The sequence below is a fragment of the Lonchura striata genome, chromosome 27 (genome assembly GCF_050655825.1).
Source record: "Lonchura striata isolate lonStrDom1 chromosome 27, ASM5065582v1, whole genome shotgun sequence".
NCBI classification, from domain to species: domain Eukaryota; kingdom Metazoa; phylum Chordata; class Aves; order Passeriformes; family Estrildidae; genus Lonchura; species Lonchura striata.
The window spans coordinates 9,483,545-9,616,661 of record NC_140729.1 but is presented as its reverse complement, the minus strand read 5'-3'; the positions used below and the strand labels follow the sequence as shown (position 1 = coordinate 9,616,661).

General features: G+C 50.1%; 6 protein-coding genes, 17 pseudogenes and 1 gene segment (V, D, J or C); 14 read left to right on the top strand and 10 right to left on the bottom strand.

Moving 5' to 3' along the window:
- Nucleotides 1-282: 282 nt before the first annotated feature.
- On the top strand, nucleotides 283-592 carry LOC144247511 (feather keratin Cos2-2 pseudogene; annotated as a pseudogene).
- A 3,779-nt stretch (nucleotides 593-4,371) lies between these two features.
- Nucleotides 4,372-4,695, top strand: LOC146765189 (feather keratin Cos2-2 pseudogene; annotated as a pseudogene).
- Nucleotides 4,696-8,572: 3,877 nt separating this feature from the next.
- Nucleotides 8,573-8,917, top strand: LOC144247505 (feather keratin Cos2-2 pseudogene; annotated as a pseudogene).
- Nucleotides 8,918-12,655: 3,738 nt separating this feature from the next.
- LOC146765188 (feather keratin Cos1-2 pseudogene) lies at nucleotides 12,656-12,987 on the top strand (annotated as a pseudogene).
- A 3,771-nt stretch (nucleotides 12,988-16,758) lies between these two features.
- Nucleotides 16,759-20,728, top strand: LOC146765187 (feather keratin Cos1-2 pseudogene; annotated as a pseudogene).
- Nucleotides 20,729-20,831: 103 nt separating this feature from the next.
- Nucleotides 20,832-21,196, top strand: LOC144247514 (feather keratin Cos2-2 pseudogene; annotated as a pseudogene).
- A 3,765-nt stretch (nucleotides 21,197-24,961) lies between these two features.
- Nucleotides 24,962-25,605, top strand: LOC116183109 (feather keratin Cos2-2 pseudogene; annotated as a pseudogene).
- A 4,737-nt stretch (nucleotides 25,606-30,342) lies between these two features.
- LOC146765186 (feather keratin Cos1-1/Cos1-3/Cos2-1 pseudogene) lies at nucleotides 30,343-33,392 on the bottom strand (annotated as a pseudogene).
- Nucleotides 33,393-38,901: 5,509 nt separating this feature from the next.
- LOC146765185 (feather keratin Cos1-2 pseudogene) lies at nucleotides 38,902-39,545 on the top strand (annotated as a pseudogene).
- Nucleotides 39,546-45,179: 5,634 nt separating this feature from the next.
- On the bottom strand, nucleotides 45,180-45,864 carry LOC146765184 (feather keratin Cos1-2 pseudogene; annotated as a pseudogene).
- Nucleotides 45,865-48,747: 2,883 nt separating this feature from the next.
- Nucleotides 48,748-49,496, top strand: LOC146765183 (feather keratin Cos2-2 pseudogene; annotated as a pseudogene).
- Nucleotides 49,497-50,848: 1,352 nt separating this feature from the next.
- LOC146765182 (feather keratin Cos1-2 pseudogene) lies at nucleotides 50,849-55,905 on the bottom strand (annotated as a pseudogene).
- A 3,253-nt stretch (nucleotides 55,906-59,158) lies between these two features.
- Nucleotides 59,159-59,907, top strand: LOC146765181 (feather keratin Cos2-2 pseudogene; annotated as a pseudogene).
- Nucleotides 59,908-66,003: 6,096 nt separating this feature from the next.
- LOC146765180 (feather keratin Cos1-2 pseudogene) lies at nucleotides 66,004-66,819 on the bottom strand (annotated as a pseudogene).
- A 2,867-nt stretch (nucleotides 66,820-69,686) lies between these two features.
- On the top strand, nucleotides 69,687-70,309 carry LOC144247515 (feather keratin Cos1-2 pseudogene; annotated as a pseudogene).
- Nucleotides 70,310-75,854: 5,545 nt separating this feature from the next.
- Nucleotides 75,855-76,917, bottom strand: LOC110483422 (feather keratin Cos1-1/Cos1-3/Cos2-1). Its single transcript, XM_085562015.1, has one exon. The coding sequence runs from the start codon at nucleotides 76,800-76,802 to the stop codon at nucleotides 76,497-76,499; it is 306 nt and encodes a 101-aa protein (XP_085418141.1). The 5' UTR covers nucleotides 76,803-76,917; the 3' UTR covers nucleotides 75,855-76,496.
- A 3,588-nt stretch (nucleotides 76,918-80,505) lies between these two features.
- Nucleotides 80,506-86,657, bottom strand: LOC146765179 (feather keratin Cos1-1/Cos1-3/Cos2-1 pseudogene; annotated as a pseudogene).
- Nucleotides 86,658-86,676: 19 nt separating this feature from the next.
- On the bottom strand, nucleotides 86,677-92,347 carry OR6F1 (olfactory receptor family 6 subfamily F member 1). Its single transcript, XM_085562014.1, has 2 exons — nucleotides 90,073-92,347; nucleotides 86,677-88,785 (listed from the first exon to the last, which is right to left on the bottom strand). The coding sequence occupies exons 1-2, from the start codon at nucleotides 90,160-90,162 to the stop codon at nucleotides 87,841-87,843; spliced, it is 1,035 nt and encodes a 344-aa protein (XP_085418140.1). The 5' UTR covers nucleotides 90,163-92,347; the 3' UTR covers nucleotides 86,677-87,840.
- A 20-nt stretch (nucleotides 92,348-92,367) lies between these two features.
- Nucleotides 92,368-100,646, bottom strand: LOC146765178 (feather keratin Cos1-2 pseudogene; annotated as a pseudogene). The gene is made up of 2 exons (XR_014950228.1): nucleotides 100,067-100,646; nucleotides 92,368-99,701 (listed from the first exon to the last, which is right to left on the bottom strand). The product of XR_014950228.1 is annotated as a feather keratin Cos1-2 pseudogene (transcript).
- On the bottom strand, nucleotides 99,366-99,680 carry LOC110483423 (feather keratin Cos1-2). Its single transcript, XM_021553349.3, has one exon. The coding sequence runs from the start codon at nucleotides 99,678-99,680 to the stop codon at nucleotides 99,366-99,368; it is 315 nt and encodes a 104-aa protein (XP_021409024.3).
- Nucleotides 100,647-101,815: 1,169 nt separating the features above from the next.
- LOC110483424 (uncharacterized) lies at nucleotides 101,816-110,249 on the top strand. Its single transcript, XM_085561996.1, has 6 exons — nucleotides 101,816-102,262; nucleotides 102,638-103,002; nucleotides 105,634-105,792; nucleotides 106,333-106,711; nucleotides 108,480-108,551; nucleotides 109,318-110,249. Exons 1-6 carry the CDS (start codon nucleotides 102,208-102,210, stop codon nucleotides 110,070-110,072), a joined length of 1,785 nt encoding a protein of 594 aa, XP_085418122.1. The 5' UTR covers nucleotides 101,816-102,207; the 3' UTR covers nucleotides 110,073-110,249.
- Nucleotides 110,250-115,334: 5,085 nt separating this feature from the next.
- LOC146765177 (Ig kappa chain V-V region MOPC 21-like) lies at nucleotides 115,335-118,641 on the top strand. The segment is given in 2 exon segments: nucleotides 115,335-117,061; nucleotides 117,910-118,641. Coding segments are annotated over 2 exon segments (660 nt in total).
- A 6,459-nt stretch (nucleotides 118,642-125,100) lies between these two features.
- Nucleotides 125,101-128,815, top strand: LOC146765175 (uncharacterized; the record flags this gene model as incomplete). The annotated part of the gene is made up of 2 exons (XM_085561994.1): nucleotides 125,101-127,979; nucleotides 128,478-128,815. Coding segments are annotated over exons 1-2 (687 nt in total), but the record flags the coding sequence as incomplete, so codon positions are not given.
- Nucleotides 126,503-127,237, bottom strand: LOC146765176 (feather keratin Cos1-2-like). Its single transcript, XM_085561995.1, has 2 exons — nucleotides 127,151-127,237; nucleotides 126,503-126,826 (listed from the first exon to the last, which is right to left on the bottom strand). Exons 1-2 carry the CDS (start codon nucleotides 127,235-127,237, stop codon nucleotides 126,503-126,505), a joined length of 411 nt encoding a protein of 136 aa, XP_085418121.1.
- Nucleotides 128,816-133,117: the final 4,302 nt, after the last annotated feature.

Below are 133,117 nucleotides of genomic sequence, written 5' to 3'. Positions count from 1 at the left end.
CAAGAGCAGCCCTTGCCTGGCTGGAGGTCTCAGCTAAGGGGCGAAAAGAGCTCAGGGCTGGGAGATTCTTCTATTAGGAGAGGGCAGGGGAGAGTAGGTCTTTTGCGGGTCGAGTAAGGCTGGGACTTAGCTGAGGCGGCTCCTGGGCTTTGACCTGGGCAGCGCAATGGGGGCCAGGAGGTGCCTGGGCTGCAGGGTGTTTGGGTGCAGTGCTGCTTCTCATGTGTCCTCACTTTGTGCTTCTCCCTGCCCTCTGTGCCAGGTGCACCTGTAACCCCAAGCCATGTCCTGCTGCCAGCCCTGCGACCCTTGCTGCCAGCCCTGTGGCCCCTGCCCACTGGCCAACAGCTGCAATGAGTGCTGTGTCAGGCAGTGCCAGAGCTCCCACGTTGTCATTGAGCCTCCTGCTGTGCTGGTGACCCTGCCCGGCCCCATCCTCAGCTCCTACCCACAGAACACCGCCGTGGGATCTTCTACCTCTGCCGCTGTTGGCAACATCCTCAGCTGTGGCGGAGTGCCCATCAGCTCTGGGGGCTTTGACATCTCCTGCATCACCAACTGCTATGGTGGCAGCAGATGCCGTCCCTGCTAAATCTGCTGGCAATGCCTTTCAGGAAGAAGGTCCAAGACTTCAAAGCCTGGTTTTGGGCAGGAGATAGAGCTTCAGAAAGTTGTATTTAGAGCTTTGAACCATTGTTTCCTTGTTCCATTTGCCTTTCCTTTTCTGTCCCTCTCTCCCCAAGGCTAATATGGAGTTGTTGTCCTCCCTTCCTCTGCAGAGCAGTGCAAAGAAAAGCACGTGGGAGCTCTATCTTACTACCTGCTCCTGGTGCTCTCTGTGAGCTTTCTCCATTTCTTCTTCAAACTTATTAAAATTGTGTTGCATTCAAGCCTTGACCTCTGAGTCTTCTATTGTTCTGGGGCAACTCCTCCATCTGCTCAGGAAAAAGGTGGAGACAACAAAGTGTGGGGCTCATTGCAGCGGAATTTACTTTGTGCCCTTTTCCCTTAGAGCTGATGAAGAACATCCCTGGCTACTCAGCAGGCAATGCCATCATGGAGACTTTGGCTCCAAAGGAGTGGCAATGGGAAACAACAACTTGGGATGGCCCACAATGCATCTCTTCCTATTCCTCCTTCATTGCCTGGCCTAGGGTCTGTGTCCAGCACACCTGGGAACAAGGAGATGAGATCCAAACCTCACACAGGCCCGCAGCACTTGGCATGGCCCTGCTGCTGCCCAGACCCGCAGGCTGAGGGGATTCACAAGGAAGAATTGGTAACACACTCAGTCTGGGCAGTGGAATCTCCATCACTGTGATCCCCATACCTCCAAAAGAATCTAATGCTTTGTTCCATGTGTCCATCTTCCCTTTGTAAATGACTTGTGGTTGCATTCCTAATGCCAACATGTAGGAATGTTTTCACATGTACTTGAATTTTCTGGTTAATCCTTGGCCTTCGGCCACAGGTCAATGCACCAACTATCTTTCCCTGGGTATCCATGTTCTCTTGGGTGCAGAAAATGAACTTCTGAAGGCATTGCTGGGCTCCAAATACCAGCTCATATTCACAGGTCGCTCTGATGCATGTGACATTCCACACGTGCTCCTCCTGCCTGGATATCAAGGCAGTGACAGAGCCTTTGTCCATGTCACAGGATGCCAACACACCTTGCTCTGTCCCAAAGCCAAGGCTTCATCTGCTCCTCGTGAGACCTGCTGCCCAAGCATTAGTCTCAGCTGCCAGAACCAAACCATCTCCAGTTCCACATCCTTCTGTGTGTGTTACCCCCACGGGCACCACCTCCACATGGCTCCTTTTGGCAACCAGAATATAGAAAATGGCTATAGGCTACTACAGAATGCCCAAAGGAGGCCACATGGATGGGAAAGGGTCTGGAGGATCTCCATGAGGAGTGGCTGAGGCCACTAAGCCCATTCAACCAGGAGAAGATGAGACTGAGGTCAGGCATGACTATGATCTTTGACATCCTCCTGAGGCTGGGCAGTACAGGGGCAAGAACCAAACTTTTCATGCTCATGACCAGTAACAAGACTTGAGGAAGTGGGTGGAGCTGAGTTGAGGGAGGCTGAGGTTGGATATCAGGAAAAGGTTCTTCACCCAGAGGGTATTTGGTGGTTAAACACTGGAACAGGCTCCCCAGGGAAGTGGTCTCTGCACCAAACCTGAGAAGGCTCAAGAAGTGTTTGGACAACACTTGCGGGTCCTTGGTGGGAATCTTGGCGTTTCCTATGCAAGATCAGGAGTTGGACCTGACGCTCCTGATGGGTCATTTCCAACTCAGCATCTTCTGTAATCCTAGAATTTTATGATTGTGCTGAGAAAGTCTCAGTCTTCTTGCTAAATGCCATTCCCTTAATTAAATACCATGGTGAGGTTCCTCCACATGCCTCTGGTTCTCCAGGGAGAAAAAACTGCATTCCTTCAATTTTTCTCTTGAGAGTTGGGTTTTTGGGGTTATTTCATCTAGGGGAATTTTCTTCCCATTTGGTGCCAGCGAGATGATGAATGGACAGTGACCAAGAAACTGAAGACACGTTTTGCTTCGTCCCACACTTCCTGTGCTTCGGTTTTTGCCTTTTCATAAATACGTTTTCATGAGGGCTTGACCAGCGTCACTGAGAGGTTCAGGCTTGGCCAGCACTGACTCCATTCTTTAGCTGTCTGGATCTGGCTTTGTAGTACATGGGGGCACCGCTTGAGAACCTCTTGTAGCCTCCTCACTGCCACAAAAACCTTGTCACCTTCAACCCCGTAACAGAGCATACAATGGGGGTATAGAGCAATTTTAGGTGATTAAAAAATTTAGAAGGAAAGAACCAGTTCATGCTAGTTCAATAGACTACAAAACTAATTTCGTTTAGTTAATTTCAAATTCAAAAGGAAAACAACGCTTCGGCTTCAATAAAGAGCAGATGCAACTTTGAATAATCTCAAAATTAGGTTTTATGCTGTAGGACTTGGAAAGAAACACTTAAAAAAATACAACCATCTAAAGTCCTTGGTGGAATCTACTTCATGTCTTTGGCAAGTGGAACAGACCGAGCTAGTTATGGAGAATACCATAATGTTATTAGCTGGAAATCTGGACTGCATTACTTCACAATCTCCCTGAACCTCTTTGTACCCCTCAGGGCACTTTTCCGATGGATTCTTCCTGGCAGGTCCCAAAGGCGATGAAAACCAACATTTATGGAGTTCAGGGTTGCAATTTTGCCTTCTGTTCTACACAACCACTGCACATCACAGACAGGAGAGCTACCCCAGCTTTCTGCAAAATCCCTGTAAGGTCCCAGGCATCCACGCGAGCACAAATTTTATCATGTCCCGCTCCTTAAAATGACTCCGGTCTCCTGGACAAGGATCTAGCCCCAGACAACTCCTGCATTCCCAGACCCCTAGAGATTGCACAGAAAGCTAATGAGCCAAGTGAGGCCAACACAATTCTTCTCTGAGCACTGTTAGAGCAGCAACAGGGACCATCCCTCCCAGCAGATGCAGAGCCGTATGCAACAGCAAGTGACCATCATGAAGAGATGGGAAAAGCAACAGAAAATGATGTGCCATGACCCCTCACGTGGCAGACCTTGAGCATGTGGGCAAGAAACACGAGACTGATGCCCATTTCCTGACAACGTGGACAAAAACAAGCACACAGGAATGACACAGGTTGAACACTTTGTCCACAGAGGATGCTGCCAGCTGATGGTCTGAGCATTCCAAATGCACTCAGCATTGGTGTTGCCCAGGAAATCCTTGAGTCTCCCATCCCAGCACTTAGAGAAATGACCATTCACGTAGGAAAGCAAAGAGAATTAGGCAGGAAATGAAAAGGCAGCAGTACAGGAAATCAGGACACAGCCCCTACCATTAACTGGGATGGGGCACGTTTGACATGAGCTGGTCAGAAAATTATGACTTCCACTAAGTGCTTCTGGGCCTGAGGCAGGGCAGGACTGCTATAAAAGGCAGCCCAAGTCTCTGCTCTCTCATCCACTTCTCTCACCTCCTCCTCTTCCTCAGGAACCAGGTGAGTGGGAAGCCTCTTCTTCTCCTCCTGCTGTTGCTCCAAGAGCAGCCCTTGCCTGGCTGGAGGTCTCAGCTGAGAGGGGCGAAAAGAGCTCAGGGCTGGGAGCTTCTTCTCTAAGGAGAGGACATGGGAGAGTAGGTCTTTTGCGGGTCGAGTAAGGCTGGGACTTAGCTGAGGCGGCTCCTGGGCTTTGAGCTGGGCAGCGCAATGGGGGCCAGGAGGTGCCTGGGCTGCAGGGTGTTTGGGTGCAGTGCTGCTTCTCATGTGTCTTCACTTTGTGCTTCCGCCTGCCCTCTGTGCCAGGTGCACCTGTGACCCCAAGCCATGTCCTGCTGCAAGCCCTGCGACCCTTGCTGCCAGCCCTGCGGCCCCTGCCCGCTGGGCAGCAGCTGCAATGAGTGCTGTGTCAGGCAGTGCCAGGACTCCCACGTTGTCATTGAGCCTCCTGCTGTGCTGGTGACCCTGCCCGGCCCCATCCTCAGCTCCTACCCACAGAACACCGCCGTGGGATCTTCTACCTCTGCCGCTGTTGGCAACATCCTCAGCTGTGGCGGAGTGCCCATCAGCTCTGGGGGCTTTGACATCTCCTGCATCACCAACTGCTATGGTGGCAGCAGATGCCGTCCCTGCTAAATCTGCTGGCAATGCCTTTCAGGAAGAAGGTCCAAGACTTCAAAGCCTGGTTTTGGGCAGGAGATAGAGCTTCAGAAAGTTGTATTTAGAGCTTTGAACCATTGTTTCCTTGTTCCATTTGCCTTTCCTTTTCTGTCCCTCTCTCCCCAAGGCTAATATGGAGTTGTTGTCCTCCCTTCCTCTGCAGAGCAGTGCAAAGAAAAGCACGTGGGAACTCTATCTTACTACGTGCTCCTGGTGCTCTCTGTGAGCTTTCTCCATTTCTTCTTCAAACTTATTAAAATTGTGTTGCATTCAAGCCTTGACCTCTGAGTCGTCTATTGTTCTGGGGCAACTCCTCCATCTGCTCAGGAAAAAGGTGGAGACAACAAAGTGTGGGGCTCATTGCAGCGGACTTTACTTTGTGCCCTTTTCCCTTGGAGCTGATGAAGAACATCCCTGGCTACTCAGCAGCCAATGTCATCATGGAGACTTTGGCTCCAAAGGAGTGGCAATGGGAAACAACAACTGGGGATGGCCCACAGTGCATCTCTTCCAATTCCTCCTTCATTGCCTGGCCTAGGGTCTGTGTCCAGCACACCTGAGAACAAGGAGATGAGATCCAAACCTCACACAGGCCCGCAGCACTTGGCATGGCCCAGCTGCTGCCCAGACCCGCAGGAATGAGGGGATTCACAAGGAAGAATTGGTAACACACTCAGTCTGGGCAGTGGAGTCTCCATCACTGTGATCCCCATACCTCCAAAAGGATCTAATATTTTGTTCCATGTGTCCATCTTCCCTTTGTAAATGACTTGTGGTTGCATTCCTAATGCCAACATGTAGGAATGTTTTCACATGTACTTGAAATTTCTGGTTAATCCTTGGCCTTCGGCCACAGGTCAATGCACCAACTATCATTCCCTGGGTATCCATGTTCTCTTGGGTGCAGAAAATGAACTTCTGAAGGCATTGCTGGGCTCCAAATACCAGCTCATGTTCACAGGTCTCTCTGATGCATGCGACATTCCACACGTGCTCCTCCTGCCTGGATATCAAGGCAGTGACAGAGCCTTTGTCCATGTCACAGGATGCCAACACACCTTGCTCTGTCCCAAAGCCAAGGCTTCATCTGCTCCTCGTGAGACCTGCTGCCCAAGCATTAGTCTCAGTTGCCAGAACCAAACCATCTCCAGTTCCACATCCTTCTGTGTGTGTTACCCCCACGGGCACCACCTCCACATGGCTCCTTTTGGCAACCAGAATATAGAAAATGGCTATAGGCTACTACAGAATGCCCAAAGGAGGCCACAAGGATGGGAAAGGGTCTGGAGGATCTCCATGAGGAGTGGCTGAGGCCACTAAGCCCATTCAACCAGGAGAAGATGAGACTGAGGTCAGGCATGACTATGATCTTTGACATCCTCCTGAGGCTGGGCAGTACAGGGGCAAGAACCAAACTTTTCATGCTCATGACCAGTAACAAGACTTGAGGAAGTGGGTGGAGCTGAGTTGAGGGAGGCTGAGGTTGGATATCAGGAAAAGGTTCTTCACCCAGAGGGTATTTGGTGGTTAAACACTGGAACAGGCTCCCCAGGGAAGTGGTCTCTGCACCAAACATGAGAGAGCTCAAGAAGTGTTTGGACAACACTTGTGGGTCCTTGGTGGGAATCTTGGCGTTTCCTATGCAAGATCAGGAGTTGGACCTGACGCTCCTGATGGGTCATTTCCAACTCAGCATCTTCTGTAATCCTAGAATTTTATGATTTTGCTGAGAAAGCCTCAGTCTACTTGCTAAATGCCGTTCCCTTACTTAAACACCATGGTGAGGTTCCTCCACATGCCTCTGGTTCTCCAGGGAGAAAAAACTGCATTCCTTCAATTTTTCTCTTGAGAGTTGGGTTTTTGGGGTTATTTCATCTAGGGGAATTTTCTTCCCATTTGGTGCCAGCGACATGATGAATGGACAGTGATCAAGAACCTGAAGACACGTTTTGCTTTGTCCCACACTTCCTGTGCTGTGGTTTTTTGCCTTTTCTTAAATACGTTTTCATGAGGGCTTGACCAGCGTCACTGAGAGGTTCAGGCTTGGCCAGCACTGACTCCATTCTTTAGCTGTCTGGATCTGGCTTTGTAGTACATGGGGGCACCGCTTGAGAACCTCTTGTAGCCTCCTCACTGCCACAAAAACCTTGTCACCTTCAACCCCTTAACAGAGCATACAACGGGGGTATAGAGCAATTTTAGGTGATTAAAAAATTTTGAAGGAAAGAACCAGTTCATGCTAGTTCAATAGAGTACAAAACAAATTTCGTTTAGTTAATTTCAAATTCAAAAGGAAAAGAACACTTCAGCTTCAGTAAAGGGCAGATGCAACTTTGAATAATCTCAAAATTAGATATTATGCTGTAGGACTTGGAAAGAAACACTTAAAAAAATACAACCATCTAAAGTCCTTGGTGGAATCTACTTCATGTCTTTGGCAAGTGGAACAGACCGAGCTAGTTATGGAGATTACCATAATGTTATTAGCTGGAAATCTGGACTGCATTACTTCACAATCTCCTATTTGCACCCCCAGGGCACTTTTCCGATGGATTCTTCCTGGCAGGTCCCAAAGGCGATGAAAACCAACATTTATGGAGTTCAGGGTTGCAATTTTGCCTTCTGTTCTACACAACCACTGCACATCACAGACAGGAGAGCTACCCCAGCTTTCTGCAAAATCCCTGTAAGGTCCCAGGTATGCACGCGAGCACAAATTTTATCATGTCCCGCTCCTTAAAATGACTCCGGTCTCCTGGACAAGGATCAGGCCCCAGACAACTCCTGCATTCCCAGACCCCTAGAGATTGCACAGAGAGCTGATGAGCCAAGTGAGGCCAACAAAATTCTTCTCTGAGCACTGTTAGAGCAGCAACAGGGACCATCCCTCCCAGCAGATGCAGAGCCATGTGCAACAGCAAGCGACCATCATGAAGAGATGGGAAAAGCAACAGAAAATGATGTGCCATGACCCCTCACGTGGCAGACCTTGAGCATGTGGGCAAGAAACACGAGACTGATGCCCATTTCCTGACAACGTGGACAAAAACAAGCACACAGGAATGACACAGGTTGAACACTTTGTCCACAGAGGATGCTGCCAGCTGATGGTCTGAGCATTCCAAATGCACTCAGCATTGGTGTTGCCCAGGAAATCCTTGAGTCTCCCATCCCAGCACTTAGAGAAATGACCATTCACGTAGGAAAGCAAAGAGAATTAGGCAGGAAATGAAAAGGCAGCAGTACAGGAAATCAGGACACAGCCCCTACCATTAACTGGGATGGGGCACGTTTGACATGAGCTGGTCAGAAAATTATGACTTCCACTAAGTGCTTCTGGGCCTGAGGCAGGGCAGGACTGCTATAAAAGGCAGCCCAAGTCTCTGCTCTCTCATCCACTTCTCTCACCTCCTCCTCTTCCTCAGGAACCAGGTGAGTGGGAAGCCTCTTCTTCTCCTCCTGCTGTTGCTCCAAGAGCAGCCCTTGCCTGGCTGGAGGTCTCAGCTGAGACAAGCTAAAAGAGCTCAGGGCTGGGAGCTTCTTCTCTTAGGAGAGGGCATGGGAGAGTAGGTCTTTTGCGGGTCGAGTAAGGCTGGGAATTAGCTGAGGCGGCTCAGGGGATGTCATAGCGCAGGACTGGGACCTGCTTCTGCTGGGAGAGGGCAGGGGAGAGAAGGTCTTGTGCCGAAAGTGAGAGGATGGAACTTGGCTAAGGTGGCTCCTGGGCTTTGAGCTGGGCAGCGCAATGGGGGCCAGGAGGTGCCTGGGCTGCAGGGTGTTTGGGTGCAGTGCTGCTTCTCATGTGTCCTCACTTTGTGCTTCTCCCTGCCCTCTGTGCCAGGTGCACCTGTAACCCCAAGCCATGTCCTGCTGCCAGCCCTGCGACCCTTGCTGCCAGCCCTGCGGCCCCTGCCCGCTGGCCAACAGCTGCAATGAGTGCTGTGTCAGGCAGTGCCAGGACTCCCACGTTGTCATTGAGCCTCCTGCTGTGCTGGTGACCCTGCCCGGCCCCATCCTCAGCTCCTACCCACAGAACACCGCCGTGGGATCTTCTACCTCTGCCGCTGTTGGCAACATCCTCAGCTGTGGTGGAGTGCCCATCAGCTCTGGGGGCTTTGACATCTCCTGCATCACCAACTGCTATGGTGGCAGCAGATGCCGTCCCTGCTAAATCTGCTGGCAATGCCTTTCAGGAAGAAGGTCCAAGACTTCAAAGCCTGGTTTTGGGCAGGAGATAGAGCTTCAGAAAGTTGTATTTAGAGCTTTGGACCATCGTTTCCTTGTTCCATTCGCCTTTCCTTTTCTGTCCCTCTCTCCCCAAGGCTAATATGGACTTGTTGTCCTCCCTTCCTCTGCAGAGTAGTGCAAAGAAAAGCACGTGGGAGCTCTATCTTACTACCTGCTCCTGGTGCTCTCTGTGAGCTTTCTCCATTTCTTCTTCAAACTTATTAAAATTGTGTTGCATTCAAGCCTTGACCTCTGAGTCTTCTATTGTTCTGGGCCAAATCCTCCAGTCTGCTCAGGAAAAAGGTGGAGACAACAAAGTGTGGGGCTCATTGCAGTGGACTTTACTTTGCGCCCTTTTCCCTTGGAGCTGATGAAGACCATCCCTGGCTACTCAGCAGCCAAAGGCCATCATGGAGACTTTGGCTCCAAAGGAGTGGCAATGGGAAACAACAACAACTGGGGACAGCCCACAACTCATCTCTTCCTATCCTTCCTTCATTGCCTGGCCTAGGGTCTGTGTCCAGCACAGCTGGGAACAAGGAGATGAGATCCAAACCTCACACAGGCCCGCAGCACTTGGCATGGCCCTGCTGCTGCTCAGACCCGCAGGGCTGAGGGGATTCACAAGGAAGAACTGGTAACACACTCAGTCTGGGCAGTGGAGTCTCCATCACTGTGATCCCAATACCTCCAAAAGGATCTAATGCTTTGTTCCATGTGTCCATCTTCCCTTTGTAAATGACTTGTGGTTGCATTCCTAATGCCAACATGTAGGACTGTTTTCACATGTACTTGAAATTTCTGGTTAATCCTTGGCCTTCGGCCACAGGTCAATGCACCAACTATCATTCCCTGGGTATCCATGTTCTCTTGGGTGCAAAAAATGAACTTCTGAAGGCATTGCTGGGCTCGAAATACCAGCTCATGTTCACAGGTCTCTCTGATGCATGCGACATTCCACACGTGCTCCTCCTGCCTGGATATCAAGGCAGTGACAGAGCCTTTGTCCATGTCACAGGATGCCAACACACCTTGCTCTGTCCCAAAGCCAAGGCTTCATCTGCTCCTTGTGAGACCTGCTGCCCAAGCATTAGTCTCAGCTGCCAGAACCAAACCATCTCCAGTTCCACATCCTTCTGTGTGTGTTACCCCCACGGGCACCACCTCCACATGGCTCCTTTTGGCAACCAGAATATAAAAAATGGCTATAGGCTACTACAGAATGCCCAAAGGAGGCCACGAGGATGGGAAAGGGTCTGGAGGATCTCCATGAGGAGTGGCTGAGGCCACTAAGCCCATTCAACCAGGAGAAGATGAGACTGAGGTCAGGCATGACTATGATCTTTGACATCCTCCTGAGGCTGGGCAGTACAGGGGCAAGAACCAAACTTTTCATGCTCATGACCAGTAACAAGACTTGAGGAAGTGGGTGGAGCTGAGTTGAGGGAGGCTGAGGTTGGATATCAGGAAAAGGTTCTTCACCCAGAGGGTATTTGGTGGTTAAACACTGGAACAGGCTCCCCAGGGAAGTGGTCTCTGCACCAAACCTGAGAGAGCTCAAGAAGTGTTTGGACAACACTTGCGAGTCCTTGGTGGGAATCTTGGCGTTTCCTATGCAAGATCAGGAGTTGGACCTGACGCTCCTGATGGGTCATTTCCAACTCAGCATCTTCTGTAATCCTAGAATTTTATGATTGTGCTGAGAAAGTCTCAGTCTTCTTGCTAAATGCCATTCCCTTAATTAAATACCATGGTGAGGTTCCTCCACATGCCTCTGGTTCTCCATGGAGAAAAAACTGCATTCCTTCAATCTTTCTCTTGAGAGTTGGGTTTTTGGGGTTATTTCATCTAGGGGAATTTTCTTCCCATTTAGTGCCAGCAAGATGATGAATGGACAGTGATCAAGAAACTGAAGACACGTTTTGCTTTGTCCCACACTTCCTGTGCTGTGGTTTTTTGCCTTTTCTTAAATACGTTTTCATGAGGGCTTGACCAGTGTCACTGAGAGGTTCAGGCTTGGCCAGCACTGACTCCATTCTTTAGCTGTCTGGATCTGGCTTTGTAGAACATGGGGGCAGCGCTTGAGAACCTCTTGTAGCCTCCTCACTGCTACAAAAACCTTGTCACCTTCAACCCCATAACAGAGCATACAACGGGGGTATAGAGCAATTTTAGGTGATTAAAAAATTTAGAAGGAAAGAACCAGTTCATGCTAGTTCAACAGACTACAAAACAAATTTCATTTAGTTAATTTCAAATTCAAAAGGAAAACAATGCTTCGGCTTCAGTAAAGGGCAGATGCAACTTTGAATAATCTCAAAATTAGGTTTTATGCTGCAGGACTTGGAAAGAAACACTTAAAAAAATACAATCATCTAAAGTCCTTGGTGGAATCTACTTCATGTCTTTGGCAAGTGGAACAGACCGAGCTAGTTATGGAGATTACCATAATGTTATTAGCTGGAAATCTGGACTGCATTACTTCACAATCTCCCTGAACCTATTTGCACCCCTCAGAGCACTTTTCCGATGGATTCTTCCTGGCAGGTCCCAAAGGCGATGAAAACCAACATTTATGGAGTTCAGGGTTGCAATTTTGCCTTCTGTTCTACACAACCACTGCACATCACAGACAGGAGAGCTACCCCAGCTTTCTGCAAAATCCCTGTAAGGTCCTAGGACTGCATGCGAGCACAAATTTTATCATGTCCCACTCCTTAAAATGACTCCGGTCTCCTGGACAAGGATCAGGCCCCAGACAACTCCGGCAGTCCCAGAGGACTCCCAGAGATTGCACAGAAAGCTGATGAGCCAAGTGAGGCCAACACAATTCTTCTCTGAGCACTGTTAGAGCAGCAACAGGGACCATCCCTCCCAGCAGATGCAGAGCCGTGTGCAACAGCAATCGACCATCATGAAGAGATGGGAAAAGCAACAGAAAATGATGTGCCATGACCCCTCACGTGGCCGACCTTGGGCATGTGGGCAAGAAACACGAGACTGATGCCCATTTCCTGACAACATGGACAAAAACAGGCGCACAGGAATGACACAGGTTGAACACTTTGTCCACAGAGGATGCTGCCAGCTGATGGTCTGAGCATTCCAAATGCACTCAGCATTGGTGTTGCCCAGGAAATCCTTGAGTCTCCCATCCCAGCACTTAGAGAAATGACCATTCACGTAGGAAAGCAAAGAGAATTAGGCAGGAAATGAAAAGGCAGCAGTACAGGAAATCAGGACACAGCCCCTACCATTAACTGGGATGGGGCACGTTTGACATGAGCTGGTCAGAAAATTATGACTTCCACTAAGTGCTTCTGGGCCTGAGGCAGGGCAGGACTGCTATAAAAGGCAGCCCAAGTCTCTGCTCTCTCATCCACTTCTCTCACCTCCTCCTCTTCCTCAGGAACCAGGTGAGTGGGAAGCCTCTTCTTCTCCTCCTGCTGCTGCTCCAAGAGCAGCCCTTGCCTGGCTGGGGGTCTCAGCTGAGAGGGGCGAAAAGAGCTCAGGGCTGGGAGATTCTTCTGTTAGGAGAGAGCAGGGGAGAGTAGGTCTTTTGCGGGTCGAGTAAGGCTGGGACTTAGCTGAGGCAGCTCCTTGGCTGTGACCTGGGCAGCGCAATGGGGGCCAGGAGGTGCCTGGGCTGCATGGTGTTTGGGTGCAGTGCTGCTTCTCTTGTGTCCTCACTTTGTGCTTCTCCCTGCCCTCTGTGCCAGGTGCACCTGTGACCCCAAGCCATGTCCTGCTGCCAGCCCTGCAACCCTTGCTGCCAGCCCTGCGGCCCCTGCCCGCTGGCCAACAGCTGCAATGAGTGCTGTGTCAGGCAGTGCCAGAGCTCCCACGTTGTCATTGAGCCGCCTGCTGTGCTGGTGACCCTGCCCGGCCCCATCCTCAGCTCCTACCCACAGAACACCGCCGTGGGATCTTCTACCTCTGCCGCTGTTGGCAACATCCTCAGCTGTGGTGGAGTGCCCATCAGCTCTGGGGGCTTTGACATCTCCTGCATCACCAACTGCTATGGTGGCAGCAGATGCCGTCCCTGCTAAATCTGCTGGCAATGCCTTTCAGGAAGAAGGTCCAAGACTTCAAAGCCTGGTTTTGGGCAGGAGATAGAGCTTCAGAAAGTTGTATTTAGAGCTTTGGACCATCGTTTCCTTGTTCCATTTGCCTTTCCTTTTCTGTCCCTCTCTCCCCAAGGCTAATATGGACTTGTTGTCCTCCCTTCCTCTGCAGAGCAGTGCAAAGAAAAGCACGTGGGAGCTCTATCTTACTACGTGCTCCTGGTGCTCTCTGTGAGCTTTCTCCATTTCTTCTTCAAACTTATTAAAATTGTGTTGCATTCAAGCCTTGACCTCTGAGTCTTCTATTGTTCTGGGGCAACTCCTCCGTCTGCTCAGGAAAAAGGTGGAGACAACAAAGTGTGGGGCTCATTGCAGCGGACTTTACTTTGCGCCCTTTTCCCTTGGAGCTGATGAAGAACATCCCTGGCTACTCAGCAGCCAATGCCATCATGGAGACTTTGGCCCCAAAGGAGTGCCAATGAGAAACAACAACAACTGGGGACAGCCCACAACTCATCTCCTCCTATCCTTCCTTCATTGCCTGGCCTAGGGTCTGTGTCCAGCACACCTGGGAACAAGGAGATGAGATCCAAACCTCACACAGGCCCGCAGCACTTGGCATGGCCCTGCTGCTGCTCAGACCCGCAGGGCTGAGGGGATTCACAAGGAAGAACTGGTAACACACTCAGTCTGGGCAGTGGAGTCTCCATCACTGTGATCCCAATACCTCCAAAAGGATCTAATGCTTTGTTCCATGTGTCCATCTTCCCTTTGTAAATGACTTGTGGTTGCATTCCTAATGCCAACATGTAGGACTGTTTTCACATGTACTTGAAATTTCTGGTTAATCCTTGGCCTTCGGCCACAGGTCAATGCACCAACTATCATTCCCTGGGTATCCATGTTCTCTTGGGTGCAAAAAATGAACTTCTGAAGGCATTGCTGGGCTCGAAATACCAGCTCATGTTCACAGGTCTCTCTGATGCATGCGACATTCCACACGTGCTCCTCCTGCCTGGATATCAAGGCAGTGACAGAGCCTTTGTCCATGTCACAGGATGCCAACACACCTTGCTCTGTCCCAAAGCCAAGGCTTCATCTGCTCCTTGTGAGACCTGCTGCCCAAGCATTAGTCTCAGCTGCCAGAACCAAACCATCTCCAGTTCCACATCCTTCTGTGTGTGTTACCCCCACGGGCACCACCTCCACATGGCTCCTTTTGGCAACCAGAATATAAAAAATGGCTATAGGCTACTACAGAATGCCCAAAGGAGGCCACGAGGATGGGAAAGGGTCTGGAGGATCTCCATGAGGAGTGGCTGAGGCCACTAAGCCCATTCAACCAGGAGAAGATGAGACTGAGGTCAGGCATGACTATGATCTTTGACATCCTCCTGAGGCTGGGCAGTACAGGGGCAAGAACCAAACTTTTCATGCTCATGACCAGTAACAAGACTTGAGGAAGTGGGTGGAGCTGAGTTGAGGGAGGCTGAGGTTGGATATCAGGAAAAGGTTCTTCACCCAGAGGGTATTTGGTGGTTAAACACTGGAACAGGCTCCCCAGGGAAGTGGTCTCTGCACCAAACCTGAGAGAGCTCAAGAAGTGTTTGGACAACACTTGCGAGTCCTTGGTGGGAATCTTGGCGTTTCCTATGCAAGATCAGGAGTTGGACCTGACGCTCCTGATGGGTCATTTCCAACTCAGCATCTTCTGTAATCCTAGAATTTTATGATTGTGCTGAGAAAGTCTCAGTCTTCTTGCTAAATGCCATTCCCTTAATTAAATACCATGGTGAGGTTCCTCCACATGCCTCTGGTTCTCCATGGAGAAAAAACTGCATTCCTTCAATCTTTCTCTTGAGAGTTGGGTTTTTGGGGTTATTTCATCTAGGGGAATTTTCTTCCCATTTAGTGCCAGCAAGATGATGAATGGACAGTGATCAAGAAACTGAAGACACGTTTTGCTTTGTCCCACACTTCCTGTGCTGTGGTTTTTTGCCTTTTCTTAAATACGTTTTCATGAGGGCTTGACCAGTGTCACTGAGAGGTTCAGGCTTGGCCAGCACTGACTCCATTCTTTAGCTGTCTGGATCTGGCTTTGTAGAACATGGGGGCAGCGCTTGAGAACCTCTTGTAGCCTCCTCACTGCTACAAAAACCTTGTCACCTTCAACCCCATAACAGAAGGTACAACGGGGATATAGAGCAATTTTAGGTGATTAAAAAATTTAGAAGGAAAGAACCAGTTCATGCTAGTTCAACAGACTACAAAACAAATTTCATTTAGTTAATTTCAAATTCAAAAGGAAAACAATGCTTCGGCTTCAGTAAAGGGCAGATGCAACTTTGAATAATCTCAAAATTAGGTTTTATGCTGCAGGACTTGGAAAGAAACACTTAAAAAAATACAATCATCTAAAGTCCTTGGTGGAATCTACTTCATGTCTTTGGCAAGTGGAACAGACCGAGCTAGTTATGGAGATTACCATAATGTTATTAGCTGGAAATCTGGACTGCATTACTTCACAATCTCCCTGAACCTATTTGCACCCCTCAGAGCACTTTTCCGATGGATTCTTCCTGGCAGGTCCCAAAGGCGATGAAAACCAACATTTATGGAGTTCAGGGTTGCAATTTTGCCTTCTGTTCTACACAACCACTGCACATCACAGACAGGAGAGCTACCCCAGCTTTCTGCAAAATCCCTGTAAGGTCCTAGGACTGCATGCGAGCACAAATTTTATCATGTCCCACTCCTTAAAATGACTCCGGTCTCCTGGACAAGGATCAGGCCCCAGACAACTCCGGCAGTCCCAGAGGACTCCCAGAGATTGCACAGAAAGCTGATGAGCCAAGTGAGGCCAACACAATTCTTCTCTGAGCACTGTTAGAGCAGCAACAGGGACCATCCCTCCCAGCAGATGCAGAGCCGTGTGCAACAGCAATCGACCATCATGAAGAGATGGGAAAAGCAACAGAAAATGATGTGCCATGACCCCTCACGTGGCCGACCTTGGGCATGTGGGCAAGAAACACGAGACTGATGCCCATTTCCTGACAACATGGACAAAAACAGGCGCACAGGAATGACACAGGTTGAACACTTTGTCCACAGAGGATGCTGCCAGCTGATGGTCTGAGCATTCCAAATGCACTCAGCATTGGTGTTGCCCAGGAAATCCTTGAGTCTCCCATCCCAGCACTTAGAGAAATGACCATTCACGTAGGAAAGCAAAGAGAATTAGGCAGGAAATGAAAAGGCAGCAGTACAGGAAATCAGGACACAGCCCCTACCATTAACTGGGATGGGGCACGTTTGACATGAGCTGGTCAGAAAATTATGACTTCCACTAAGTGCTTCTGGGCCTGAGGCAGGGCAGGACTGCTATAAAAGGCAGCCCAAGTCTCTGCTCTCTCATCCACTTCTCTCACCTCCTCCTCTTCCTCAGGAACCAGGTGAGTGGGAAGCCTCTTCTTCTCCTCCTGCTGCTGCTCCAAGAGCAGCCCTTGCCTGGCTGGGGGTCTCAGCTGAGAGGGGCGAAAAGAGCTCAGGGCTGGGAGATTCTTCTGTTAGGAGAGAGCAGGGGAGAGTAGGTCTTTTGCGGGTCGAGTAAGGCTGGGACTTAGCTGAGGCAGCTCCTTGGCTGTGACCTGGGCAGCGCAATGGGGGCCAGGAGGTGCCTGGGCTGCATGGTGTTTGGGTGCAGTGCTGCTTCTCTTGTGTCCTCACTTTGTGCTTCTCCCTGCCCTCTGTGCCAGGTGCACCTGTGACCCCAAGCCATGTCCTGCTGCCAGCCCTGCAACCCTTGCTGCCAGCCCTGCGGCCCCTGCCCGCTGGCCAACAGCTGCAATGAGTGCTGTGTCAGGCAGTGCCAGAGCTCCCACGTTGTCATTGAGCCGCCTGCTGTGCTGGTGACCCTGCCCGGCCCCATCCTCAGCTCCTACCCACAGAACACCGCCGTGGGATCTTCTACCTCTGCCGCTGTTGGCAACATCCTCAGCTGTGGTGGAGTGCCCATCAGCTCTGGGGGCTTTGACATCTCCTGCATCACCAACTGCTATGGTGGCAGCAGATGCCGTCCCTGCTAAATCTGCTGGCAATGCCTTTCAGGAAGAAGGTCCAAGACTTCAAAGCCTGGTTTTGGGCAGGAGATAGAGCTTCAGAAAGTTGTATTTAGAGCTTTGGACCATCGTTTCCTTGTTCCATTTGCCTTTCCTTTTCTGTCCCTCTCTCCCCAAGGCTAATATGGAGTTGTTGTCCTCCCTTCCTCTGCAGAGCAGTGCAAAGAAAAGCACGTGGGAGCTCTATCTTACTACGTGCTCCTGGTGCTCTCTGTGAGCTTTCTCCATTTCTTCTTCAAACTTATTAAAATTGTGTTGCATTCAAGCCTTGACCTCTGAGTCTTCTATTGTTCTGGGGCAACTCCTCCGTCTGCTCAGGAAAAAGGTGGAGACAACAAAGTGTGGGGCTCATTGCAGCGGACTTTACTTTGCGCCCTTTTCCCTTGGAGCTGATGAAGAACATCCCTGGCTACTCAGCAGCCAATGCCATCATGGAGACTTTGGCCCCAAAGGAGTGCCAATGAGAAACAACAACAACTGGGGACAGCCCACAACTCATCTCCTCCTATCCTTCCTTCATTGCCTGGCCTAGGGTCTGTGGCCAGCACACCTGGGAACAAGGAGATGAGATCCAAACCTCACACAGGCCCTCAGCACTTGGCATGGCCCAGCTGCTGCCCAGACCCGCAGGAATGAGGGGATTCACAAGGAAGAATTGGTAACACACTCAGTCTGGGCAGTGGAGTCTCCATCACTTTGATCCCAATACCTCTAAAAGGATCTAATGCTTTGTTCCATGTGTCCATCTTCCCTTTGTAAATGACTTGTGGTTGCATTCCTAATGCCAACATGTAGGACTATTTTCACATGTACTTGAAATTTCTGGTTAATCCTTGGCCTTCGGCCACAGGTCAATGCACCAACTATCATTCCCTGGGTATCCATGTTCTCTTGGGTGCAGAAAATGAACTTCTGAAGGCATTGCTGGGCTCGAAATACCAGCTCATGTTCACAGGTCTCTCTGATGCATGCGACATTCCACACGTGCTCCTCCTGCCTGGATATCAAGGCAGTGACAGAGCCTTTGTCCATGTCACAGGATGCCAACACACCTTGCTCTGTCCCAAAGCCAAGGCTTCATCTGCTCCTCGTGAGACCTGCTGCCCAAGCATTAGTCTCAGTTGCCAGAACCAAACCATCTCCAGTTCCACATCCTTCTGTGTGTGTTACCCCCACGGGCACCACCTCCACATGGCTCCTTTTGGCAACCAGAATATAAAAAATGGCTATAGGCTACTACAGAATGCCCAAAGGAGGCCACGAGGATGGGAAAGGGTCTGGAGGATCTCCATGAGGAGTGGCTGAGGCCACTAAGCCCATTCAACCAGGAGAAGATGAGACTGAGGTCAGGCATGACTATGATCTTTGACATCCTCCTGAGGCTGGGCAGTACAGGGGCAAGAACCAAAATTTCATGCTCATGACCAGTAACAAGACTTGAGGAAGTGGGTGGAGCTGAGTTGAGGGAGGCTGAGGTTGGATATCAGGAAAAGGTTCTTCACCCAGAGGGTATTTGGTGGTTAAACACTGGAACAGGCTCCCCAGGGAAGTGGTCTCTGCACCAAACCTGAGAGAGCTCAAGAAGTGTTTGGACAAAACTTGTGGGTCCTTGGTGGGAGGCTTGGCGTTTCCTATGCAGGATCAGGAGTTGGACCTGACGCTCCTGATGGGTCATTTCCAACTCAGCATCTTCTGTAATCCTTGAATTTTATGATTTTGCTGAAAAAGTCTCAGTCTACTTGGTAAATGCCGTTCCCTTAATTAAATACCATGGTGAGGTTCCTCCACATGCCTCTGGTTCTCCAGGGAGAAAAAACTGCATTCCTTCAATCTTTCTCTTAAGAGTTGGGTTTTTGGGGTTATTTCATCTAGGGGAATTTTCTTCCCATTTAGTGCCAGCAAGATGATGAATGGACAGTGATCAAGAAACTGAAGACACGTTTTGCTTTGTCCCACACTTCCTGTGCTGTGGTTTTTTGCCTTTTCTTAAATACGTTTTCATGAGGGCTTGACCAGTGTCACTGAGAGGTTCAGGCTTGGCCAGCACTGACTCCATTCTTTAGCTGTCTGGATCTGTCTTTGTAGAACATGGGGGCAGCGCTTGAGAACCTCTTGTAGCCTCCTCACTGCTACAAAAACCTTGTCACCTTCAACCCCATAACAGAAGGTACAACGGGGGTATAGAGCAATTTTAGGTGATTAAAAAATTTAGAAGGAAAGAACCAGTTCATGCTAGTTCAATAGAGTACAAAACAAATTTCGTTTAGTTAATTTCAAATTCAAAAGGAAAAGAACACTTCAGCTTCAGTAAAGGGCAGATGCAACTTTGAATAATCTCAAAATTAGATATTATGCTGTAGGACTTGGAAAGAAACACTTAAAGAAATACAACCATCTAAAGTCCTTGGTGGAATCTACTTCATGTCTTTGGCAAGTGGAACAGACCGAGCTAGTTATGGAGATTACCATAATGGTATTAGCTGGAAATCTGGACTGCATTACTTCACAATCTCCCTGAACCTCTTTGTACCCCTCAGGGCACTTTTCCGATGGATTCTTCCTGGCAGGTCCCAAAGGCGATGAAAACCAACATTTATGGAGTTCAGGGTTGCAATTTTGCCTTCTGTTCTACACAACCACTGCACATCACAGACAGGAGAGCTACCCCAGCTTTCTGCAAAATCCCTGTAAGGTCCCAGGTATGCACGCGAGCACAAATTTTATCATGTCCCGCTCCTTAAAATGACTCCGGTCTCCTGGACAAGGATCAGGCCCCAGACAACTCCTGCATTCCCAGAGGACTCCCAGAGATTGCACAGAAAGCTGATGAGCCAAGTGAGGCCAACACAATTCTTCTCTGAGCACTGTTAGAGTAGCAACAGGGACCATCCCTCCCAGCAGATGCAGAGCCGTATGCAACAGCAAGCGACCATCATGAAGAGATGGGAAAAGCAACAGAAAATGATGTGCCATGACCCCTCACATGGCCGACCTTGGGCATGTGGGCAAGAAACACGAGACTGATGACCATTTCCTGACAACATGGACAAAAACAGGCGCACAGGAATGACACAGGTTGAACACTTTGTCCACAGAGGATGCTGCCACCTGATGGTCTGAGCATTCCAAATGCACTCAGCATTGGTGTTGCCCAGGAAATCCTTGAGTCTCCCATCCCAGCACTTAGAGAAATGACCATTCATGTAGGAAAGCAAAGAGAATTAGGCAGGAAATGAAAAGGCAGCAGTACAGGAAATCAGGACACAGCCCCTACCATTAACTGGGATGGGGCACGTTTGACATGAGCTGGTCAGAAAATTATGACTTCCACTAAGTGCTTCTGGGCCTGAGGCAGGGCAGGACTGCTATAAAAGGCAGCCCAAGTCTCAGCTCTCTCATCCACTTCTCTCACCTCCTCCTCTTCCTCAGGAACCAGGTGAGTGGGAAGCCTCTTCTTCTCCTCCTGCTGCTGCTCCAAGAGCAGCCCTTGCCTGGCTGGAGGTCTCAGCTGAGAGGGGTGAAAAGAGCTCAGGGCTGGGAGCTTCTTCTCTAAGGAGAGGACATGGGAGAGTAGGTATTTTGCGGGTCGAGTAAGGCTGGGACTTAGCTGAGGCAGCTCCTGGGCTTTGAGCTGGGCAGCGCAATGGGGGCCAGGAGGTGCCTGGGCTGCAGGGTGTTTGGGTGCAGTGCTGCTTCTCATGTGTCCTCACTTTGTGCTTCCGCCTGCCCTCTGTGCCAGGTGCACCTGTGACCCCAAGCCATGTCCTCCTGCCAGCCCTGCAACCCTTGCTGCCAGCCCTGCGGCCCCTGCCCGCTGGCCAACAGCTGCAATGAGTGCTGTGTCAGGCAGTGCCAGGACTCCCACGTTGTCATTGAGCCTCCTGCTGTGCTGGTGACCCTGCCCGGCCCCATCCTCAGCTCCTACCCACAGAACACCGCCGTGGGATCTTCTACCTCTGCCGCTGTTGGCAACATCCTCAGCTGTGGTGGAGTGCCCATCAGCTCTGGGGGCTTTGACATCTCCTGCATCACCAACTGCTATGGTGGCAGCAGATGCCGTCCCTGCTAAATCTGCTGGCAATGCCTTTCAGGAAGAAGGTCCAAGACTTCAAAGCCTGGTTTTGGGCAGGAGATAGAGCTTCAGAAAGTTGTATTTAGAGCTTTGGACCATCTTTTCCTTGTTCCATTCGCCTTTCCTTTTCTGTCCCTCTCTCCCCAAGGCTAATATGGACTTGTTGTCCACCCTTCCTCTGCAGAGCAGTGCAAAGAAAAGCACGTGGGAGCTCTATCTTACTACGTGCTCCTGGTGCTCTCTGTGAGCTTTCTCCATTTCTTCTTCAAACTTATTAAAATTGTGTTGCATTCAAGCCTTGACCTCTGAGTCGTCTATTGTTCTGGGGCAACTCCTCCGTCTGCTCAGGATAAAGGTGGAGACAGCAAAGTGTGGGGCTCATTGCAGCGGACTTTACTTTGCGCCCTTTTCCCTTGGAGCTGATGAAGAACATCCCTGGCTACTCAGCAGCCAAAGGCCATCATGGAGACTTTGGCTCCAAAGGAGTGGCAATGGGAAACAACAACAACTGGGGACAGCCCACAACTCATCTCTTCCTATCCTTCCTTCATTGCCTGGCCTAGGGTCTGTGGCCAGCACACCTGGGAACAAGGAGATGAGATCCAAACCTCACACAGGCCCTCAGCACTTGGCATGGCTCAGCTGCTGCCCAGAACCGCAGGGCTGAGGGGATTCACAAGGAAGAATTGGTAACACGCTCAGTCTGGGCAGTGGAATCTCCATCACTGTGATCCCCATACCTCCAAAAGGATCTAATATTTTGTTCCAGGTGTCCATCTTCCCTTTGTAAATGACTTGTGGTTGCACTCCTAATGCCAACATGTAGGAATGTTTTCACATGTACTTGAAATTTCTGGTTAATCCTTGGCCTTCGGCCAGAGGTCAATGCACCAACTATCATTCCCTGGGTATCCATGTTCTCTTGGGTGCAGAAAATGAACTTCTGAAGGCATTGCTGGGCTCGAAATACCAGCTCATGTTCACAGGTCTCTCTGATGCATGCGACATTCCACACGTGCTCCTCCTGCCTGGATATCAAGGCAGTGACAGAGCCTTTGTCCATGTCACAGGATGCCAACACACCTTTCTCTGTCCCAAAGCCAAGGCTTCATCTCCTCCTCGTGAGACCTGCTGCCCAAGCATTAGTCTCTGTTGCCAGAACCAAACCATCTCCAGGTCCACATCCTTCTGTGCGTGTTACCCTCACGGGCAGCACCTCCACATGGCTCCTTTTGGCAACCAGAATATAAAAAATGGCTATAGGCTACTACAGAATGCCCAAAGGAGGCCACAAGGATGGGAAAGGGTCTGGAGGATCTCCATGAGGAGTGGCTGAGGCCACTAAGCCCATTCAACCAGGAGAAGATGAGACTGAGGTCAGGCATGACTATGATCTTTGACATCCTCCTGAGGCTGGGCAGTACAGGGGCAAGAACCAGACTTTTCATGCTCATGACCAGTAACAAGACTTGAGGAAGTGGGTGGAGCTGAGTTGAGGGAGGCTGAGGTTGGATATCAGGAAAAGGTTCTTCACCCAGAGGGTATTTGGTGGTTAAACACTGGAACAGGCTCCCCAGGGAAGTGGTCTCTGCACCAAACCTGAGAGAGCTCAAGAAGTGTTTGGACAACACTTGCGGGTCCTTGGTGGGAATCTTGGCATTTCCTATGCAGGATCAGGAGTTGGACCTGACGCTCCTGATGGGTCATTTCCAACTCAGCATCTTCTGTAATCCTAGAATTTTATGATTTTGCTGAGAAAGCCTCAGTCTACATGCTAAATGCCGTTCCCTTAATTAAATACCATGGTGAGGTTCCTCCACATGCCTCTGGTTCTCCAGGGAGAAAAAACTGCATTCCTTCAATCTTTCTCTTAAGAGTTGGGTTTTTGGGGTTATTTCATCTAGGGGAATTTTCTTCCCATTTGGTGCCAGCGACATGATGAATGGACAGTGATCAAGAAACTGAAGACACATTTTGCTTTGTCCCACACTTCCTGTGCTGTGGCTTTTTGCCTTTTCTTAAATACGTTTTCATGAGGGCTTGACCAGTGTCACTGAGAGGTTCAGGCTTGGCCAGCACTGACTCCATTCTTTAGCTGTCTGGATCTGGCTTTGTAGAACATGGGGGCAGCGCTTGAGAACCTCTTGTAGCCTCCTCACTGCTACAAAAACCTTGTCACCTTCAACCCCATAACAGAAGGTACAACGGGGGTATAGAGCAATTTTAGGTGATTCAAAAATTTAGAAGGAAAGAACCAGTTCATGCTAGTTCAATAGACTACAAAACTAATTTCGTTTAGTTAATTTCAAATTCAAAAGGAAAAGAACACTTCAGCTTCAGTAAAGGGCAGATGCAACTTTGAATAATCTCAAAATTAGATATTATGCTGTAGGACTTGGAAAGAAACACTTAAAGAAATACAACCATCTAAAGTCCTTGGTGGAATCTACTTCATGTCTTTGGCAAGTGGAACAGACCGAGCTAGTTATGGAGATTACCATAATGGTATTAGCTGGAAATCTGGACTGCATTACTTCACAATCTCCCTGAACCTCTTTGTACCCCTCAGGGCACTTTTCCGATGGATTCTTCCTGGCAGGTCCCAAAGGCGATGAAAACCAACATTTATGGAGTTCAGGGTTGCAATTTTGCCTTCTGTTCTACACAACCACTGCACATCACAGACAGGAGAGCTACCCCAGCTTTCTGCAAAATCCCTGTAAGGTCCCAGGCATCCACGCGAGCACAAATTTTATCATGTCCCGCTCCTTAAAATGACTCCGGTCTCCTGGACAAGGATCAGGCCCCAGACAACTCCTGCATTCCCAGAGGACTCCCAGAGATTGCACAGAAAGCTGATGAGCCAAGTGAGGCCAACACAATTCTTCTCTGAGCACTGTTAGAGTAGCAACAGGGACCATCCCTCCCAGCAGATGCAGAGCCATGTGCAACAGCAAGCGACCATCATGAAGAGATGGGAAAAGCAACAGAAAATGATGTGCCATGACCCCTCACATGGCCGACCTTGGGCATGTGGGCAAGAAACACGAGACTGATGCCCATTTCCTGACAACATGGACAAAAACAGGCGCACAGGAATGACACAGGTTGAACACTTTGTCCACAGAGGATGCTGCCAGCTGATGGTCTGAGCATTCCAAATGCACTCAGCATTGGTGTTGCCCAGGAAATCCTTGAGTCTCCCATCCCAGCACTTAGAGAAATGACCATTCATGTAGGAAAGCAAAGAGAATTAGGCAGGAAATGAAAAGGCAGCAGTACAGGAAATCAGGACACAGCCCCTACCATTAACTGGGATGGGGCACGTTTGACATGAACTGGTCAGAAAATTATGACTTCCACTAAGTGCTTCTGGGCCTGAGGCAGGGCAGGACTGCTATAAAAGGCAGCCCAAGTCTCAGCTCTCTCATCCACTTCTCTCACCTCCTCCTCTTCCTCAGGAACCAGGTGAGTGGGAAGCCTCTTCTCCTCCTCCTGCTGCTGCTCCAAGAGCAGCCCTTGCCTGGCTGGAGGTCTCAGCTGAGAGGGGCGAAAAGAGCTCAGGGCTAGGAGCTGCTTCTGCCGGGAGAGGGTACGGGAGAGAAGGTCTTGTGCAGTTCGAATAAGGCTGGCACTTGGCTGAGGCGGCTCCTGGGCTTTGAGCTGGGCAGCGCAATGGGGGCCAGGAGGTGCCTGGGCTGCAGGGTGTTTGGGTGCAGTGCTGCTTCTCATGTGTCCTCACTTTGTGCTTCTCCCTGCACTCTGTGCCAGGTGCACCTGTAACCCCAAGCCATGTCCTGCTGCCAGCCCTGCGACCCTTGCTGCCAGCCCTGCGGCCCCTGCCCGCTGGGCAGCAGCTGCAATGAGTGCTGTGTCAGGCAGTGCCAGAGCTCCCACGTTGTCATTGAGCCTCCTGCTGTGCTGGTGACCCTGCCCGGCCCCATCCTCAGCTCCTACCCACAGAACACCGCCGTGGGATCTTCTACCTCTGCCGCTGTTGGCAACATCCTCAGCTGTGGTGGAGTGCCCATCAGCTCTGGGGGTTTTGACATCTCCTGCATCACCAACTGCTATGGTGGCAGCAGATGCCGTCCTTGCTAAATCTACTGGCAACATCTTCAGCCAAGAACCTCCATGACCTCAGGACCTGGTTCTGGGCGGAAGATAGGGCTTTAGGACATTGTAATTTTAATTTCAAGCCGCTGTCCCCTTCTTCTCCTCTCTAGTCTTTTTCTCTTTCTTTTGCTATCTGTGTTGCCGCAGACCAACATGGCCAAACTTGTTGCTTTTCATCTGCCCCCCTCTTTTGGGATGGCAAATGGACAACCTGCATCTTATTGGTCTTCCAAGTGCTCTCTTTGAGGCACCTCCTTTTCTTCCTTGGACTTAATAAAGTTGTTTTGCACCCAAGCCATGGCCTCCAGATCATCTTCTTTCCATGTCTATACTTCCAGTTAACTCAAGGAAAAAGTTGGAGAAAACATGTGTTGGGACTTCCTGCAGTGAATTTTACTTTATGCCTTGTTACAGTGAGCTCATGGGCACTCTGTGCTCCCTTCCCCAGGACCCTGTGACTCTGATCAAGATAACACTGGACCCCTCCTTCCTGCCCTAATGGGGTTTGCAGAGAGCCAGGGAAGCCCACCCCGTCCAAAGTCTATATAGACCTCTGACATTTCCTGTTTGTCCTCTTTTGCCCCACTCTCCACATGGATATGACAGAATAAAGAGAGCTGAACCAACATATCTGGGGTAAGAGACTCTTTTGGGAATCTTTGCCATCTCCTGATATTCCTTCCCTCACAGCCTCAGACCTCTGGGCTAGCCTGATATTTAGGGGGCTGTGCGAGGGGGGGAACGTCAATGCCTTTTCTTTTGGAGCTGCTAAAATTTCCCCTGGCTACCACACAGAGAATGGTCTTCGGGGAGACCCTGGCTGCGAAGGGTCACAGCAATAGAGATGGGAAACAAAGTTCTGTGGACAGCCCACAATTTTACCTCTGCCTTCTCCTTCCCTCCATCATACAGTCTACGAGTCTGTGGTCAGCACAGATGGTCAAGGACAGATGAGATATGCAGCCCATATAATTCTTCATCACCTGGCAAGGCCTGGCTGCCTTCCAGACATGCGAGACTGAAGTGAATCACAAACTGATATCAGTATCTGCCATATTCAGGCTACACAGTCACAGTCCCCTTTTCTGTGAACCAAACACCCCCATGGGCTACTGCCTGGCTGGGCTCTTGGTCTTGTGTGGGCAGAGGCTTCTTCATTTTTGGGTTCTCTTTGTGTTTTTGTTCCCTTGTCTCAGAGAGACTACAGGTAGCAGTTTTGAGCTGCCTGGAGGTGAATCACACATGCGCTGCCTGTCACTGCAGGCAGCCATGCTCCAGCAAGCTGGTCAAGATGGGTAAGCCCCCACTCCAGTAAAGAAGAATATGGAAGCAGAGACGCTTTCTCTTTCATGGCACCTTTTTCTTTTCTTCACCTTCTCTTCTCTTTTTCTTCACCTTCTTTTCTCTTTTTCTTCACCTTTTGGTGGAGGTGGGATCTTGGCTGTGAAGGTAGTTACTTTGGATTTACAACTGTAGCCACTTGTAAACACAACATTTCACAATTAGAAACTTTTTTGAAATGAACTTCAAAAACTTTGCCAGCAGCTAAAAAGCAAGCAAGTTCCTGGGGTCACCACAGAGTACCCCATGCTGCTGTGGACAGACCTGTCCTTTCCCCTCCACCACAGGCACAGTGCACAGCACAGCAGCAGCACCAGGGGAGCCCCATGAATGGCAGGAAGAAGCGGCAGCAGTGCAGACCCCACTTGAGCTGGCAAGTCTTCATCAGCCACTAAAACTGCTCTATAGGTTCTTGCCTTTGCTGGTAGCATTTGCCATTGTCTTGTCCCTTTTTTCCCACATGGTCACCTGCCATCTTGGAAGGAAAGGATGTGACGCCATCTTCCCCTTGTCCCTCAAGCCATGCAGACATCTTGGGAAGGATATTTCTGGAATTTCATGTCTCTCCTGGTTCCCATGGGTTTTTTTGAGGTCCAGCAATTTTGTATTTAGCATTATTTTTTGCCTGTTCTGTTTGTTAGTAACGTGCTATTTTGTTCACTTATATCTACTCATATTTTGTTCTTTATTGGTGAAAGAGATTGGTTGGGATTAAGGGAAGATTACTCATTTTAGATTGCCCAGATCTTTAAATTATCTTAAACCAAGACAACCTCCATCAGTGAAATTTTCAAAACCTTCTCTGTTCCATTTTCTTTGGGACAATTGCAAATTTTCCCTTGTAACTTAACCAGTTCTGTTGCAGAGTGAGATAATATGAGGTATACTCTGTCTCCTGATAAACAAATTTTGTCTTTACAAACGGGCAGAGCTTGGGGTGAAGGGAAGTGAAGAAGGGTTGGCTTTGCTGACTCAAAACCCTTATCTGGAGAGTGAGGCTCAAGGAGTGCTGCCTCTCTCTCTGCGTCCTCAATTTTTACAGGTGGATGGAGTTAAGGGTGCAGAGAGGGTTTGGTTTTGCTACATTAAATTCATGGGGGCTGAGGACTGTGACATTACCTTTAAGGAGAGCTACCTTTTCCTCAGGGCTGAAAAACTCTAATTCATTCTCCACACCTTCCCCAATTGTTAATTTGCAGCTCCAAAGCTCTTTGGCTTTGGACAGGTTTGTTTAACTGGTTTTTCAGGTTTTGGGCTAGCTTCTTCTGGGCATTCCATTCTCAATCTGCCCTGAGGTGGGCTATTGTTTCAGCCCCCAAGGCTATTTGCAACTCAGTCAGATCTTTCTGTTGCTGCTCCACAACATATTTCTCTTTTGAGTTCAGCCTCCACTGGTATGGATACCAGGCCTTTTCCCTTGCTGGTGTTTTCCCCCATCTTTTGCCAAAGTTCAAGTCTTCTCTGCAACTAACTGCAGATTTTGCCATTTTTCCTTAGCCCATATCCCTCTTTATGAGGTTGGACAATGTTTATAAGCTTTTAGCAACTCTATCAGTGGATGTGAGAAACAAGGCTCATTCTTCAAATTTTTTTATACTTTAATAAGGGATAAAAGGGACAGTACCCAGTGCTGAGGTGCTTGGCAAACTGCCAGGAGCAGCCCATTATCTTAAAACAACTTTCTTACATACTTTTTCATTACATCGGTTAAATGCATATTTATGAGGATTATACATATTCAGAAATTCCTGTGGGTTTACATGTTCTGGGAATTTTTTTGCTTGGCTTGGCTCGACTTTTGACTTGTCATCATGCCATCCTGTACGTGAAATTCATATATTTAATTTCTTCTCAAAGCTCTGTTCCATTGTTTGACACTTTCTGATAACCTGGAGGGTCAGTATTAAATCTCTCCTTGCATTTTTCTCTTGGTATTTATTCTCCTGGTTCTTTTCACTGTTATCATTCAAATAAGATACTCCTCAAGTTCATAGAATCAACAGAGCTCTTAATATAAATAAAGGCATTTAACATTAACACATACTCTCCATTTTAATACTTTGCAAAAGCCTAAGCTATATATAAGCTACATACTGCATAAAAAATGGACAGATTATACTATATTAAAGCAGTTTAAAATAGTTACAAATAGTACTATATTAAAATTGTGAGTAATAATAATTTGCAAAAGCCAATACATAAATGTGAAAGCCAGCAATTACATATATTATAACAGTGGAGAACAGGTCAGATCAGTTTTTACTTAGCATTTTATGATCTTTTTGCTGGAGAATATCAGTTTCAAGCAAAAATCAATTTCTCCTTTATTCTGCGAGCAGTTCTCTCTGTATAAAATACCTCTTCATCACCTCAAGAGTACCCTGCTCACTGTGCCAATTAAAATGTAAGGTCCCCAAAATATTATCCAGTGTGACACTTAAAAGGGTTTTGGTTTTTCATGTACTCTGAGTTAGACACACGGGAGAAACACCAAGAAGATACTGTGAAGAGGTCACAAAAAACAAGAAACCCTTTACTGACAACTTTAGAAAATCAAAGAACTTTGACAAAAAGTTTCAAGCAGTATCCAATCAACACAAAACACTTCTCAAAGCATAAATCTATTTGATTTAATAGACTCTAAGCCCATCTGATTTTAAGTTACTCAAAATTCTGAGAAGGGAATTAGAAGAAGAAGGGAAAAGAGAGAAAGACTGGAAAGGAATAGAAAATAACAAACACAGCTACCATTTCTGGTTCCAATGGTGATCAGCATATAGAAATTCCAAGTACAGATAGGGTCAAGACACATGCTTGCCTTGTGTCTCAGGTTAAATGTGCTTTGACTTTTCTGGGTCCTGGTGGGACTTCCAGCAATCTAGCATAACTTGGGACTGATCATCACTGAATCCATGCATCTCTATGGGTTTTGCCTGTATGAAGTTTTTGAAAAACCTGGTAAAATTAATGTGACATGGAATAATTTTCTCTGCACACTCAGGCTATGTGTGGATGAAATTATTTCTGTTGCACATCCTGGCCAAAACAACATCCTGGTCAGAATAAAGTAAAATCTTCATTCTCTAGCACTAAAAGTGTTGTTGGAGGGTTTGTGTTTTTCCTGCAGCTTCAGTGAGAGTAAGGTCAAGATATGTGCTTGCCTTGTGTCTCACAAGGTTAAATATTCTTTTACTTTTCTAGGTCCTGGTGGGACTTCCAGCCATCTGGCCATGCTGGAGTGAGTTTGCATTGCAGGGGTAGGGTGTGGAACATTGCCTCTGGTTTTCCAGGGATTGGCAGCCTCTGAAGGGTTGGGATGCAAGTCCAGGGAAGGGGGTGCATGGAGTATGATATTGCCTCACCAGGGCAGAGCTCAAGCTGTCCCTTCCTCCATGCAAAATCACATTAAATATTTCAAGCCAGCAATCCTTCCAGTCTCACTTACAGGGCTGGGAACATCCTAATCTAGATAAAGGCAATGGTGATTCCGGCACCCAGGCAGAATTAGATTTTCTGTATGATCCATTCTAACCCAGACCATTCTATGGCATCATGATCTGTGGGCTGTCTCTGGCAAACCATTTGTTCACCAGGGTCCATCATCCTTTACCTGATACTCTTTGACACTGGTTTGGTAAAGAGGGAAGACAATGTTCAGATGATGTTCCATCTGTAAGTGGAAGAAATGTGAACCTTTAGGGAAGCAGTAAGTCACTTACACAAACTCAACCAAAAGTCATTTACCACTGCGTACCCTGAGTATGGCTGATATCAATCCCAACTTGAATTGAATTGAAGTGAGTTGTCTCAGCCCTGCACTGTCTGGACAGCAGCTTTTCCTGCCTGTGCTGAGGGAATTCATCTCATCTGCCTGTGCTTCTGTTTACATGCCATGGAGCCTTGACCAGGCAAGGGAGTGGTAGAGAAGGAAGAGATGAGGTTGTGGGCTGGTCCCAGGAATTGTTTTTTCCCTTCCCCATTCCTGTTACCCTTTTCACCCTTTGGAGTGAGTCTCCCTGATGGCCTTCGGCTGCTGAGAAGCTATGGATGACTTTGTCAGCTCCAAGGGAAAAGGCACATAGGAAAATCTACTACAGGGAATCATACCATTTTCTTTCTCTAGTTATTTTCCCTGAGCAGACTGAAAGGGTTGTTACAGAATGAAGGAGAACTCAGAGGCCCATACATGGATGCAAAAAAGCTTTATTGATGAAAAAAATACTCAGAGTGGTTCAGAGAGGGCAACAGGAGCTTCCACTAGGATCCATTAGGGGTGTCCCTCTGCTTGGCTGCAGAGGGAAGGGAGGGCACCATGTCTCCACTAGACTGGCTTGAGGAGACATGGACAGCAAAAGAAAGAGCAAAAGGAGAGAGGAGAAGAAGGGAACAATGGCTTGAAATTCTAATTACAGTGTCCCAAAGCTCTATCTCCCGACCAGGACCAGATGCTGAGGTCTTGGAGGTTCTTGCCCAAGGATGTTGCCAGCAGATTTAGCAGGGACGACATCTGTTGCCACCATAGCAGTTGGTGATGCAGGAGATGTCAAAGCCCCCAGAGCTGATGGGCACTCCACCACAGCTGAGGATGTTGCCAACAGCAGCAGAGGTGGAGGATCCCACCACGGTGTTCTGTGGGAAGGAGCTGAGGATGGGGCCAGGCAGGGTCACCAGCACAGGCGAGGGTTCAATGATGACGTGGGAGTCCTGGCACTGCCTGACACAGCACTCATTGCAGCTGCTGGCCAGCGGGCAGGGGCCGCAGGGCTGGCAGCAAGGGTTGCAGGGCTGGCAGCAGGACATGGCTTGGGGTCACAGGTGCACCTGGCACAGAGGGCAGGGAGAAGCACAAAGTGAGGACACATGAGAAGCAGCACTGCACCCAAACACCCTGCAGCCCAGGCACCTCCTGGCCCACATTGCCCTGCCCAGGTCAAAGCCCAGGAGTCACCTCAGCCAAGTCCCAGCCTCTCTCTGTTGGCACAGGACCTTCTCTCCCCTGCCCTCTCCCAGCCCTGTGCTATGACAGCTCCTCTCAGCTGAGACCTCCAGCCAGGCAGGAGCTGCTCTTGAAGGAGGAAGAGGAGAAAGGGTTTCACACTCACCTGATTCCTGAGGAGGAGGAGGTGGGAGAAGTGGATGAGAGAGCAGAGACTTGGGCTGCCTTTTATAGCAGTCCTGCCCTGCCTCAAGCCTAGAGGCACCTTAGTGGAAGTCATAATTTTATGAACAGCTCATGTCAAATGCAAACTATCCCAGCTAATAATGGGGCTGTGTCCTGTTTTCCTGCTCTGCTGCCTTTTCATTTCCTAGAGTATTCCACGTGCTTACTTTTATGCAAACTTCTGTAAGTGTCAAGATGAGAGCTTCAGGAATTTCAGGGCAGAAAGACATCAGCACAGGCACAATGCTCAGATGAAGGGCTGGCCACATCCCCTGTGGCCAGGTGATATGAACCTGTTTCATGCCTGTAGATTTGTTTATGGCAAAGTGGTCAGGAAAGGGGCACCACTCTTGTGCTTCTCACCTGCATGCCCAAGGTCTCCATTGTTTGGGCACATGACAGAGCTTCAGGTTGCTATTTCCTTCTTCCACTTTCCTCTTTCTTTTGTTGTCTTTATCTCCCAGGCCAGTCTAATGAGGACATGTTGCCCTCTGTCAGGAGAGGCTGACAGACAACATGAAGGATCACCACTGCATCTTAATGTCTGCCCCTCATCCTCCCTGTAGGAACTATTCTAGTCTGTTCAGGAAAAAGAGCAAGAAGAGGGTGGGATATTTGCAGTGGATTTTACTTTGTGCCCTTTCCCTTGGAGCTGATGAAGACATCCCCTGCTACTCTACAGCCAAAGGCAATTAGACCACTAATCCAAAATACACTGGCAGTGGTGATAGAAAACAATAGTGCTGGGGAACAGCCCACAGCTTCACCTCTTCCTTTTCCTCTTTTCTATTGCCCAGTGTACATGGCCAGCACACCTCATACCTCCTTTAGCACATGGCTAAAGGGCCCAGTGGCTGTTGTTATATTCAGTTCTCAGATATTTCACAAGTTGGAATTGGTATCAAGTATGCTCAAGCTATGAAAGTGTCATGGTTTGACACTGGCCCAACACCAGGCACCCAGAAGAGTTGCAAGCTCATTCTCCTCTGCTACAGCTGGGCAGTGGAGAGGGGAAAAAAATATAACAAAAGATTTAAGGATTTATGAGTGAGATAAGAACCAGGAGAAAACAATTCAAGGGCAAAACAGGCTCAACTTAAAGTTGCAAAGTGACTTCATTACTACCAGAATCAGAGGAGGATAACGAGAAGCAAAATAATCCCCTTAAACACCTTTTTCTTCCCCAGCCCCTCCCTCCTTCCCACCAACAGAGCAGGGAGACAGGGCATGGGGGTTTTTGGATCAGTTCATCATGGAGATTTTCTTCCGCTGCTCCTGGAGAAGAGTCCTTCCCCTGTGAGGCCATGGAGCCCCTTCCATGGGAGACAGTTCTCCATGAATTTCTCTGGCGTGGGTCCACTCTAACAAGCAGCAGCCCTCCCATGGGCACACAGTCCTCCCAAAACTGGTGCAACCTGGGTCTCTCCAGAGGGTGCAGTCCTTCAAGGACGGGGTGCAGTCCTTCAAGGGCAAACTGCTCCAGCCTTGGAGCAGGGCCCCCTCTCTCCACTGGGTCTCCCACTGGATCGCAGCCTCCTCCAGGCATCCACCCACTCCAGCGTGGGCACCTCCACCATGGGCTGTGGGTGGATCTCTGCATCCCCTGTGGATCTTCATGGGCTGCAGGAGCACAGCTGCTTTGCTATAGTCTCACCGTGGCCTGCAGAAGAATCTCGGCTCTGGCGCCTGGAGCACCTCCTGCCCCTCTTTCTCCACTGACCTTAGTGTTGCCATGTTGTTTCCCTCACATGTTCCCACCTCCTCCTCTTACCTATGAGGAAAACAACTGTGTGACTTTGTTTTGATTTTCTTCTTAAATATATCATCACAGAGGCATTACTGACCTCTCTCATTGGCCCAATCTTGCAGCATGTTGATCTTCAGATCCATTAGGAATTGGCTCTCCCTCTGTCCAGAAACTAAGGCTTCACCTGCTTCTAGTGAGACCCAAGCACTAGTCTCAGTTGCCAGCACTCAAATCATCTCCAGGTCCACTTCACTCAGTGTGTGACCCCCAAGGACAGCCCCTCATTGTGGGTCCTTGTGCTGAAAAACTCTCAGTGTTCTTGGTAGATCCCATTTAATTACAAAAATACTGTGATGACATCCCAGCTCTCACATCGCTGCTCTGCAGCCACTCAGAACCTCTGGAGGAGCCTGGAATGCTAGGACCAGGACTCTTCCAACGGGATGAAGGACCTGGGCAGTTGCTGCTAAGTTGCATTCTGCTTCTTCTGACACCTCAGGGAGCTTCTGGCTTCCTGAGTTAATACAAATCAAGGCTGCAAGAGAGGGGTAAAAGGAAGCTGTGAAGTTGCATTACACATGCCAGGCAGCACACAGCCTTGAACCCCACCTGGAATATTGTCTCTAGGTCTGGGACCACTATCACAGCAGATCCCCAACAAAGGGAGGATGTGGAACTGCTGGAATTAGTCCAGAAGAGGCCCATGAAGCAGATGAGAGGGCTGGAGCACCTCTCTTATGAAGACGTGTTTAACAAGTTGGGGTTGTTCAGCCTGAAGAAGAGAAAACTCTGGGGAGATCCTATTGCACCTTGTACCTAAAGATCTTCTAAAATAAAGCTGGAGAGGGACCCTTTACAAGGTCATGTAGTCATAAGATAAAGGGAAATTGCTTTAGATTGAAGGAAGGTAGTTTTAAAATAAATATTAAGAATAAATTCTTTACTGTGACACTGGTGAGGCACTGGAACACCACCTTTTCATTCTCCCTTAGGCAGTAACCCCAGACCTTCACACAAAATGAATTTTTGTTTGCTGATCTCTGGGTGTATGGGAGAAATTGGGCTCTCAGGGGAGAACTAAGGCCCTTTCCCCTAGCTCAACCTCACACTGAAGGGCCTCCTATTGGGTGTCAAGACACGAGAACTGTACCATGCCCACCTAGATCCGATCTCACTTGAAGCTCATGGGGAATCTCAGAAATTTGGGATTATAAAGACAGCTGAGATATTCTGGACTGTCCTGTCTGGGAAACACGGAGAGTGAATGGCTGTAAGTCAAAGGCAGTGAGGGATGGAGGGTTAGGAAAAGAAGCTGTAAACCTGCCACTGGTCTCCAGGTTGACAAGTACAAGGACCAGTTTACCTAATTGCCCTCCATCCCCTGAGGGCATCACTAACTGGGATAAAAGAAACTCATCCAGCACCACTTTGATGCAAATAGGCAGATGCTTTTTTGTTGCAAGTGCCCAGAACACTGGAGCTAGCTCCTCCAAAAACATGTTCCACCTAACAAACAAAATCCATTAATTTTATAAACATTTTCTGTTGAATCATTACGTAAGTTCTTTTACATATTATGCATACTATGCCTACTCCTAAATTTAACCTTTACTTTGATTGGTTCCAATAGTCAATATAGTCAATAACTTAATCAATTTTCTTATCCTAAAACAATCATTGCTCATCTCTCCTAAGGTCTACTGATTGCAATCCTTGATATTAAAATCAAGATGGGAAGGCTAATGGGTTTGCAAGCATAACTGGTGAGCATAATGGTCTCTACGGTTTCTTGACTGAAACATAAGGGTCCAGTAACCTCTTGGTGAGGTTTCTTTCTATGGTTGCACGTTTTAAACACAGCACTCCTAATATCTCTATATCTTATTCTTCACTATTTTCTACTTATAATCATAGCTAACCTTTTCTATATCATAACATTGATTATTTGATCAAAATATTAATAACAAGGGGAAAAACAGTAGGAGAACACTGCTCCTGCTGGGACAAACAGGAAGCAGAAAACATAGCCAGGAAAGGACTACTATACTATGCACCTCTAATTCCCATGGTTAATATAAAACCAGAAATACCCTGGCTGGCTTCCAGTGCCCCAGATGCTTGCTCCCTCCCTTTCCTTCCTCTATGGGTCAGGAGCAAAAGTAAGGTTGAAATGGTCACAGCTCAAGATGAAGAGTTGCATATCAATAACAGCCATGGAAAAGGACACGTGGCTTGGGGAACATTCATTTAACTTACTGACAGTTAAAACTAGAGCAGGATGATGAGAAGCCACCAAAAAAAAAAAAAAATCATCTTCATTCCATCCTCACCTCTATTTCACAGCTTCAACTTCCCTCTTTCATTCTTCTGTTTTCTCCACCCTGAAGCAGTGCAGTGAGATGCAGAATGTGAGGTTGTGGTCTGTACACAACTGTTCATTCGTGTCGCTGTTTACTCTTGCTCAAGTATGAGCTCTTCCCAGAGACTGAAAACTATTGAGATTGGATCATGTCAAGTGTGCATCATGCCTATGGGCTTCAGTTGTACACTTTGAGTCCTCCAGGGGCCACCAGTTTGCTAGGAGCCTGCTTCAGCATGGGCTCTGCACAGACCACAGGGTCTGTTCCTGCAGGGTCTATTTAGCTGCTCTGGCATGGGATCATCCATGGGCTTCTCTGTGGATACTTGCTGCACCATTGTCTCTTCCATGGGCTACCTGGGAACCTCTGCACCATTGCCTGGTGCAACTTCTCCTCCTCCCCTTTCTCTGGTCTTGCTGTCTCACATTTTTTGGGTCATCCCTCACTTCTAGTGGAGTGTGCTGCCCTTTCCTGAATGTGCCTTCATGGAGACACCACCAGCATTGCTAATTTGCTCATGTGGGGCAACAGTGCATCCATTTAGGAGCTGGCTGAAGCAGACTCTGTTGTGTGCGACTGTTCCTGGGTTCTTCTTACAATGACCACCCCCTCAATCTATTTTCCCCACTACCAGACTTTCTCAAGAAAAATGGTATTATTAGTCACACTTAAAGAGTCAAAAGAAATGCCCAAAAAACCCCAGCCATCTCATGTCCTCTCTAATTCCTACAGGAAATGGAACAGGTGCAGCTAATTAGGACCATTTCCTTAATATTACTATTGTCACATATTAACTCATAGATTCATGGACTCACTGAATATCCTGATTCAGAATGGACCCATCAGGATTATCAAACCCAACACTGGCCTTGCACAGACACCCCAACAATGCCACCCTGTGCCTGAGAACATTGTCCAAATGTTCCTTGAGCTCTGTTAGCCTTAGGGGTTCTGACCATTCCCTGGGGAGCCTGTTCAGTGCCTGACTACCCTGAGGGAAGAATCTTTTCCTAATAGCCAACCTAAACCTCTCCTAACACAAATCCATGCTTTTCCCTTGAGTCTTGTCCCTGGTCATTAGACAGAAGAGATCAGTGTCTGCCCCTCCACAAGTCATAGATTGCACTGAGTTCTCCCCTCAGCCTCCCCTTACCCAGACTGAATAAACCAAGTGACCTCAGTGACTCTTCATAAGGCTTTCCCTCCAGACCCTTCACCACCTTTGTGTCTCTCCTTTGGACACTTTCTAACAGCTTAATCTTTCTTATATTGTGACGCCCAAAACTACCCCCAGAACTCAGGGCGAGTCCACCCCCATGCTCAGCAGAGTGGGACAATCCCCTCCCTTGTCCAGCTGGCAATGTTGTGCCTGATGCCCCTCCTGGACACTCTTGGCCCTCCTGGCTGCCAGGACACTGCTGACTCATATCCAACTTGCCATCAATGAGGACCCCCAGGTCTCTTTCCTCAGCTCTTATCTCCAGCCTCTGCCCCTAGTCTCTTTGTACATCCAGGGTTGCCCCATCCCAAGTGCAGAACCTGGAACTTGCCCTTAATGAACTTGATATGGTTAGTGATTGCCTACCTTTAATTTGTTGAGGTCTCTTAGCAGAGCCTCTCTGCCTTTGAGGGAGTTGACAGCTCCTCCCAGTTTTGCATGCTCTGCAAACTTAGTATTTGTTCAAGTCCTGCATTCCAGTTATTCATAAAGGTCTTGAAGAGGATTGACCCTAAAAGTGAGGAACCTTATTGGAAACCATTTGCCAGTCAGATGTCACCCCACCACAGTCATCCTTTGTGCATGACCCATGAGCCAGCTGCTCAACCATCACATAATGCATTCATCTAGCTGTGTCCTGGACATTTTGTCCAGAAGGATCCTGTGAGAAACAGTATCACAAATGTCAGAGAAATACTAAAAAGATTGCATCAGTTTGCTACCATTCATCAGCTAGGTGGGTCATCTTGTTGTGAAGGGAAATTAGGTTTGACAAGCAGGGTTTTCCTCTAATGAACTCACACTGGTTGTGAAAAATTACTGACATTTTAATCCTGTGTTTCTGAATACCCCCTAGAATAATCTTCCTGCTAATTTCACCGGGAATTTTACTACAAGCCTAGACTGACACACGAGCTCACACATAGCTTCATGGAACAAACAAAAAAATGTACATTCAAATAAGGTCAGGAAACGTCATTAGCAGAGAACTCTGTTGTGGAAATGCAGTATGTCCCCTCACAACAGAGTCCTTGGGCACGTGGGAGAGAAGCACAAGAACAATGCCCATTTTCAGACAACTTTGACATGGCCAAGACCACAGGAACGACAGAGGTAAAAATCACCTGCCCACAGAGAATGCAAATAACAATTAAACGAAGATTTCTGCCCATGCTGACGTCATTCTGCCTCGGAAATCACTGATGCCCTCATCCCAGTGCTTACAGAAATAGATCTTCATATAGGAAAGCACGCGGAATTAGCCAGGAAATGAAAAGGTAGCAGTACAGGAAAACAGGACTCAGCCCCATTATTAGCTGGGATAGTTTGCATTTGACATGAGCTGTTCAGAAAATTATGACTTCCACTAAAGTGCCTATGGGCCTGAGGAAGGGCAGGACTGCTATAAAAGGCAGCCCAAGTCTCTGCTCTCTCATCCACTTCACTCACCTCCTCCTCAGGAACCAAGTAAGTGGGAAGCTGCTTCTCCTGGTCCTCCTGCTGCTGCTCCAAGAGCAGCTCTTGCCTGGCTGGAGGTCTCAGCTGAGAGGGGCTGTCATAGCGCAAGGCTGGGAGCTGCTTCTGATGGGATAGGGCAAGGGAGACAAGGCAGAGAGAGGCTGAAACTTGGCTAAGGTGGCCCCTGGGCTTTTGGCTGGGCAGTGCAATGTGGGCCGGGAGGTGCCTGGGCTGCAGTGTGTTTGGATGCAGTGCTGCTTCTCATGTGTCCTCACTTTGTGCTTCTCCCTGCCCTCTGTGCCAGGTGCACCTGTCACCCCAAGCCATGTCCTGCTGCCAGCCCTGCAACCCTTGCTGCCAGCCCTGTGGCCCCTGCCCGCTGGGCAGCAGCTGCAATGAGTGCTGTGTCAGGCAGTGCCAGAGCTCCCACGTTGTCATTGAGCCTCCTGCTGTGCTGGTGACCCTGCCCGGCCCCATCCTCAGCTCCTACCCACAGAACACCGCCGTGGGATCTTCTACCTCTGCTGCTGTTGGCAACATCCTCAGCTCTGGTGGAGTGCCCATCAGCTCTGGGGGCTTTGACATCTCCTGCATCACCAACTGCTATGGTGGCAGCAGATGCCGTCCTTGCTAAATCTGTTGGCAAAGTCTTTAGGCATGAACTTCCAAGACCTCAGAACAGACATCTGGGCATGAGATAAAGATTTGGAACATTGTGTTTACAGCATCAAGACATTGTTCCCTTCTCCCACCTTTTTTTCCTCTTTTCTTCACTGTCCATGTCTCCTCAGGCCCGTCTAAAGGGGACATGTGACCCTCGCTCCCTGTTTTGGGCAAGCAGATGCACACCCTGCAGGAGCTCCACTGCATCTTAGTGGCTGCATCTGGTGCTCTCTGTGAGCCAACTCCTTTTCTTCTTTACACTCAATAAAGTTGTTTTGCATCCAAGCCTGGGTCTCTAAGTCCTTCTTTGTTCTCTAGAAAATCTTCCAGTCCACTCAGAGAAAATAGTTGGAGGTAACACAGAGTGTAATTCCCTGCAGTGGATTTTTCTTCCTGCCCTTTTCCTTGGAGCTGACAAAATCCCCCCTGGCTACTCTGCAGCTAAAGGCCATCAGGGAGACATCAGGCAACACTTGTGAAGGGAAACAGGAATTTTTGGATCCAGCTCACAGCTTCATCTCCTCTTTCTCCTCCACTCCCTCACCTAGTCTAGTGATGCAGCCACTGGAGCCTGGGCTACCTCTGGCAAAACTCTGGCACCACACCAGGAGAGGGGAACAGCTGAGGTTTGGATCTTGCCTGCAACTGAACCTGAAGAGCAGCTTGCTCTATAGTGAAGAATGTCACAGCCACAGCAGGGATCAGGCAAAGGAAAAGGAAGAAGCTCTCGGCTCTTGAGGTTCCAACAGGGAAGATTTGAGTTTCCAAGTGAAGGGACTAGGAACAAATAGTCTCAGGTCCTGCTGTGCTCGGGTTTCATACAGTTACAAATCAGGCGTGGATACAAACAACCAATGGAGAGCTATCAAGGGAGGAGCGAGGGGATTACATAAACACGTCAGAACTAATCAGGGTAGGTGGGAGGAGAGGTCCACTCACATGGGCCAATGGGGCTGAAAAGTTTACAGGACTTCCAAAGAGGTGTTGCAGTCTGGGATTGGCCCAAGGTAAGAGTGGCAGGGAAAGTTTCAAGAATAAGGGGCTGGGTTACCTTGACAGGCAGGGAAAGAGCTGGAACAAGGGGTGGGGAATGGCATGAGGCATAGTTTTGAGGGAGGGTACAAACCAGGGACAAACCAACTCCGGAGAACATAGGGGTACAACAAAACAAACCACTTAAACAAGGAATCAATGAAATAAATTTGAACTGCAACAGTCTAGCGTCAGTGTCTCCCACACAAGGACACAAGCGGATGAGATGCACTCCCTGAAAACAGGCAGGCAAAGCTGTCCAGACATGCAGGGCTGAGGTAATTCACAAGTTAGGATTGGTGCCAGTCATATACTCAGGATATAGTCTGGTAAATGAGTTTCGTTTGAGTTGGTGCATAGGATTTATGGCTTCTGTATTAAATCACATTTCTCCCATGTATGGATGGATATAACCTGTCCATCAATGTCTTCCTGACTGAAGCCTTGAATTATGTCTTAAATGATGGGAAACATTAGTTAATATGCTGGTTTGTGCCTGTTTGGTCTAGAAGCTGTTACTACGTGAAAATTTACAAACACTGAGAGAAAGGAAAACTTATCTCCTCTCTTGGGTCATTTCAGACCCCTAGTCTCATTTTTCTTCCTCCAATCCTCAATCGCTTCACTAAACATCTCACAGGTCCCTCATCGTGCTGGAGGTGTTCTTGAGCCAGCACCATGCACTACAGGTTGTTCCCTGGAGCCCATTGTTCCCTTCTACTTTTTTTATCTTTCCTTTGCTCTCTTTGTCTCCTAAGGCCAGCCTAGGGGGACATTTTGCCCTCCCTCCCTCCCTCTTTTGGCCAGACAGATGGACACCCTGCAGGAACTCCACTGCATCTTTGTGGCTGCTCCTGGTGCTGTCTGTGAGCCACCTCTGTTTCTACTTTATATTCATTAAAGTTGTGCATCCAAGCCTTGGCCTCTAAGTTGTTCTTCTTTCTGTGGCAACTGTTCCAGTCAGCTCAGGGCAGAAGGTGGATGGGCAGAGCGTGGGAAACAGCAATGTCTGGGATCAGCCTACAGCCTCATCTGTTCCTTCTCCTCCCCTGAATTACCCAGTCTAAGGTCCATGAGCAGCACATGTGGTCAAAAGCAGACAAGACAGTTACATCACAGAGTGCTTCAGCACCTGGCAGGACCCAGCTGCTGTCCAGACATGCAGGGCTGAGGTGATGCAGAAGATGGGATCAGTATCTGCCAATCAATTTACCATGGGGTCCCACCCTTAAAGTGTAGAAATCACTCAAAAGCTCATAAATGCTCACAGTCAAAAGAAATGGTCTGCATTTTTAAGAAATTATTTGTAAATTACATGCTTAGTGTGGATCTTGATATGTTATAGTAGTCCCACAACTACTATATAAGCACATGACAGTGGGTTTTGGATTAAGTAGCTTGGTGAAAGAGAAGAGAGAAATTAAAGAGGGAGAGATAAGTTAATGAGGGGGAAATTGAAAGAAATAGAGGGAAAGAGAAACAGAGAGAATAAAAAGTCCTGGTACCATCATCAATCCAGTGGGTGAGGTGTCAGTCCTGGCTTCAGCATCCATCCATCTGTGCTAGTCTAGTCCATTGGATGTCCAAGCTCCTGGGGGCAGTGCCCAGATTTGGGGGATACCTTTCCATGGATAGGTAACTGCCCCAGTTACAGGTTTCTTGCTTTCTATGAGTTCTCATACACAGTCTGTTCTTTCAGACCTTTCTGGAAATGGGTGGGAAGTTTCAGGGATCTTTGGTGACCTTGATCCTCCCCTACAGCCCATATGCACATTGTGACCTCATTCATCTCCTTGTACTGTCCCATGTTTTGCTTCTCTTCAGGAACTACAGCAAGGTTGGTTGGTTGTTCCAGGAAAATGCTGTCCTACCTCTGTATGGCCCCTTCTCCAGCCACATCCTGTTTTTTCTCATAGCCTCTTCAGAAACTCCTGAAGGCACAGCTGGACTCAAAAATTCAGGCACACAGTGTCCCTATGGATCTTGTTTGGTTCCTCCCATGCCATTCCTGCCCAGAGTTCATGGCACAAGCACCATCCGTGTCCATCTCACTAAGCACTGGTGTAGGAGCACTGAAGAAGCGGGACTCTTGCGCATGTCTCAAAGCCACAGATTGATGGCTGTGCAGCCACCTGAGGGTTCTTGCTAAGAAGCTGTGAGGACAAATGGAATGTGGCTGGAGAAGGGCCATGTGGAGGCAGGACAGCACTTTTCTGAGATAAATGGCCTTGTTCTGCCTGGATACTCCATCAGCTGAATCAATGCTCGAGCCAGGACTGGTGACCTGTCTTCCTTTCTTTCTCTCATTTAATGTCTCTCTCTTGCTTCTCTTTCACTCTACCATACATTGACAATTGTCTTTGTTTAAAAGACAGGTGTCTGCCAAGGAAGGCGAGAACCTTCATGGAATGGAAAATATTACACCCTACCCTCTAAATAATTATAAATTTGAAATTATGGGGCTGTCAGACAAAGACACAGGCAAAGGAACAGCAGTTCTTTACTAGAGTAAGTATAACAAGGCAAACAAACAAACAAACAACAGCAGCAGCAGCAAACAGAAGCAGACCCCCAGTCCCGGCCTCTCATAGGACTGGAATAATAATTTTATTATTCGACTAAACTGCATTTAAAGAGACAGAACAGAGATACTCTGAGCAGGAAAAGTTCATTACTCCTAGCTGTTATACACCTTGAGCAATTAAGGAGTAACCTGTCCAGGCCAACTCTGCTGAGACTTGTACTGTTTTATCTTTCCAGGAACATTACCGAGAATTGTGCCAGCACATCCCACTAAAGATTAAGTTACTTATCAAAGAACTGCTTATATCATTTTTGTAGGAGCAGTCATTGCCAGCAGGAACCAAATATGGTTGACAAATCAACAAGCTCAACCCACAGGTTGAAACCCTCACTGCTTTTGTTTATGTTAATCAATATGGTAACCATAGGCATTCTGCACTACACGCCTCTCTCTTGTGGGTGCAATTTACAGGGGCAGCAATTACAAAGGCAGGTGGCATTTCAAAGGTAACCTGGGAAAATACAAAAGGGAAATCCACTCCTAGCAACTAGATAACAGTAGCAACTAGTAATTTTCCTTTATGATCCCACTAATAGTAAGCACACCTTTTGTTTTAACAGTACATGGTGCTTCAATATATACCAAATCATTGTGTCAGGATTAAGTCCCAATAGAGATGCACTCTAGCCCCTAGAGCACAGAGTATGGGCCTGATGGAATGGATGTGCTTGTGATTTTGTATTTGTAGGCAACATTATTGTACATATAAGTATCCTAGTATTTGTGCTTGTAACTTTGTTGACATTATGGGATGTGATTTTAGTTATTTAGCTCCTCTTAAATCTTACCAATTGTTATAATTATACATTGACTTAAGAGAAGCAGCCTATTCCTACTGAATGAACGTCACTAGGATGCGAAAAATGCTATTGAGGGAAGTTCGAGAAAATGGACAGAAAATTTTGATTACCATTCATCCTGATATAGAAAAATTCACAGGGTGATGGAGCAACCAAAGAAAGACAGAGAACACCACCGTTGAGACATTTTATTTGGATGGTCACCAAGAGCAACTGAAGCTCATGATAAAATGGTGCACCCTATGATTGTCCTCTGATGTTAACCTTTTTGCCTTTTATTTTCTTAATCAGATTGTATATTAAAATGTGGGGGATTATAGAGAAATTAACCTCCAAATTCACGGATAGCGTATATAGTTTTTCTTCCTTCTCTTTCTCTACTTCTCCTTTTCCAGTCCAAGTCCATGTGGATGTTTGAGCCACAAGTGGCACAGAAGCCCAGATGATAAGGTGTATCAAACACTAATAACAGATATCCAGGGAGCCAACCAAGGACTGTTGGTAAGAAGGCACTGTGAGAAACAGGGCGTGGCTGGAGAAGGGACCGTACACAGGTAAGCAGCCCATTTTTGCAACAAACATCCTTGTTCTTTCTCCTGGAGACAAGCACAACACAGTACAGTACAAACACAGGAAGGAGGTCACAAAGTGAGCGTGGACTGTCAATCAAAGGCTAACCCAGCAGTGGGCACTGGTTTGATCAAAGGACTCATCCAGAAAAAATTTGATGGACAAATTGCATACATTCATACAGGCGAGAAATGTTACAAATTTATAATAAAGTGGTAAGACATTTGCACAAATTCAGCTTAAAGTCATTTATCACTGCATTAGCCTGTGTGTGGCTGATAGGAAACTTGTGAATTACCTCAGTCCTGCATGTCTGGGATACCAGCTGGGTCCTGCCTGTGCTGAGGAAGTGTATCTCATCTACCCACGCCCCTGTGTGCAGGACATGGACTGCAGACCAGCTAACGGAGGGGAGGAAGAAGTGAGGTTATAGGCTGTCCCCAGACATTGCTGTTTCCCTACACAACTTTTGCAAACTTTGGAGCCATGGTCTTCCTGATGAGCTTTGGCTGATGAGTAGCCAGGTATGACTTTGTCAGCTTCAGGGGAGTTGATCCTCCTTCTTCCTCCACCATTTCCCCTAAGCAATATGTAAAGTTTGATGGAAAATTAAGGATGACTCAGAGGCTAAGGCTTGGATGCAAAAGTACTTTATTGAGTCTCAAGAAAAGGACATGGCTCACAGATGCAGTGGAGCTCCTGCAGGGTGTCCATCTGCCTGCCCTAAAGAGGAAGAGAGGCAAACAGGTCCCCGGGGCGGGCCTGGGGACACGTGGACAGCACAGAAAGAAGATGGAATAGTAGGAGAAAGGAATCACCCCCAAACTGTAAAGAGAATGTCCAGAAGCTCTATCTCCTGCCCAGAATCATGTTCTGCCTAGAACCATGTTCTGAGGTCTTGGAGGTTCTTGCCCAAGGATGTTGCCAGTAGATTTAGCAGGGACGGCATCTGCTGCCACCATAGCAGTTGGTGATGCTGGAGATGTCAAAGCCCCCAGAGCTGATGGGCACTCCACCAGAGCTGAGGATGTTGCCAACAGCAGCAGAAGTGGAGGATCCCACAGCGGTGTTCTGTGGGTAGGAGCTGAGGATGGGGCCGGGCAGGGTCACCAGCACAGCAGGCGGCTGAATGACAACGTGGGAGCTCTGGCACTGCCTGACACAGCACTCATTGCAGCTGTTGGCCAGCGGGCAGGGGCCACAGGGCTGGCAGCAAGGGTTGCAGGGCTTGCAGCAGGACATGGCTCGGGGTCACAGGTGCACCTGGCACAGAGGGCAGGGAGAAGCACAAAGTGAGGACACATGAGAAGCAGCACTGCATCCAAACACACTGCAGCCCAGGCACCTCCTGGCCCACATTGCCATGCCCAGGCCAAAGCCCAGGAGCCACCTTATCCAAGTTCCATCCTCTCACTGTCAGCACAAGACCTTCTCTCCCCTACCCTCACCCGGCAGAAGCAGCTCCCAGCCCTGCGCTATGACAGCCCCTCTTAGCTGAGACCTCCAGCCAGGCAAGAAGGAGGAGGAGGAGGAGAAGAGGCTTCCCACTCACCTGATTCCTGAGGAGGAGGAAGAGGTGAGAGAAGTGGATGAGAGAGCAGAGTCTTGGGCTGCCTTTTATAGCAGTCCTGCCCTGCCTCAAGCCCAGAGGCACCTTCGTGGAAGTCATAATTTTCTGACCAGGTCATGTGAAGTGTGCACCATCCCAGTTAATGGTAGGGTCTGTGTCCTGGTTTTCCTGCACTGTGGCCTTTCCATTTCCTGGCTTCTGCCACGTGCTTTCCTATGTGAACATCTCACTCTGTAAGTGCTGGGATGAAAGGCTCAAAGATTTCTGAGGTAGAAGTCTCAGATCAAGGTATGTTGGCATTCCTTGTGGGCAGGTGATGTTCACTTGGGACATTTCTGAGTGGTTTGGTTTTGTCCAAGTTGTCAGGAAATGGGCACCCCTTTTGTGCTTCTTGCCCACACACCCAAGAACTGCCACGTGAGGGGCATGACAGAGCTTCCTCCCCTCTGCTCTTACTTAGCACTTGTTCTCTGTGTCTCCCCAGGCCAGTCTAAGTCAGGACGTTTTGCCCTCTCTCCCTCTGCATGGCAGGCAGATGGACACCATGCAGGAGCTCCACTGCATCTCAGTGACTGTGGTCTCCTTGTGCTCTCATACCTTGCCTTCTAAGTTCTCCTTTTTTCTGTGGCGACTCTTACAATCTGCTCATGTACAAAGTTAAAAAGGGCAGGGGGTGGGAGTCCTTGCAGTGGATTTTCGTCTGTGTTCTTTCTCTTGGCACAAACAAAGACATCCTTGACTACTGCACAAACAGAGGCCATCAATGAAATCATAAGTTCAAAGGGTGGCAGCAGTGAGGATAAGATATAAGAATTCCTTTGCCTTCAGGCTTGATCTAATGCTCTAATCCATGTCATCCCCCAGATATCCATGGTCTCCTGTATGCAGCAAAGGAACTCTTCAAGGCACTGCTGAGCTCAGACAAATAACTCAGGTAGAGAGTGTCCCATGAAGCCTGTGACGTTCCACACATGCTCCTGCTCTCAGTTCAGAGCAGAGACATGATCTTTCTCCATCTTACTGGCCCCTCTGCACATCTTGCTATGTCCAGAAACCAAGGCTTCATCTGCTCCTGCTGAGACCTAAGCACTGGTCTCAGTTGCCAGCACTCAAATCATCTCCAGTTCTTCTTCACTCGGCATGTGTCCCTCATGGACAGCCCCTCCATGTTGGTCCTTATGCTGAAACTCTCAGGGCTCTTGGTTGATCCCATTTATTCATTAAAATACTGTGATAAGGTCCTCTGCAGAAATCCTGTTGTCTAGGGAGAAAAGGCCACACTCCTCATAGCACAGGTTCTCCAACTCTCTGCCTTTTTTTGACACACACAGTGCGGGGTGGGCAGAGCAGCTGCAGGATCAGGATCAGCAGAGGCCACATCAGGTGACTTGGCTTCCCTGGGTGCAGGTGGGTCAGTCAGCAGAACCACCTGGGAGAAGATGACCACAAACCCAATGTACATATGACCAGAGCTTGCAGGAAGCAATGGTTTTCCTGGTGACAAGTAAAGTCTCCATCAGCTTTGATGCAGCAGTGGAGGAATGCCAGATCTTCACAAAGGAAACATGTTGAGGAAGAACAATTGCAGTAAGGTCTGCAGGTACTGATTGCTCCATGCAGGGCCATCCTTCACTAGGGTTAGCAGATAGGTGGAGAAGAAAAGGTTCGTTGTATGTGTGGTAATTCCTGATTGCACTGACCTTTTGATTGTCTCATTCTTAATTGTCTAATTCAAATGCCCAGGACTCCTGCACTAGCTGCACAGTCACAGAATCATGAGACCGCCTTCAAGATCATCAGGTCCAACCATAAATCTAACACTGCCCACTCTACCACTAACCCATGGTCCCATGTGCCACATCTACACTTTGTTGAAATCACCTCCAGGAGTGGTGACTCAACCTCCTCCCTCAACAGTGTGTTCCAATGCTTGATATTGAATTTTTCCCTAACATCCAATCTAAACTTCCCCTGGTGCAACTTGAGGCCAATTCCTTTTGTCTTGTTACTTGGGAGCAGAGACTGACGCCCACCTAACTACAGCCTCCTTCCAATAACAGGTAGTGTTAGAGTGATAAACTTTCCCCTTGACCTTCTTTTCTCCCCATGAAATAAATCCAGCTCTCTCTAAAAGGGAGATCGTAGGTGGAGGTTTTATCACATGTCACTGGGAAGAGAAGAGAACACAATTTTTCTGAATACTCTTAGGACAGCACTAGGGTCAAACCCCCCCATCAGAAGCCCACCTCAGTATAATACTAAGTGTTCACCACAGAGTAATGAAGAAAGCAAAGGGAAAACTGTCCCACGTCTCACGCAGACCTTGGGCATGTGCACAAGAAGCATGAGAGCAGGGTGAATTTCTGGCACCAGAGGAGTCCAGGAGAATGACACAGGTACAAATCACCTGGATGCCACTGGCCCTTCATCTAAACCTTCTTTGTCCACTGATGTAGTTCTGCCCTGAAATCCTTGATGCTGTCATGCTGGCACTTTGAGAAATGACCCTTCATAGGAAAGCACGTGGCAGAAGCCAGGAAATGAAAAGGCCACAGTGCAGGAAACCAGAACACAGCCCCTACCATTAACTGGGATAGTTCACATTTGACATGAGCTGGTCAGAAAATTATGACTTCCACAAAGGTGTCTCTGGGCCTAAGGCAGTGCACGACTACTATAAAAGGCAGCCCAAGTCTCTGCTCTCTCATCCACTTCTCTCACCTCCTCCTCAAGAATCAGGTGAGTGTGAAACCTTTTCTCCCTCTGCTGCTGCAAGAGCAGCTCTTGCCTGGCTGGAGGTCCCAGCTGAGAGGGGCTGTCATAGCAAAGGGTTGGGAGCTGCTTCTGCTAGGAGAGGGCAGGGGAGAGAAAGTCTTGTGCCAACAGTGAGAGGATGGAACTTGGCTGAGGTGGCTCCTGGGCTTTGGCCTGGGCAGTGCAATGTGGGCCGGGAGGTGCCTGGGTTGCAGGGCATCAGGGTGCAGTGCTGCTTCTCATGTGTCCTCGCTTTGTGCTTCTCCCTGCCCTCTGTGCCAGGTGCACCTGTGACCCCAAGCCATGTCCTGCTGCCAGCCCTGCGACCCTTGCTGCCAGCCCTGCGGCCCCTGCCCGCTGGCCAGCAGCTGCAATGAGTGCTGTGTCAGGCAGTGCCAGAGCTCCCACGTTGTCATTGAGCCTCCTGCTGTGCTGGTGACCCTGCCCGGCCCCATCCTCAGCTCCTACCCACAGAACACCGCCGTGGGATCTTCTACCTCTGCTGCTGTTGGCAACATCCTCAGCTCTGGTGGAGTGCCCATCAGCTCTGGGGGCTTTGACATCTCCTGCATCACCAACTGCTATGGTGGCAGCAGATGCCGTCCTTGCTAAATCTGTTGGCAAAGTCTTTAGGCATGAACTTCCAAGACCTCAGAACAGACATCTGGGCATGAGATAAAGATTTGGAACATTGTGTTTACAGCATCAAGACATTGTTCCCTTCTCCCACCTTTTTTTCCTCTTTTCTTCGCTGTCCATGTCTCCTCAGGCCCGTCTAAAGGGGACATGTGACCCTCGCTCCCTGTTTTGGGCAAGCAGATGCACACCCTGCAGGAGCTCCACTGCATCTTAGTGGCTGCATCTGGTGCTCTCTGTGAGCCAACTCCTTTTCTTCTTTACACTCAATAAAGTTGTTTTGCATCCAAGCCTGGGCCTCTAAGTCCTTCTTTGTTCTCTAGAAAATCTGCCAGTCCACTCAGAGAAAATAGGTGGAGGTAGCAGAGACTGTGATTCCCTGCGGTGGATTTTTCTTCCTGCCCTTTTCCTTGGAGCTGACAAAATCCCCCCTGGCTACTCTGCAGCTAAAGGCCATCAGGGAGACATCAGGCAACACTTCTGAAGGGAAACAGGAATTTTTGGATCCAGCTCACAGCTTCATCTCCTCTTTCTCCTCCACTCCCTCACCTAGTCTAGTGATGCAGCCACTGGAGCCTGGGCTACCTCTGGCAAAACTCTGGCACCACACCAGGAGAGGGGAACAGCTGAGGTTTGGATCTTGCCTGCAACTGAACCTGAAGAGCAGCTTGCTCTATAGTGAAGAATGTCACAGCCACAGCAGGGATCAGGCAAAGGAAAAGGAAGAAGCTCTCGGCTCTTGAGGTTCCGACAGGGAAGATTTCAGGTTCCAAGTGAAGGGACCAGGAACAAATAGTCTTAGGTCCTGCTGTGCTCGGGTTTCATACAGTTACAAATCAGGTGTGGATACAAACAACCAACCAATGGAGAGCTATCAAGGGAGGAGCGAGGGGATTACATAAACACGTCAGAACTAATCAGGGTAGGTGGGAGGAGAGGTCCAGTCACATGGGCCAATGGGGCTGAAAAGTTTACAGGACTTCCAAAGAGGTGTTGCAGTCTGGAACTGGCCCAAGGTAAGAGTGGCAGGGAAAGGTTCAAGAATAAGGGGCTGGGTTGCCTTGACAGGCAGGGAAAGAGCTGGAACAAGGGGTGGGGAATGGCATGAGGGATAGTTTTGAGGGAGGGTACAAACCAGGGACAAACCAACTCGGGAGAACATAGGGGTACAACAAAACAAACCACTTAAACAAGGAATCAATGAAATAAATTTGAACTGCAACAGTCTAGGGTTAGTGCTCAGTGTCTCCCACACAAGGACACAAGCGGATGAGATGCACCCCCTGAGCACAGGCAAGCAAAGCTGTCCAGACATGCAGGGCTGAGGTAATTCACAAGTTAGGATTGGTGCCAGTCATATTACTCAGGATATAGTCTGGTAAATGAGTTTTGTTTGAGTTGGTGCATAGGATTTATGGCTTCTGTATTAAATCACATTTCTCCCATGTATGGATGGATATAACCTGTCCATCAATGTCTTCCTGACTGAAGCCTTGAATTATGTCTTAAATGATGGGAAACATTAGTTAATATGCTGGTTTGTGCCTGTTTGGTCTAGAAGCTTTTACTACGTGAAAATTTACAAACACTGAGAGAAAGGAAAACTTATCTCCTCTCTTGGGTCATTTCAGATCCCTAGTCTCATTTTTCTTCCTCCAATCCTCCATTGCTTCTGCCCCTTCCTTCTCATTTGTCTCAGCCCCATCTTTCAAAGTCTTATGCACTGAAAAAGTATTGCAGAATCTCTTTCTCTCTTTGCAGTAAACATTTTATTACTTTTTAACTCAAACAAACAGGACCTTTGATAGTTGATGCAGGGACACAAAAGCTCTCCCATCCCACTCATTCTTAGGATGTCCCAGTGTTTTGCAGCTTGGCCTGACTATCCATTCCTCCTGCATGTTCGCAGTGCCAGGGCTTGCTTTTGTTCTCTCCCTTAACCTCATAGACTTCCCAAGGGATGCAAAATGAGGAGCAGGATTAAACATCTCACAGGTCCCTCATCCTGCTGGAGGTGTTCTGGAGCCAGCACCAGGCACTACAGGTTGTTCCCTGGAGCCCATTGTTCCCTTCTACTTTTTTTGTCTTTCCTTTGCTCTCTTTGTCTCCCAAGGCCAGCCTAGGGGGACATGTTGCCCTCCCTCCCTCCCTCTTTTGGCCAGACAGATGGACACCCTGCAGGAACTCCACTGCATCTTTGTAGCTGCTCCTGGTGCTGCCTGTGAGCCACCTCTGTTTCTACTTTATATTCATTAAAGTTGTACATCCAAGCCTTGGCCTCTAAATTGTTCTTCTTTCTGTGGCAACTGTTCCAGTCTGCTCAGGGTAGAAGGTGGATGGGCAGAGCGTTGGAGTCCCTGTAGTGGATTTTCCTTTCTGCCTTTTCCTTTGGAGTTGATGACGAACATCCCTGGCTACTTCACAGCCAATGGCAAACAGGGAAGAGATGGCTCCAAAGGGTGGCATGAATGGGGAAGGGAAACAGCAATGTCTGGGACCAGCCCACAGCCTCAACTCTTCCTTCTCCTCCCCTGAATTACCCAGTCTAAGGTCCATGAGCAACACATGTGGTCAAAAGCAGACAAGACAGTTACATCACAGAGTGCTTCAGCACCTGGCAGGACCCAGCTGCTGTCCAGACATGCAGGGCTGAGGTGATGCAGAAGATGGGATCAGTATCTGCCAATCAAGTTACCATGGGGTCCCACCCTTAAAGTGTAGAAAACACTCAAAAGCTCATAAATGCTCACAGTCAAAAGAAATGGTCTGCATTTTTAAGAAATTATTTGTAAATTACATGCTTAGTGTGGATCTTGATATGTTATAGTAGTCCCACAACTACTATATAAGCACATGACAGTGGGTTTTGGATTAAGTAGCTTGGTGAAAGAGAAGAGAGAAATTAAAGAGGGAGAGATTCATTAATGAGGGGAAAATTGAAAGAAATAGAGGGAAAGAGAAACAGAGAGAATAAAAAGTCCTAGTACCATCATCAATCCAATGGGTGAGGTGTCAGTCCTGGCTTCAGCATCCATCCATCTGTGCTAGTCTAGTCCATTGGATGTCCAAGCTCCTGGGGGCAGTGCCGGGATTTGGGGGATACCTTTCCATGGATAGGTAACTGCCCCAGTTACAGGTTTCTTGCTTTCTATGAGTTCTCATACACAGTCTGTTCTTTCAGACCTTTCTGGAAATGGGTGGGAAGTTTCAGGGATCTTTGGTGACCTTGATCCTCCCCTACAGCCCATGTGCACATTGTGACCTCATTCATCTCCTTGTACTGTGTCAAACCAAGACATACGGTCCCATGTTTTGCTTCTCTTCAGGAACTACAGCAAGGTTGGTTGGTTGTTCCAGGAAAATGCTGTCCTACCTCTGTATGGCCCCTTCTCCAGCCACATCCTGTTTTTTCTCATAGCCTCTTCAGAAACTCCTGAAGGCACAGCTGGACTCAAAAATTCAGGCACACAGTGTCCCTATGGATCTTGTTTGGTTCCTCCCATGCCATTCCTGCCCAGAGTTCATGGCACAAGCACCATCCGTGTCCATCTCACTAAGCACTGGTGTAGGAGCACTGAAGAAGCGGGACTCTTGCGCATGTCTCAAAGCCACAGATTGATGGCTGTGCAGCCACCTGAGGGTTCTTGCTAAGAAGCTGTGAGGACAAATGGAATGTGGCTGGAGAAGGGCCATGTGGAGGCAGGACAGCACTTTTCTGAGATAAATGGCCTTGTTCTGCCTGGATACTCCATCAGCTGAATCAATGCTCGAGCCAGGACTGGTGACCTGTCTTCCTTTCTTTCTCTCATTTAATGTCTCTCTCTTGCTCCTCTTTCACTCTACCATATATTGACAATTGTCTTTGTTTAAAAGACAGGTGTCTGCCAAGGAAGGCGAGAACCTTCATGGAATGGAAAATATTACACCCTACCCTCTAAATAATTATAAATTTGAAATTATGGGGCTGTCAGACAAAGACACAGGCAAAGGAACAGCAGTTCTTTACTAGAGTAAGTATAACAAGGCAAACAAACAAACAAACAACAGCAGCAGCAGCGAACAGAAGCAGACCCCCAGTCCCGGCCTCTCATAGGACTGGAATAATAATTTTATTATTCGACTAAACTGCATTTAAAGAGACAGAACAGAGATACTCCGAGCAGGAAAAGTTCATTACTCCTAGCTGTTATACACCTTGAGCAATTAAGGAGTAACCTGTCCAGGCCAACTCTGCTGAGACTTGTACTGTTTTATCTTTCCAGGAACATTACCGGGAATTGTGCCAGCACATCCCACTAAAGATTAAGTTACTTATCAAAGAACTGCTTATATCATTTTTGTAGGAGCAGTCATTGCCAGCAGGAACCAAATATGGTTGACAAATCAACAAGCTCAACCCACAGGTTGAAACCCTCACTGCTTTTGTTTATGTTAATCAATATGGTAACCATAGGCATTCTGCACTACACGCCTCTCTCTTGTGGGTGCAATTTACAGGGGCAGCAATTACAAAGGCAGGTGGCATTTCAAAGGTAACCTGGGAAAATACAAAAGGGAAATCCACTCCTAGCAACTAGATAACAGTAGCAACTAGTAATTTTCCTTTATGATCCCACTAATAGTAAGCACACCTTTTGTTTTAACAGTACATGGTGCTTCAATATATACCAAATCATTGTGTCAGGATTAAGTCCCAATAGAGATGCACTCTAGCCCCTAGAGCACAGAGTATGGGCCTGATGGAATGGATGTGCTTGTGATTTTGTATTTGTAGGCAACATTATTGTACATATAAGTATCCTAGTATTTGTGCTTGTAACTTTGTTGACATTATGGGATGTGATTTTAGTTATTTAGCTCCTCTTAAATCTTACCAATTGTTATAATTATACATTGACTTAAGAGAAGCAGCCTATTCCTACTGAATGAACGTCACTAGGATGCGAAAAATGCTATTGAGGGAAGTTCGAGAAAATGGACAGAAAATTTTGATTACCATTCATCCTGATATGGAAAATTTCACAGGGTGATGGAGCAACCAAAGACAGACAGAGAACACCACCGTTGAGACATTTTATTTGGATGGTCACCAAGAGCAACTGAAGCTCATGATAAAATGGTGCACCCTATGATTGTCCTTCTGATGTTAACCTTTTTGCCTTTTATTTTCTTAATCAGATTGTATATTAAAATGTGGGGGATTATAGAGAAATTAACCTCCAAATTCACGGATAGCGTATATAGTTTTTCTTCCTTCTCTTTCTCTACTTCTCCTTTTCCAGTCCAAGTCCATGTGGATGTTTGAGCCACAAGTGGCACAGAAGCCCAGATGATAAGGTGTATCAAACACTAATAACAGATATCCAGGGAGCCAACCAAGGACTGTTGGTAAGAAGGCACTGTGAGAAACAGGGCGTGGCTGGAGAAGGGACCGTACACAGGTAAGCAGCCCATTTTTGCAACAAACATCCTTGTTCTTTCTCCTGGAGACAAGCACAACACAGTACAGTACAAACACAGGAAGGAGGTCACAAAGTGAGCGTGGACTGTCAATCAAAGGCTAACCCAGCAGTGGGCACTGGTTTGATCAAAGGACTCATCCAGAAAAAATTTGATGGACAAATTGCATACATTCATACAGGCGAGAAATGTTACAAATTTATAATAAAGTGGTAAGACATTTGCACAAATTCAGCTTAAAGTCATTTATCACTGCATTAGCCTGTGTGTGGCTGATAGGAAACTTGTGAATTACCTCAGTCCTGCATGTCTGGGATACCAGCTGGGTCCTGCCTGTGCTGAGGAAGTGTATCTCATCTACCCACGCCCCTGTGTGCAGGACATGGACTGCAGACCAGCTAACGGAGGGGAGGAAGAAGTGAGGTTATAGGCTGTCCCCAGACATTGCTGTTTCCCTACACAACTTTTGCAAACTTTGGAGCCATGGTCTTCCTGATGAGCTTTGGCTGATGAGTAGCCAGGTATGACTTTGTCAGCTTCAGGGGAGTTGATCCTCCTTCTTCCTCCACCATTTCCCCTAAGCAATATGTAAAGTTTGATGGAAAATTAAGGATGACTCAGAGGCTAAGGCTTGGATGCAAAAGTACTTTATTGAGTCTCAAGAAAAGGACATGGCTCACAGATGCATTGGAGCTCCTGCAGGGTGTCCATCTGCCTGCCCTAAAGAGGAAGAGTGGCAAACAGGTCCCCGGGGAGGGCCTGGGGACACGTGGACAGCACAGAAAGAAGATGGAATAGTAGGAGAAAGAAATCACCCCAAAACTGTAAAGAGAATGTCCAGAAGATCTATCTCCTGCCCAGAATCATGTTCTGCCTAGAACCATGTTCTGAGGTCTTGGAGGTTCTTGCCCAAGGATGTTGCCAGTAGATTTAGCAGGGACGGCATCTGCTGCCACCATAGCAGTTGGTGATGCTGGAGATGTCAAAGCCCCCAGAGCTGATGGGCACTCCACCAGAGCTGAGGATGTTGCCAACAGCAGCGGAAGTGGAGGATCCCACAGCGGTGTTCTGTGGGTAGGAGCTAAGGATGGGGCCGGGCAGGGTCACCAGCACAGCAGGAGGCTCAATGACAACGTGGGAGCTCTGGCACTGCCTGACACAGCACTCATTGCAGCTGTTGGCCAGTGGGCAGGGGCCACAGGGCTGGCAGCAAGGGTTGCAGGGCTGGCAGCAGGACATGGCTTGGGGTCACAGGTGCACCTGGCACAGAGGGCAGGCGGAAGCACAAAGTGAGGACACATGAGAAGCAGCACTGCACCCTGACGCCCTGCAGCCCAGGCACCTCCTGGCCCACATTGCCATGCCCAGCCGAAAGCCCAGGAGCCACCTTATCCAAGTTCCATCCTCTCACTGTCAGCACAAGACCTTCTCTCCCCTACCCTCACCCGGCAGAAGCAGGTCCCAGCCCTGCGCTATGACAGCCCCTCTCAGCTGAGACCTCCAGCCAGGCAAGAAGGAGGAGGAGGAGGAGAAGAGGCTTCCCACTCACCTGATTCCTGAGGAGGAGGAAGAGGTGAGAGAAGTGGATGAGAGAGCAGAGACCTGGGCTGCCTTTTATAGCAGGCCTGCCCTGCCTCAAGCCCAGAGGCACCTTCGTGGAAGTCATAATTTTCTGACCAGGTCATGTGAAGTGTGCACCATCCCAGTTAATGGTAGGGTCTGTGTCCTGGTTTTCCTGCACTGTGGCCTTTCCATTTCCTGGCTTCTGCCACGTGCTTTCCTATGTGAACATCTCACTCTGTAAGTGCTGGGATGAAAGGCTCAAAGATTTCTGAGGTAGAAGTCTCAGATCAAGGTATGTTGGCACTCCTTGTGGGCAGGTGATGTTCACTTGGGACATTTCTGAGTGGTTTGGTTTTGTCCAAGTTGTCAGGAAATGGGCACCCCTTTTGTGCTTCTTGCCCACACACCCAAGAGCTTCCACGTGAGGGGCATGACAGAGCTTCCTCCCCTCTGCTCTTACTTAGCACTTGTTCTCTGTGTCTCCCCAGGCCAGTCTAAGTTAGGACGTTTTGCCCTCTCTCCCTCTGCATGGCAGGCAGATGGACACCATGCAGGAGCTCCACTGCATCTCAGTGACTGTGGTCTCCTTGTGCTCTCATACCTTGCCTTCTAAGTTCTCCTTTGTTCTGTGGCAACAATCTGCTCATGTACAAAGTTAAAAAGGGCAGGGGGTGGGAGTCCTTGCAGTGGATTTTCGTCTGTGTTCTTTCTCTTGGCACAAACAAAGACATCCTTGACTACTGCACAAACAGAGGCCATCAATGAAATCGTAAGTTCAAAGGGTGGCAGCAGTGAGGATAAGATATAAGAATTCCTTTGCCTTCAGGCTTGATCTAATGCTCTAATCCATGTCATCCCCCAGATATCCATGGTCTCCTGTATGCAGCAAAGGAACTCTTCAAGGCACTGCTGAGCTCAGACAAATAACTCAGGTAGAGAGTGTCCCATGAAGCCTGTGACGTTCCACACATGCTCCTGCTCTCAGTTCAGAGCAGAGACATGATCTTTCTCCATCTTACTGGCCCCTCTGCACATCTTGCTATGTCCAGAAACCAAGGCTTCATCTGCTCCTGCTGAGACCTAAGCACTGGTCTCAGTTGCCAGCACTCAAATCATCTCCAGTTCTTCTTCACTCGGCATGTGTCCCTCATGGATAGCCCCTCCATGTTGGTCCTTATGCTGAAACTCTCAGGGCTCTTGGTTGATCCCATTTATTCATTAAAATACTGTGATAAGGTCCTCTGCAGGAATCCTGTTGTCTAGGGAGAAAAGGCCACACTCCTCATAGCACAGGTTCTCCAACTCTCTGCCTTTTTTTGACACACACAGTGCGGGGTGGGCAGAGCAGCTGCAGGATCAGGATCAGCAGAGGCCACATCAGGTGACTTGGCTTCCCTGGGTGCAGGTGGGCCAGTCAGCAGAACCACCTGGGAGAAGATGACCACAAACCCAATGTACATATGACCAGAGCTTGCAGGAAGCAATGGTTTTCCTGGTGACAAGTAAAGTCTCCATCAGCTTTGATGCAGCAGTGGAGGAATGCCAGATCTTCACAAAGGAAACATGTTGAGGAAGAACAATTGCAGTAAGGTCTGCAGGTACTGATTGCTCCATGCAGGGCCATCCTTCACTAGGGTTAGCAGATAGGTGGAGAAGAAAAGGTTCGTTGTATGTGTGGTAATTCCTGATTGCACTGACCTTTTGATTGTCTCATTCTTAATTGTCTAATTCAAATGCCCAGGACTCCTGCACTAGCTGCACAGTCACAGAATCATGAGACCGCCTTCAAGATCATCAGGTCCAACCATAAATCTAACACTGCCCACTCTACCACTAACCCATGGTCCCATGTGCCACATCTACACTTTGTTGAAATCACCTCCAGGAGTGGTGACTCAACCTCCTCCCTCAACAGTGTGTTCCAATGCTTGATATTGAATTTTTCCCTAACATCCAATCTAAACTTCCCCTGGTGCAACTTGAGGCCAATTCCTTTTGTCTTGTTACTTGGGAGCAGAGACTGACGCCCACCTAACTACAGCCTCCTTCCAATAACAGGTAGTGTTAGAGTGATAAACTTTCCCCTTGACCTCCTTTTCTCCCCATGAAATAAATCCAGCTCTCTCTAAAAGGGAGATCGTAGGTGGAGGTTTTATCACATGTCACTGGGAAGAGAAGAGAACACAATTTTTCTGAATACTCTTAGGACAGCACTAGGGTCAAACCCTCCCATCAGAAGCCCACCTCAGTATAATACTGAGTGTTGACCACAGAGTAATGAAGAAAGCAAAGGAAAAACTGTCCCACGTCTCACGCAGACCTTGGGCATGTGCACAAGAAGCATGAGAGCAGGGTGAATTTCTGGCACCAGAGGAATCCAGGAGAATGACACAGGTACAAATCACCTGGATGCCACTGGCCCTTCATCTAAACCTTCTTTGTCCACTGATGTAGTTCTGCCCTGAAATCCTTGATGCTGTCATGCTGGCACTTTGAGAAATGACCCTTCATAGGAAAGCACGTGGCAGAAGCCAGGAAATGAAAAGGCCACAGTGCAGGAAACCAGAACACAGCCCCTACCATTAGCTGGGATAGTTCACATTTGACATGAGCTGGTCAGAAAATTATGACTTCCACAAAGGTGTCTCTGGGCCTAAGGCAGTGCACGACTACTATAAAAGGCAGCCCAAGTCTCTGCTCTCTCATCCACTTCTCTCACCTCCTCCTCAAGAATCAGGTGAGTGTGAAACCTTTTCTCCCTCCGCTGCTGCAAGAGCAAACCTTGCCTGGCTGGAGGTCCCAGCTGAGAGGGGCTGTCATAGCGCAGGGCTGGGAGCTGCTTCTGCTAGGAGAGGGCAGGGGAGAGAAGGTCTTGTGCCAACAGTGATAGGATGGAACTTGGCTAAGGTGGCTCCTGGGCTTTGGCCTGGGCAGTGCAATGTGGGCCGGGAGGTGCCTGGGTTGCAGGACACCAGGGTGCAGTGCTGCTTCTCATGTGTCCTCGCTTTGTGCTTCTCCCTGCCCTCTGTGCCAGGTGCACCTGTGACCCCAAGCCATGTCCTGCTGCCAGCCCTGCGACCCTTGCTGCCAGCCCTGCGGCCCCTGCCCGCTGGCCAGCAGCTGCAATGAGTGCTGTGTCAGGCAGTGCCAGAGCTCCCACGTTGTCATTGAGCCGCCTGCTGTGCTGGTGACCCTGCCCGGCCCCATCCTCAGCTCCTACCCACAGAACACCGCCGTGGGATCTTCTACCTCTGCTGCTGTTGGCAACATCCTCAGCTCTGGTGGAGTGCCCATCAGCTCTGGGGGCTTTGACATCTCCAGCATCACCAACTGCTATGGTGGCAGCAGATGCCGTCCCTGCTAAATCTGTTGGCAAAGTCTTTAGGCATGAATTTCCAAGACCTCAGAATAGACATCTGGGCATGAGATAAAGATTTGGAACATTGTGTTTACAGCATCAAGACATTGTTCCCTTCTCCCACCTTTTTTTCCTCTTTTCTTCACTGTCCATGTCTCCTCAGGCCCGTCTAAAGGGGACATGTGACCCTCGCTCCCTGTTTTGGGCAAGCAGATGCACACCCTGCAGGAGCTCCACTGCATCTTAGTGGCTGCATCTGGTGCTCTCTGTGAGCCAACTCCTTTTCTTCTTTACACTCAATAAAGTTGTTTTGCATCCAAGCCTGGGTCTCTAAGTCCTTCTTTGTTCTCTAGAAAATCTTCCAGTCCACTCAGAGAAAATAGTTGGAGGTAACACAGAGTGTAATTCCCTGCAGTGGATTTTCTTCCTGCCTTTTTCCTTGGAGCTGACAAAATCCCCCCTGGCTACTCTGCAGCTAAAGGCCATCAGGGAGACATCAGGCAACACTTGTGAAGGGAAACAGGAATTTTTGGATCCAGCTCACAGCTTCATCTCCTCTTTCTCCTCCACTCCCTCACCTAGTCTAGTGATGCAGCCACTGGAGCCTGGGCTACCTCTGGCAAAACTCTGGCACCACACCAGGAGAGGGGAACAGCTGAGGTTTGGATCTTGCCTGCAACTGAACCTGAAGAGCAGCTTGCTCTATAGTGAAGAATGTCACAGCCACAGCAGGGATCAGGCAAAGGAAAAGGAAGAAGCTCTCGGCTCTTGAGGTTCCAACAGGGAAGATTTCAGGTTCCAAGTGAAGGGACCAGGAACAAATAGTCTTAGGTCCTGCTGTGCTCGGGTTTCATACAGTTACAAATCAGGCGTGGATACAAACAACCAATGGAGAGCTATCAAGGGAGGAGCGAGGGGATTACATAAACACGTCAGAACTAATCAGGGTAGGTGGGAGGAGAGGTCCACTCACATGGGCCAATGGGGCTGAAAAGTTTACAGGACTTCCAAAGAGGTGTTGCAGTCTGGAACTGGCCCAAGGTAAGAGTGGCAGGGAAAGGTTCAAGAATAAGGGGCTGGGTTGCCTTGACAGGCAGGGAAAGAGCTGGAACAAGGGGTGGGGAATGGCATGAGGGATAGTTTTGAGGGAGGGTACAAACCAGGGACAAACCAACTCGGGAGAACATAGGGGTACAACAAAACAAACCACTTAAACAAGGAATCAATGAAATAAATTTGAACTGCAACAGTCTAGGGTTAGTGCTCAGTGTCTCCCACACAAGGACACAAGCGGATGAGATGCACCCCCTGAGCACAGGCAAGCAAAGCTGTCCAGACATGCAGGGCTGAGGTAATTCACAAGTTAGGATTGGTGCCAGTCATATTACTCAGGATATAGTCTGGTAAATGAGTTTTGTTTGAGTTGGTGCATAGGATTTATGGCTTCTGTATTAAATCACATTTCTCCCATGTATGGATGGATATAACCTGTCCATCAATGTCTTCCTGACTGAAGCCTTGAATTATGTCTTAAATGATGGGAAACATTAGTTAATATGCTGGTTTGTGCCTGTTTGGTCTAGAAGCTGTTACTACTTGAAAATTTACAAACACTGAGAGAAAGGAAAACTTATCTCCTCTCTTGGGTCATTTCAGACCCCTAGTCTCATTTTTCTTCCTCCAATCCTCCATTGCTTCTGCCCCTTCCTTCTCATTTGTCTCAGCCCCATCTTTCAAAGTCTTATGCACTGAAAAAGTATTGCAGAATCTCTTTCTCTCTTTGCAGTAAACATTTTATTACTTTTTAACTCAAACAAACAGGACCTTTGATAGTTGATGCAGGGACACAAAAGCTCTCCCATCCCACTCATTCTTAGGATGTCCCAGTGTTTTGCAGCTTGGCCTGACTATCCATTCCTCCTGCATGTTCACAGTGCCAGGGCTTGCTTTTGTTCTCTCCCTTAACCTCATAGACTTCCCAAGGGATGCAAAATGAGGAGCAGGATTAAACATCTCACAGGTCCCTCATCCTGCTGGAGGTGTTCTGGAGCCAGCACCAGGCACTACAGGTTGTTCCCTGGAGCCCATTGTTCCCTTCTACTTTTTTTGTCTTTCCTTTGCTCTCTTTGTCTCCCAAGGCCAGCCTAGGGGGACATGTTGCCCTCCCTCCCTCCCTCTTTTGGCCAGACAGATGGACACCCTGCAGGAACTCCACTGCATCTTTGTAGCTGCTCCTGGTGCTGCCTGTGAGCCACCTCTGTTTCTACTTTATATTCATTAAAGTTGTACATCCAAGCCTTGGCCTCTAAATTGTTCTTCTTTCTGTGGCAACTGTTCCAGTCTGCTCAGGGTAGAAGGTGGATGGGCAGAGCGTTGGAGTCCCTGTAGTGGATTTTCCTTTCTGCCTTTTCCTTTGGAGTTGATGATGAACATCCCTGGCTACTTCACAGCCAATGGCAAACAGGGAAAAGATGGCTCCAAAGGGTGGCATGAATGGGGAAGGGAAACAGCAATGTCTGGGACCAGCCCACAGCCTCAACTCTTCCTTCTCCTCCCCTGAATTGCCCAGTCTAAGGTCCATGAGCAACACATGTGGTCAGAAGCAGACAAGACAGTTACATCACAGAGTGCTTCAGCACCTGGCAGGACCCAGCTGCTGTCCAGACATGCAGGGCTGAGGTGATGCAGAAGATGGGATCAGTATCTGCCAATCAAGTTACCATGGGGTCCCACCCTTAAAGTGTAGAAATCACTCAAAAGCTCATAAATGCTCACAGTCAAAAGAAATGGTCTGCATTTTTAAGAAATTATTTGTAAATTACATGCTTAGTGTGGATCTTGATATGTTATAGTAGTCCCACACCTACTATATAAGCACATGACAGCGGGTTTTGGATTAAGTAGCTTGGTGAAAGAGAAGAGAGAAATTAAAGAGGGAGAGATAAGTTAATGAGGGGAAAATTGAAAGAAATAGAGGGAAAGAGAAACAGAGAGAATAAAAAGTCCTGGTACCATCATCAATCCAGTGGGTGAGGTGTCAGTCCTGGCTTCAGCATCCATCCATCTGTGCTAGTCTAGTCCATTGGATGTCCAAGCTCCTGGGGGCAGTACCCAGATTTGGGGGATACCTTTCCATGGATAGGTAACTGCCCCAGTAACAGGTTTCTTACTTTCTATGAGTTCTCATACACAGTCTGTTCTTTCAGACCTTTCTGGAAATGGGTGGGAAGTTTCAGGGATCTTTGGTGACCTTGATCCTCCCCTACAGCCCATGTGCACATTGTGACCTCATTCATCTCCTTGTACTGTGTCAAACCAAGACATACGGTCCCATGTTTTGCTTCTCTTCAGGAACTACAGCAAGGTTGGTTGGTTGTTCCAGGAAAATGCTGTCCTACCTCTGTATGGCCCCTTCTCCAGCCACATCCTGTTTTTTCTCATAGCCTCTTCAGAAACTCCTGAAGGCACAGCTGGACTCAAAAATTCAGGCACACAGTGTCCCTATGGATCTTGTTTGGTTCCTCCCATGCCATTCCTGCCCAGAGTTCATGGCACAAGCACCATCCGTGTCCATCTCACTAAGCACTGGTGTAGGAGCACTGAAGAAGCGGGACTCTTGCGCATGTCTCAAAGCCACAGATTGATGGCTGTGCAGCCACCTGAGGGTTCTTGCTAAGAAGCTGTGAGGACAAATGGAATGTGGCTGGAGAAGGGCCATGTGGAGGCAGGACAGCACTTTTCTGAGATAAATGGCCTTGTTCTGCCTGGATACTCCATCAGCTGAATCAATGCTCGAGCCAGGACTGGTGACCTGTCTTCCTTTCTTTCTCTCATTTAATGTCTCTCTCTTGCTCCTCTTTCACTCTACCATATATTGACAATTGTCTTTGTTTAAAAGACAGGTGTCTGCCAAGGAAGGCGAGAACCTTCATGGAATGGAAAATATTACACCCTACCCTCTAAATAATTATAAATTTGAAATTATGGGGCTGTCAGACAAAGACACAGGCAAAGGAACAGCAGTTCTTTACTAGAGTAAGTATAACAAGGCAAACAAACAAACAAACAACAGCAGCAGCAGCGAACAGAAGCAGACCCCCAGTCCCGGCCTCTCATAGGACTGGAATAATAATTTCATTATTCGACTAAACTGCATTTAAAGAGACAGAACAGAGATACTCTGAGCAGGAAAAGTTCATTACTCCTAGCTGTTATACACCTTGAGCAATTAAGGAGTAACCTGTCCAGGCCAACTCTGCTGAGACTTGTACTGTTTTATCTTTCCAGGAACATTACCGGGAATTGTGCCAGCACATCCCACTAAAGATTAAGTTACTTATCAAAGAACTGCTTATATCATTTTTGTAGGAGCAGTCATTGCCAGCAGGAACCAAATATGGTTGACACATCAACAAGCTCAACCCACAGGTTGAAAACCTCACTGCTTTTGTTTATGTTAATCAATATGGTAACCATAGGCATTCTGCACTACACGCTTCTCTCTTGTGGGTGCAATTTATGGCGGCAGCAATTACAAAGGCAGGTGGCATTTCAAAGGTAACCTGGGAAAATACAAAAGGGAAATCCACTCCTAGCAACTAGATAACAGTAGCAACTAGTAATTTTCCTTTATGATCCCACTAATAGTAAGCACACCTTTTGTTTTAACAGTACATGGTGCTTCAATATATACCAAATCATTGTGTCAGGATTAAGTCCCAATAGAGATGCACTCTAGCCCCTAAAGCACAGAGTATGGGCCTGATGGAATGGATGTGCTTGTGATTTTGTATTTGTAGGCAACATTATTGTACATATAAGTATCCTAGTATTTGTGCTTGTAACTTTGTTGACATTATGGGATGTGATTTTAGTTATTTAGCTCCTCTTAAATCTTACCAATTGTTATAATTATACATTGACTTAAGAGAAGCAGCCTATTCCTACTGAATGAATGTCACTAGGATGCGAAAAATGCTATTGAGGGAAGTTCGAGAAAATGGACAGAAAATTTTGATTACCATTCATCCTGATATGGAAAAATTCACAGGGTGATGGAGCAACCAAAGAAAGACAGAGAACACCACCATTGAGACATTTTATTTGGATGGTCACCAAGAGCAACTGAAGCTCATGATAAAATGGTGCACCCTATGATTGTCCTTCTGATGTTAACCTTTTTGCCTTTTATTTTCTTAATCAGATTGTATATTAAAATGTGGGGGATTATAGAGAAATTAACCTCCAAATTCACGGATAGCGTATATAGTTTTTCTTCCTTCTCTTTCTCTACTTCTCCTTTTCCAGTCCAAGTCCATGTGGATGTTTGAGCCACAAGTGGCACAGAAGCCCAGATGATAAGGTGTATCAAACACTAATAACAGATATCCAGGGAGCCAACCAAGGACTGTTGGTAAGAAGGCACTGTGAGAAACAGGGCGTGGCTGGAGAAGGGACCGTACACAGGTAAGCAGCCCATTTTTGCAACAAACATCCTTGTTCTTTCTCCTGGAGACAAGCACAACACAGTACAGTACAAACACAGGAAGGAGGTCACAAAGTGAGCGTGGACTGTCAATCAAAGGCTAACCCAGCAGTGGGCACTGGTTTGATCAAAGGACTCATCCAGAAAAAATTTGATGGACAAATTGCATACATTCATACAGGCGAGAAATGTTACAAATTTATAATAAAGTGGTAAGACATTTGCACAAATTCAGCTTAAAGTCATTTATCACTGCATTAGCCTGTGTGTGGCTGATAGGAAACTTGTGAATTACCTCAGTCCTGCATGTCTGGGATACCAGCTGGGTCCTGCCTGTGCTGAGGAAGTGTATCTCATCTACCCACGCCCCTGTGTGCAGGACATGGACTGCAGACCAGCTAACGGAGGGGAGGAGAAGGAAGAAGTGAGGTTATAGGCTGTCCCCAGACATTGCTGTTTCCCTACACAACTTTTGCAAACTTTGGAGCCATGGTCTTCCTGATGAGCTTTGGCTGATGAGTAGCCAGGTATGACTTTATCAGCTTCAGGGGAGTTGATCCTCCTTCTTCCTCCACCATTTCCCCTAAGCAATATGTAAAGTTTGACGGAAAATTAAGGATGACTCAGAGGCTAAGGCTTGGATGCAAAAGTACTTTATTGAGTCTCAAGAAAAGGACATGGCTCACAGATGCAGTGGAGCTCCTGCAGGGTGTCCATCTGCCTGCCCTAAAGAGGAAGAGAGGCAAACAGGTCCCCGGGGAGGGCCTGGGGACAAGTGGACAGCACAGAAAGAAGATGGAATAGTAGGAGAAAGAAATCACCCCAAAACTGTAAAGACAATGTCCAGAAGATCTATCTCCTGCCCAGAATCATGTTCTGCCTAGAACCATGTTCTGAGGTCTTGGAGGTTCTTGCCCAAGGATGATGCCAGTAGATTTAGCAGGGACGGCATCTGCTGCCACCATAGCAGTTGGTGATGCTGGAGATGTCAAAGCCCCCAGAGCTGATGGGCACTCCACCAGAGCTGAGGATGTTGCCAACAGCAGCAGAGGTAGAAGATCCCACGGCGGTGTTCTGTGGGTAGGAGCTGAGGATGGGGCCGGGCAGGGTCACCAGCACAGCAGGAGGCTCAATGACAACGTGGGAGCTCTGGCACTGCCTGACACAGCACTCATTGCAGCTGTTGGCCAGCGGGCAGGGGCCACAGGGCTGGCAGCAAGGGTTGCAGGGCTGGCAGCAGGACATGGCTTGGGGTTACAGGTGCACCTGGCACAGAGGGCAGTGAGAAGCACAAAGCGAGGACACATGAGAAGCAGCACTGCACCCTGACGCCCTGCAGCCCAGGCTCCTCCTGGCCCACATTGCCATGCCCAGCCGAAAGCCCAGGAGCCACCTTATCCAAGTTCCATCCTCTCACTGTCAGCACAAGACCTTCTCTCCCCTACCCTCACCCGGCAGAAGCAGGTCCCAGCCCTGCGCTATGACAGCCCCTCTCAGCTGAGACCTCCAGCCAGGCAAGAAGGAGGAGGAGGAGGAGAAGAGGCTTCCCACTCACCTGATTCCTGAGGAGGAGGAAGAGGTGAGAGAAGTGGATGAGAGAGCAGAGACCTGGGCTGCCTTTTATAGCAGGCCTGCCCTGCCTCAAGCCCAGAGGCACCTTCGTGGAAGTCATAATTTTCTGACCAGGTCATGTGAAGTGTGCACCATCCCAGTTAATGGTAGGGTCTGTGTCCTGGTTTTCCTGCACTGTGGCCTTTCCATTTCCTGGCTTCTGCCACGTGCTTTCCTATGTGAACATCTCACTCTGTAAGTGCTGGGATGAAAGGCTCAAAGATTTCTGAGGTAGAAGTCTCAGATCAAGGTATGTTGGCACTCCTTGTGGGCAGGTGATGTTCACTTGGGACATTTCTGAGTGGTTTGGTTTTGTCCAAGTTGTCAGGAAATGGGCACCCCTTTTGTGCTTCTTGCCCACACACCCAAGAGCTTCCACGTGAGGGGCATGACAGAGCTTCCTCCCCTCTGCTCTTACTTAGCACTTGTTCTCTGTGTCTCCCCAGGCCAGTCTAAGTTAGGACGTTTTGCCCTCTCTCCCTCTGCATGGCAGGCAGATGGACACCATGCAGGAGCTCCACTGCATCTCAGTGACTGTGGTCTCCTTGTGCTCTCATACCTTGCCTTCTAAGTTCTCCTTTGTTCTGTGGCAACAATCTGCTCATGTACAAAGTTAAAAAGGGCAGGGGGTGGGAGTCCTTGCAGTGGATTTTCGTCTGTGTTCTTTCTCTTGGCACAAACAAAGACATCCTTGACTACTGCACAAACAGAGGCCATCAATGAAATCGTAAGTTCAAAGGGTGGCAGCAGTGAGGATAAGATATAAGAATTCCTTTGCCTTCAGGCTTGATCTAATGCTCTAATCCATGTCATCCCCCAGATATCCATGGTCTCCTGTATGCAGCAAAGGAACTCTTCAAGGCACTGCTGAGCTCAGACAAATAACTCAGGTAGAGAGTGTCCCATGAAGCCTGTGACGTTCCACACATGCTCCTGCTCTCAGTTCAGAGCAGAGACATGATCTTTCTCCATCTTACTGGCCCCTCTGCACATCTTGCTATGTCCAGAAACCAAGGCTTCATCTGCTCCTGCTGAGACCTAAGCACTGGTCTCAGTTGCCAGCACTCAAATCATCTCCAGTTCTTCTTCACTCGGCATGTGTCCCTCATGGATAGCCCCTCCATGTTGGTCCTTATGCTGAAACTCTCAGGGCTCTTGGTTGATCCCATTTATTCATTAAAATACTGTGATAAGGTCCTCTGCAGGAATCCTGTTGTCTAGGGAGAAAAGGCCACACTCCTCATAGCACAGGTTCTCCAACTCTCTGCCTTTCTTTGACACACACAGTGCGGGGTGGGCAGAGCAGCTGCAGGATCAGGATCAGCAGAGGCCACATCAGGTGACTTGGCTTCCCTGGGTGCAGGTGGGCCAGTCAGCAGAACCACCTGGGAGAAGATGACCACAAACCCAATGTACATATGACCAGAGCTTGCAGGAAGCAATGGTTTTCCTGGTGACAAGTAAAGTCTCCATCAGCTTTGATGCAGCAGTGGAGGAATGCCAGATCTTCACAAAGGAAACATGTTGAGGAAGAACAATTGCAGTAAGGTCTGCAGGTACTGATTGCTCCATGCAGGGCCATCCTTCACTAGGGTTAGCAGATAGGTGGAGAAGAAAAGGTTTGTTGTATGTGTGGTAATTCCTGATTGCACTGACCTTTTGATTGTCTCATTCTTAATTGTCTAATTCAAATGCCCAGGACTCCTGCACTAGCTGCACAGTCACAGAATCATGAGACCGCCTTCAAGATCATCAGGTCCAACCATAAATCTAACACTGCCCACTCTACCACTAACCCATGGTCCCATGTGCCACATCTACACTTTGTTGAAATCACCTCCAGGAGTGGTGACTCAACCTCCTCCCTCAACAGTGCTTGATATTGAATTTTTCCCTAACATCCAATCTAAACTTCCCCTGGTGCAACTTGAGGCCAATTCCTTTTGTCTTGTTACTTGGGAGCAGAGACTGACGCCCACCTAACTACAGCCTCCTTCCAATAACAGGTAGTGTTAGAGTGATAAACTTTCCCCTTGACCTCCTTTTCTCCCCATGAAATAAATCCAGCTCTCTCTAAAAGGGAGATCGTAGGTGGAGGTTTTATCACATGTCACTGGGAAGAGAAGAGAACACAATTTTTCTGAATACTCTTAGGACAGCACTAGGGTCAAACCCTCCCATCAGAAGCCCACCTCAGTATAATACTGAGTGTTCACCACAGAGTAATGAAGAAAGCAAAGGGAAAACTGTCCCACGTCTCACGCAGACCTTGGGCATGTGCACAAGAAGCATGAGAGCAGGGTGAATTTCTGGCACCAGAGGAGTCCAGGAGAATGACACAGGTACAAATCACCTGGATGCCACTGGCCCTTCATCTAAACCATCTTTGTCCACTGATGTAGTTCTGCCCTGAAATCCTTGATGCTGTCATGCTGGCACTTTGAGAAATGACCCTTCATAGGAAAGCACGTGGCAGAAGCCAGGAAATGAAAAGGCCACAGTGCAGGAAACCAGAACACAGCCCCTACCATTAGCTGGGATAGTTCACATTTGACATGAGCTGGTCAGAAAATTATGACTTCCACAAAGGTGTCTCTGGGCCTAAGGCAGTGCACGACTACTATAAAAGGCAGCCCAAGTCTCTGCTCTCTCATCCACTTCTCTCACCTCCTCCTCAAGAATCAGGTGAGTGTGAAACCTTTTCTCCCTCCGCTGCTGCAAGAGCAAACCTTGCCTGGCTGGAGGTCCCAGCTGAGAGGGGCTGTCATAGCAATGGGCTGGGAGCTGCTTCTGCTAGGAGAGGGCAGGGGAGAGAAGGTCTTGTGCCAACAGTGATAGGATGGAACTTGGCTAAGGTGGCTCCTGGGCTTTGGCCTGGGCAGTGCAATGTGGGCCGGGAGGTGCCTGGGTTGCAGGACACCAGGGTGCAGTGCTGCTTCTCATGTGTCCTCGCTTTGTGCTTCTCCCTGCCCTCTGTGCCAGGTGCACCTGTGACCCCGAGCCATGTCCTGCTGCCAGCCCTGCAACCCTTGCTGCCAGCCCTGTGGCCCCTGCCCGCTGGCCAACAGCTGCAATGAGTGCTGTGTCAGGCAGTGCCAGAGCTCCCACGTTGTCATTGAGCCTCCTGCTGTGCTGGTGACCCTGCCCGGCCCCATCCTCAGCTCCTACCCACAGAACACCGCCGTGGGATCTTCTACCTCTGCTGCTGTTGGCAACATCCTCAGCTCTGGTGGAGTGCCCATCAGCTCTGGGGGCTTTGACATCTCCAGCATCACCAACTGCTATGGTGGCAGCAGATGCCGTCCCTGCTAAATCTGTTGGCAAAGTCTTTAGGCTTGAACTTCCAAGACCTCAGAACAGACATCTGGGCATGAGATAAAGATTTGGAACATTGTGTTTACAGCATCAAGACATTGTTCCCTTCTCCCACCTTTTTTTCCTCTTTTCTTCACTGTCCATGTCTCCTCAGGCCCGTCTAAAGGGGACATGTGACCCTCGCTCCCTGTTTTGGGCAAGCAGATGCACACCCTGCAGGAGCTCCACTGCATCTTAGTGGCTGCATCTGGTGCTCTCTGTGAGCCAACTCCTTTTCTTCTTTACACTCAATAAAGTTGTTTTGCATCCAAGCCTGGGTCTCTAAGTCCTTCTTTGTTCTCTAGAAAATCTTCCAGTCCACTCAGAGAAAATAGTTGGAGGTAACAGAGAGTGTAATTCCCTGCAGTGGATTTTCTTCCTGCCTTTTTCCTTGGAGCTGACAAAATCCCCCCTGGCTACTCTGCAGCTAAAGGCCATCAGGGAGACATCAGGCAACACTTGTGAAGGGAAACAGGAATTTTTGGATCCAGCTCACAGCTTCATCTCCTCTTTCTCCTCCACTCCCTCACCTAGTCTAGTGATGCAGCCACTGGAGCCTGGGCTACCTCTGGCAAAACTCTGGCACCACACCAGGAGAGGGGAACAGCTGAGGTTTGGATCTTGCCTGCAACTGAACCTGAAGAGCAGCTTGCTCTATAGTGAAGAATGTCACAGCCACAGCAGGGATCAGGCAAAGGAAAAGGAAGAAGCTCTCGGCTCTTGAGGTTCCAACAGGGAAGATTTCAGGTTCCAAGTGAAGGGACCAGGAACAAATAGTCTTAGGTCCTGCTGTGCTCGGGTTTCATACAGTTACAAATCAGGCGTGGATACAAACAACCAATGGAGAGCTATCAAGGGAGGAGCGAGGGGATTACATAAACACGTCAGAACTAATCAGGGTAGGTGGGAGGAGAGGTCCACTCACATGGGCCAATGGGGCTGAAAAGTTTACAGGACTTCCAAAGAGGTGTTGCAGTCTGGAACTGGCCCAAGGTAAGAGTGGCAGGGAAAGGTTCAAGAATAAGGGGCTGGGTTGCCTTGACAGGCAGGGAAAGAGCTGGAACAAGGGGTGGGGAATGGCATGAGGGATAGTTTTGAGGGAGGGTACAAACCAGGGACAAACCAACTCGGGAGAACATAGGGGTACAACAAAACAAACCACTTAAACAAGGAATCAATGAAATAAATTTGAACTGCAACAGTCTAGGGTCAGTGCTCAGTGTCTCCCACACAAGGGCACAAGTGGATGAGTTGCACTCCCTGAGCACAGGCAGGCAAAGCTGTCCAGACATGCAGGGCTGAGGTAATTCACAAGTTAGGATTGGTGCCAGTCATATACTCAGGATATAGTCTGGTAAATGAGTTTTGTTTGAGTTGGTGCATAGGATTTATGGCTTCTGTATTAAATCACATTTCTCCCATGCATGGATGGATATAACCTGTCCATCAATGTCTTCTTGACTGAAGCCTTGAATTATGTCTTAAATTATGGTCAAATTATGGGAAACATTAGTTAATATGCTGGTTTTTGCCTGTTTTGTCTAGATGGTATTACTTCTTGAAAATTTAAAAACGGTGAGGGAATGTAAAACCATCTCCTCTCTTGGTCATTTCAGACCCCTTGTGTCATTTTTCTTCCTTCAATCCTCCATCGCTTTTGCACCTTCCTTCTCATTTGTCTCAGCCTAGTCTTTTAAAGGGAAAAATAAAAATAAAATAAAAATGGAGTAATTCAAAACAACATTGCCAGCACCAGAGTACGACCTGACAACCTGAAGGTCAGGGTGTTGGTAGCAGTCCCACTTGAATGGTGGCTGCAGCCCTCCTACAGTGCCAGGTGTGGTTCTATTGGAGCAGTGATCCTGTTGAAGGGTGGAGTTTTTCTCTGAATTTGCAGTGGTGGTATAGATGGGCCTGGCTTTCCTTTGGGAATCCAGTGGAAAAGGAAGTTGGTCTTCTGTGAATCCAGTGGGAAAACCTGAATGTAGTGTTCAGATTTTATCCAGGTGGGAATGCTTCGCTCCTCCACCTGGGCAGAGCATCTCCCATTGGGATGATGAAATTTTCTCAGCCATGCAGGGACACTCACTGGCCATGAACAGAAGAGATCTCCTGGAGGGAGGATTGGTTGTGGGAGAGATAAAGAAAACTGCCCAAAGAACAGCAGATAACTTACCCACCTCTAACAGATGGCAATATAATGCACACCCCCAGCCACATCTTGCATTTCCAATCCAAGACACGATGGGGGGTAAATAGCATTATTTTGCTGTGGGATACATGTTGAGTTGAGATCTCAAACCTCCTGCCCAAACACTCCCCCCCCGCCCTTGTGGTTCCTGTAAATGTGGCTGTAGCACAGAACAAGAAACAAAAAGGGAGCCTTTTCTGCTGCTGTTTTGCAGCCCCTTGTTTCACATCCTGGAACTTTTCCCTGCAGAATCTCGTGTTTTCTTCCAAGTACTATTGGGCAGATCACTGTCACCCAGAAATGGGGAGGGGAGGGGAGGGGAGGGGAGGGGAGGGGAGGGGAGGGGAGGGGAGGGGAGGGGGAAGAAGGAAAGGTTGGTGAAGAAAACCCTGCTTTGGAACTGGTTTCCCTGTGCATCCTAGAACAGAAAAGTATTTGCCATATACTGTGCAGGGAACACTTGTCTATTCTCCACTCTGTGTGGTCTGGACAGCACCAAGGACTGGCAGGAACCAATGAGACTCACCTGAGCCTCCTCATCTGTTCCTATGAAAAAGGTCTGGGATTTTTGTATTTGTTTTCTTTTATAATAAAATGTCTTAATTTTTTCCCCTGAGCCTTTCTCAAAATCCCATCACTCATTGCAGCTTTTGGCCAGTGGGGTGGGGCCGCCAGGCTGGTAGCAAGGGGTGGAAGGCTGGCACTACTGTATGAAGGACATGTCTTGGGGCACGAGGGGCATTTGGAAAGAGTGTAGGGAGGAAGAAAAATACAAGGATACATGAGGAGCACCACAGGAGGAGAGAGTCAAAGAATGGCCTCATGCAGGGCCAGGAGGTGAAGCCTCTACAGAGATGTATGAGTGAGGGCTCATTGGCCTTATCCTGCCAGGCTCCAAAAGAGCTACCAGCTCCTAGGCAGCCACTGCCCAGGCCCTGAATTATTTTCCCTCAGACTCATGTTGAATGCAAAATGTCACATTTAAAATGCAAAACATACCATTAATGCTATGAGCTGTGGCTTGGCTTCCTGAATGGCTGTGTTTTTATTTCCTGTTTTATTTTTTATTTCAGGCACATTTCCCAGTGGACACTTTTTTTTTTTTTTTTTTTTTTTTTTGGTGGCAAGATGAGAGGCCCAAGCAATTCTGGATCAAAACACATCAGCTTGAGTAGAGGACTCATGTGACATGCTGGATGAGTGTAATAAAAGCAAATTATGTCAGTCTGGATCACTGCTTTAAGGGATTTTGGTGGCCCTCTTGGCAAGGAGTGACTCAGCTCCTGGATTTTATGCTGTCCTGCCTAACAATGAACCAAGACAAATTTTGCTCCTCCTTCTCTTTCAGAAAGAAGTGTGTGGAGCCCATGTCTGGGGCCTTGTTCGTCTCCAGGATGCTCCGTCACTGTCATCATTGTCTCCACACATCCACAGCAGAGGCCACGGTTTATTCTTTCACAGAGTCACAGAGTATGCCAAGTTGGAAGGGACCTACAAGCATCATCGAGTCCAACTCGTAGCCCTGCACAGGACACTGCCAAAAGTCACCCTTTGTGCCTGAGAGTGTTATTTAAACTTTTGTTGAACTCTGTCAGGCTTGGTGTTTTGCCCACTGTCCTGGGGAGCCTAGTCCAGTATCCAACCACCTCTGGACAAAGAACATTTTTCTAATAGCCAACACAAACTTCTTCTGACACAACTTCAGCCTATTCTTTCTAGTCCTGTCACTACTGAGTGATCAGTGCCTTCCTTTCCTCTTCCCCTCACAAGGAAGTTGTAGACTGAAATGCGGTCTGAGCTCAATCTCCTCCTGCCCAGGCTGAACAGACCAAGAGACCTCAGATGTTCCTTTATAAAGCTTCCCTTAAAGGCCCTTCCCAATCCTTGTGGCCTCCTTTGGACACTCTCAAATAACGTAATGTCTCCTTTTAAACTGTGATGACCACAAATGCATCTCAGGGTGAGGCCACCTCAGTGCTGACAATCCCCTCCCTTGCCCAGCTGGCATTGTTGGGCCTGTCTGCCAGGGCACTGCTGACTCATATCCAGCTTGCCATCAGCCAGGACCCCCAGGTGCCTTCCCATGACACTGATTTCCAGGCTCTTGTTCCCTAGCCTCTCTGTACATCCGGGGTTGCCCACTCCAGGCGCAGAATCCGGCACTTGTCCTTGTTGGAATTCATGTGGTTGGTGATTGCCCAGCCCACTAATTTGTCCAGGCTCTCTGCAGGGTGTCCCTACCTTTGAGGGAGTTGACAGCTCCTACCAGTTTTTTATCATCCACAAATTTGCTTAGTTTCCCTTCCAGTCCTGCATTCCATTAATTTATGTGGATGATAAAGAACACAGGGCTGAGGATGAAGCACTACAGAACCCCAACAGTGACACATCACCAGTCTGGTATCACCTCAGTCACCGTTATGCTTTGTGCCTGAGCTGTGAGCCAGTTGCTCACCCATCACATGATGTCCATATCCAGCTGTGGGCCTGATATTTTGTCCAGAAGGATCCTGCAGGAGACAGTATCAAAAGCTTCACTGAACTCCAAAAAGATTATATCAACTGCCTTTCCTTGATTAATCAGGTGGGTTACCTTATCATAAAAGGAAATGAAATCTGACAAAGCAGGACTTCCCTCTCATGAAGCTGTGCTGGCTCTGATTTTGCCTGTTTTTATCTCATGTGCACTTGTGTATAGCTGGGACTCTGTGAATATACATAGGTGCAAAAAATTTTGTGCATTATTATCTTCTGACATGCTTAAGTGTGTGTGTGTGTGTGTGTGTGTGTGTGTGTGTGTTTCCCTCCTCATGAGGGATTGCTCTGCTTACAGCAGTGACATTCTCCACAGCTCTGCCAATAAGCTCCACAGAGTGCACAGAGTCTGAAGGAACTTCAGTGTAGCTGAACGAACCTGGCAGAGAATTGCCCTCACCTCAGGCACTCAGGTGAAGGTAATTCTTCAATCCTCAATCCCCCTTTTCCTGCTGCTTCAAAGTTCACATTCTGCTGATGATGATTCCTGGTCCAAATTAGGACAATTTCATACCACTTTGGATCCTTAGTTTAATTCACTGTATACAATATTGGGAATGCCTAAACATGGCTTGCAGTCCTCATTTCCTGCCTCTCCAGCCCAGGACACAGCTCTCCCAAAATCTAGGGACTTCAAAAGGATGAGGCTTGCTTTATGAACAGCAAAAAGGCTAAGAAGTCCTGCCAGCTTAATCCAGGCTATACTCAAGTAAGCCTGCTTGCACTGCAGTGTCAGTGCTGTCTGCTATGAGACACATCTCTGCCTTGTGTTCAAGCCAATGCCAAATGTGCCAGTGCAGTCCATCAGCCTGGTGCTGTGCCAGGCAGATGTTTAGACCTCAGATTCAACATGTTCTGATCTAAAGGACCATGGCATAGGAAAAGAAAGTGCTCAATGGGTATTTTTCCTCACTTTTTACTGAGTCACGAAGGGGAGAGGAATATGGAATAGAAAACATGGTCGAATGCAGAAGTTGTTTTCTGCATTCCAACTCTGTTATTCTGCAGAGGAAATTATGTCCAAGCCCCTCACATCAACAACCCCAGTGCAGCTCTGACCATACTAGCATGAGCACCTTTCCTCAGGTGATCATGGGGCTGCTATTGCTTCAAGGTCTCCCAGCTTTCTGGGAATCTGTGGGCAAAGATACACCAAGACAAGGCTTGATGGTATCTGGAAGCAGAGATACCAGGAGATGTCTTCCTCAGCTCCAAAAGATTGTACCCTTAATAGTTGTGTCTCTATCGTGCCCCAAAATTTCATTCCTCTGTGAATTGAGAAGGGTCTCCTTATGCCCTCACCCATTTCCCTGACCAACCAACACTTTTCTCCTTTGGCATTCAGAAGTGCAAACAGGGGAAGGACCACACAGATGCCAGGCTTGAATGCAGCAGAACTTTAATGAAATGAAAGAAGGAAACAAAGCCACTGAAAGCGGAGGTCAGCAGCACGGGCAGCACCAAGGGCAGCAGAGGCTCTGCACTCCTTGGCTCTGGAATAGTTCCTGCATAATATTGGTCTACCTGTCCCACAAAGGGGAGAAACCAAAGGGTCCCTATCAAGCTGGTCTTTGGGGAACGTAGAAGCACCAAGGAATCAATGCAAACAATGAAAAGGAGAGAAAGGCAAGTTCGGTTAGCTATCGTGCAAACAGCACTCAAAACCTAGATCCTCTGCCCAACATCGTGTTCTGAGTTCCTCAAGATGTCTTGTTGAGGCTTTCTCAGCACCTTTAGCAGGGACGACATCTGTTGCCACCGTAGCGTCTAGTGATGGAAGAGAGGTCAAAGCCCCCAGAGTTGATGGGCACTCCGTCAGAGCTGAGGATGCTGCCAACAGCAGCAGAGGTGGAGGATCCCACCACGGTGTTCTGTGGGTAGGAGCTGAGGATGGGCCCAGGCAGGGTCACCACCACAGCAGGCGGCTCAATGACAACAGTGGAGTTCTGGCATTGCCTGACACAGCACTCATTGCAGCTGTTGGCCAGCGGAGTGGGGCCACAGGGCTGGCAGGGACGGCACTGGGTATTGCAGGACATGACTTGAGGCTTTAAGTGCACCTGGAAGAGAGAGCAGAGAGGAAACAGAGCACAAAGCTGGGTGGGTGGGTGGGTGAGGAGCAGCTTGGTTACCCCCTCACAAAAGAGCCAAGGCCATCATGAGGGGGAAGCTGGAGACTGGGCCAGGAGCCCTACAAAGAGAGCCTGACTCAGGAAGTTCTCTCCCAGGGCAGGAAGCAAGAGGCACCACCACTACCAGCCCTTCTCTGTGCCAGCCTCCTCCCCACTTTCCTCTCTCATGACCAGATGCTCCAATCCCCAAATATGAGAAAGCCAAAGTCAGTTGAGATGTCCACCAAGCAGAGATCTCACTTTGGAAGAGAAAGAGAATGGGCTTCAGACTCACCTGGTTCCCAAGCAGAAGGAAGAAAGAGAAGTGAATGAGAGAGCAGAGACTTGGGCTGCCTTTTATACCTGCTCTTCACTGCCGCAGGACCAGGGGCGGCCTTTGCAGAGGTAACAATTTCCCAGCAAGTTCATCTTGAATGCAAACCAGCACATCTAATGATATGGGCTGTGTTTTCATTTCCAGCACTGCTGCCTTTTCATTTCCAGGTTTGTTCCATGCCTGTTCCCCAATGAAGGCTTCTTCTGATCCTTGGGATTAAAGGCCCCAGGATTTCTAAGGCAGGAATGCAGCAGTGCAGGCAGAAGACTCAGTTTATGTACTGCATGGGCCCACCCAGACCAGGAAAATGATGCTATCCTGATCACTCTTCTGGGGTTGTTTGAAGTGTTGTTTTCAGGAACAAGCTGCAGCATCCATAGAATCATGTAATCATAGAATGGCTTGATCTGGATGGAACTCCTTCATAAAGAGAAGCAGTGACCCTCACTAGATTAGGTTGTTCCAAGCCCCATCCAAGCTGGCCTTGAACACTTACAGGAATGTGGCAGCCTTAGCTTCTATGTGAAGTTCCATTGCCTCACCACCCTTTGAGTAAGTAATTTGTTCCTAACATCAAATCTACATCTTTCCTCTTTTAGTTTAAACCATTCCACTTTGTCCTATCAGTATCTGCCTGTGTAAACAGTCAGCATCCATCTTTTTGCAAGCCCCCTTCACATACTCTCTGGCCTCAATGAGGTGTCCTCAAAGCCTTCTCTTCTCCATGTGGAACAACCCCAACTCTCTCAGCCTATCTTCATAGCAGAGTTTCTCCAGCCCTCTGAGCATCTTTGTGGCTTCCTTTGGGCCTGCTCTAACAGATCCATGTCTTTCTCATGCTGAAAACTCCATTTCTGAACCCATCTGGGGTCTCACAAAATAAGAGTAGATGAGGAGAATCACTGCCCTCAACCTGCCTTTTGTGATGCAGTCCAGGATGGCTTTCTGGACTGCAAATGGCAAACTCTTGGCTGATGTCCACCAGCAAAACTCCCAAGTACTTCTTCACAGGTCTGCTCTCAATGAGTTAATCTCCCAGTCTGTTCTAATGTCTGGGATTTCCTAATGCAGGTGCTGCACCCTGCACTTGAACTTCCTAAACTTCATCAGGTTCTCATAAGCCCACTTCTCAAGTTTCTCCAAGTCTCCTTGGATGGAAATCTCCTGTAGTGTCAGCTGCACTACTCAGCTTTGTGTCATCTACAAACATGCCAAGGGGACACACGATCTAATATCTCTGTGATTGAAAAAGATACTAAAAAACACCAGTCCCAAGACAGAGCCTTGAGATATGCCCCTCTTCCCCTACCTCCATGTGGTCATAGATACACAGACTAAAGCTGTGTCCATCCAGATATTTTCATATTCACAATAGTATACTCTTCAAATCCATGTGCATTGGGTTTGCTTGGCCTGGTTTTGGTAGCAGGAGGGCTACCAAAGGCACTTCTGTGGCTTCTGTGAGAAGTTGCTGGAAGCTTCCTCAGTGTCCAGCAGAGCCAAAGCCAGCTGGCTCCAAACAGACCCACCACTGGCCAAGGCTGAGCCCATCAGAAATGGAAGTGCTGCCTCAGGAATAACACATTAAAGAAGGAAAAAAAATATTGCATGGGTGTAGTTGTGGCCAGAAAAAAGCAGAGTGAGAATATGTGAGAGAAACAACTCTGCAAACACCAGTGGAGAAACAGGAGCAGGACCTGCTCCAGGCTCCAGAGTTGAGATTCCTCTGCAGCCCATGGTGAAGACCATGGTGAGGCAGCTGGGCCCCTGCAGCCCACAGAGGGCATGGAAATGCAGAGATGCACCTGCAGCCCCTGGAGAAGCCAACACCAGAGCAGGTGAATGCCTCAGAGGAGGCCATGACCCTGAGGGAAAGCTGTGCTGGAGCAGAGTCCTAGCAAGGATCTGTGAAGAGAGGAGCCCATGCTGGAGCAGGTTTGCTGTAATGACTTGTGACCTTGTGAGGGTTCCTGAAGTACTGACCCCATGGAAGAGCGACCCACATTGTAGCAGTTCTTGGAAAACCATTGCCTGTGGCATATGGTTCCTAGCCTCCTTCTCATTTTGGAGAAGTTCATGAAGAACTTCTCCCATGGGAGAGACCCCATCCTAGAGCAGGAGAAGGACTCCCACTCCTCTCCTTGAGCAGCAGCAGAAACAACCTGTGATGAATTGACCATGAGCCCCATTCCTGTTTCCCTACTCTGCTAGCGGGGAGGAGGAGATAAAGCTGGGAAGGAGGGAGAGGTAAGGGGCAATTACTCAGTTTTTTGTGTTATTTTTATACTTATTTTACTTCTCATTATCCTCTTCTGATGTTGTTGGTAAGAAATCCAATTAATATGCCTTAGCTGAGTCTATTTTACCTGTGACAGTATTTGGTGAGAGGTCTCTTCCAGTCCTTAACTCATGAACCATTGTTATATTTTCTCTCCCCTGTCCACTTGTAGAGGAGAGTGATAGAGTGCCTTTGGTGGGTGCCTGGCAACCAGCCAGGGTCAACCAACTACACCATCTCTCCAATTTGGAGATAAGGATTTTGTGTGGACTGTGTTGAAAGCCTGACAGAAGTTTAGGTAGATGACACTGGCCAGTCTTCCCTTGCTGACTGTTTCAGTCACTCCATCCTTGAAGGCCACCAGATTGCTCAGACATTACTTGCCCTAAGAGAAGCATTGCTGGCTGTTTGGATCACCTCTTTGTCTGAATATGACTTACAGTTGCTTTCATGAGGACCTGTTCCTTGATCTCCTCAGGCACAGAGGTGAGGTCTGCTAGTCTGTGATTCCCTAGGTCCTTTGTATTGCCTCTTTAAAAATCTAGTCTGCTGCTGGATGCCCAAGGATTCCTGTGCATGAGGGTGGGCTATGTCCTTCCCTATCCCTCCCTTCTCAGCTCACCCTGATGGTTATTTGTTGTTGTTGTCTCCCCACGTGTGTGCATTGGGCTGCAGGCTCTGACCCCATCCTACCTAACTCTGCCTTCGGGAAAAATTTCTGGCTTGTTTTGACTTGTCCACTCTCTGAGCAGTCTGTGAGTACATAAACAATGCTGTGAGCTTGCCTGGGGCCTTGCCCTTCCCCACAAGGCTCCAGCCCTGCTGCAGCTGTCTCCTGGTGTCCTCAGCAGAGTTTACAGTAGGGTGTGTTCCTACATGTGTTCATGTGCTCTTCTGTGCATCCAGACTTGCATGAATGTACCACAGGTGCATATTTGATAGGTGTATATGAACATATGTTCTTTTGTGTCTCTCCTTACAAATAGATTGTGTTGCTCGTGGCAGGGACACTCCAGAGCTCTGTTCATGAGCTCTGCAAAGCAGCAGGAGCTCAAGTGCAGCTGAAAGGTAATGGCATCACCCTCCTAGAAATCTCTTGAAAAAGAGGCACTGTAATCAACCCATTTTCTGAGCTGTCCTTGTCCTGATCCTCCAGAGCTCATACTCCACTGATGATGGTGCCAAGTCCCAACAAGGACTACCAATTTAGATCCTTTAGTTGAGTGTAACAGGATTAGGACTGCCTCAGCATGATGGGCAGCCCCCTTCTGCCTGTCTCACTAGGTCAGGGAACAGCTGCTAGAGAGTTCAAAAGGATGGGATTTGCTTTATCCTGGAGAAAGAATAAGGAATCCTACTTACTCTCCTTGTTCAGGCTGTGTCCAAATAGATATTCTTCCTGTGAATTGTTGGTGCTTCCAGGTGTGGGACACAACCTTCCTTCATGCCAAAGCCAATGTCAAATATATTAATCCAGATCATCGGCCTGGTGCTGTGTCAAGCTGAGATCTTGGCCCAAACAGGTACTGAATTAAAGAAACACAGTGCATGTTATTATTGTGCACCAGACTGGAAGGAAAGAGACAATGTGTGTTGCACAGGGGAAGCCAATAAACAGGGTTATTGGGCAGATGGGCACCAGTGGGGGATACCCCAGCAGTTGCTCTGTGGTGCAGATGTCACAGTGTCCCCAGGTAGGAATGGTGCTTGTGCCCTAGATCTGCCTGTGGAGCAGAGAGAGAATGGGGGACTCCAAGGATGCCAGGCAGAGCAAGGAGTTGGATTGCCCCTATAGTAGCAATTACCTGGTGACAGCAGTGCAGGTCTTGTGCATGAAAAGTGTGAGGCTGGGCATCACAAGAATATTGGCCAAAGAGATGGAGGAGTTCAGATACTTTTCTCTAAATCTCCAGCAGGAAGAATGTGCGGGGAATTTTTTCTGTTGGTCCCTTCATGCTTCTGCAACACCCCTGTTTGAGCTTAACTTTGCCTTCATCAGCTTTTTCCCTATATTCAGAGAACTGTAGACACCTGAAATCTCCCAACTTTTAATCACTCACTTAAGCTAAGGTTGGAAGTCAAAAAATATATTTTGGAATATCACAGAAAAAACCAACCTATGTGTGTTAATAGTGAAACCAGATGTTCTTCACAAAAACTCAAAGATTACTGCCATGACCACATTGTGGAAAGGAAGAAGAATGTTGTACCCTAGTAGGCCCAACTCTCTCTGGCGACACTCTGTGCCATGCTGTCATCAGCCCTGTTACCCACCATCTATAAACAGTGAAAGGATGGCTAAAAAGTGGGGATTTCCAACAGGTATGCACAGGGTACAGACATTCATTAGAACTACAGCCTGCAGAATTTGGCTTACACAGTCCCCATCAACCTGATTGCCAAGAGAGATGTGTTTACTGCCCTGATACCTCTGTCATCCTGACCAACTGTTGGTCAAACAGGCAAGAGGAGACAATGTCATCAAAGGACTTCACAACCTCATTTTGTGGAAGAAAAAGACATCTCTCTGCATTCCAAACTCCCAGATGGGGAAAGGGCAATTTACACAGTCTCCATCATGGATGGATGGATGGATGGATGGATGGACGGATGGATGGATGGATTCAGTTTATCCAGCCCTTCCTGACTAAGGCCTCTGATGTATTTTTGTTCAAAACAGTGCCAAACAGAACCAGACTAAGCAAGAGGGACATTTGTAAACAAAACTTGTCCACCACAGACAGTTCAAAGATACTGCTGTCCAGAATGACTTTGCACAGAGCTTTTGTGGAGCAGCGCTGGTCCTTACACAGCAGAGTCTTTGAGGCCCTGAGCCTGAGCAGAGCTGCTTCATCTTTGCTTGGCAGTGACAAGGTACAGCCGAGCAGTGAAGGGTCTGTGAGCATCCACTACTGTCCTTGGACTGCCCTGGCCCATGAGGGTTCACAGGGACTCCAGTGTGGGACCCAGAGTGGCTAATCCCAGCACTGACTTGTGAATGGTGCCAGGCCTGCGCACCTGCCAAAACATGGGCCCTGCCACGGGCCTTACATTTGGCAGTAGGGCTGCAATGAAGAACTGATCCCAGCTGCCTATGCCCATTTGTGCTGGCCATTGTCTGAGACTGGGCAGTGGAGTGAAGATGGAGATGAGGCCTTGAGTCAGCTCTGAGGCTATTCCACACAACCACACTTCTGACATCCTTTGGGAACATTTTCTGTCTACCCCAGCACAAAACTGACAAGAGGAAGAGGTGCTGCATTCCCATGATCCTGCAGGTGAGTTTGTCTCCAAGACCTCCCATGGAATTCTAGTTGCTACATGGGGACAGCAGAGGTTTTTGCAGGACGTGTTTGGGGTATATCTGGGCAGAGACACTGAAGGGAAGGGGCTGATCATCATGGGGTAGCTGGGGATGTTTTGCATCCTGGCCCAGGGCTGTACTTCCCATAGGACCCTCTGCAGTGTATCCCAACCTCATATTTTTCTGGATGAAGGATCTCACTACATTGTCACCTTATCCCCTGCCAGGATCAACACCATTCCACCCCAGCAGATTGCAAGGTCATATGTGGAGGGAAGGACTACCTGGAGACCCAGCATGAGATGCAAAAATCTTTATTGAGTTTAAAGAGGGAATCAAGGTTGTTACAAGAACAGGCCCTTAGTGCAGGGATCTGGCAGGACAAGCAAGACACTTCACCTCTTGGCCAGGGTGAAGTCCACACAGGGCATCCATTTGCCTTGCCTGTAGAGTGCAGGCTGGCTTGGAGGAGCTTTGCAGCTGCAGGGAGCAGAATGACACAAAGAAAATAGAAAAAAGGAGATATATAGGAAAGACATAGGGCATGCTTTCGAAGTGCCTGAGCTGGGCCCTTTCTTCCAGCATTTTCAGGAGGAACTAAAGATGGTCAGTTCCTCTGAAAGAAATGACCTGAAGATTCTTCCTTTGTTCAGCACCATGCCTGGAGATCCTGGGGACACTTCCCAAGACCTACATATGCCCAGCACCACTAGCAGGGGAGGCCCCTCCTTCCACCATAGCGCCTGGTGATGCAGGAGAGGTCAAAGCCCCCAGAGTTGATGGGCACTCCGTCAGAGCTGAGGATGTTGCCAACAGCAGCAGAGGTGGAGGATCCCACCACGGTGTTCTGTGGGTAGGAGCTGAGGATGGGCCCAGGCAGGGTCACCACCACAGCAGGTGGCTGAATGACAACAGTGGAGTCCTGGCACTGCCTGACACAGCACTCATTGCAGCTGTTGGCCAGCGGAGTGGGGCCACAGGGCTGGCAGGGACGGCACTGGGTATTGCAGGACATGTCTTGGGGCTGCAGGTGCACCTGGAAGAGAGAGCAGAGAGGAAACAGAGCACAAAGCTGGGTGGGTGGGTGGGTGAGGAGCAGCTTGGTTACCCCCTCACAAAAGAGCCAAGGCCATCATGAGGGGGAAGCTGGAGACTGGGCCAGGAGCCCTACAAAGAGAGCCTGACTCAGGAAGTTCTCTCCCAGGGCAGGAAGCAAGAGGCACCACCACTACCAGCCCTTCTCTATGCCAGCCTCCTCCCCACTTTCCTCTCTCATGACCAGATGCTCCAATCCCCAAATATGAGAGCCAAAGTCAGTTGAGATGTCCACCAAGCAGAGATCTCACTTTGGAAGAGAAAGAGAAGGGGCTTCAGACTCACCTGGTTCCCAAGCAGAAAAAGGCAAGAGAAGTGAATGAGAGAGCAGAGACTTGGGCTGCCTTTTATACCTGCTCTTCACTGCTGCAGGACCAGGGGCGGCCTTTGCAGAGGTAACAATTTCCCAGCAAGTTCATCTTGAATGCAAACCAGCACATCTAATGATATGGGCTGTGTTTTCATTTCCTGCACTGCTGCCTTTTCCAGGTTTGTTCCATACCCATTCTCCAATGAAGGCTTCTTCTGATCCCTGGGATTAAAGGCCCCAGGATTTCTAAGGCATGAATGCAGCCGTGCAGGCAGAAGACTCAGTTTATGTACTGCATGGGCCCAGACCAGGAAAGTGATACTACAGGCTGGATAACTCTGGTGGGACTGTTTGAGTTCCAGCAATCCTCAGCTGGCTGCCCAAGGACTCCTGTGCATGAGGATATATCCTATCCTTGTCTTTCTCTCCCTGTGGTCACTTCTTCCCTCCCCATGTCCATGGACTCTGCAAGTGGTTTTCGCCCCAATGTGCCTAACTCTGCTACCAGGAGAAAATTCTATCTTGTTTTAACTCATGCCCTCTTTGTCCAGCAGAGAAATTGTCATGGGTTTGTCTGGCTCCTCACAATGCTCCAACCCTGCTGCAGTTGTCCCCGGGTGTCCTCAGCAGAATCCACAGTGTGTTGTGCTCCTATAACCTTGGCTTCTGTGGGATAGAGAAGCAGGCCCATGTAATCCACATGAAGCTCAAGAAGGCCAAGTGTAAGGTCCTGAATTTGGGTTGGGTCATTCCCAAGGATGGACAAAGATTGATTAATGAGTAAACTGAGAGTAGCCCAGCCAAGTAGGACTTGAGTATACTGGTGAATGAGAGTCTGGACGTGGCCTGCAATGTTCACATGCAACCCTAGAATTGTATCCCAGAATTGTGTTGCATCAACAGAGGAGTGACTACCAGGTATAGAGAAGTGGTTCTCCCTCAATACCCTGCTCTTGTGAGACCCCAGCTGGAGTGCTGTGTCCCCAGTGCTAAGGTGCTTGAAGTAGGTCCAGAAGAGGCCACAGAAATGCTCAGAGGGCTGCAGCCCTTCTGCTATGGAGACAGGGCTGGGAGTGATGACTGTGTTTATCCTGAAGATGGTTCTGGGGATACCTTAAATCACATTCCAGTGCCCAAAGGGGATCCAAGAGAGACGAAGAGAGACTTTTTTACAAGGGCATGGAGTGATAGGACAAGGGGGAATGGCTTCCCACTGAAATAGGATAGATTCATACTAGTTACCAAGAAAAAATTCTTCCCTCTGAGGGTGGTGAGGTCCTGACACAGGTTGTCCAGAGAAGCTCTGGCTGCCCCATCCCTGGAAGTGGATGCTGTGCTGCTGTGAAACACATACTCATGTGACTTTCACAATTGTTTCTAGATCCAGGGATTTTGATGATAAAAACTGCCCAAGAAACCCAACTTGGAGCAGATCTATTGGAGGCTACACCATAAACAATCCAAAAAAGCCTTGTCAATATTCTCTGCTTAAAATAACACTGCAATTCTCAGAGCAAGTACCCTACTGACTCTTCTTCCTGCTTCATCTCCATGGGCCTCCACTGATGGCCACAGCTGGAGAACGAGGGCTTTGGTAGGAAGCACAATTGCTCTTATGATTTTGACACTGTGACACAGAAGCCCAAGATGGGAAGGGATCTTCCTTACCCTGCATCAGCAAGTGGAAAACAGCCACCAGCCAGACTCTGGACAAGATTATTCCTGCACTCATCCATTGCCAGAGAGTGGTCCCACTCTTTTTCATGTCTCTCCTTTTCAGGGAAATCACCAGTGCTGGAGGGAGCTCCCATGTTCTGAGGTCCATGCCAGTTTCTCTGTCCAACAGCTGCTAACATCTCAGTGACCTCCTTTCCTCCCATGAGCTAAAGGAAGGGTTCTGGGGACCTATTTTCAGGCAACCCCACTACAGCATTTCTTATGGAAATTCAGCTCAAGGGTGCTGAGTTTCCAGATGGATCTCACCCTTTCAATTGGAATCTGTTGCCCATGAAGTATCATCCCCTTTGCACGAGAAATCTCAGGATACTCATTTGTTTTTCTACTGCTGTTCTATCATAGTCTGCCTCTCCCAAGTGACAAGGGTCTGCTCTGACAATCCTTGTGTGTGGCTTTGCATGCCACTGTTTATCTCAGAGGGCTCTAAGCAGTGTTGATGAGGAATTCACAGCAGATCTCAGACACTCTGCTGTGTCTTGGATTTCTTAGACATTTCAGATACTGCTTTTTGTTGCTTTCCAGGACTGTAGAAGGATTCAACACTCCAAATATACAATTATTTTCAAAATGTTGTATTCCTAGGCAGAAATGGCAAGCAGTGTTGTCTGTCTGCGGATAAATCCAGTCTCAGACTCTCTGCTGTCCCAGGCATTTTCCCAATTGCCACTGAAAAAGAGCACAGCTGACAAAGGTGGATTGGTGGGAATCAGCCTGTGCCTTGGGCAGTGGTGCCTGGGCCTGGGATACAGGACTAAGTGCCAAGTGCCCAGGTGGATTCAGGTTTGTGAATCTCCTCCAGAAGTGCCATTGCTTCTGGAAGGAAGGAGTAGATGTTCAGTTCAGACTCAATCATCTCAACTGGAGAGCTCTATGTTCAGATGAAATTAATCCCACACTCTCCATAAAGGTTTGTTTACCATGATGAGAAGCTGATGCCGCATTATGAAGTGATTACCTGGACTATCTTCACTGTCAGTGTGCAAAAAGAAAAGCTTGGAGAACATGGTTAATCTGTTCTGAAATGAAAATTAGGAGGGTAAAGGCAAGTGCTGTTTGGAAGTGCTAATATTCTCCCAATGAGTGTAAAGAGAGACTTGCTTCCCAGCCAGCCTTCCACAGCTCTGCACTTAAAGTGCTTTGCCCATCACATTAATGTTTTTCCACAACAAAGCCCAAAATGGGTGGAACAATGTACTGCTAAAAATTATGTGGGGTTTTAGATGTGGAAATGCCCTGACACATCTAGTATGAAGCACACCATTTTGCATAATTTTAATTAAAAATAAGAGAGTAGATTCAGACACTAAGGAGAGGAAAGAAGAGGAATTATGCAAATTTTGTTTGCAGTCTTATGCAAGGAATAATGGCTATAAGTAGAGGTATCAGACATTGCCAATTTTATCTCGAATCAGAGTATGATTTGATGAAATAGCTACAAGAATGTGGCGTAGATACATCACAAAACATCAGGCTAAATGGAGAACACATGTGTACTTCCTAAAGCAATGTTTCCTAAAGTTACTGGGATTTCTTTAGGAGATTCAGACAAACCCTTACAAAATTAAGCACTTGGCAAACTGGGGTAGAAACCTGTGGGAATACCACTCCTTCTGTTACAGAAATATTTATGGACGGGCTTGTGACCCTTTCCAAGAACGGCATTTTAAAGGACTGTTAGGCATTCTGAATTAACTGGGAATGAACAGAGAGTGATGGGAGGGCAGAACTGAGGCTCAGCCTAGCCAGAGATGGCTGTAAGGTGATAGGAGCTCATTGGGGAATTGGTGGCTTCTCACTGCCTGGGATGCCCACACAGACCTACACTTCAGAGGGGATCTTCTGCAGGGAAGAAGTTATGGGAGGACAGGGACTAATCTGTTTGTACAACTGATGAAAAGTGAAAAATCACTTTTCCTGGAAAGCCCGTCCCAGGGCGAGCTTCACGTCTTTGTTTCTGAGCGTGTAAATGAAGGGGTTCAATAAAGGAGTTACCACTGTGTTAAAGGTATTCACAATTTTGTTCAGATCCAGAGACTTCTTGGGTGATGGCTTGACATACAGGAACATGGTGGAGCCATACCAGATCATGACAACACTGAGATGGGCAGAGCAGGTGGAAAAGGCCTTTTTCCGGCCATGGGCTGACTGGATCCGCAGGATGGAAGAGATGATGTACATGTAGGAGACCAGCGTGACCACACAGGAGGCCACCACAACAATTATGGAGACAAGGAAGGTTGCCAGCTCCACAGGCCATGTATCACTGCAGGAGAGGGCAAGGCAGGCATCTATATCACATAGAAAATGATTGATGACATCTGGCCCACAGAAAGTCAGCCTGGATGTCAGAAAGGCCAGCAGGGAAATGGCCAAAAAACCTCCCAGCCAGGAGCTGAGTGTCAGGCGAACACAGAGGGCACTGCTCATGAGGGAGCTGTACCTCAGGGGGTAGCATATGGCTAAGTAGCGGTCATAGGCCATGACAGACAGGAGAAAACACTCAGTGGAGCCTAGAGATAAAAGAAAGAACAACTGGAGGATGCAGACACTGAAGGAGATGGTCTGGCTAGTCCCCAGCATGACTCCTATGGCTTTGGGAATAACACCTGTGGTGTACCAGATCTCCAGAAAGGAGAGGTTACAGAGGAAAAAGTACATTGGGGTGTGTAGGTTGCTGCTGCTCCACACAAGGGCTATGATGGATGCATTACTTATTATTGTCAGGGTGTACATCAGTGCAAACACCACCACAAAGGAGACTCGGAATTGCCATATGCCTGGGAAGCCAAGAAGGATGAATTCTTTTACACTTGTCCCATTTGCCATGTACTTCCAAGAGTTGTGGTCCGTCTGCAAAGAAAGAAAAGTTTCTGTCAAAGTTTGCATGCTTTTGCTGGTCCTTCAGATGCTACAAGTAGTGAAAAAAAAATAGTCAACATTCCTGAAAAAGCAGTTGGTGCACAGCATGGGAAAATGGCACTTTTACTATGTTTAAATTTTCATAGAAATCTTTCCCTGATGAAACACATTTGAACAACTAGATCTAACCCTGAAAATCAGGTGTATCCCAAAAAATGAACACTTGGGGAAGTATCTATCAGATCATGCACCTCCTTTACAGCATGGGGAATGTAGTCACTTCTGTGAGACGAAAATCCCACTTAGGAAACTATGGGCACCAGACTGAGGGACTCCAGCTATGGGAAAAGCTCTTACAAGGCAATAATATAATCTATAGTCTCCAAGGCAGGCAATACTGAGGTGTGGTACATCAAATGCAACTGAGGAATACAAATACTGTCATGAAAACGTGACACTGCAAGAAATTTTTCTCACTTCTTCTATGTCAGTTTATTACAAGGGATTGAGACTGAGCTGCAGCCACACAGGGTAGCAGGTTAATATGCCAGTCACTGCTCAAGGTCTCCTATACTTGCTTTCTTCCAAGCCTCAGAACTGGAAGCTTTTGCAAATACCTCCATTTCTCTCACTGATGTGTACTCAGCATAGCTCCTAGGGCTATGATTCACCTCTTTGCAATTTTGCCATTTCAGAGTCAGGGGAAGCATTTCTGCTGACCAAGCTGAAATATCCATGGTGAAATACTCCTATCTCAGCTCCTCAGCTTACCCCCTTCTTTCTTCATAGGCAGAGAAAAAACATGAGGGATATATGGCTCATTTTGTTTTAAAAGCATGGCTGAAAGCCCTCTAGAAGTGCCAGGTTGTCGCTGAGGTCTAAGGCAGGAGTCTTGTGAACACCTAGATGTCAGATATCTCAACTTGGACAGAGATACTCAGCCTCAGTGGCTGCAGGCAAAATCCTCTGAGTTGAATGCCATTAAAGGTAGCTCTGCTGAACTGTTCCTGCAGACAAGGGAGGATTCTTGATCAGTTCTCTAGAGAGAACATATTTTCAGGTGAATGTGGACGACAGATGAACTAAATCACCATCTGAATCATCTCTTTCTCTCCTATCTTTCTCCACAGCAACATATATCAGAAATCTCATGTACTTAAAGAGTAAAGAAATCTCCCTTAAACAAGCTCTCCTTAGGGTTAAGCTCTCCTTAAGCTCTCCTTAAACATGCAAGGCATTGGAAATCTGCGCTATATGTTTTAGGCAGGCTTCACTCACCAGATTTTCCAGTGGAAATGATCCAAATGACATTTTTTCATGCACCGTCCTCCCAAGATAGCCAGGGTCCCCTTGGCTCATGGAGAGCATTGGAAAGAAGTAGATTTATTGGGGGGGAACTCTGGAGTCAGGTGAAGGTGTGTGGATGAGCAGCTCTCCCCTGCTGACTCACTTCAAGCTGATGGCAACTGCTTGACCTGGTTTCCTCTCCATCCAGTAGGATCTGACAACTTCCACTCCTGATCTTCTCCCTCTCACTGACACCATGTAATTCCACTAAAAGGAGCTTTGTGTGCACACACACAAAGCGTAAACTCTCTTCAGTTTAGCTTCATATAGTGAGCTCATACACCAGAGAGTCGCCAGCATTATTAGCATAAGAACATCCCCACACCCACCTCATTAACACAATGAAGCTCCAGCTGGCCACACCTAGGAGACTATTTTCTGTTTTCCCTCTGGTGTGCTGCAGGGAATTTGACCTCTGGGAGGCCTTATGGGCTTCTCAGAGATGAATAGTACTCTCTCTTCACACAGGCCAATTAAAGAACAGCAATACAATTCCCTAAGTGGCTGCTAGGCTGGGTGTTTGCCTCCTACCTGCAGCTGTGGTATGAGAGCCTTGTCAGGAACTCAGCTGACATGGAGATGTCTGAAATAATCATGTTCCAAGACACTGGGGTCAAGCATTTGGTGCTGAGAGGGTGGTGAAACCTCCAGGGTGAGAAGTAACTAAAAGCAGCTATGGGCACCTGAATACAGACTGTAAGGTAAGGGGCTCACCTACCTCATTTCAGAGCATTTAAAACCTCTGTCTGCAGCTTCAACTGAAATGAAAAACTAAGTAACAATCTAAGTTCAAAATCGGACAAGACATTAGTAAATGGAAAATTTATTTCCCCTGACTCCAGAAAAGATGTCTTCTGTTGAGGTACTCATCTTTGCTCCATTCATCATCAGCTGAGAGAAACAGGCACTCTCAAGCCTTAGTTCTACTCTTAGAAAAAATGGTCTCTTACAGATCAGGCAATACAGGCCTTACAGACCTTTTTCTTCTGTTGGCACTCAAGATAAACTAGTCAGCTGTCTTAGACCACACACACACAAAAATACACACACTTCTTGTCCTCTAGACATCTTGAGTTAGATTCACCTCAAGAGAGAGTCTGTCTGTACTGTTCAGGACCACCACACAGGTGCTGGACTTGGCAGAGACATTTTCTGTAAGTCCTGTGTCCCAGGCTTCTGTGTGGTTGAGAGAAAACTGACCAGTACTTGTTTTGGGGTGGAGATACAGCTAATGGGAGTAAGTTTTCAGTTTGAGCCTATTTGCTGACCATGATGGCTGCTGTCTGTCCTATCCATGGAAATGGATGTGGGGTTTAGCCATGTGGTGGAGGTGTTGGAGCCTGTGAGTTCACTTGTGATTGCTTAAAGAAGCAAGCCATGAACACATGACCAGGTATGCAGACCCTGCTCCGAGCTTGTCCTAGCTGGGGAGTTCAGAGGCCACCACTGGTCAGCTGCAGGATTTGTGTCTCCAGAAAGATGATTCTTGCCATTTCCTGGAACATCTGTTTTGGGATGGAGTAAGTCCCCTGGGTGACCTGCTGGCCCATCAGTGACTGTGGGAAGAGTCTACAGAGACTGTTAGGTCTGGTCCCGAAGATGGGTTGTACTCTCCATCCTCAGGACATGCTCTGAGACCAAGGAGTCGTATCTGAGCAGAAATGTTGGAAGGCTAAGCCTGATCTCTGCTGTCTCTGGAAAAGTCAGGGATGTCTTCCTCAGCTCTAAGGGACAGTGCTTGAATGGGCCCCACTTCTGTATTTCCCACCCTCCCCTTCCTCTGGGAATAATCAATGGTCTACTTGTGCCCCCACCTTTTCCTCCACCAACCATGGCAACATCTTTTGGTCTCAGCACCTTGAGACAAGGATACCAAAAAATATTACACAGAGGCTGAGGATGAGATGCAGAAAGCTTTATTGTCATTGAAGTGGGAAATTAGTTCCTCTGTAGAGGAGGAAACTGGTGGTGGTGGTGAGAGACCACATGCAACTGCAGAAAGTCTGTGCCCACTTTGGCACAGGCACTGGAGAGCCACTGGAGAACCAATGGGACATCCATCTGCCTGCCCTACAGTGGACAGGGGTTAGCAGATCCCCCAGAGAGGCTCTGAAAATCTTACAGTCCAGAAGTATGGAAGACAAGAGAGAGGTGGAAGAGACAGTAAGGCAGGGAAAGCAAACACTGGCCATGGTTTCAGAGAGCCCCACCTGCCCTTCTTCAGAAGGGCAGCATTGGTTGCTCAGCACCTCTGAATTCGATGGCCAGGAGCTCTGTCCTCAGTCCAGCATCAGCTTCTGGATTCCTGGGGGTCCTTGTGAAGGCTGCACCAGTGGCTTTAGCATGGACGACATCTGCTGCCACCGTAGCGGTTGGTGATGGATGAGAGGTCAAAGCCACCAGAGTTGATGGGCACTCCCTCAGAACTGAGGATGTTGCCAACAGCAGCAGAGGTGGAGGATCCCACCACGGTGTTCTGTGGGAAGGAGCTGAGGATGGGCCCGGGCAGGGTCACCACCACGGGCGAAGGCTGGATGAACACGGTGGAGTCCTGGCACTGCCTGACACAGCACTCATTGCAGCTGTTGGCCAGCGGGGTGGGGCCACAGGGCTGGCAGGGCCGGCACTGGGTGTTGCAGGACATGTCTTGAGGCTGGAGATGTACCTGAGAGAGAGGGAAGGGAAGGAAAGGAGGCACATTTGGGGAGCCATCAGCCATGAGTCCATCATCCCACTGCAAGAACTGCAATGGTACCTGCTCAAGTCAGAAGAGAGAAACTGGGCAGTGAAAGAAAGGGGTTTTCATCCTCATCCTGACACAGTACTGCAAAGTGTCACCTTATTTCTTCATTAAAGAGCTCCCTAAGCCAAATTCTGACACGAAGTCAGACCTTAGTTCTTCTCTGATCCCTCAGCAGCAGCATCACTAAGGATGCTCTCACAGGCTATAGGAACACACATCTTCTTCACCGGAAAAGGATAGGGGAAAGGGCTTTAGACTCACCTGGGTTCCAAGGAGAAGGAGGCAAGAGAAGTGGATGAGAGAGCATGAAGTTGGGCTGGCTTTTATAGTCACTCTGTGTTGCCCCAGGCCCAGAGGTGGCTTCTATGAAAGTGATCATTTCCTAAGGTGCTCATGATGTATGGAAAATATCCCAGATAATAACATGGTCTGGGTGCTTGTTTTCCATGCTGCCACCTTTTCATTTCCTGGCTTATGTCATAGACATTTCTTCATGGAGGCTTTTTCTGAGTGCTGAGATTGAGACGCCTCAGGATTTCCAGGGCAGGAATGTGTCAGTGTCTGCGGAATCCTTTGCTCAAGTGCTGGATGGGTACAGTGCAGGGAAATGAGGTTGGCCTGGAGCTCACTGGTGGTGTTGCCTGTGGCCTTGTTGACTGGAAGAGGTGCAGCTGCTCCCAGCTCTTCAACTCTTGACTGGTCACCCAAAGATGTGCCATGATACCACTGGAAAATTATATGCCGTGGCTCTTTCCTTCATGCCTCCCAACTTGCTCCAGGTTTCATTTGAGTTCAGAATCTCAGGCATTTGGGCTGCACTGTTGGGTTTCATTTTCTTGCTCCTAAAGATTTCCTTATGTCCTTCCACTAGCTCCAAAGAGGGAGAATCCTCAATTCATCTGGGTAATGTGAGCCAGTGCTTGGTCACCCTCAACATTAAGAAGGGCTTTCCTGTTTCACACAGAGCTTCCAGTGTTCCAGCCTGTGCTTGTTTCCTGTGGTCCCATCACTGGGCACCTCAGAGAAGTGCCTGGCTCTCTTTACCTTGCACCCTCTGGATTTGGGTTGCATGGCAAGGTTTTGGTTGTGGGGGAGCCAACACCAGATGGATTTAAGACTGATCCGCCACTGACCAAGGCTGAGCTCATCAGCAGTAGTGGAAACACCTCTGGGATAACATGTTTAGGAAGGGAGAAAACACCTAGTGTGGAACAGCAGCTAGAAGAGAGGTGAGAGAAGATGTGAGAGAAACAACCTGCAGACACCAGTCTCAGTGAAGAGGGGAGGCAGGTGCTCCAGGTGACCCCGTAAAAGCTCACGCTGAATGAGGCTCCTGTCAGGACCTGTGCTCTGTGAGTGACAGGCCCATGCTAGCACAAGTTTGCAGGCAGGATGTGTGAAGAATTGTAGCCCATGTGAAAAACTCACATTGGAGAAGTTTATGGGGTACTGTCTCCCATGGGAGACAGCCTCTGCTGGCACAAGGGAAGCGTGTCAGAGTTCCTTCCCCTAAGGACAAAAGAGCTGCAGAGATGTGTTGAACTGATCACAACTCCAAATCCCTGTCCCTTTGGAGAGGAGAAAATAAGGAGTGAAGATGAGCTGACGAAGAAGGGAGCAGTGGGGGGGAAGGAGGTTTTAGATTTTAGGTTCATTCCTCATTACCATATGCTGACTGGATTAAAATAAATCAATTTCCCCAATCTGAGTTGGGTTTTCCCATGAGGGTAATTGATGAGTGATCTTTCCTGTCCTCATCTAGACCCAGAAGCCTCTTGTGTTTTCTCTCCCCTGTCATCTGAGGAGAGGGAGTGATGGGACAGCTTTGGTGGGCATCTGGCATCCAGCCAGCATCAAAGCACCATAGCCTCCTTTCAGGTGTTTATATATGTTAGTAAAATTCATCTAATCCTTTTCTCTGTAATGAAGAGTCCCAGCTCTCCCAGCCTTTCCTTATAAGAGAGATGCTCCTGTGATTTAATTCATCCTCTTTTTGTCTCTTCATTTAATTCGTTCCAGCACTTGCATAGCTCCCTTGTACTGGGGAGTCTAGAAAAGGAACCAGTACACCAGGAGCACCCTTACTGGTGTTGGATAGAGAGAAACAGTCTTCTTCCTGGACCTTCTGGTAGCACTCCTTCCACTGCAGCCCAGAACACTTTTGGCTCTCTTTGAGGCAAGGGCCTATTGCTGGCTCATCATCAACTCAGTGTCCAGCAGGACATCCCAGATCTTCTGCAAAAGGGCTTTACAGCTGAGGGGTGCCCAACATGTACTGATGCACAGGGCTGCACCTCCCCACATGCAGGACTTTGCCCTTCCCCATGCTGAACTGCAGGAGGTTCCTGTCAGGCCATTTCTTCAGCCTGTCAATGTTCCTCTGAAAGGCAGCATCCACAGTATTGTAAGAATGAGCAGGTGCTCCTGGGTAAACAAGGGCAGCACAAATCTATTTCTTCTTGGGAGAACAATGAAAATTTTTTATACAAGTAAGATGACATTAAACGGTCCAGTCTGCTTGATTTAGTCCACTGTGCTTTTCAGTCTCGTGGCCTATTGAGCCAAAAAGAACACCAAGAGAATCAAGTGTTATTATGGAAACCCATGATGATTGTCACATCTTCTGTCATGGGACAACAACCAGCTTTTCTGGAAGCAACTGAAAGTGACTGATGATGGCTGAGAAGTGTAACATACAGCACCTAATAAAAGAAAAATCCCTAAACACAGTAGTTTACCCTGTAATGTGTCCTGGTGAGACTAAGATGTTCATAGAATCAAGAAGTCATAGGTTGGTTTAGGTTAGAAGGGACATTTAAAAGGTCATCCAATCCAACCCTTTTAACTATAAGATGTGTGGAGTGGGAAAGGAAGTTGTTTTTTAAAAAAGTAAAACTTTTTTCTTTTTAATGTGCAATTAAAAAAACACAATGGAGTGGGGTGAAGCAGCCTGACCAGGTCTGATCTGAAAGATCACACACTTCCACGCTTGGGTTATAAGTTTTATTTAAAGAATACATTAGGGAAAATTGCTACAAGAGATGCTCGTCTGAATCTTCTGAAACATATTTTGGGTAGCTGGTCATGGGAAAGATCCACCTTCATATTTTTCAAAAATCATCATCCAATAATTTTTAATCTGGATTGCTAGAATGATGTTTGCAAATCTGTTCAAAAAGAAAACCCTTTTTGCAGTGGCGCAGGGCAAAGACACAGTCATACCCACAGGCCATGGAGGAGGGACACCATCCTCTGGGAAGCAATATACATAGAAATGTGCTTTAAAAGGCCATGACTCTTCAGGAAAGGGATCACTGTTTGGAGGGAAGCCATAGGAGTCAAAACCTTGCAGAGAAAAAGTGCAAGAAAAGTGCTGGCTGGTGCTCTCCAGGCTGTGGATGTGTATTCACCACCAGTCCTGAGGAAACGTGGGCCTTTGGGAGCCAGTTGTTGAGGGAAGCACCTCTACTGAGAAAATGGAAGAGATCTTGTCCATCTCAGACCTCTATCTTAGAAGAAAATACTGCCCCTGAAGTGTCTGTCAATTATTGCCCTAATCTGTTCTACAAGATGTGCAGGAGGTCCCAGGAGGGCCAGATCTGGGCAGGAGTGCCAGGGCCAGAGCTGGTGCTGGGGCTCAGGGCAAGGCAAGACTCAAGAGAGGTCCATGTACAGGATCCATCCTGGGACTGCTGTGGGTGGTGAAGGGGCCTGGCCAGGTCAGGAGAACAAGAGTAGCTCAGGTCAGATGCAGGAACTGAGAGGGCAGAGCTGGGACAGGCCTGGGCTGTCACAGAGCCCCTGGCAGGGACTGAAGTGGAGCTGAGGCCATGGCTGAATTGGGTCTAGGTGGTCTTGGTCCTGGTGCTCCCTGTCCTGGGGTTACCTGCTGACTCTGCTCTGACTCCCACAGACTATCTGGGGGAGAAGTGCACTTGTGGCTGGCTTGTGACGCCAGTGAGGCCATAGAGTTCTTGGGCCTCAGGAAAGCTTCTCTGTCCTGGGGCAAGACAGGGCAGAACAAATCCCTGTTGTGTGTTTGGCCACCGCTCCCTGTCCCGGGGCTGGCTTCACCTGCTGCGTGCTGGCTTCAAAGGGAGGGGGGACTCCAGCGTGGGGCCTGCCGCAGCTGATGCCACTGCTGCCCTGGGAACACCCCAGCCCCACAAGGAACACCAGATGAGCCAGGCCAGAGGCTGTGCTGCAGGCGGAGAGGGCGGCATGGGGAATTTGTCTCTGCTGCCCGTGACCAGGCACGCTGACCATGGCCCCTGGATCAGGGGATGGAGGAGAGAAGTAGTGGAGTAGGGAATGTAGACCATTCCAAGGCTATTAACCCATTTCCAATTCCTGCCATTCTTTCGCTTGTGAGCATTCTTGCCCTGCACAGCTTCACACAAAGCAAGAGAAGCATTCTTCCCTGAGAACTTGTGGAAATGCTGACCTCCTCAGGGCTTCCCACATGTCTACAGTTCTCTTCTAGAGAACAGCAGTTTTCAGGAGTCCTGATTGTATGATGTACTTCAGTCCAAGTAGTATTTCTGAGAGGAGACACAGCCAGGCAAGGACTGGCAGTGGAATAACTAGGGATGTCTTCCTTCATGGATGAAAGACTGGCTATGAGTTGAAAATGTGCTCTTGCAGCCCAAGAAGCCAACTCTTTCCTGATTCTACCCCTCTACATTGAGACCCCATCTCGAATACTGCCTCCAGCTCCGTAGTCCTCAGCAGAAGGAGGACCTGGATCTTTTGAAACAAGCCCAGAGGAGGCCACAAAAATGATCTGAGGGTAGGAGCACTTCTCTTGTGAGGACAGGCTGAGACAATTGGGCTCATTCAGTCTGGAGAAGACAAGGCTTTGAGGAGACTTTGTTGCAGTCTTTCAGCATGTAAAGGAGGCTTAAAAGAAATACCTTAGCAGATTTTATTTTGTGACAGGGCAAGGGAAACAGTTTTAAACTAGAAGAGGGTAGATTCAGACTAGCGATGAAGAATTTTTTTACAAAGAGGGTGGTAATACAGAGGAATATGTTGCCCAGAGAAATTATAGATCCCTATACATGTTCTAGGTCAGGTTGTGTGGGGCTTTGAATAACCTAGTGGAAGGTGTCACTACTCATTGTAGGGAGATTAGAGTAGGAGAAATTTAAAAGATCTTTCCAACCCAAAGTTCTGTGAAATTCTATGCTGCCTCAATGTGTGGAAGCAGTGCTGGAAAGAAGAATCATTACAATTTGTCCAACCCCCCAGTGCCACTAAGAATGATGAAGGGTTCCTCTGGGCCCCTCAACTAATGGCTTTTCTGCTCAGCACTCAGTGTACACATGAAAGACAGCTAAAAGACACAGGAAAGGTTGCATCAAGTTTTTAATGTTGTCCTGGCTTGTAAGATAAGCATGTATTCTATTGCCATCTGTTGGAGGTTGGGCAGTTTTCTTATCTCTTCCAAGAACAATGTCTCCCTCCAGGGAGATATCTTCTGTTAATAGACTATTCAATGACTCACTGCATGACCGGTAAAGTGACATCATCCCATTGTGAGATGCTCCACCCAGAGGGAGGAGCCAAGCATTCCTACCTGCATAAAATCAGCACTTTTGGAGACACTGGTAGCCACTTCTCTGGATTCCCAGAGGAGCAGCTTCTCTGCTGAATTCCCAGAGGAAGACCAGGCCCAACTACTACCAGACCTTCAGAGAAAACGACACCCTTCTAGAGATCACCACTTCAGCAGCATTTCATCTGCCACTCCAGGAGGAGCAGACACCATTTAACTGGACTATTCCCAACACCCTGACTCCTCAGGATGTCAGGTTTCTGACTCCCTCACTAGTTTAGTTTGTACTAATTACATTTGGTTTTGTTATTATTATTATTTAGTTTTTTTCCTAGTAAAGAACTGTTATTACCATTCAAATATCTTTGCCTGAGAGCCTTTTGTTAAATTGTGGTAATTTGGAGGGAGGGGGTTTACATTTTCCATTTCACAGGAGGCTTTTGCCTTCCTTCACAGACTCCTGTCTTTTCAAACCTAGACAAATGTACACAAAGGTGAGAATTAATTAATTCTAAGTAGAGGCTCCAGGTATGAAGAGGAGCAGAAACAGCCAAGAATCTCTATCCTTTTCCTGTAGCAGAGTTCCCAAAGGGAAACTTTTTACTTGCCCAACAACAGGACACAGTCCAGTATGCCCCTGCATGCTGGTTTCTGGGGTTCTCACAGCTGGTTTTGATTGAAGCAGTAGAGAACAAAGGCAAGAGTGAGAAAGTGTGAGAGTGAAAGAAAGGAGAGGAAGGCACTGCTAAGTTTTCAGAGAGCCCAGTATCCCCTTCCTCAGGCTGATCCATTCAAGTTTGCTGTGGCAAGGCAAATTAGTGATAATCAGCTACTCTTAAAACAATGACACAAAGGTTTGATCCTCTGTCCAGCTTCGTGTTCTGAGTTGCTGGGGGTCCTTATCTGAGGCCATTGACAGCAGCTTTAGTAGGGACAACATCTGCTGCCACCATAGCAGTTGGTGATGCAGGAGATGTCAAAGCCCCCAGCGCTGATGGGCACTCCCTGAGAGCTGAGGATGCTGCCAACAGCAGCTGAGGTGGAGGATCCCATGGCGGTGTTCTGTGGGGAGGAGCTGAGGATGGGGCCGGGCAGGGTCACCAGCACAGGAAAGGACTGGATGAACACGGTGGAGTCCTGGCACTGCCTGACACAGGGCTCATTGCAGCTGTTGGCCAGTGGGGTGGGGCCGCAGGGCTGGCAGAGCCAGCAAGGTTGGCACTTCTCTATGCAGGACATGTCTTGGGGCATGAGAGGCACCTGGAAAGAGGTCAGGGAAGATACACAATATAAGGATACATGAAGAGCAGCCTGTCACCACATCAGGAGTTAAATAACATGCAGGGCCACGAGGTGGAGGTTCTGCAGAAATGTGAGGGCTCATTGGCCTCATCCTGCCAGGGCCTAAAAAAGGCCACAAGCTCCTATGCAGCCATTGCCCAGGCCCCAAGATGATAAGTGATGACCATCCCAGCCTCCCTGCATTCCCTTCTCACCACCTCTCTCTCCCATAACAAACAGCCCCAAGAGCCATCATAGAAGACAGCTGGAATCAGCTGAGGGGTCCATTGAGGTGAGAACTCCCTTTAGAGAAAGCAGAGAGGGAGAAAAGGTTTCAGGCTCACCTGGTTCCCAAGGGGAAGAAGGCAATAGAATGGGCATGAGAGAGCAAAGAGCTGGGCTGGCTTTCACCATGGACTTTACTGACTCAGGCTGCCGGAGGTATCCCTTCTAGAGGTGATCATTTTCTGACAAATTCATCTTGAATGCAAAACATCTCATGTAATGCTGTGAGCTGTGGTTTGGCTTCTTAAATGGTTGTGTTTTCGCTTCCTGCTTTATTTCTGGCACATTCCTCAATGAAGGCATCTTTTGCATGACAAGATGAGAGGCCCAAGCATTTCTGCATCAAAACACATCAGCGTCAGCACAGGACTCAAGCCACATGCTACGGGAATACATTAAAAGTAAATTATGTCAGTCTGGGTCACTCTATTGGGATCTTAGGGGCCTTTGTCTCAAAGAAGTGGCCTTGTTCCTGGCTTTGACTGTATCCCTCCAAACACAGAGCCCAGGACAATTCAGGTGGCTGGCTTTGCCTTCTCCTGTCATGCACAAGGGATACAGAAAAGGGGAGAAAACTCTTGGTTACCTTCAGTTGAGCATGGTGACTGGATACTGGAGCAAAACAAGTGCCACTTCTGTTTTCAAGAAGAAGAGGAGAACCCAGGGAGCCACAGCATTTTCAGTCTCACCTTAGCCCCTTAGAAGGTGATAGAGCAACTAGTCCTGGAAAGCTCTCCTAATGAAGGCATGTCAGTGATGAGAAAGTCACCAGGAGCAGGTCAGTGGGGCTTCACCAAGGGGAAGTTATGCCTGACCTTCTTGATAAAGTGCTGTGGTGATGTGACAGGCTCAGGAGAGGAAGAAAGAATGGTGGATCTTCTCTACTTGGGCGTAAGCAAAGCATTTGGCACTTTTGTGTGGATTCCTGTAGGAGCCTTACAGAGAAACTGTTGATGTTGTATGAGCAGACAGCAAGGTAGAATGAAAACTGACTGGCCAGGCACAGGGATCAATGATGAGCAGTACAAAATAAAGTTGGAGACTAGTGACTGGTGGTGCATCCAAATGGTCAGGACTTGATGGGTTCTGTTTACCAATTCACTGATGATGTGGCTGACTGGACAGAGTGGACCCTCAGCAGGTTTGCACACAACACTGAACTGGGAAGAGAGGCTTATGCATCAGAGAGTCAGGCCAGCATCCAGAGGGACCTCAGCAAGCAGGAGAAATGGGCTGATGGGAAACTCATGCAACTGAACAAGGTAAACTGCAAATTCCCTTGTGTCAAAGAAGTCCAACAGTAACCTCAGCTCCATTAGACCAGGTGTTGTCAGGAGGTCAAGAGAGGTGACTGTTCCCCTTTATGCAGCACTGACGGGGGATACAGCTGCAGTGGCCTCCTCTACTGCCCTTCCTCTGTGACCATATTGGTGACGGAAGGGATCAGTAAGAGCGTGATAAAGTGAGTGGAAAATTGTCTGGCCTACCAGGCCTAAAGAGTTGTAGCCATTGCTTCAAATAGCAGCTGGCAGACAACTCTGGGGTCTCTCAGGGATCAGCAGTAGGACCACTAGTGTTGCACATTACCATGAATGTCATGAATAGTGGGAAGTAGGACACTCTCCTCAAGTTTGGAGGTGACACCGAACAACCAAGAAAAGGCAGTGAACTGGCCTCTGTTGCTCAAGTTGTTCCCAGAAAATCCTGGAGCCACCTGTACAAAGGAAACAGGGAATACAGACTAGACTCTGGAAGTTCTCTGCAACATGAGACTAGGCTACGAACAGCTGCTGGAACATGGGGCTTTCAGCCTCCTGATTGCCATCTGCAGAAAATCCCTGGCTGCTGTTTCCAGTCCCTGAGCACAGAGGCAGCTCGGGGAAGCTGCTCCATCTTCTGGTTCAGGGCCTTGTTGCTGCCTCTCAGGCTGCAGCTGGCGCTGTGCCGGCTAATTCTCGCTGGGATGTCTTTGCTGGAGGAGGGGAAGAGTCCCATTTGCCAGGACAACAAGCTGTGCCTGTGCAGAGCCCGAGTGCTCCGAGCCCAGGCGAGAGTCTGAGCGGCGCCAGCGCAGGACTCAACCCCGGGGCGGAGCTGGGGGCGATGGAGAGAGAGGAGAGGGGAGAAAAGGAGCCGGCACAGTCAGAGCATAGAGCCAGGGCTGAGGGGCACAGCGAGGCTCGGCCGGCGGAGCGGCGGCATGCGGCGGTGTCGGGGCGCGGGGCTGGCGGCGCTGGCCGCACTGCTGCTGCTCGGTGCGCAGAGTGGGGCTGGGGTGACCCCGCAGGTCCCTAAAAATTACCTCCCCCTTTGGCTTCTTCACGGACCTCCGCCCCATAACCATCCTCGAGTCCATCGCTTACTTTGCATCATTTCTTATTCACTCAGAAAACCCATCACCCTCTTCTTTCTCCAACGATTAATATACCTTCCTTTCCTCTGTGTCTTTTTGCATATTTTATGTACTTAGTATAGATGGACATATCCGTTCCTGCACATGTTGACATCCTCTGCAAAGTATTCTACTCATCATCTTTGTATGTTCCTGCCTGCTTCTGCAGGATCTGGTTCAGTGGAGGGCTGGAGAGAATGTAGGTATTGAGGTTTGCAATTTCTTTTCTCCCCCTCAGTGGATGCAATCAGAGCCCAGATACAGCAAGAGCCGTCACTGGAGACCACCGAGGGCACCGGCATCAACATCACCTGCTCACATCCCAAAATCCAGACCAACAATTACATCCACTGGTACCGACAGCTCCCGGGCAGGGAACCCGAATTCCTCGCAAGCATTCTCAAAGACTCCAAAAAGCTGCCGGCCATTGCAGGAGAGCTGTGGGTGTCGGCAGATCGGCGCTGGAGCGCGCTGCGGCTCGGCTGGCCCCGGCGCGGGGACGCGGCCGTGTATTACTGCGCGCTGGGCCACGGGCAGAGGAGCCGGGGCTGCGGCCGGGCACTCCTCTGCTCGGCCCGGGATTCCGGGGCGCTGCCGCCGCCGGTACCGGCAATGGCTCCGAGGCCCGTAATGGCACTGGCACCGGCACCGACATCAGCACCGGCACCGACTCCAGCATTGACACCAGCACTGACAATGACAACGGCAGCTCCAGCTTGCAGTCACCGACATTCTGTCACGGTCCGCTTATAGCGCGGTGTCGTGATGGTTCTTTAGCCGATCCCAAAGTGCAAAAGACAAACAGCAGGGGACTATCAGTTTAATGACAACAAATGCACATTTATTAGGGGCCAAGATAATAAATGCGATAGTGGAGTCAGAAAATAAATAAAAATAAGAGAGAGAGAGAGAGAGAGAGAGAGAGAGAGAGAGAAAGGGGCATAGGAATAACCACCAACACAGGTGAGATGAGATCCTCACTGATCCGGACAATGGGGATCTGACTTGTTGTGTTTGGGGGAGTCTCCAAAGTCCTACCCAACCCAGGGGCCCGGTTATAGTCCACAGAGGGGAAAAGGGGGGAACATGCAGAACAATGAGAATCTATTGAAATTGCTGTGGGGTGGACAGCTGCATCTACTGAAAACTATCCAGGCAAGATGAACACAATGAAGAATAAGTCCATTGAAGTTACTGGAGAAGAACAGGTCATGTCATTCTCCCCCTCACTCCCTGTGGGAGGGGTCTCAGTCTCAGTCCTTGGGGAGAGGGTTCTTGATCTTTGTCTGTCACGGTGGTAATGAGGCAGATGAGGGGTGTTCAGTGAAAGACCACCAGACTCACCCCAAGAGTTCATTTGGCTTAAAGGTGGAGACTGAAGCAGGAATTGTAGCAGGATGCCCGTGCTGGTTCCTGCTGGGTCGTCACCAAGTCCTTTCCAAGTTCTTGCCATGCCTGGTTCGGAACAGCTGGCATTAGGGTGCAGTGGCTGCACCGGCACTGTTGCCTTCTCCAAGCCATAACTGCAGTGGGGGGGTTTCTCCTTGTCATGGCAATCAGCAGACAAATGAGTGAGGGTCTTCAGATGGTCTCTTAAAACAGGCCGAAGTTCACCCTCTGGAAGTCCTGAGTAGAGATTGTATTGATTTCCCTTCCTTTACAGAATATTGAAAACCCTGTCATTTCATAGTTGTTGTGCCCAACACAACCTCCAGCCACCACATCTCCCAGGGGCCATCTGAGAGTCTGTCCTCCTTGGCAGTGCAGAGGTTCCCACACGGTGCCTGTCTACCTGCCCCAGACAGGGAGACGAGACTGATGGGCCCCACCAGGCTGCCCTTGCTGGCACTGCACTGCCAAGGGGAGACAAAGCAAACAAAGAAAAGGGAAAGGCCAAGCCTTGCAGCTGTCCTGGGACCAACACTGAGAAATGTCCATCCTTTGCCCAGCACCTTGTTCTGAGGAACCTGAGTTGTCCCCATGGGGCTTTCCCAGCATCTGCTTCAGGGCAGGGACCTTGTGCCATAGCAGCACCTGGAAATGCCAGCCGGGTCACAGTCCCCAGAGCTGATGGGCACTCAGTCACAGCTGAGGATGCTGCCAATAGCAGCCGGGGTGGAGGATCCCAGCCCGGTGTTCTGTGGGAAGGAGCTGAGCATGGGGCTGGGCAGGGTGACCAGCACGGGGGAGGGCTCAGTGCCGACGGTGGAGTCCTGGCACTGCCTGGCACAGGGCTCATTGCAGCTCTTGGCCAGCGGGGTGGGGCCGCAGGGCCGGCATGGCCAGCACGGGCTGTAGCAGGACACGGCTCCAAATGAAAAGTGCACCCGGCAGAGGGAGCAGACAAGAAGCAGAGAGAACAGGGGTGAATGAGAGCAACCAAGGCCACTGCTGAGTTGGGAGCTGGAGCCTCGGCAAGGAGCTTTCTTCCTTGCCCTGCAAATAGCAGCCTGGCCCAGAGTGTGTCTCCTAATTTCTTAAGCATGAGACCCTACAGACACTATTCTGCTTTTCTCTATTATCCAATGTCTCAGATATATATTTGTCTTCAGTGCGGACAGAGCACAGAAAAAAACAATCTCCACTGACATATTTGTCACGTGGATAATTTTTTAAGTTTAAGAGAAAGGGAAGGGGTATCAGACTGACCTGGTTTCAAGAGTCACAAGGAACCTGTGTGCAGCTGATCAATGATGTAGCAGCCTCCACATTTGTCCAGGGAAGAGACACTGAAATGCACTCCCTGCTTCTTGAGCTGTCCTTTTCCAGCTGCTCTAAACATCACGGTCTGCTCCTGCCAATTGCCAGCCCCAACAAGGATGGTATCACCCAGGTTTGGATTTTAGTTTCATTCTGTTAGAATTTTTGGGAGTACCTCAGCATGGCTAGGATTGCTCACACATATACAGACACATGGACCCACAGACACAGATACAAGGACACACAGACACACGGACACACAGCTGCAAAGACCCACAGACATACGGACAGGACTCTCCAAGCCAGTGCACAGCTGCTTTTCCCTGAGGTGCATCAGTTTTGTTTCGTGTACACAGAGAAAGGCTGAGGCTTTATGCCCAGCTCCTGTATCCGTCTGAGTGGGTTTCTTTCCAGTGCCCTGAAGGACAATTCGGGAATCCCCAGCATGACAGCAGAGGGGAGATGTGAGTGAACAGATGATGGAGGGCCTGTCAATGCTCAGCTCCACGATACCAGCCCGATCCTTGCCCCCAGCCCGGCGCCGCCGCTTCCGCCGCGCAGAGCCCCGAGCGCCGCCCCGCTGGCACCGCGCTCGCCTCCCCTCCGTTCCCTGGCCGGAGCCGGCGAGAGCCCGAGCAGCGGCGGCGCAGGGCTCTGGGCCGGGGCGGAGCTGGCGGCGTTGCAGAGGAGGCGGCACGGCCGCAGCAGAGCCGGGGCTGAGGGGCACAGCGAGGCTCGGCCGGCGGAGCGGCGGCATGCGGCGGTGTCGGGGCGCGGGGCTGGCGGCGTCGCTGCTGCTGCTCGGTGCGTTGCGTTGACGGCGATGGGGAGTCCGCTTTATCGGGCAGCGTGAGACCAGCCCCAGCTCAAGAGTACTCTCTTACCCTCCTGTTTCTTTTCGGTTTTTATATACCTTCTGTCCTATCATCTGCCCTGACTTTTTTCTCCATCCATTAAGTAATGTATTCCCAGCTTGCCTTTATTTTTCCATATCTTTATCCATCCATCCATCCATCCATCCATCCATCCATCCATCCATCCATCCATCCATCCATCCATCCATCCCTCTCAGCCGCACTGTTCTTGATAATTCCTTCTGATTTTCATTCAAATCATCCCTTGTAGGTTTTTATTTTCAGCCAAGCACCCTCAGAGTAATAATGTCTCTCACCTCTATTCTCAAAACATTATCCATGTTCGCTCCGATCTGTCACCCTCTCCCATCTCCTCCAGAATGGCATTTCTGTGAAAAGAAAAGTGATTATTCTTTGGTCCGTGGCAGTGGCTGTTGCTGGAGCTCAGATACAGCAGGAAGCGTCCCTGGAGGCGACTGAGGGCAATGGCATCAACATCAGCTGCTCACACTCCAACATTCGGCTGGGCGAAACCATCCAATGGTACCGTCAGCTGCCGGACAAAGCCCCCCAGCTCCTTGTGTTAACAGTGAGGGAGTCCAAAGAGCTGCCGGACAATCTGGGCCAGCTGTGGGTGTCGGCAGACCGGCGCTGGAGCGCGCTGCGGCTCGGCTGGCCCCGGCGCGGGGACGCGGCCGTGTATTACTGCGCGCTGGGCCACGGGCAGAGGAGCCGGGGCTGCGGCCGGGCACGAACCGGCGCGGGCGGGGCCGGGCGGGGCCAGCAGGGGGCGCTGCCGCTCCGGCCGCCGGGCCCCGCGCGGCCCCGCAGCTCCTTCCTCTGCCCCGAGCCCGCCCGCACCGGCCCCGCACGGCTCCGCACGGCCCCGCACGGCCACGCACGGCCCCGCACGGCCTCACAACCCGCCCGCACCCTGCGCTCGCACGCTCGCCGCGCACAGCCCGGCCTCCCCTCGCTCCCGAGCCCGCCGCCGCCTCGCACCCAACTGCTGCGCCCAAAGGCGCCTCTGCCAGCGCCTCTCGCCCTCCGGCCACGCCTGCTGCTGCTGATGCTCTCAGCCGGCTCTGCAAAGCAAAGAGCTGCTCCTGGAGAGCTCCTGGGCTGCGAACTGACCGAGCAGCTGCACTGACAGGCACACAGGGGCTAATTAATGGAGTGCTGTCAGCTCAGTGGGTCATGGCATGAGAGGGGTTTGCAGTCAGACTTTCTGAACTGACAAAGGAATCCCCATCTCTGTCGCTGCTGAAATGTCTCTGTTCCATACTGCAATGTGAATAAGAGGCAGCATTCTCAGCGGGATGTGTAAATGAGGTGTGCTTTCAGCCTAAAACTCACTTTTCTACATGTTTCATTCCCATCCTCACTTTTCCCAAAACACTCATGGATGATCATTCACCACCTTCGTGAAACAGTAGAACAGCCGGGAAGTAAAACAATAAGTCAGGAGTAGTAGAGGAGCATTTCAAATCATCGAAGTGCTCCTTCACACCCACCTGCCCCATTAAACTAATAGGTCCCTTCCCTTCACGTTAGTAACCGGCCAAGCATCCACAAGATCAAATGCCTGGATTTAGCAATGCTGCAAGTGTTGGAGGGAGACACTTGGAAGACTGAGCTCTACATCAGGTTTCTCTCCCGACACTTCTCTAGAGACCCCGTTTCCTTTGGGGACAGGAGCCTTTCAGCATCTTGAGGAACTCCATGGGCTGAACAAGTTCGGCACAGGCCACAATCAGGGCATGTGAAAGGCGGGAGTGTCTGTTCTCTGAGGCTCACATCACATCCATTTTCCTTTGCAAGGGAAGAACAAGGAACAGGGAAAGTGATGAACAAAGCACAACAAATGACACCTGTCTGGCAGTGGGTGATAAAGGAGAGCAGTGAGGAGCTCATATCTCTCCATTTTCTCATTGATGGGCCATTAGGAAACTGCTGTGAAGTGCCTCGGGCCAAGCTCAGCCAGTGGCAAGAAGGGACAAGTGCATTAGGAGGATAAAGGAGGTTTGACGGGGATTTATGGGATTTGGGAGCACAAATAATGGAATGCTTCTGAATCTGCGCAGTCTTGAGCGTCGGAGTGGTCCAAGGGTCGTCTGGATTTGGGGATTAGCAGTGACCTCACAGAGCTGAGGACACCTCGGGAAGGTGAGAAAGCTCCGTGGGGAAGAAGCCCCTGGGCTGCCAAGTGCCCAGGCCTGGCTGTGCAGCAGAGCTGGCCGTTCCAGCTGCGGAGGTGAGGACTCCACTGCGAGCTGAGCGGGAACAGCCCCTTGCCATGAGCGAGGCCCCAGAGGCACGGAATGCTCCCGGTGCCGACGGCTGAGGGAGCCTCGGCGGCTGCTGCTGGAGCAGCGACAAACGCACAAGGAGCATTTCAGGCGCTGCAAGGCCAGGGCATTGCTCTGCCTGCTCCCGCCGCTGCTGCCTTTGCTCCCGCCCAGAGCCGCTCCCGGCAGCTCCGTTCTCTCGGCGCTGCCGCGTGCTTTCGGACTCTTCCTCACTCAGCAAACACGCAGCTCGCTCTCGGCATGCACCTCGCATCTCTCATCCTCAGCGTCTTGCTGGCCCGGCTCCTGGGTAAGTCCTGCATTTTCCCCAAGGCACCCTTCTTCTTTACTTCTTCCTCTTCTTGTTACCCGCAGGAAATGCTCAACAGCCTTATCAGGACTTTGTAGGTAAATATCAGCGATTAGATGGGAAAGGCTGAGAAAAATCGGCTCATCATTGTGGTATTGCAAGTGCTTGCTAAAGAAGTTCTTTGATATGTAAGGGGAAATGGAAGGGAAAGCAGAAAAATCTCGGACTACTTATCTGTTTTTTCTCTCACCTTCAACGCATTTCCCTCTACCTCTCTCTCGTCTGATCCTTTTCTCCTAACCTCAGGAGATATCTGCTGTCTCTTCAATCCCACATTCTTCCTATTTTAGCGTATATTCCCAGATCCTGTCGAACCTGCCCCAGGCACGACACTGCTTTTAATCTCATTTTATTAACAGGGCAACCCATTCTGCCTCCAGTCTGCCACATCTCTGTCACGGCTTCCAGAGTTCTCTGTGCTGCCAGAACAACCGGGGCTCCCTCTTTCCAAGATCACCGTTGTGTCGACTCAGGGACTGAGGAACCGTCAGAGGTGACAGGGATGGGGAAGCAGGATGAACCCTTTGACTGTACCTCGATGGTTCCTCAGCCTGCTGGAGCACACAAAATTTAGGCTATTCCCAGGTCTTCTGAGCGGCAGAAGTAGTAGCAGGAAGGCAGCTTATGTCTTGTCATGGTCCTGCTCTGCTGAGAGCTCTGAAATCCTGTCCAAAATCGCTCTCACCTGTCCATCTGCACATCTGAGGACTGCGCAGCAGGGCAGAGAGATTTCCCCTCCAGAGTTTTGCACTCGATCTGTTCTTCATGCCTGGATTCCTTCCCTGTGGAGCGGCTCACCATCACTTTCTTCCAGGCGCCACGGGGCAGGACACGGTCACCCAGGATGATGGACCAGTCACGGTGAAGCAGGGACACCCCTTCCACACCACCTGCAAATACCAGAGCAGTGATTTTAGGGGATTGTTCTGGTACCAGCTGCGGAAAGGTCAAGCCCCGCAGCTGCTCTCCTATCAAGCAGGGAGTGGCCCCAAGCACAGCGGCCGGATCACCACGCACCTGAACACCACGGGCAAATCCAGTGTCCTGCAGCTGGAGGAAGTGGAGCTCTCTGACAGTGCCTTGTACCTCTGTGCTCTGCAAGGCACCCTGGTGCAGGGAGCTGCCTTGGCTGTGCAACAAGGCAGGGCAGGGAGGGGATGTGTCAGGGCAAGGCTGAGCTTGGGGAGGGAGACCCTGATCTCAAGCCGGTGTTCATCAGAAGTTGCATTCACATGTGTGTACTATCGTCTGATGGTTTTGACACAATGCGTCGTATCATGGGGTCATTGCAAACGCGTCTTCGACTATTTTGACATACCTCTGCATTGTGCAGTATCTAAAGAAAGAAAATTTTCTCCTCTGCTTGCCTGGGACCTTGTCCTGCCACATTCCAGCCCTGCTGCTTTTGCCCCACATGTCCCCAGCGGAGCCCAGCGCTGGTTGTGTGTTCCTGCCTTGTGAGCTCTCGGAGCAGCCCCGTTTGCACGGACACACGGGAAGCACGGGTTTGTCTGTGGCTCCACGGCGCTGAGCACGGCCCTGGCTGTGTCCGTGTGTGTCCCTCATCGGGAGGGAATTTGCTGCCTCTGCCAGGGCCCCGAGCGCTGCTGTGGCCCTGAAGAGCACAGAGCAGCAGCTTGCCAGGCTCCCGCAGAGCCTGAGCGCAGTCGAGCGGGGCCGGCAGCTGCCCGCTGCAGATGGTGCGGGCTGGATCTGCTCCCCACGCGGGGCGGCTGCTGTGTGCGATGGGACACAGCTGGCTCTTGTCGCTGGCCGTGCCCAACGTGCTGGTGGCGCTGCTGAAGGTGCTGCTGCGGGGAGAGGCGGGGGCAGATTTGGGCTGGGGCGGAGCTGGCGGCGTTGCAGATGAGGCGGCACGGCCGCAGCAGAGCCGGGGCTGAGGGGCACAGCGAGGCTCGGCCGGCGGAGCGGCGGCATGCGGCGGTGTCGGGGCGCGGGGCTGGCGGCGCTGCCCGCGCTGCTACTGCTCGGTGCGCAGGGAAGGAAGCAGTGCGGTTGGTCGGGAGGGACTGTGGCACTCCTATCGCCTTAATATTAATCTCTAAATCCTTTTCTCCACCTCTGTTTTTGTTTCGTCTCTGTCTCCTACTTTATCGTCATGCGTTGTTTTTTTTTGGTCTCAGTGAAGTCCTCCCAGCTAGTTTGCCTTTTTCACTCCGTTTATCCTTCCATCCATCCATCCATCCATCCATCCATCCATCCATCCATCCATCCATCCATCCATCCATCCATCCCCCAGAAAAATCTATTTTGCTCATTCCTTTCTACTTTTAAAAATTGCAACACCATTCTTAAGTTCCCGTCCCCAGCCAAACACTCTGAATAAATAATCTCTAAATACTCTGTTCTCGAAAACATATCTCAGTTAATTCTGATCTGTCCTCTTTCCCATCTCTCCCTCCTTTTTCTCTGAAAGAAAAGTGATTGTTCTTTTCCCAGTGGCAGGGACTGTGGCCAGAGCTCAGGTACAGCAGGAGCCGTCATTGGAGACCACCGAGGGCACCGGCATCAACATCACATGCCCGCATCCCAAAATCCGGACGGCCAAACGATCTTCTGATACCGACAGCCCCCGGGCCACGGACCTGAACTCCTCGCGAGCATTCATAAAGATTCCAAAAAGCTGCCGGGCATTGCAGGAGAGCTGTGGGTGTCGGCAGACCGGCGCTGGAGCGCGCTGCGGCTCGGCTGGCCCCGGCGCGGGGACGCGGCCGTGTATTACTGCGCGCTGGGCCACGGGCAGAGGAGCCGGGGCTGCGGCCGGGCACGAACCGGCGCGGGCGGGGCCGGGCGGGGCCAGCAGGGGGCGCTGCCGCTCCGGCCGCCGGGGCCGCCTCGCCCCGCTCGGCCCGGGATCCCGGGGCGCTGCCGCCACCGGCACCGGCACCGGCACCGAGGCCCGTAATGGCACTGGCACCGGCACCGACATCAGCACCGCCACCGACTCCAGCATTGACACCAGCACTGACAATGACAACGGCAGCTCCAGCTTGCAGTCACCGACCTTCTGTCACGGTCCGCTTATAGCGCGGTGTCGTGACGGTTCTTTAGCCGATCCGAAAGTGCAAAAGAAAAACAGCAGGGGACTATCAGTTTAATGACAACAAATGCACATTTAGTAGGGGCCAAGACAATAAATGCGATAGTGGAGTCAGAAAATAAATAAAAATGAGAGAGAGAGAGAGAGAGAGAGAGAGAGAGAGAGAGAGAGAGAGAGAGAAAGGGGCATAGGAATAACCACCAACACAGGTGAGATGAGATCCTCACTGATCCGGACAATGGGGATCTGACTTGTTGTGTTTGGGGGAGTCTCCAAAGTCCTACCCAACCCAGGGGTCCGGTTATAGTCCACAGAGGGGAAAAGGGGGGAACATGCAGAACAATGAGAATCTATTGAAATTGCTGTGGGGTGGACAGCTGCATCTACTGAAAATTATCCAGGCAAGATGAACACAATGAAGAATAAGTCCATTGAAGTTACTGGAGAAGAACAGGTCATGTCATTCTCCCCCTCACTCCCTGTGGGAGGGGTCTCAGTCTCAGTCCTTGGGGAGAGGGTTCTTGATCTTTGTCTGTCCCGGTGGTAATGAGGCAGATGAGGGGTGTTCAGTGAGAGACCACCAGATTCACCCCAAGAGTTCATTTGGCTTAAAGGTGGAGAGTGAAGCAGGAATTGCAGCAAGACGCCCATGCTGGGTCCATGCTGGGACGTCACCAAGTCCTTGCCAAGTTCTTGCCATGCCTGGTTCAGAACAGCTGGCATTAGGGTGCAGTGGCTGCACCGGCACTGTTGCCTTCTCCAAGCCATAACTGCAGTGGGGGGGTTTCTCCTTCTCATGGCAATCAGCAGACAAATGAGTGAGGGTCTTCAGATGGTCTCTTACAACAGGCCGAAGTTCACCCTCTGGAAGTCCTGAGTAGAAATTGTGTTGATTTCCCTTCCTTTACAGAATATTGAAAACCCTGTCATTTCATAGTTGTTGTGCCCAACACAACCTCCAGCCACCACATCTCCCAGGGGTCATCTGAGAGTCTGTCCTCCTTGGCAGTGCAGAGGTTCCCACACGGTGCCTGTCTACCTGCCCCAGACAGGGAGACGAGACTGATGGGCCCCACCAGGCTGCCCTTGCTGGCACCGCACTGCCAAGGGGAGACAAAGCAAACAAAGAAAAGGGAAAGGCCAAGCCTTGCAGCTGTCCTGGGACCAACACTGAGAAATGTCCATCCTTTGCCCAGCACATTGTTCTGCGGAACCTGAGCTGTCTCCATGGGGCTTTCCCAGCATCAGCTTCAGGGCAGGGACCTTGTGCCATAGCAGCACCTGGAAATGCCAGCCGGGTCACAGCCACCAGAGTTGATGGGCACTCGGTCACAGCTGAGGATGCTGCCAACAGCAGCCGGGGTGGAGGATCCCAGCCCGGTGTTCTGTGGGAAGGAGCTGAGCATGGCGCCGGGCAGGGTGACCAGCACGGGGGAGGGCTCAGTGCCGACGGTGGAGTCCTGGCACTGCCTGGCACAGGGCTCATTGCAGCTCTTGGCCAGCGGGGTGGGACCGCAGGGCCGGCATGGCCAGCACGGGCTGTAGCAGGACACGGCTCCAAGTGAAAAGTGCACCTGGCAGAGGGAGCAGACAAGAAGCAGAGAGCACAGGGGTGAATGAGAGCAACCAAGGTCACAGCTGAGTTGGGAGCTGGAGCCGCAGCAAGAAGCTTCTTCTTTGCCCTGCAAATAGCAGCCTGGCCCAGGGAGACTCTCTCCTAATTCCTTAAGCATGGGCCCCTGTAGCTACACTGCAGCTTTTTTCTATTACACAATGTCACCCAAATATCTTTGGCATGAGAGTAGACTGAGCATAGAAGAAAACAACCTCCGCTGGGATATTTGCTACGTGGATCATTTTGTAAGAGAAAGAGAAAGGGAAGTGGCATCAGACTCATCTGGTTTCCAGACTCAGAAGGAGCCTGGTGTGGTTGAGCAATGACGTAGCAGCATGCAGATTTGTCCAGGGAAGAGGCACTGACATGCACACCCTGATTCCTGAGCCATCCTTTTCCAGCAGGTCGGAACATCAACTTTTGCTCCAGCCAATTTCCAGTCCCAACAAGGATGGTTTCACCCAGATTTGGTATTTTAGTTTAATTCTATTTAAAGTGTTGGGAGTGCTTCAGCATGGCAGCGAGCGCCCAAACACACGGAGACACATGGACACTCAGACACACGGACCGGGACCGGTCTCTCCAGGCCAATGCACAGCTGCTCTTCCCTGTCCTGCATCAGTTTGGTTTTATGGATACAGAGAAAGGCTGAGGCTTTATGCCCACCTCCTCTATCCATGCGAGTGGGTTTCTTTCCCGTGCCCTGAAGGACAGTTCGGGAATGCCCAACATGACAGCAAAGGGGAGATGTGAGTGAACAGATGATGGGAGCGAAGGAACCCCAGGGCCCTCTCAGTGCTCAGCTCCACGATACCAGCCCGATCCTTGCCCCCAGCCCGGCGCCGCCGCTTCCGCCGCGCAGAGCCCCGAGCGCCGCCCCGCTGGCACCGCGCTCGCCTCCCCTCCGTTCCCTGGCCGGAGCCGGCGAGAGCCCGAGCAGCGGCGGCGCAGGGCTCTGGGCCGGGGCGGAGCTGGCGGCGTTGCAGAGGAGGCGGCACGGCCGCAGCAGAGCCGGGGCTGAGGGGCACAGCGAGGCTCGGCCGGCGGAGCGGCGGCATGCGGCGGTGTCGGGGCGCGGGGCTGGCGGCTCTGCCCGCGCTGCTGCTGCTCGGTGCGAGGGGAAGGAAGCAGTGCGGGTGGTCGGGAGGGACTGTGACACTCCTATCGCCTTAATATTAATCTCTAAATCCTTTTCTCCATCTCTGTTTTTGTTTCCTCTCTGTCTCCTCCTTTACCGTCATGGGTTGTTTTTTTTTTGCCTCAGTGAAGTCCTCCCAGCTAATTTGCCTTTTGTACTCCGTTTATTCACCTATCCATCCATCCATCCATCCATCCATCCATCCATCCATCCATCCATCCATCTTTCACTTCAGGAAAATCTTTTTTGCTCATTCCTTTCTACTCTTGAAAATTGCAATTGCCCATCTAAACACCCTTCATAGGTTCGTGTCCCCAACCAAACACTCTCGGATAAATAATCTCTTCTTACTTTATTATAGAGAAATCTCTCAGTTAAGGCTGATCTGTCCTCTTTTCCAATCTCTCTCCGTTTCCTGGGAAAGAAAAGTGATTGTTCTTTTCCCGGTGGCAGTGGCTATGGCCAGAGCCCAGATAGAGCAGGAGCCGTCATTGGAGACCACCGAGGGCACCGGCATCAACATCACCTGCTCACATCCCAAAATCCAGACCTTCGACTGGATCCAGTGGTACCGACAGCTCCCGGGCCAGGCACCCAAACTCCTCGCACTCACTATGAAAGAGTCGAAAGAGCTGCCGGACGACCTGGGCCAGCTGTGGGTGTCGGCAGATCGGCGCTGGAGCGCGCTGCGGCTCGGCTGGCCCCGGCGCGGGGACGCGGCCGTGTATTACTGCGCGCTGGGCCACGGGCAGAGGAGCCGGGGCTGCGGCCGGGCACGAACCGGCGCGGGCGGGGCCGGGCGGGGCCAGCAGGGGGCGCTGCCGCTCCGGCCGCCGGGCCCCGCGCGGCCCCGCAGCTCCTTCCTCTGCCCCGAGCCCGCCCGCACCGGCCCCGCACGGCCCCGCACCGGCCCCGCACGGCCCCGCACGGCCCCGCACGGCCCCGCACGGCCTCACAACCCGCCCGCACCCTGCGCTCGCACGCTCGCCGCGCACAGCCCGGCCTCCCCTCGCTCCCGAGCCCGCCGCCGCCTCGCACCCAACTGCTGCGCCCAAAGGCGCCTCTGCCAGCGCCTCTCGCCCTCCGGCCACGCCTGCTGCTGCTGCTGCTCTCAGCCGGCTCTGCAAAGCAAAGAGCTGCTCCTGGAGAGCTCCTGGGCTGCGAACTGACCGAGCAGCTGCACTGACAGGCACGCAGGGGCTTATTCATGGTGTGCTGTCACCTCCATGGGTCTTGTCATGAGACGGGTTTGCAGTCAGACTTTCTGAGTTGACAAAGGTATCTCTATCTCTGTCGCTGCTGAAATGTCTCTGTTCCATACTGCAATTTGAATAAGAGGCAGCATTCTCAGCGGGATGTGTAAATGAGGTGTGCTTTCAGCCTAGAATTCACTTCTCTTTATGTTTCATTCTCATCCCCACTTTTCCCAAAACACTCATGGATGATCATTCACCACCTTCCTGAAACAGTAGAACAGCCGGGAAGTAAAACAATAAGTCAGGAGAAGTAGAAGAGCATTTCAAATCATCGAAGTGCTCCTTCACACCCACCTGTCCCATTAAAATAATTGGTCCCTTCTCTTCACGTTAGTAACATGTCAAGCATCCACAAGAACAAATGCCAGCATTTAGCAATGGTGCAAGTGTTGGAGGGAGACACTTGAAAGACTGAGCTCCACATCAGGTTTCTCTCCTGACACTTGCTCTAGAGACCCCGTTTCCTTTGGGGACAGCAGCCTTTCAGCATCTTGAGGAACTCCATGGGCTGAGCAAGTTCAGCAGAGGCCACAGTCAGGGCATGTGAAAGGCGAGAGTGTCTGGTTCTCCGAGGCTCACATCACGTTCATTTTCCTTTCCAACGGAGGAACAAGGAACAGGGAAAGTGATGAACAAAGCACAACAAATGACACCAGTCTGGCAGTGGGTGATAAAGGAGAGCAGTGGGGAGCTCAGACCTCTTCTGCTTCGAATTGATAAGCCATTAGGAAACTGCTGTAAAGTGGCTCGGGCCGAGCGCTGCCAGTGGCAAGAAGAGACAAGTGGAATAGGAGGATAAAGGAGGTGTGAAGATGATTTATGGGATTAGGGAGCACAAATAATGGAATGCTTCTCAATCTGTGCAGTCTTGAGCGTCGGAGTGGTCCAAAGGTCGTCTGGATTTGGGGATTAGCAGTGACCTCACCGAGCTGAGGACACCTCGGGAAGGTGAGAAAGCTCCGTGGGGAAGAAGCTCCTGAGCTGCCAAGTGCCCAGGCCTGGCTGTGCAGCAGAGCTGGCCGTTCCAGCTGCGGAGGTGAGGACTCCACTGCGAGCTGAGCGGGAACAGCCCCTTGCCATGAGCGAGGCCCCAGAGGCACGGAATGCTCCCGGTGCCGATGGCTGAGGGAGCCTCGGCGGCTGCTGCTGGAGCAGCGACAAACGCACAAGGAGCATTTCAGGCGCTGCAAGACCAGGGCATTGCTCTGCCTGCTCCCGCCGCTGCTGCCTTTGCTCCCGCCCAGAGCCGCTCCCGGCAGCTCCGTTCTCTCGGCGCTGCCGCGTGCTTTCGGACTCTTCCTCACTCAGCAAACACGCAGCTCGCTCTCGGCATGCACCTCGCATCTCTCATCCTCAGCGTCTTGCTGGCCCGGCTCCTGGGTAAGTCCTGCCTTTTCCCCCAAGGCACCCTTCTTCTCTTCCTCTTATTCTTGCCTCCAGGAAATCCTCAACAGCCTTATCAGGACCTTGTAAGGAAATATCAGTGATTAGAGAGGAAAGGCTGAGAAAACTCGGCTTCTCTTTGTGGTTTCGCAAGAGCTTGCTCAAGAAGTTCTTTGATTTGTAAGGGAAAGTGGAAGGGAAAGCAGAAAAATCTCGGACTACTTATCTGTTTTTTCTCCCACCTTCAACGCATCTCCCTCTACCTCTCTTTCGTCTCATCCTTTTCTTGTAACCTCAGAAGATCTCTGCTGTCTCCGCAATCCCACATTCTTCCTATTTTAATATAAATTCCCTCATCCCGTCAAAGCTGCTTCAGACACCGAACTGCTTTTAATTTCATTTTCTTAATAGGGCATCCCATTCTGCCTCCAGGCTGCCCCGGCTTCCAGAGTTCTCTGGGCTGCCAGAACAACCAGCAGTTCCCTCTTTCCAAGATTACCATTGTGTGTTCTCAGGGATTGAGCAACCCTCAGAGTTGACAGGATTGAGTCACAGGAAAGGGGACGCAGCATGGACCCTTCTGCTGTACCTCGATGAGTTTCTCAGCCTGATGGAGCACCTAAAATTTAGGCTGTTCCCGGGTCGTCTTAGAAGCAGATGTAGGAGCAGGGACACAAAGCAGCACTTCTAACGGTTTTCCCGTGCTGAGAGCTCGGAAATCTTGCGCATAATCACTGTCACCTGTACTTCTGCATATCTGGTTGTGAAGACTGCTTTTGCATCCAATTTGTTTTTCCAACCTAGAGCCCTTCACTTTGGAGTGGCTCACCATCACTTTCTTCCAGGCGCCACGGGGCAGGACACGGTCACCCAGGATAATGGACCAGTCACGGTGAAGCAGGGACACTCCTTTCACACCACCTGCAAATACCAGACCAATACTTTTAATGCCTCGTACTGGTACCAGCTGCGGAAAGGTCAAGCCCCACAGCTGCTCTCCTATCAAGCAGGGAGTGGCCCCAAGCACAGCGGCCGGATCACCACGCACCTGAACACCACGGGCAAATCCAGTGTCCTGCAGCTGGAGGAAGTGGAGCTCTCTGACACTGCCTGGTACCTCTGTGCTCTGCAAGACACCCTGGTGCAGGGAGCTGCCTTGGCTGTGCAACAAGGCAGGGCAGGGAGGGGATGTGTCAGGGCAAGGCTGAGCTTGGGGAAGGGACCCTGATCTCTGCCTGGTGTTCACCAGAAGTTGCATTCACATCTGTGTACTATGAACTGGAGGTTTGGACAGAATTCATTCTAGTACTTTCCATGACAAACTCATTTGGACTATTTTACTCATTCCTGCATTGTGCAGCGTCTGAGTAAAGAAAAGTCTCCCCTGTGCCTGCCTGAGACCTTGTCCTTCCACATTATAGCCCTGCTGCTTTTGCCCCACATGTCCCCAGCAGAGCCCAGCGCTGGTTGTGTGTTCCTGCCTTGTGAGCTCTCGGAGCAGCCCCGTTTGCACGGACACACGGGAAGCACGGGTTTGTCTGTGGCTCCACGGCGCTAAGCACGGCCCTGGCTGTGTAAGTGTGTGTCCCTCATCGCGAGGGAATTTGCTGCCTCTGCCAGGGCCCCGAGCGCTGCTGTGGCCCTGAAGAGCACAGAGCAGCAGCTTGCCAGGCTCCCGCAGAGCCTGAGCGCAGCCGAGCGGGGCCGGCAGCTGCCCGCTGCAGATGGTGCGGGCTGGATCTGCTCCCCACGCGGGGCGGCTGCTGTGTGCGATGGGACACAGCTGGCTCTTGTCGCTGGCCGTGCCCAACGTGCTGGTGGCGCTGCTGAAGGTGCTGCTGCGGGGAGAGGCGGGGGCAGATTTGGGCTGGGGCGGAGCTGGCGGCGTTGCAGAGGAGGCGGCACGGCCGCAGCAGAGCCGGGGCTGAGGGGCACAGCGAGGCTCGGCCGGCGGAGCGGCGGCATGCGGCGGTGTCGGGGCGGGGGGCTGGCGGCGCTGCCCGCGCTGCTGCTGCTCGGTGAGCGGGGAAGGAAGCAGTGCGGATGGTCGGGGGGCTGTGTGAGACCCTTCTCTCTCTAAGATTCATCTCTAACTCCTTTTCTCCGTCTCAGTTCTTGTTTGATCCCTGTCCCATCCTCTAATGTAATGTTTTTTGATTTTGTTTTTTTTTTTTTTACTCATTGAAGTTCTCCCAGCTAGTTTGTCCTTTTTACTCCGTTTTTTCATCCATCCATCCATCAATCCAACCGTCCATCCATCCATCCATCCATCCGTCCTTCCACCCATCCGTCCATCCCTCCCTCCCTCCCCTCTCTTCCTCCAGGGTAATCTATTTTCCACATTCAATTTTTCTCGTAAAAGTTGCAATTGTGCGTCAAAATACTCTTCATAGGTTCGTATCCCCAGCCAAACACTCTCGGATAAATAATCTATTCATACTCTATTATCGAGACATATCTCGTGTAACGCTCCTCCTTTCCCATCTCTCCCTCCTTTTTCTGTGAATGAAAAGTGATTGTTCTTTTCCCGGTTGCAGTGGCTGTGGCCAGAGCCCAGATAGAGCAGGAGCCGTCCTTGGAGACCACCGAGGGCACAGGCATCAACATCACCTGCTCACATCCCAAAATCCAGACCAGCGAAACGATCTTCTGGTACCGACAGCTCCCGGGCCAGGGACCAGAACTCCTCGCGAGCATTCACAAAGACTCCAAAAAGCTGCCGGGCATTGCAGGAGAGCTGTGGGTGTCGGCAGACCGGCGCTGGAGCGCGCTGCGGCTCGGCTGGCCCCGGCGCGGGGACGCGGCCGTGTATTACTGCGCGCTGGGCCACGGGCAGAGGAGCCGGGGCTGCGGCCGGGCACGAACCGGCGCGGGCGGGGCCGGGCGGGGCCAGCAGGGGGCGCTGCCGCTCCGGCCGCCGGGCCCCGCGCGGCCCCGCAGCTCCTTCCTCTGCCCCGAGCCCGCCCGCACCGGCCCCGCACGGCCCCGCACGGCCCCGCACCGGCCCCGCACGGCCCCGCACGGCCCCGCACGGCCCCGCACGGCCTCACAACCCGCCCGCACCCTGCGCTCGCACGCTCGCCGCGCACGGCCCGGCCTCCCCTCGCTCCCGAGCCCGCCGCCGCCTCGCACCCAACTGCTGCGCCCAAAGGCGCCTCTGCCAGCGCCTCTCGCCCTCCGGCCACGCCTGCTGCTGCTGCTGCTCTCAGCCGGCTCTGCAAATCAAAGAGCTGCTCCTGGAGAGCTCCTGGGCTGCGAACTGACCGAGCAGCTGCACTGACACGCACACGGGCTAATTCATGGAGTGCTGTCACCTCAGTAGGTCATGATATAAAACGGGTTTGCAGTCAGGCTTACCGAGGTCACGAAGGAATCTCCATCTCTGTCGCTGCAGAAGTGTCTCTTCTCCATATGGCCACGTGAATAAAAGCAGCATTCTCACCTGGGTGTGTAAATCAAATGTGCTCTCTATCCCACCTAAGCCTGGCAATCACGTCTCTGCATTTCTTTTTCTCATCCTCAGTTTCCCCCAAACAATAATGGATGTGCAGTCAGACTCTTTCTTAAATAGGAGAACATCCTGGAGTGAAAACAATAAATTGGTTGGAGAAGAGGAGCATCTCAAATCAGCTGACGACACTGTCACAGCCATCGTCCACACAAAACCAGATTTGTCCCTTTCCCTTCACGTTAGTAATCTCTCAGGTATCCCGAAAAGCAGATGCCAGGATTTGGCAAACCTGCAAGTACTGGAGGGAGACATATGAAACATTGAGCTCCACATGAGGTTTCTCTCCCGACACTTGCTCTAGAGACCCCTTTTACTTTTGAGGATAGGAAGCTTTCAGCATCATCAGGAGCTCCCTGGGCTGAGAAAGTTCAGCAGAGGCCATCGTCAGGGCATGTGAAAGATGAGAGTGTCTGGTTCCTCGAGGATCGCATGACGTCCATTTTCCTTTACTAGGGAAGAATAAGGAAAAGTGAAAGTGATAAACAAAGCACACAGACGTGGCAGAAGGTGATAAAGGAGGGAAAGAGGGAGCTCGGAGCTCATCACCCTCTAATTGATTGGCCATTAGGGAACAATAGCTGTGGCTGTGAATTGGCTCAGGCTGAGTTTTGTCAGTGACAAATGGTAAAGGGATGATGAGAGAGGACATGGAATCCTAAGGAAAAGAGACTTCCGGTGATGTGTCTCTGGGATCAACAAGGATGGCTGCAGGATTCCATTCTCAGCACAAGTACTGGGAAGAATCCTCATCTCCCTGTACATGTCTGATCATCTTTGCTCTGAAGCTTAAGAAGGCACAACGAGCAAAGGAGCCTTTAGAATGTAATGCTTTTACTTTGAAAATCTGTGAGAACCACAGGACCTCCCACTTCTCTAGATATCTCGTTCTCATCCATGGGGAAGTGCAACACTTGCGTGAGATTATCGCTATTAAACCATTATCATTACCTGCATCTTCATTCACATCATTACAGAATGTTGTGGGGGTTTTTTTTATTGATTTCTTTTTCATTTTTTAATTTTTTTTTTTTTTTGAGAAATCTCGATTTAAAATAAAACCAAACTGACGAATATGGGATGATTCTGGGGTTGACTGGCAAAAGGGGTGGAAATGAGGGACCGTGGAAAGAGGCATTCATCCCAGGCAGATGAAGTGCAGGGGACAAGTGACAAAAAGAGAGGTCTCCTGTTCCCAGAGGAAAGAGCAATGACCCCACCGAGCTGAGGACACCTCGGGAAGGTGAGAACGCTCCGTGGGGAAGAAGCCCCTGAGCTGCCAAGTGCCCAGGCCTGGCTGTGCAGCAGAGCTGGCCGTTCCAGCTGCGGAGGTGAGGACTCCACTGCGAGCTGAGCGGGAACAGCCCCTTGCCATGAGCGAGGCCCCAGAGGCACGGAATGCTCCCGGTGCCGATGGCTGAGGGAGCCTCGGCGGCTGCTGCTGGAGCAGCGACAAACGCACAAGGAGCATTTCAGGCGCTGCAAGACCAGGGCATTGCTCTGCCTGCTCCCGCCGCTGCTGCCTTTGCTCCCGCCCAGAGCCGCTCCCGGCAGCTCCGTTCTCTCGGCGCTGCCGCGTGCTTTCGGACTCTTCCTCACTCAGCAAACACGCAGCTCGCTCTCGGCATGCACCTCGCATCTCTCATCCTCAGCGTCTTGCTGGCCCGGCTCCTGGGTAAGTCCTGCCTTTTCCCCAAAGCACCCGTCTTCTTCTCTTCCTCTTTTTCTTACCTCCAGGAAATCCTCAACAGCCTTATCAGGACTTTGTAGGGAAATATCAGCGATTAGATGGGAAAGGCTGAGAAAAATCGGCTCCTCTTTGTGGTTTTCCAAGTGTGTGCTAAAGAAGTTCTTTGATTTGTAATGGAAAAGGGAAAAGAGAGAAATCTCGGGACATTTCTCTGTCTTTTCTCTTACCTTCAACGCATCTCCCTCTGCTGCTCTTTTCTGATCCTTTTGCCGTTACCTCAGGAGATCTGAGCTATCTTTGCAGTCAGATATAGTTCCAGTGTTAATGTAAATTCCAAGATCCTGTCAAACCTTCCCCAGGCACCTCAATGTTCCTATTTCATTGACATTATCAGGGCGTCCCATTCTGCCTCCAGGTTGACACAGCTCTGCCAGGGCTTCCAGAGTTCTCTGAGCTGGCAACACAACCATGGCTCCCGCTTTCCAAGATCAGCTTTATGTGTACTCAGGAACTGAGGAAAACTCAGTGGTGACAGGGATGCAGAAGCAAGATGAATCCTTTAGCTGTACCTTGATGGGTTCCTCTGCCTGTTTGAGCACCTAAAATTTAGGCTGTTCCCGAGTCGTCTTAGAAGCAGATGTAGGAGCAGCTACACAGAGCAGCTGAGAGCTCTGAAATCCTGTCCAAACTCACTCTCACCTGTCCATCTCCACATCTGGTTTTGTAGAATGCATTTGCACCCAATTTGTTTTTCCTACCTGGAGTCCTTCCCTGTGGAGCAGCTCACCATCACTTTCTTCCAGGCGCCACGGGGCAGGACACGGTCACCCAGGATGATGGACCAGTCACGGTGAAGCAGGGACACCCCTTCCACACCACCTGCAAATACCAGAGCAGTAATTTTTATGCCTTGCTCTGGTACCAGCTGCGGAAAGGCCAAGCCCCGCAGCTGCTCTCCTATCAAGCAGGGAGTGGCCCCAAGCACAGCGGCCGGATCACCACGCACCTGAACACCACGGGCAAATCCAGTGTCCTGCAGTTGGAGGAAGTGGAGCTCTCTGACACTGCCTTGTACCTCTGTGCTCTGCGAGACACCCTGGTGCAGGGAGCTGCCTCGGCTGTGCAACAAGGCAGGGCAGGGAGGGGATGTGTCAGGGCAAGGCTGAGCTTGGGGAAGGGACCCTGATCTCACCCCAGTGTTCACCAGAAGTTGCATCCACATGTGTGTACTATGGTCTAAGGGTTTGGACAGAATTCATTCTAGCGCTTTCCCTGACAGAATATTTAGTACACTTTATACTCCTTTCTGCATTGTGCACTCTCTAAAGAAAGAAAAGTACCCCCTGTGCTTGCCTGAGACCTTGTCCTGCCACACTCCAGCCCTGCTGCTTTTGCCCCACATGTCCCCAGCGGAGCCCAGCGCTGGTTGTGTGTTCCTGCCTTGTGAGCTCTCGGAGCAGCCCCGTTTGCACGGACACACGGGAAGCACGGATTTGTCTGTGGCTCCACGGCGCTGAGCACGGCCCTGGCTGTGTCCGTGTGTGTCCCTCATCGGAAGGGAATTTGCTGCCTCTGCCAGGGCCCCGAGCGCTGCTGTGGCCCTGAAGAGCACAGAGCAGCAGCTTGCCAGGCTCCCGCAGAGCCTGAGCGCAGCCGAGCGGGGCCGGCAGCTGCCCGCTGCAGATGGTGCGGGCTGGATCTGCTCCCCACGCGGGGCGGCTGCTGTGTGCGATGGGACACAGCTGCCTCTTGTCGCTGGCCGTGCCCAACGTGCTGGTGGCGCTGCTGAAGGTGCTGCTGCGGGGAGAGGCGGGGGCTGATTTGGGCCGGGGCGGAGCTGGCGGCGTTAGGGAGGAGAGGAGAGGGAGAGGGAGAGGGACAGGGAGAGGGGGAGGGAGAGGGAGAGGAGAACAATGTTAGGCCGTCGGGGCGGTGGCATGCGGCGGTGTCGGGGCGCGGGGCTTGCGGCGCTGGCCGCGCTGCTGCTGCTTGGTGCGTTGTGTTGGCGGCCGGGGGCGTCTGGGTCGGGTGACTACGTGAGACCGCCTAGCCCGAAATTCATCTCTTATCCTCCTGTTTCTTTTCAGTTCTTATTTACCCTGTGTTTCCTCCTCTTCCCTGATACTTTCTTCCCTCTGTTAAGATAATTCTTCCCATTTTGCTTTTTTTACTCCATGTCTGTACAACTCCGTCTCTCCCTCCTTGCCTCCCTCCCTCCCTCCATCCATCCCTTCCTCCCTCCTAGCTGGTGTATTTTTGTAATTTCGGTCTGATTTTTCCTCAAAACACCTCTCACAGATCCTTGTTTTCAGACAAACAGACTCAGTGAAATTAGCTCTCCAAACTTGATTGCCAGAACATATCCCATTTAGCTCTGTTCTGTCGTCCTCTCCCATCTCCCCCTGCAAGGCTTTTTCAGAAAAAGAAAACTGATTCTTCTTTTCCCTGTGGCAGGGACTGTGGCCAGAGCTCAGATAGAGCAGGAGCCGTCGTTGGAGACCACCGAGGGCACCGGCATCAACATCACCTGCTCACATCCCAAAATCCAAACCAACGAATGGATCCAGTGGTACCGACATCTCCCTGGCCGAGCACCCGAACTCCTCGCACTCACTATGAAAGAGTCGAAAGAGCTGCCGGACAATCTGGGCCAGCTGTGGGTGTCGGCAGACCGGCGCTGGAGCGCGCTGCGGCTCGGCTGGCCCCGGCGCGGGGACGCGGCCGTGTATTACTGCGCGCTGGGCCACGGGCAGAGGAGCCGGGGCTGCGGCCGGGCACGAACCGGCGCGGGCGGGGCCGGGCGGGGCCAGCAGGGGGCGCTGCCGCTCCGGCCGCCGGGGCCGCCTCGCCCCGCTCGGCCCGGGATCCCGGGGCGCTGCCGCAATGGGACCGATGCCGATACCGACTTCAAAATCCACACCGGCACCGAGTCACCGACCAGCTCGGAGTCACAGTCCTCCCTCTGCCCCTCTTCTCAGCACTGGCTTAATGATCATTTGCCCCAGCTGCCTCATCTCCCTAGCACAAATCCCTCCCAATCCCAAGGACTTTTGAGCATCTAAATCCCTTAGCCAATCTTTAACTTTCTCCATCTGGATTGCAGCAGTTCCGTGCTGCTTATCTTCCATGTCTTCCAGATCATGAGGCCAGTTCCCGTGAGGATCATCAATCCTGCTCCTGAAGACTAAACCAATGAAGTTGCTAATCACCTCAGCAGTTCCCTTAGTTTTGGTGAATATATTGCCCACGGTGTCCAATGGAGAATGGTGATTATTCTCAGTCCTCGTTAATGTATTTGTAAAAACACTCCTAATTACCCCTTACAGAATGGGCTAGATCAAGTTCTGCGCTTTGTCCTCTCTGCTTTTCTTTCTACATGACCTAATGACATCGTCCAACTCTTCCTGAGCTGCCTACCCTTTTCCAAAGGTGATAAAACATCGATTTATTCCCAGAGTTCCTGGGAATGCTCCCTTCTCAGCCAGGCAGTTCTTCACTACCTCCATATCTTTTTGCACACAGGTCCAGTCTGCTCCTGTGCCTTTGAGATTTATTTCTTAAATCACATCCAGTCTTTGGGGCCACTTTCTTTTCAAGAGCTGCTTCCCAAGGGACGTTCCACATCAGTGTCCTCAACAGGCAAAAGTCCACCCTCTGGAAGTCCAGGGTAGAGGTTTTCTTGATATCCCTTCATTTCCATGAAATGAAAACCCTGCCATTTCATAGTTGCTGTGCCCAACACGGCCTCCAGCCACCACATCTCCCAGCAGCACTGCTCTGGTTGTAAACAGCAGATCTGCTGGGGCCCCAGCCTTGTTCAGCTCCCTTTTACTTTGACAGCTTGGAGAGCATCTGCACAGGGGAATGATTGCAGAGAGACCAGGCCTGAATGCAGCAGAGAGATTTAATGGGGCACAAAGACACAAAGAAACTCAGCACAAGTGCACAACAGCAGTGCTGGCAGCCCGGGGCCATCTGAGAGTCCGTCCTCCTTGGCACTGCAGAGGTTCCCACACGGTGCCTGTCTACCTGCCCCAGACAGGGAGACGAGACTGATGGGCCCCACCAGGCTGCCCTTGCTGGCACCGCACTGCCAAGGGGAGACAAAGCAAACAAAGTAAAGGGAAAGGCAAAGCCTTGCAGCTGTCCTGGGACCAACACTGAGAAATGTCCATCCTTTGCCCTGCACCTTGTTCTGAGGAACCTGAGCTGTCTCCATGGGGCTTTCCCAGCATCTGCTTCAGGGCAGGGACCTTGTGCCATAGCAGCACCTGGAAATGCCAGCCGGGTCACAGCCCCCAGAGCTGATGGGCACTCGGTCACAGCTGAGGATGCTGCCAACAGCAGCCGGGGTGGAGGATCCCAGCCCGGTGTTCTGTGGGAAGGAGCTGAGCATGGGGCTGGGCAGGGTCAGCAGCACGGGGGAGGGCTCAGTGCCGACGGTGGAGTCCTGGCACTGCCTGGCACAGGGCTCATTGCAGCTCTTGGCCAGCGGGGTGGGGCCGCAGGGCCGGCATGGCCAGCACGGGCTGTAGCAGGACACGGCTCCAAGTGAAAAGTGCACCTGGCAGAGGGAGCAGACAAGAAGCAGAGAGCACAGGGGTGAATGAGAGCAACCAAGGCCACTCCTGAGTTGGGATCTATAGCCCCAGCAAGGAGCTTTCTTCTTTGCCCTGCAAATAGCAGCCTGGCCCAGGGAGACTCTCTCCTAATTCCTTAAGCATGGGCCCCTGTAGCTACACTGCAGCTTTTTTCTATTACACAATGTCACCCAAATATCTTTGGCATGAGAGTAGACTGAGCATAGAAGAAAACAACCTCTGCTGGGATATTTGCTACGTGGATCATTTTGTAAGCGAAAGAGAAAGTGAAGGGGCATCAGACTCACCTGGTTTCCAGACTCAGAAGGAGCCTGGGTGCCACTGAGCAATGATGTAGTAGAATGCAGATTTGTCCAGGGAAGAGGCACTGACATGCACTCCCTGCTTCCTGAGCTCTCCTTTTCCAGCAGGTCGGAACATCAACTTTTGCTCCAGCTAATTTCCAGTCCCAACAAGGATTGTTTCACCCAGATTTGGCGTTTTAGTTTAATTCTATTTAAAGTGTTGGGAGTGCCTCAGCATGGCAGCGAGCACTCACACACATACAGACACATGGACACTCAGACACATGGACTGGGACCGGTCTCTCCACACCAGTGCACAGCTGCTCTTCCCTGTCCTGCATCAGTTTGGTTTTATGGATACAGAGAATTGCTGAGGTTTTATGCCCAGCTCCTGTATCAATGTGAGTGGGTTTCTTTCCCATGCCCTGTAGGACAATTCGGGAATCCCCAGCATGACAGCAAAGGGGAGATGTGAGTGAACAGATGATGGGAGCGAAGGAACCCCAGGGCCTGTCAATGCTCAGCTCCACGATACCAGCCCGATCCCTGCCCCCAGCCCGGCGCCGCCGCTTCCGCCGCGCAGAGCCCCGAGCGCCGCCCCGCTGGCACCGCGCTCGCCTCCCCTCCGTTCCCTGGCCGGAGCCGGCGAGAGCCCGAGCAGCGGCGGCGCAGGGCTCTGGGCCGGGGCGGAGCTGGCGGCGTTGCAGAGGAGGCGGCACGGCCGCAGCAGAGCCGGGGCTGAGGGGCACAGCGAGGCTCGGCCGGCGGAGCGGCGGCATGCGGCGGTGTCGGGGCGCGGGGCTGGCGGCGCTGCCCGCGCTGCTGCTGCTCGGTGCGCGGGGGTGGGGAAGGGGACAGGTTTGAGACTGGGGTGATCCCGCAGGTCCCGGCAGGCTGCCCTCCTGCCTGGCTTCCTCGCAGACCTCTTCCCGAGAGCTGTTCTCGCATTCATCTCGCCCTTTTCTCCATCCCGCAGTCCCTCAGAAGTCTCCTTTTTCTTTTCTTTATCCAACCCTGCACAAGCATTCCATCCTTCTCTTTCTTTATAACCTATAGAGTCTGTCCTTAGCACTTGTAACTTTTCTTCTTTTCTTTTTATGCTCTCTTCAACATACTCCCACACCCTGTTGTCTGCACCATTCTTTCTGTCATTCATGCGTTCATCTCTCCACAAACCACTAATGGACAATTCCATTCCTGCCTATCTTGAAATCCCGTCGGTACTGCTTTCCTCATTATCTCTGTATGTTCCTGAATGTTTCTGCGGATTTCGTTCTTTGAAGTAGGGCAATGCAAGATTTCAGCCTTTTCCTTTTTATGTTCTCGGCAGTGGCTGCAGTCAGAGCCCAGGTACAGCAGGAGCCACTCCTGGAAACCACCGAGGGTACTGGCATCAACATCACCTGCTCACACTCCAACAAAGGGAGTGCTGATTACATCCATTTCTACCGTCAGCTCCCGGGCCGAGCACCCGAATTCCTCACCCTCGCTGCTAGAGGCTCCAAGGAGGTGCCGGCCATTGCAGGAGAGCTGCGGGTGTCGGAGGACGGGCGCTGGAGCGCGCTGCGGCTCGGCTGGCCCCGGCGCGGGGACGCGGCCGTGTATTACTGCGCGCTGGGCCACGGGCAGAGGAGCCGGGGCTGCGGCCGGGCACGAACCGGCGCGGGCGGGGCCGGGCGGGGCCAGCAGGGGGCGCTGCCGCTCCGGCCGCCGGGCCCCGCGCGGCCCCGCAGCTCCTTCCTCTGCCCCGAGCCCGCCCGCACCGGCCCCGCACGGCCCCGCACGGCCCCGCACGGCCCCGCACGGCCCCGCACGGCCCCGCACGGCCTCACAACCCGCCCGCACCCTGCGCTCGCACGCTCGCCGCGCACATCCCGGCCTCCCCTCGCTCCCGAGCCCGCCGCCGCCTCGCACCCAACTGCTGCGCCCAAAGGCGCCTCTGCCAGCGCCTCTGGCCCTCCGGCCACGCCTGCTGCTGCTGCTGCTCTCAGCCGGCTCTGCAAATCAAAGAGCTGCTCCTGGAGAGCTCCTGGGCTGCGAACTGACCGAGCAGCTGCACTGACACGCACACAGGGGCTAATTAATGGAGTGCTGTCACCTCCGTGGGTCATGCCATGAGAGGGGTGCGGAGAGAGGCTTTCTGAGCTGACAAAGGAATTCCCATCTCGGTCCCTGCAGAAATGTCTCTGTTCTATAGTACAAGGTGATTAAGGGCAGCATTCCTACCTAGATATCCAGGGCAAATGTGGTTACTGTCCCGCACTTCTCTACAGAGCTCTTGTCATCCTCAGGTTTCCCCAAACCACCATGGAAGAACATTCAGTATCTTCCTGAAATAGCAGAACATCTGGGAGGGAAAATAATAAATTGGTTGGGGTAGAGGAGGCATTCAAAGCATTAAAGAGTTCTCACGCTCACATTCCACCTGAAAATCATTAGTCCCTTTTCCTTCCCATTAGTAACCTCTCAGGTATCCTGAAAAGCAGATGCCAGGATTTAGCAAATGCTGCAAGTGTTGGAGGTAGACAGTTTAAAGACTGAGCTCCACAGGATGTTTCTCTCCCGGGACTTACTCTAGAGACCCCTTTTACTTTTGAGGTCAGCAGATTTTCAATATCCTCATGGGGTTTTTTGGGCTGATCAAGTTCAGTAAAGGCCACAGTCAGGGCATGGGAAAAGTGAGAGTGTCTGGTTCTCTGAGCTTCTCATCACGTCCATCTTCCTTCCGAAAGAGAAGAAAAAGGAAAGGAGAAAGTGATGAACACAGCACACCTATGTGGCAGTCGGTGTTAAGGGGGGGAAGAGGGACCTCAGAGCTCTCCAGCCTCTAATTGATTGGCCATTAGGGAACAATGGCTGTGGATGTGAATTGGCCTAGGCTGAGCTTTATCTATGACAAAGGCTCAACAATTACGAGCGAGGACGTGGAATCCTCAGGAAAGGAGAGACTGCCAGTGATGTTCCTCTGGGATCAGAAAGGATAGCTTCATGTGTCGCTTCCCAGCACAAACGCTAGGAAGGAACCTCATCTCCCTGTAAACGTCTGACCCTCTTTTCTCTGCTCTGAAGCCTAAGAAGGTACAACCAACAAACGAGCCCATAGAATGAAAAGCTTTTACTTTGAAAAACTCTGATAACCTCAGGACCCTCCACTTCTCTAGAACCTCCTTCTAAACCATGGGCAAGTGCAACACCTGCGTGAGAATGTTCCTGTTACAGCCATTATCATTACCTGCATCGTTGTTCATATCATTCCAGAAAGCTGTTTTCTGAAAAACTCAATTTAACATAAAACCAAAATGAGCAGTATGGGATCACTCTGGGGATGACTGGGCAAAGGGGTGGGAGTGAGGGAGCTTGGAGAGAGACGCTCATCCCAGGCAGATGAAGAAATACAGGGGAGAAGTGACAGGGACTGAGAAGTCACCGGTTCCCGGAGGAAAGAGCAGTGACCCCCGCGAGCTGAAGACACTTCGGGAAGGTGAGAAAGCTCCGTGGGGAAGAAGCCCCTGAGCTGCCAAGTGCCCAGGCCTGGCTGTGCAGCAGAGCTGGCCGTTCCAGCTGCGGAGGTGAGGACTCCACTGCGAGCTGAGCGGGAACAGCCCCTTGCCATGAGCGAGGCCCCAGAGGCACGGAATGCTCCCGGTGCCGACGGCTGAGGGAGCCTCGGCGGCTGCTGCTGGAGCAGCGACAAACGCACAAGGAGCATTTCAGGCGCTGCAAGGCCAGGGCATTGCTCTGCCTGCTCCCGCCGCTGCTGCCTTTGCTCCCGCCCAGAGCCGCTCCCGGCAGCTCCGTTCTCTCGGCGCTGCCGCGTGCTTTCGGACTCTTCCTCACTCAGCAAACACGCAGCTCGCTCTCGGCATGCACCTCGCATCTCTCATCCTCAGCGTCTTGCTGGCCCGGCTCCTGGGTAAGTCCTGCCTTTTCCCCAAGGCACCCTTCTTCTTCTCTTCCTCTTTTTCTTACCTCCAGGAAATCCTCAACAGCCTTATCAGGACCTTGTAAGGAAATATCAGTGATTAGAGGGGAAAGGCTGAGAAAACTCGGCTTCTCTTTGTGGTTTTCCAAGTGCTTGCTAAAGAAGTTCTTTGATTTGTAAGGGAAAACGGAAGGGAAAGCAGAAAAATCTCGGACTACTTATCTGTTTTTTCTCTCACCTTCAACGCATTTCCCTCTACCTCTCTCTCGTCTGATCCTTTTCCCATCACCTCAGGAGATTTCCGCTGTCTCTTCAATCCCACATTCTTCCTATTTTAGCCTATATTCCCAGATCCTGTCGAACCTGCCCCAGGCACGACACTGCTTTTAATCTCATTTTATTAACAGGGCATCCCATTCTGCCTCCAGGCTGCAATTCTCTGTCACGGCTTCCAGAGTTCTCTGTGCTGCCAGAACAACCGGGGCTCCCTCTTTCCTAAAACACCGTTTTGTGTACTCAGGGACTGAGGAACCGTCAGAGGCGACAGGGATGGGGAAGCAGGATGAATCCTTTGACTATACATCGATGGTTCCTCAGCCTGCTGGAGCACACAAAATTTGGGCTGTTCCCGGGTCTTCTGAGCGGCAGAAGTAGTAGCAGGAAGGCAGCTTATGTCTTGTCATGGTCCTGCTCCGCTGAGAGCTCTGAAATCCTGTCCAAAATCGCTCTCACCTCTCCATCTGCATATCTGAGGACTGCGCTGCAGGGCAGAGAGATTTCACCACCAGGGTTTCGCACCCGATCTGTTTTTCCTGCCTGGTGTCCTTCCCTGTGGAGCAGCTCACCCTCACTTTCTTCCAGGCGCCACGGGGCAGGACACGGTCACCCAGGATGATGGACCAGTCACGGTGAAGCAGGGACACCCCTTCCACACCACCTGCAAATACCAGAGCAGTGATTTTAGGGGATTGTTCTGGTACCAGCTGCAGAAAGGCCAAGCCCCACAGCTGCTCTCCTATCAAGCAGGGAGTGGCCCCAAGCACAGCGGCCGGATCACCACGCACCTGAACACCACGGGCAAATCCAGTGTCCTGCAGCTGGAGGAAGTGGAGCTCTCTGACACTGCCTGGTACCTCTGTGCTCTGCAAGGCACCCTGGTGCAGGGAGCTGCCTCAGCTGTGCAACAAGGCAGGGCAGGGAGGGGATGTGTCAGGGCAAGGTTGAGGTTGGGGAAGGGACCCTGATCTCATCCTGGTGTTCACCAGAAGTTGCATTCACATCTGTGTACTGTGAACTGGAGGTTTGGACAGAATTCATTCTAGTACTTTCCATGACAAACTCATTTGGACTATTTTACTCATTCCTGCATTGTGCAGCGTCTGAGTAAAGAAAAGTCTCCCCTGTGCCTGCCTGAGACCTTGTCCTTCCACATTATAGCCCTGCTGCTTTTGCCCCACCTGTCCCCAGCAGAGCCCAGCGCTGGTTGTGTGTTCCTGCCTTGTGAGCTCTCGGAGCAGCCCCATTTGCACGGACACACGGGAAGCACGGGTTTGTCTGTGGCTCCACGGCGCTGAGCACGGCCCTGGCTGTGTCCGTGTGTGTCCCTCATCGGGAGGGAATTTGCTGCCTCTGCCAGGGCCCCGAGCGCTGCTGTGGCCCTGAAGAGCACAGAGCAGCAGCTTGCCAGGCTCCCGCAGAGCCTGAGCGCAGTCGAGCGGGGCTGGCAGCTGCCCGCTGCAGATGGTGCGGGCTGGATCTGCTCCCCACGCGGGGCGGCTGCTGTGTGCGATGGGACACAGCTGCCTCTTGTCGCTGGCCGTGCCCAACGTGCTGGTGGCGCTGCTGAAGGTGCTGCTGCGGGGAGAGGCGGGGGCAGATTTGGGCTGGGGCGGAGCTGGCGGCGTTGCAGAGGAGGCGGCACGGCCGCAGCAGAGCCGGGGCTGAGTGGCACAGCGAGGCTCGGCCGGCGGAGCGGCGGCATGCGGCGGTGTCGGGGCGCGGGGCTGGCGGCGCTGCCCGCGCTGCTGCTGCTCGGTGCGCGGGGAAGG

Coding starts and splice junctions, on each gene's coding strand:
- OR6F1 (XM_085562014.1), bottom strand. CDS start 90,162: ATGCTCTCCATGAGCCAAGGGGACCCTGGCTATCTTGGGAGGACGGTG. Junction 88,786..90,072: donor CATTTCCACTGGAAAATCTG/GTGAGTGAAGCC, acceptor CTTTCTTTGCAG/ACGGACCACAACTCTTGGAA.
- LOC110483424 (XM_085561996.1), top strand. CDS start 102,208: ATGCGGCGGTGTCGGGGCGCGGGGCTGGCGGCGCTGGCCGCACTGCTG. Junction 103,003..105,633: donor CCGGGGCGCTGCCGCCGCCG/GTACCGGCAATG, acceptor CCTTGCCCCCAG/CCCGGCGCCGCCGCTTCCGC. Junction 106,712..108,479: donor CTGCGGCCGGGCACGAACCG/GCGCGGGCGGGG, acceptor TTCCTCACTCAG/CAAACACGCAGCTCGCTCTC.
- LOC110483422 (XM_085562015.1), bottom strand. CDS start 76,802: ATGTCCTGCAATACCCAGTGCCGTCCCTGCCAGCCCTGTGGCCCCACT.
- LOC146765176 (XM_085561995.1), bottom strand. CDS start 127,237: ATGTCAGTGCCTCTTCCCTGGACAAATCTGCATTCTACTACATCATTG. Junction 126,827..127,150: donor CTTCTGAGTCTGGAAACCAG/GTGAGTCTGATG, acceptor TCCCTCTGCCAG/GTGCACTTTTCACTTGGAGC.
- LOC110483423 (XM_021553349.3), bottom strand. CDS start 99,680: ATGTCCTGCATAGAGAAGTGCCAACCTTGCTGGCTCTGCCAGCCCTGC.